The sequence below is a fragment of the Felis catus genome, chromosome B3 (assembly GCF_018350175.1).
Source record: "Felis catus isolate Fca126 chromosome B3, F.catus_Fca126_mat1.0, whole genome shotgun sequence".
NCBI classification, from domain to species: Eukaryota; Metazoa; Chordata; class Mammalia; order Carnivora; family Felidae; genus Felis; species Felis catus.
In genome coordinates this window covers 66175746-66319924 of record NC_058373.1, presented here as the reverse complement: position 1 = coordinate 66319924, position 144179 = coordinate 66175746, and the positions used below count along the sequence as shown (strand labels likewise).

General features: G+C 38.0%; 2 long non-coding RNA genes and 1 other non-coding gene across 3 annotated transcripts in view; all 3 read right to left on the bottom strand.

The window, feature by feature from the left end:
- Positions 1–5592, bottom strand: part of LOC111560986 — a 7315-nt gene extending 1723 nt beyond the window's left edge. The window contains exons 1-4 of the long non-coding RNA XR_002743347.2: positions 5377–5592; positions 4628–4672; positions 3750–3856; positions 427–503 (exon numbers count right to left, since the gene is read on the bottom strand). This is a non-coding gene — a long non-coding RNA (uncharacterized LOC111560986). The remainder of the gene's footprint in view (positions 1–426; positions 504–3749; positions 3857–4627; positions 4673–5376) is intronic.
- A 27457-nt stretch (positions 5593–33049) lies between these two features.
- On the bottom strand, positions 33050–33151 carry LOC123386369. The gene has a single exon (XR_006600158.1). It is a non-coding gene; the product is annotated as a U6 spliceosomal RNA (small nuclear RNA).
- A 23057-nt stretch (positions 33152–56208) lies between these two features.
- On the bottom strand, positions 56209–116592 carry LOC111560837. Its single transcript, XR_002742977.2, has 3 exons — positions 115756–116592; positions 113309–113523; positions 56209–56985 (listed from the first exon to the last, which is right to left on the bottom strand). It is a non-coding gene; the product is annotated as an uncharacterized LOC111560837 (long non-coding RNA).
- Between the last annotated feature and the right edge of the window lie 27587 nt (positions 116593–144179).

Here is a 144179-nt window from a genome sequence, read left to right as displayed (position 1 = left end):
GACATTAGTTGAGATTTTTATATACTGGTAATTTGGGGGGCAAAATTTAAATCATCATGGTAACTTCTAGCCACTTCATTCTAAATGAATCAGAATGAATTTCTCACCACGTGTGTTAGGCTAAAAACAAAAAGCACTTCTGATATTTGGTCATTTCAAACTTCTAACATTTGTGCAACACAGTTCTTACAAATAGTGTAAATGGGGCTATTATTTCAAGAGTCAACACATTCCTACTGACACGTACCTCTTCTTAAATAGCCTAAAGTTCTTTTTCATTATGTTAAACAACCATTATCCTCTAGATCTGAACTAGAAAACCCAGGTACACATCACTGAAAGTCTTGTCATGAGTCATTTGGCAATTATGTGAGAATAATTACCCCTGGAATCCTGACTCACAAATAACTTAGCCATTCAACCCACCTTCTTTGTGCAAAAGCTTCATGTGAAATGGGAACCAAGGAAATAAAATAAACGTCTGTCTCCAATATTCGGAACATCTGCATGAGTAAAAATTATTCAAAAAGATACCATGAATTTTTAAAATAAAATGCAGCATGTAAAAATTAAGCACCTGGTCTTTTCCTTTATATTTCATTAAAAAATTCTAAATAGACTATCACCAGCTGTACATTTTACTGCATTTTTTATTATGGCAGGCAGTCAAAGCAATACTGCATCCTTTCTCATCTGAGCTCCACATACAAATTTATTTATTTAAAAAAAGAAAAAAGCAGAGCAGGCCTTGTGTCAGAGGCAACAAAGAGTTAAGGATGCCACACAAACCAATAAAAGACCGTAAAAATGATCCCCACACAGACTTGATTCCAAATAGAAAGTTTGAGATAAAAGAAAAGTGACATCGTTTCATTTCTTATTCATTCCAACTGCCTAAAAGAAACCTAAAAATTTGGACAAGAAATTTCGTTTAGCTTCAGAGAAAGGATATACTTAATTTACAAGTAAAAACTGAGGAAATTAATGCAGTGAAGTCATCTTACTGTTCTTTTTGTCACATAACCTGATGATTCGTAAACCAAGCAAAAAGAACATACATGTTATAAGCCTGGAAGCAACACTTTATAAATTTCATAGTTGGCTGACATATACTATAGGGTCAATACCGATCAAGTCTCCATAGTTTTAAGAGAAACTAGGAATAATTGGGGAAAATGTTCCTAAGATAAGCAGGAATCATTAAGTCCCAAAAGGGCAGATTATTTTAGCTTGCAATTAGCAATTCTAAATTGTTTTATATAAATTGATTAGTGAGAGGATTTGAGAAGTTGGCCTATCGAATTTAAAAATATTCATTCTGTAACATTTTAAATATTAACACCGATAAAATGCTTCCTTTGTAAAAAAAAAATGGAGAAATTCAACTTAATGGCGCTTTTTAAAATATCTACTTGATTGGGTTTTTTGTATCTATAGGCTTGTGATGTGGACATCTGTCTCCTCTCTATGACTGCTTTTGATGAAGGGGAAAGTCTGAGATAACTTCAGCTTACATCCAACTTTACCAACGATGCTTCAAAAAAATTCATTTATGCAGCAAATATGTACTTGACACTGAGTGCCAAGTATTGTTCTAGGTGATGAGGATAAAAAGCAAGCAAAACAAGCATGGCCCACACCCTTTCGGCTTCATCTGAAAAATGAGAAATAGCACTGAGATGGCATCTCAATAAATGCAGGTCCCTTCCGCATTCCCTCTCCATCTCATGTTAATGGAAAAATTGCAACACCAGATAGGTAAGATCCTTAGGTAAGTGACATGTGTCTGCTGTTCGGCTTTCAGAAAATGCTTATTGCCTCTAACAAGAATATTGTCTGTAGTCCTACTCATATGATGAGACACAAAAATAAGATATTTTCTTTTTCTGTTTTGAAAAAAAATGCCATTGAGTTTTTAAGATAAATGTATTATGTTCTTGGATGATAAAGTTAATTTATTGTGATGATTTTAACCATTTTGACCAAGCACTCCAACATGATTTCAATTCATTTACTCATCCAAAAAAAAAAAATCAGGCTTTTTTCCTGCTATGCAACTTAACTAACTACTAGTTAAAACCTTTGAGGCCTGGGGTAAATTAGAAGCTAGGGGGAAACTGCATACTTTTTAGAAATGCTATAAAGCACTAAACATTACTAAGGTATGTTATCAAGTTCAAGCATACTGTGTATGTTGATTTTAAGACTTACATCTATGCTGTAGTTTTTGAAAATAAATGAATGTTCCATATTATTTGCCTTTAAAACCAAAACTCAGGGAGGAGAGAGATGGGAAATAAGAGTGTGGACTTACCTTTTTGATAATTAGCTACAGCTGGTCTCATATTTGTAAAGGCAAGTAAAATCTTGATGTCAATATCATTGAACTAAACAACCAATTTAAAAGAATATAACTCTATATTCTATTTTATTGCTCATAAAATCCTAAGAAAACAGGATACGACCAACAGAAATATTGCTTAAAAACTTATAATACCAATTAATTGGCAAAATTTTCATGATTTCTCCTACCTATTAGGAAAAAAGTAGAAACTACCTCACCTTAGCACATGGCTGCAAAAGGGTTGATAAAATTGTGTGGGTTTTGTTTTGAATTGTATTCAAATTAGAATTTTCTCATACGTTTGATCCAGTGAAATATGCTAACATTTGATTTTCACATCAGTGATTAATCACTTGTTTTCCTTTTTTTATTGTTGTGACTCTTTCCAATCTTTACTATAATCTTCCTGGGTTGGGGGGGGGATGCTTCTTAATACTTAGACATTTAAGAATAAAGAGTTTCAATTAAAAAAAAAAGAATCTTAATGTCCCTATTTAATTTATACTATAACATTTCAGTCCCCCTAAAGAAGAGTAAAAACATTTTCATGGAAAAAAGCTATTTAGGTGACCTTTTGTCCCTCCCTAAGAGGAAGAAGTCTGACAGGTAGATATATGGAGAGTTTGTTATTGTAAATTCCAGATCTTGTGATTATCTCTGACTCAACTTCTGGGGTTTTATCTGGAATTCCTGTGAAGGGTCAACAAGTGTATTACTGCCTGTCTTCACCTTCTTGTGACCCTAATTTTAAAACTACACCTTATAGGATTCAGAAAGTAGATTACAGTGCTGCATTTCAGCAGACAAATTTTGAAATGGGATGCATATGAAAATATATAACTAATTCAAACAAACACAAATATATAACTTTTTGATATATTTGTCTATACCCCATTTGGGAATTTAAAGAAAAAATCTGGTAACTTTTTGAATTCAATAACTTTTCAGAGCCAAATGTTCCATGAAACTCTTTCTTCCTGAAGGAATACGTTTTTACAGTATTGCTATAATTAAGTGATTTTCAGTATAGATATAAATGTGGATGTATTTATATAAATACATCTTAATGGTTAAAACTGTGGTGAAGATTCATATTATAATTTTAGAAAATAGGCAAATTCAGATAAAACAGCAATTTTGACAGTATAACTTGTTCATATATATTAGGAAAATGAAAAGAGCAATTTCTGAGTAAATTTTAAGTATATACTTCAGTTCAATGGTCCCAAGCCTTCAATTATTGTTCCAAAGACCGTGAGCACCGGTTAAGAATGACAGAACTATTGTTAGTAATTTGGGGATGGTGGAAATTGGTTTACTAAAGAGAACACTTGTAAAATGGATAACAAATACTGGGAACAAATACACAAGAAGAGAAATTAAAGATGAACATCTGGAAAACTACCTGGAATGGAGGTACGGCAGTGAAATGCTTGGAGAGTATGGCTCCAGTGTTGCATAGTGGGTTCCAGACAACTTGCTGGGTATGTGATCTCAGGCAAGTCACTGAACCTGAATATAACCCAAAAGAATATAAAATTGTGCCTATTTTATAGGTCTAACATGGGAATAAAAAGTTACATGTTTGGCACAATCCCTGGCATAAAAGCCTTTGTTGTCATGAATGTCCCTTGTAAATTCAACAAATAGAATAACTGAATGATAAATAATATCTTCCAAATATTACAGATGACCCAAAATGCTACTAGAGTCTAAGATATAAGGTCTAAATTAATCACAAATGCAGTAGTGGGATAAAATTAAATTCTTATTATTAGAAAAGGAAAAGAATTTCAATAAAGAACTAAGCTATGAATTTGGTTTATTGTCTAAAACAGAATAATACATGGAAATCATGAGCTATGGGTGCAACCGTCTTTTGTGTCATACTTGATCCATTTGACATTGTTGCAGACTTACGGCAAATTGAAAGTTGAGAACATTTTAAAATTAAAGGCACAAAAAAAATCCCTGTAACAATAATAATTAGGTGAGATGAAGAGGTCTAGCACATTTATATTTTCACCAGCAATGTCTCACTCTTTCTTCTAGAACTGAGAAAAAATTTTGCCATCATTAACATTTTTTCCAAATAGAGCTCCCGCAATCATTTAAAGATGAACAAGACTTGGAGATGAAAATCTATGAGACCATTTCTACTTATTATCATACATAAAATATGAAAGGGAGCTATTCTTTTTTTATCAAGTTTTGATGGCAAATTTTGTGAAGCTACATCTAAAAAATATCTCATAATGGTTGTAATTCTTCTTCCACACTTACCCTTCCAGTTGTTGTGGTCCAAATGATTGCTAATACCCTTGTAGTCTTAAAAAAAAAAAAAGGCCAGTCAATATAATCAAACTGGATAGGCATTTAAGAAATAATCACAAAGAACTCATAGCAATGTGCATTTTACATAGTGAGCTTGTCACTTGTTTCCTTCTGCCTAGTGTGAAATTAAATATTCTTGACTAATTATGTGATCACTTTTATATCACTGTCCTCAACTGTTTATCTAAACATTATCATTTTATATGTTTATCCCATCTTTCAAATATGTATAGCCAAATCTCTTGTAAGTATCTTGATGAGGTAACTTCATCATCTGTCTATACCTTTACTAGACAGGATAATAGGTAGGGGAAACTATTTTTTGATAGCTCTGATTCACTGTGTACCACTGATAATTAGTGTATTGCCCTATCAGCAGAAAACATAATTCCAATTATCACTTAATTAAGGCATATTTTCTATGACAGCTAGGACCCAACTAATCCTAATACTTTTATTTTGCCTTTTCAGTTCCTATTTGATCACTTTATTTAATGTACCCCAGTGCGGCAGTAAGATATTGTATATAGGTCTCAAAATATCAAATAAGTCATGATTCATATATTTCTTCTAACTGAATACTATTATTAAATATTTATAAACAAGGGTATATGTGACATACACGGCTAGTTTAAAAAGTAGTAATAAAATGATTACCAGTGCTCCTACTAATCAGATTTATGTAGTTGGTAACTTACAGGGATGTCTAAAGCTTCTTATTTTGTCATCCTTGCTTGCAATTCCTGCCCCCTACGAGAGATAACCAATAAATACAACCTGTTCATTTTGGCCTCAGTTTGAACTTAACATAAATAAAGTCATACTGAAGAAACTCATCCGTGACAATGATTTAACACTCAACATTATGTTTTGAGGGATGCTCACATCTATAGTTGTGCATCATTCTATATGAATATGATTCCATTGTTTGCATATGTCAAAATTTATTTATGCACCACTGATGAACATGCTGAGAATTGTGTTCTTGTCGGAGCCTCCTCTTGGAATATCAGAGAGACTCTAGGAGATCTATTGCTAGGTCATAGGGTATGTGCATTTTGGACTTTACATGGAAAAGGCAAATTATGGGGCGCCTGGGTGGCGCAGTCGGTTAAGCGTCCGACTTCAGCCAGGTCAGATCTCGCGGTCTGTGAGTTCGAGCCCCGCGTCAGGCTCTGGGCTGATGGCTCAGGGCCTGGAGCCTGTTTCCGATCCTGGGTCTCCCTCTCTCTCTGCCCCTCCCCCGTTCATTCTCTGTCTCTCTGTCCCAAAAATAGATAAATGTTGAAAAAAAAAATTAAAAAAAAAAAAAGAAAAGGCAAATTATTTTCTAAAACATACTAAGTTAAAATTTCCACAGCAGTGTGTGAGAGTTTTAAATTTATGTCTCGTAGGTACATCACTGGGCGTTTACCTGATATTTTCCTGATAACTAATGAGCTTAAGCATATTTTCAGATGTTTATTAACATTTGTGTTTCCCTTCTAAGAAATAACTGGTCGTGACTTTTTCAACACCTTTTCACTGTATTATTTTTTTAATAATTTGTTTTTCTTTTTTTATATTATTTTTTTTAATTTTTTTAATGTTTATTTATTTTTGACAGAGAGAAAGAGACAGAGCATGAACAGGGGAGGGGCAGAGAGAGAGGGAGACAGAATCAGAAGCAGGATCCAGGCTCTGAGCGGTCAGCACAGAGTCTGACGCGGGGCTTGAACTCACAGACTAGGAGATCATGACCTGAGCTGAAGTCCGGCCCTCAACTGACTAAGCCACCCAGGCATCCCCTTTCACTGTATTATTGAGTTATCTATTTTTTTCTGTGTTTCATGGGAATATATATATGATACTAATCCCATTTTTACTTGCCCTTTCACCTTTTTCAATGAACAGAGTTTCTTAATTTTATTTTTTTTTTTAATTTTTTTTTCAACGTTTATTTATTTTTGGGACAGAGAGAGACAGAGCATGAACGGGGGAGGGGCAGAGAGAGAGGGAGACACAGAATCGGAAACAGGCTCCAGGCTCTGAGCCATCAGCCCAGAGCCCGACGCGGGGCTCGAACTCACGGACTGCGAGATCGTGACCTGGCTGAAGTCGGACACTTAACCGACTGCGCCACCCAGGCGCCCCAGAGTTTCTTAATTTTAATGTAAACAAAACTATCAACTTTCTTACTTTATGTGTTGGGCTTTTTTTAATATTAAGAAATCATCCTTTACTTCAAGCACATAAATGCATTGATGCTAGAAGTTTGAGGTGCTGGTTTTCAAAGTTAAGTTTTTGTCCCCCCCAGAATTAACTTTTGTGGATACTGTGAGCTACAGATCTAATGCCATTTAATAAGCTATCCTTTTCCCAATGCCAACTCTGTTCTGTATCAAATCTTAATATATACACAGGTTCATTTCTGGGGTCTCTAATCTCATTCATCAGTCCGGTCATCTATCTCTGCACAAATACCCAACTATCCTGCCATAGGTTTATTTTAAGTCTTGATATGTCCTAGAGTTTAGGTTTTACAAGCCAGAGACACTGCTCAGAGATAGGCAAAATGTTGTTATCCTTTTTATTTCTCAGGATGCTTATACCTTGTAATTTACTTCAACATCTTTCAATATAGTTATCTACACTGTATTTTGTTTGGAATGTCCATGATACCTTTCTGACCTTTTGCTCTGAACCTTTCTTCATGTTTATATTTTAGGTGTGTCTCTTATAAAGAACGTGTAACAAGATTTTCTTCCTATTTGCATTTTGATAATTTTTAACCAAAGAATTTATTATACTTATGTTTGTTGTAATACTCATATAAAATTTTTGAAATTATTTCCATCAACATTTTTTTCTATTATTACATTTCCCTCTACTAGTTCCACAGCTCACTCCTTATTTTCTATTCCTTTAGTAGTTACCCTAGATATTTAATTTATGTTCCTTAAACGATTCTAAGGTTAATAGTATCATTAACTTGAATAATAGCAGCATATAAATTGGGATCTAATTAGAATAAAGCAAGCGTAGGTCCTTGCATTATTTGGAGAGAGGTTAATGTCTGGAAAACTCTATACCAGAAATACTTTATACTTAATTTTTTTACTTTTTTGTGAGACCATGCAGGTAACATGTCTTGGGGCTTTGAACAGTTAGTGGGAAGGAATTATTAGAGATTCTCATGGGAGACTTTTTCCATTCACCCAGAGCTGAAGTATTCACACAAACCGTTTCTGCAGAGCAGGTTTATTGTTGACATCATTTACTTCTCATTATTTGGTTTTTGTTGGTGTTACTATTATTAATCCACAGAGAACATGTTACTTTTGCAAGAACATCAGTTATGACCTCCCAACTTTTCTAAACCCCACATTTTGTCGATCTCTGAGCAGTGCACTGGTTGGCCTAGTAAACCTAAAACTCTAGGCCAATGTTACCCAAACACCTAAGGTAAAGGACCTTTGGGGGGTTTTGTTTTTAATTTCCTATCCGTTGCAGACCAATAATTTAGTAAAATATATTTAATATATTGAAGAAATGTCAAGTTACATAAAAGTTTCTAAACACATAATCTCTCTCAAAGATGCTGTTCCAAACCACAAGATGTTTTATATAAATGAAATTTTAAAGCTTATTGTACTTTATATTACCAGAAATGGAAGTTCCATATTTCTTTTTCTATTCTTGAAAAATTATTTTAGATAAGTATACTATATTCTGAAGTTAATTTTAAAAATTCTTTCTTGAAAATATTGTTCTCATGATATCTGAATTTAATTAAACTAACATTTATGTTATTTTCATAATAAAATAACTAGTAACTATAAATTGCACTTGGTTAGAGATTACTATTCTCTTTGTCAACTATTCTCTTTGTCAATTCTCTTTGTGATAGTCAGAGGTGAAGCCTTTATCTTCAGAGCAATGCTTTATGATATTACAACTATATCAAAGTACTTTATGTTTACCTATATACATAGAAACAGGTTTATAAATTCATTTGCATTGAAAGATTATATTAACTACTTACATTAACTGTGCTTAAACTGCCTTAAATTTAACTTATAGTATTTTCTTATGTACTATTTACTTCCAAGGTTGTTTTCTACTTAATAATTAAGTGGAAGGGGGGAAATATGACATAGACAAGCAAGATTCATGATAAAAGAAAACCAGGAAGGATGAACCCTGCATTCTAAATTATATACAATCAAAAACTACTCTCTACAAACTATGATCCTAGTATCAAACATGAGACTTTACTATATTGGGTATGTTGTTACAAAACACAAATCCAGACAAGAAATAATTTTCCCTGACATTGTGCTTCATTGAAGAAATTAAAGAGTTATAATGTTATGACTGCTATCAAAAGTGCAAAAATGCAATAGGAAAATTAACCTGTGGAACATGTTATCTGACAGCTAATACTGAACCTGTACTATGCAAGGTTAAAGATTTTTAAGGTTACCGCTGATAATGGAAGAAAACAAAACAAGCAGAGTCCCTGAATTATAGCTTTTAAATATATGATGTGACAATCTATCTCTGATTTGAAAGAATGATTTGTTAACCCATTTCCATCCTGTGAGGAATGTATAACCTTCTCAAAAACTGTCCCTCATATTTGTGTTTCTGTCGTGTATTTGTGTTCTGGTTATTTTGAAATTATGCACTTATCATCTAACAGCAATAAAAATAAATAATACTCGGACATTACCCACAGTAATTCACCATGGCTAGTGTGGGCGGTACAAAATTTTTTTTGACCAAATTTTATGTTTGACCTAATGTTTTTGAAATTATTTGTACAAATAACTGGAGAAAATGACCTGCTATGTTACACTTGCTCCACCACCAGTTCATAAGTATTATCAATTATAAATGTTTCACTAGACTACGGCAATAGATACATTTCTATCAAAACACTTGGATGTGTCCATTATTGTTATAGTCTCGAGAAATTTTAACAGAATTTTGATGCATTTTAATAAATAAAGCAGACTGAAAATTCACTACCACTTAAAAACTCCGATTTTATTAAACCACTAAATGAACATAAGATTTTAAATATGCAACTCTGCATTGCTAACATCTATTAAAATAGAATTTACAGGTGAATCATCATTTCATAAAGCACCTGTACTTTTTGTCCAACAGGAGATGAAAAACAGCTTGTTAACATTTCCAAAACTATTGATGCTTTGTAGAAATCTTGGAATAATTAATAATTTTTTTTCAACATTTATTTATTTTTGGGAGAGAGACAGAGCATGAACTGAGGAGGGGCAGAGAGAGGGAGACACAGAATCGGAAACAGGCTCCAGGGTCTGAGCCATCAGCCCAGAGCCTGACGTGGGGCTCGAACTCACGGACCGCGAGATCGTGACCTGGCTGAAGTCGGACGCTTAACCGACTGCGCTACCCAGGCGCCCCAGAAATCTTGGAATAATTAATGAACGTACCTCAGCTTCTTTTGTCCATTTTGGTAACTGTTAGATATTTCATTCAAAAAAAAGGTGTTTGTCTGTTTATTCACATAAATTTCTAACAGAATATATCCAAAAAGTAGTTTTAGTATAGATATCAAATATGTTCTCATATTTGTTTAACATTCCTTAGCAATGTTTAACCTTGAATAGACAACTTCCATATTTTTTTTCTAGGTTTATTTACGAGAGAGGCATTCTTTAGTGATACACCATGCTATGAAGTATACAAGAATTATACTAGTTAAAATTTGTTACATTTCAAAGACTATATGTTAAAGTAATAACTGAAAATGTCATATTCAAGAATTATTAGGTCTGTAGCTATGATCCCCCTGTTAAATTATCTTATACTAAGAATTTTGTGTATATTAATCTAGTAAAGAATCTATATAAAATATCTAATTCTTCATATGTATTTATTATACACAAATACATTAAAATCATTCAGAATGTTATCCTTTAGATTGAGCTATGCCTAAATTGTATTTTTTTTATTTTAAAAAAATTTCTTAACATTTATTCATTCTTGAGAGACAGAGCGCGAGTCAGGGTGGGGCAGAGAGAGGGAGACACAGAATCAGAAGCAGGCTCCAGGCTCTGAGCTGTCAGCACAGAGCCTGACGTGGGGCTTCAACCGACAAACCGTGAGATCATGACCTGAGCCAAAGTTGGACGCCCAACCGACTGAGCCACCCAGGCGCCCCTGTACCTAAATTGTAAGACTTAAAAAATTTGCTAAAGGCACTTAATAAAAATAGAAAAATTACTAAAGTTGACTTTATCACTTCAAATAATTTTGGAATATGTATTTTAGTAAAGAAATTATTCATTGGACACTTTCTATGTGCTCAACCATTTAAATTCTACACCACGACAAGCATTTGAATGTACATAGAAGCTTTATTTGAAAAAAAAATTGGAAATAACATGTCCATTGACAGGTAACATGCATAGACAAATTATGGTACACCCATACAGTGGAATATTGCTCAGCAATAGAAGGAATAAACTATTGATATACACAACCACATAAATGAATCTCAAAATAATTACGTTGAGTAAATGCAGTGAGACAAAAAAGTGCATGCTGCACGATTTTATTTATAGAAAATTGTAGTGAATGCAAACTAATTTATAGTGACTGAAGGCATCTCAGTGGTTGCATACAGATGAGAGAATAAGAAGGGGTGAAAGGAAGGAATTACAAGGGGGCACAAGGAAACTTTGGGGGATGATAGAGATGTTCATTGTCTCGACTGCGATGATGATTTCCTGGGTATATACATAATTCAAGACTTAAATGATACACCCTAAACATGTACAGTTTATTAGATGCAATTACACCTCAATAAAACTTTTAATTGTAGGGGTGCCTGGGTGGCTCAGTAGGTTAAGCGTCCGACTTCAGCTCAGGTCATGATCTCACGGTTCGTGAGTTCGAGCCCCGCGTCGGGCTCTGTGCTGACAGCTCAGAGCCTGGAGCCTGTTTCAGATTCTGTGTCTCCCTCTCTCTCTCTCTGACCCTCCCCCATTCATGCTCTGTCTCTCTCTGTCTCAAAAGTAAATAAACGTTAAAAAAATTTTTTTAATTGTAAAAATAAATAAATTCTGTACTTGTTTTAGCATGCCTTACTTCCCCTCTTCTATCCCCCCAACCATAATTATATCTTCTCACTGGAAGAATACCCTGAATACCATCACCCAAAAGAGAATTACAGAATTTGGGAAAGCAATGTCTTTTCTGAATACAAATTAAGCATTTTAAATAGCTGACACTGCATGAATTCTTCTCTACAATGCATTGCCTTTAGTTCATTGCATTCATAATTGTAGTTCAATTTCCAAAGAAAATCCACTTCTTTTTTAAAAAAATAAATAATGCTGAGCACTTGTTGAAGAGGAAAAAAATAATTGCACAAAAGGAATCAGGCATGTCTCCTTAGATACTTTGGCTCTGCCGAAGGTAGCAACATCCCTTCCGTGCTACTGGAATTTCTTGTTATTTTCTTACTAGCTTCTAGTGTCACCACATATTATGGGATCCAAGTGGTGACATCAGAAAAATTAAGCCGTGGACATTTGGGCATACTGCATCCAAGCATACACTAGCAATGTAGCGACCTGACCTTTGAAAGAGGACAATTTCATGTGCACATATCTCATGCCTGTCTGCCTTCCATACACTTAGCAAGATGATGATCGCTCCCAGCTATGTTGATATACTTCTATCCAGTTGACTGGCTGTGGATAGGAGGCAAATGATCTGTTGAGAGGTGATCTTCTTTGTAGATGTCTCACTTAATCAGAGTAAGATATAGGTAATCATAGGCAGGTATGCTACTTTATCTAGTCCTACTACAACCTGCACTGCTTTCACTTGCTTTGTATAAAAGGTCACTGTAAATACTGGTATAAAATGGCCAAGGGAATGAGTCCCTCCAACAAGCTACCTGTGGCAATGGGCAGTAGGGAGCCCTATCTGACAAATGTCTTGCATATCTTCATAGATAATGCGTAACTATAATGTTGGTTTAATTTCCCTCAGGAAAAAGACTATTTTCTACTAGATATTAGATTAAGCTATATGAAATGCCAATATGAAAATATTTTTAATCCACAAGCATGCTGATCTCTTATGGTTTGACCTAATATATTTTACAATCTAATATAGAATTTAGGAGGAAACACTGTCATATCCATTTTTGTCTCCGATTCATGTTATTGAAAAGAGAAATTTCTCTCTGGTGGCCTACATCTGTGCCTGAATGTCCAGAAACATTTAAATAATGACTAATGTAGCACAACTACTCTAGGATCTTCTGTCAATACTACTGGTTTTCTAAGGTATGATGCAAGTCCCATTGAGTAGATAAGGCGAATTTTGTGGTACACCCATGAACATGAGAGCTATTAGACAATATGTAGCTAGCGTTCCAAACCAGCATGCTTTCATGGATATTACTTGCAACAGTTACATTTACTCAGATTTTAAAAAGTGACTCATTGAAAAAACTAAGTAGATACAAATACAGATGGTATTCATAGGGATGACAAAAGTATAAGACGTACCGATCTACATGACTACAACTTTCCATGTATTACCATGTACTGCATTGCTTATATTCGGAAGTTTCTCCAAGTAAGGAAGAAGAGTTGATACCTGAAGGTACTATGTAACATTGTCATTTTTTGGTTGTGAAAACCAGACAAATATTGGCAATTTCATATGGTTCAACTTTAATGTGTCTGTGACCACCTACCATTCAATTCCTAAAAGGTATGAAGTAAAAATTGAATTTTAGCTGAATGAATGGATTCAACACAAAGATTTTGAGTTTTTATATGTATACATACAAAATATATCTAGCAACAAGTTTAAGACAACTTGCCAATAAACAAATGCCAGCTGAAACGTCAGGAGAGACATCAATGTGTTTAACTCCTCTATAAATATTAAAGATACATGGATTTTTTTTTTACACAACACTCTTCCCTGATAGCAACACAAAACTAAATAATCATCCCTCTCAGGAACTCACAACTTTGTTGATCTACATCCAAATTAGATCAAGATTGAGGATAAATTTTTTTCTCTATTTCCTCCAAAGAAATGGTGTCAAACGAATTAACAAAGAAAAATAATAAAAAACCCTCAGCCTAATATGTCCTTCCCTCTATAATAACATAATTAGAAGCAAACTATGGAAATCCAACAAACACCATAAGAGGACTAAATCAAGCATACTTCTGCACCCCTCACGCACACAATTTCACTCAGTTTAGGCATTAAGCTCAAAATAATGTAATGATGTAAAATATTTAACAGACTAACTTGAAAAATTGGCTTCATAAACTTCATCAGCACTCAAATATTCCAACCTTGCTCGGCAGATCTCTCATTAGTTCCTTGTGAAAAGAATAAAACCAGCATATATTAGCAATCCCCTCAACAAGCAACTAGAAATCTGTAATTCTTTGGACGTTACTTGTTCCACTGTGACCAGCGACCGAGATGCAGCACAGAGGGAACGTTGAAGGATAGCCAAAGTCAGTAACAGATCGATAGCTTGCACACACATTTCACCATCATATGGTTTCTACTCTTGTTTACTACACTCAGTCTATCATACCCTTCTAGCACAGAGTCTCTAGCTATGAAACCAGGTGCATGAAGAACTTGGGAAAAGACAGCCTTATTTAGAAATGTACGTAGGCCAAACATACAGAAACACATTCTATAAACAGGCATAAATGTCCTTGTGAATTCTGTATACACAAATGATGGTATAGTTTAGCAAACATTACAAATTTTGAGTTTAATTACAAGGGAGGAATACTTGCATTTTTATGCCTTTGAGAACACTCCATTCCAAATCTAATGTCTGCATTTATTAGCTAGTGCTACTGCAATAAAATTCAAAAAGCTTAACACAATTAAAGTTGCCAGACGAAACATAAGATTCCTAGTTAAATTTGAAATTCAGGTAAATAACAAATAATGTTTTTAGTATAAGTACGTCCAGAATATTGCATGGAAGCACTCATACTAAATATTACTAGTAGTTTATCTGAAATCTAAATGTAACTGGGCATCCGGTTATTTCCTAAATCTGTTAACCTTAAAAACAATGCACGTGGAAAAGCAAAACAAAAGTCTTTTCATTGAACAATCCAAAGAACAAAGAGTGTTTGTTCTTCAGTTAGTGGCAGTGGTCAAAGAGGTTTGATTGTTCCCAAAGCTAATGAGGATCTTGAAAGTTTCTTCCAATAGGTTCCCACCGACTTCCCCGGGTCTAGAAATACTTGGTTATCACATCTCTTCCCATGTGCTTTCTTTGGTATGGGCTACAGATTGCACTGGTTCCTTCTCAGGTGTAGAAAATCATCATGAGTTTGCTTTTATCACTTCGTTTTAAAATTATGTGCAGATCTGTATACTATCTTGAAGCCAGTGAAGACCAACATTAAAAAGAACCACAGCCAAACAAAGTAATTAATTATAAGGTTAGAAGATAATATACTTTTGCTAATTACTCACAGCTTGGTGCCCATTTTTCCACGGCAGCCAACAACCGCATGTTTTTAATCTCCATAATAACAATAATGGCATACATCATTAACTCGATTTTATTCTTTTTTTAATTTTTTATAATACCAATAACAAAGATCATTAACCTCTGTTCTGTTTAACATCTAATCAGCCATTTTAGTTAAATAAATATGATAGAAAACATTAAATATCACTTTGCTAAGCTACACTGGCTCTCAGGAGGGGAATTCTTCCTAATGCATTATACTAACATCAGCTTATTCCACAAGTGTCAAACCATGAGTGGTAACGAGGAAGCAGATAAAGGATAATTTACGGCTTTCATCAAATTAGTTTAAAACTATCTTTTTCAAAGTTGTTTTAAATCTTATTTGTATAATTGCATGGGTTCATGAAGTTATTTTCTGAGGCTAGTTATAGGACACAACTGCCCCGTTACTGAGATATTGTCAGACAGTTGCACATGAGGACACCAAGAGAGTGAGAGCATTTTTGAACGGGGTTTCTGAGAATAAGTGCTCTCTGGGGGCGCCTGGGTGGCGCAGTCGGTTAAGCATCCGACTTCAGCCAGGTCACGATCTCGCAGTCCGGGAGTTCGAGCCCCGCGTCAGGCTCTGGGCAGATGGCTCGGAGCCTGGAGCCTGTTTCCGATTCTGTGTCTCCCTCTCTCTCTGCCCCTCCCCCGTTCATGCTCTGTCTCTCTCTGTCCCAAAAATAAATAAAAACGTTGAAAAAAAAATTAAAAAAAAAAAAAATAAGTGCTCTCTGAAGCATGGAATCCTGTGTGGTGTTGCTAGTCTTGGGAATAATTACTTTACATCGAGATTCTTAGTAAGGGCAATATGCCTGCTCACCATAAAATTTCTCTGACTTTATTACCTGAATCAACCTTTCATGCAATCAGTGACATCGAAAGAACTAAAATGGTAAATAAGACTCCTACTTAAAATATTTAGCAAAGCCTTGTCCCAAATTCTAAGTCAATGGGCATTTCTCTACACACCAGGGCTTATCAGCCCCTTTATGACAATAAGCACCTGACTCAGGCAGTCCCAAGCTGCTCAATCTACCTGTCCTGTCAGGCTGGTTCTAGGAGACTGGTGTAAAAAAGATAGATCAGAGGCACAGATAAGGAGAAGTGGGGAGAGGTGGTAACATGGTTAAAATTTTATATACAACACATGTTATTGACAGAGAGAGATAGATACCTCTTACCAGAGGCTTTCAGGGCAAATTAATACTGTATCTTAATAAAAGTAGTTCTTATAAAATACCTTTTATGCCTCTCCCCAATTGCTGTGCACAGGATTACAGATCAGCATATTTTTTTGAAAAGCAAACAAAGATATTATGCTACACTGCTTTAACAGCTGGGGGAAAATGTGCTATCTACTTCCAACATACATTTTAGCATCCTATCTAATTTCCTATCATTTTCACATCCCAGAAAACAATGTAGGTGGTTCTTATCAAACACATTACATTATATATTTCTCAAACAAACACCCGTGATCCAGTTCCATCCATGATGCTTCTGTCCAATGTATCTCTCAGTTTGGGGCGGGGGGGGGGGGGACAGTAACTAAGAAAGAAAAGAAAGGAGCTTCCATGGAGAAGAGGAAGGTTTGGTGGGAAACTTCCCATCTGGCTATCATATCTCACACCATGGCCTGTACATATAAATAAGAACAGTGATTATGGCTTTACTCACCATCCATCTTTTGACTTAGCATTAGTTAACCCTCTTTCCAAATACAGTACTGTGTTTGTGTTTGGAATGCCACAGGCACAATAGAGAAAACACAGGAGTCAGAAATCAGATTTGAAAATGGTTTGGACAGAAACATGGCCTAAGAGGAGAAGCTAAAAGATCTTGAGGTTAGTTCTTCCCCAGAAGAATAAACTGAAAGAAAACCCAGAATTAGTTGACTTATGCTCTTTTGCCTGAGTACATTTAAGCCTCTGCCATTGTTTTCCAGAGAAAAGATGAACACGACTTAATCATTAGAGACAGACTTGTCTTTGATTTATGATTCCTTGACAAATTCCCTAAGTCCCTTCCACAGCCAGCATCAGCGGAATCAGAGGTGGTTCCCTTAGATGTATCAGAGAGGCGGCCCGGTGAATAGGAGGCCCTCTGGATAAGACGGTATGTGGGATGCAGGATTCAGGAACCCCAGGTTGTGACAGACACTGCCACAGTTTTGTTCTCTCCCTTTTGGACTCTGTGTATTGCTTCCTTAACGTCAGTCACTGAATGTCCCTTATTCTTCCTGAACCTGACTTCTCCACTAAAAAGTGTATTCTCTATTATATTACTTCCATTCCCACTGTCCTATATTTCTTTGTAGTTCCTCTACTTCATGTACGTTGGTTAAGATTGGTGGTAGAATAGGGGTGCCTGGGTGATTCAGTCTGCTAAGCGTCCAGCTTCAGCTCAGGCTGTTATCTCAAGGTTCATGGGTCTAAGCCCCGCATCAGGCTCTGCACTGACAGCGTGGAGGCTGCTTGAGATTCTGTCTCTCTCTGGCCCTCCCTGATTTGTGCTTTCTCTGTGTCTCAAAATAAACTTTGAATTTTCCATACAATGATGTTTGAAAAAAAAAAGAAAGTCTTTCTGAGTTTTCTTATGCCTTCTTTTGGCTAAAAATCCTGGCTCCCTTGCTCCCAGTGCAAAACACTGTTGATTTAAGACACTAAATGAGCTATACTGTCATCTAAGATTTGTGGACATTTCACACTGCCTTTCAAATAATTTATAACTAGTACACAGTTCAAGGAAAAAAAATGATTAAAATTTAGATTCGCCATAAATTAAAAAGTGATTGCTTTGGTTGTAGCACATTAGAATATCAGAACACAGTAACTATTTGTATTTTAAAATATGAAGCATCAATGCCAAGCAATATCTTTACATAACTCTTGGGTTTGATAGGATGGGCTTTGGTCTAAGAAGGAATACATCTTAGGTGAAAAATATCACTATGCGAATATATATTTATATGATCAAATATTAGATAAATATATCATAGTAAGCATTTTGAATGGACAAACTTATAAATATATTCTTCCTTCTGATTCAAAGAAAAGTATTATTGCTATACTGGTACTATCATGGTGAATTCTAACAGGACTATTTAACAATAATAAATAAAAATGAACAATTTTAACATTGGCATTATCAACTGTACCCCTGATATCTAGTATCTAGAAATCTGTTCTCATCTCAAACAAAATGTTTTCTCTTGTAGTCAAAAATTCAGGGTGAGAACTGACAAATTTATCATAAAATTCTAGGCTATTTTGAATCTTCTATCATTAGTCAAGACTCAACCCATAAAACTACATCTTCAAACTTTTCCAGGAAGCTATGCTCCAAGACAAGTGTTTCTCTTAAAATTTAACACTATGTCTTCCTTAGGGAAGGTGAACATTTTCCTTAATGAAGATGATTTAAAAGAACACAAATAGGCTGTACTCTCCCATACATGTCAGAAAAACCCACATGAATTTTCTGTTTTCATAGGTCAAAAAATGGTCAAATATTAGCAATTTCTTGTAGTTCAACCTAATGTTATTCTAGACAGGCTTAATGTTCCTTACAAAAAGTCATTTATGAGACAAGTATGTTGAAGCCAAATTTTCCTGGATTCCTTCATTAAGTTTAAAATAGAAAATGCTGCTCTGTCAATAGCAGATGAAAGACGAAAACTTGGTATTAGGCTATTTTCCAACCACAGAAGTTGTGTATTGCATGCTACATAATTTCCTGAGACAATATTTGATACCTAAACTCAAGGTTTTACCAAACATATTCTTCTGGAAGCAGCTCTAAATATCTAAAAGGATTTATAAAACTATAAAACAACACCACTATTCTATTATTGTTCATTTGTTTGCTTTTGGAAAATACTGTTTATTTTTGGAAAATATAGCTATTTGCTTTGAACATGCTTTTTATGTTAACTACAGTGGGTATGCTGTTATTTTTAAATGAATTAATGAATAAATAATTTTTAACCCCAGTTTTAATGTCTAATATAGTGAATATCGATGGATATAACCCACACAAGTCAAAGCTCTGTGGAGTTTTCAATAATTTTTAAGAGTGTAAAATGTCTCTGGGACCAAAAAGTTTGAGAACCACCAGAGTAATTAAAAAGATAAATCAGAAAAAGAGAAGGGAAACAACAGACACAAGACATTTTATAAATCATACTCTTTATTTGGTCCTGAGGGAGCGTAGCCTAGACCTGCTTCTAATAAGGGAGTATCTGACTGGCAGAGTATCTGAGGACCTCATCTCATTACTCACTTGGGGTGGGGTTAGGAGGGGAGTCTGGGGTTAGTACAGAGATTTCCATAGGCATACGTCTGTGTCTGATCCCATGTAATTTTTTAGTACTCACAGGTGCTACAGAGGAACCTCTGGGCAAGAACAATGCTAGAGATTAATACAGCATGGCAACAGGTATTCTGTTGCATGACTCATTGATTTTAGATATAATTTCAAGGGTCATCAGGCATTTTTTTTCCTTATCATAACAATCTTGAGAGATTAAGGAAAACAGAGGTGTTTTACTCTCAGCTTACAGATGGGGAAACAAAGACAGGAGATTTCAGGTTTTCACCCTAGAGGCATGCAGACTGTTGGGGCAGGTTGTGGAATTTAAGGAACCTGCTTCCAAGCACGGGGCTTTATCTACTAAGTCTGCGTCTTTAAAACTACTTTTTAGCGCTAGAAATATTTTTTATTAAGTGAAATCTTACCCAGACGCTCAAGATAGAGCAGAAGAAAGGGGGCTGGTTGCTGCACTTGAGGGAAAACTGCCACCTAGAGTCCCACCCACCCATTTTCTTTCCCTCCGGACAATTCTTTCCCTTTGCTTTCCCATCCCGATCCCTCTCTTATCTTGGGACACCAGGCTACCCAAGACCTTTTCTTATTAATATCCCCCTTTATGCCAAGATCCTGCCTCCATCACTCTGCCTTCCTAGGCACCGACTTAAATATGTTTACCTCATTTCTTCAAATACGCATGTATCTTGTAAAATATGAAGTGGTTTTTTTGTGCCTATGTGTTTAAATTACACAAACGGTATTATGCTATGAACCATGTTCTACTTCTAACTTTTGTCCTATTAAAAATCCACCCAGATGTTTAGCTCTACGTCTGGTTCCTTTTTATGTACATATGGTTCTATAATATATATCAATAAGCCATACTTATCTATTTTATTGATTAATCCAACACTCCATCAAAAAAAAAAAACCCTCAAGTTTGTTGTTTTTTGTTTTTTGTTTTTTTTTGACATATCACCTTGGGGTCAGGAGAGACAATTCCGGGGGGATAGTCATGGGGTTGTTCCATATACACAGACATAATCTTACCGAATGCTGCCCAACTGCCCTGCAGAGTGGGCCCTCCCATCACAGAACATGAGCGTTTCTCAGTATTCCTTCAAACTTGCCTTCTTTTTCTAGTATTCCATATGCTGTTGAGCGTTAGGTGTCATCTCATTATTGTCCTAATTAACATTTCTCCGATAACTATTGACGTTGAGCATTTCCTCAAACATCTGTTGGAGCTGGAGTTTTCTTGTCTGTGAAATTGTGTACAACTTCTGTACATTCTCCTACTGGTTTTTAGGTCTTTTTCTTGGGGACTTCCCTTTTTCTTTTCTACTGGAAATATGAATTCCTTTTAAGTTTTAGACATTTTAAATATCTTGCCCCAGTATGTGAACTTGGTTCATTGTATCTTTGGTTCAGTAGAAATCCCTTCAATGTGATTTTGTCACATTTCGCTGTTTTATTTTATTTTATTTTATTTTATTTTATTTTATTTTATTTTATTTTTTATTTTTACCTCTTGGGTTCTTATTTTTGAATCCTATATAGCAAATTACTTTGTTAATCCCTAGGTCACGAAGATATCCTCCTAGATTTTATTCTTTGTTTTATGGTTTAACCGTTCACATTTACATCTTTAATTTATTTGGCATCCACCTATGTATATGGTATAAGGTAGGAACCCAGCTTTAATTTTCTGCATTTAATGAGCTAATTTCCTGAACACCAGCTGTCTATCCTTTCTTTGTGGTGGCTCATTTATCATGTATCATATATTTTAATCCAATCCACGTTTCTATGTTTAATTACCAAATGTTATCCATTTACTATTACATTAGAACATGTATTAAAATCATGCATTCACTTTCGGTTCTGGTCATTGGTCATCATATTATGTTTCTCCTTCTCTAATAATTTCTTAAATGTATCTATATCCTTACCTCTTCCCTTAAAATAAGACACATACTTGGTCTCCTCCTTCCTCCCCACTTTAAAATGACATGTCTAGATTTTTAATTCTATACTGCTCGGCTATTATTTTTGTTTGCTTTATTGTCACGCCTCTTTTGAAAAAGATAAAACTAGCATTTGGTAAGCTATTCACTCATACTCTTCCTTTCTATCTTGTTGCTACTTCCTGTATTTATTCCTCTTATTATTAAAATACAAAGAATGTCTTTGTGTGATATGTTTTCAGGTTTCTTGTATGCATGAGAATATATTTATTACACCTTGACATTTAAATGAGAGTTTAGATGGATTTTTTTAATGCAGTTTTAAAAATTATTTAACTTCAACATTTTCAAATAAAGGCTCCTTTGTCTTGTGTCCCTTCATTTAGCTCTCTCTATTACTTGCCACCGAAAGCCTAATTGACCTATAGCGACAGGATGTAACAAAGGGTGGGGAAGGCTGAGTGGAAGGGAAGAGCTCACAAAGTGTAGGGACACAGGCTTCAGAAGCACAGACACAGATGTGAGTTGAACATGACAGAGAATTACCAGAAGAGAATAAAAAAAAAAAAAATCCACAAACTAGGGCAGTGACCCGGGTTTGTTAACACAGGAAAAATAAATCCCCCGGTTTTTCAATATGTTATGGTAATCCACGAATCTCCTCACTATATTCATGAGTTGTATCCAAGAATCCACTTAAATTTCAGGAGCTGATGGCCAGATCCTGCTGTTTCACATGACTTATTATACCTAGGGATTTTACGGCAAAAAGAAGCTGAGGGAAGAAAAAAAATACATATATATTTATAAAAATTAAGATAAAATTCACCATGGGTTCATTATTTAGTCAATAAATATGAATTTTGATGTTCTGTTGCATGGCACATAAATGCTGATAGCGGCCTTTCACTGAAGATCATACCTTTATCGTTATAAGATGCTTTGCATTTGATTCAATGCTGTCTGATATTATTACAGCACCTTCTGCTTTGTTTTTGTTTGCATTTGCCTGTTACATCTTAACTTATCCTTTTCCTTTCAACTTTCCTCAGTCTCTTAGATGTATATGTCTATGTGTCAAGACGTATGTGTCTATACATCTCCATGTCAAGAAACATGTTGGAATCTGGGCATACAGTGATGAACACAATAGACACATACATATCTGCCCTCATGGACCCTACAATCTCCAGGAACAGCAGACAGGAAAGCAGGTACCACTCCACACCCAGAAACTAGCACAATGCCTGGCACATAAGAAGACAGGAATAAATAGACATTGCCTGAATGAACTCATTTTTAAAAAATTAATTACTAATGGGCTGAAACTTCTGTCCACACAAAAACCTGCACATGGATGTTGGTGACAGGTTTATTCATAAATGCCGAAACTCAGAAGCAAACTACCTGTTGTTCAGGAAGTGAGTAAAGAAAATACGGTATATCAAGACAATACAATATTATACAATACTAAGAAGAAATGAGCCATGAAAAGACATGGAGTGAAACTAATGCATATTACTAAGTGAAAGAAATCAATATGAAAAGGTGACATATCATATGATTTCAACTATGTAACATCCTGGAAAAGATCAGTGGTCAGGGCATGGGGCAGGGATGAATAGGCAGAGTACAGAGGATTTTTAGGAAAGTGAAAATACCACTCTGGATGACATTGTCATGGTGGATACAAGTCATTATACACTTGTCCCATAGAAGGTACCAGGCCAAGAGTGAACCAAATGTAAACTTCGAACTTTGGGGGCTAATGATCTGTCAATGTAGGTTCACTGATCGTCACAAATGTATCCCTCTGGTGGGATGTTGATAGTGGATGAGGCTATGCGTGTGTGGGGGCAGGGAGTATATGAGAAATCTCTGTACCTTCCCCCCTCTGTTTTGTTGTGAACTGAAAACTGCTCTTTTGTAAAAAAAAAAAAAAAAACAATTAGCCAATCAGAGTCTTGCTAGTTCTTTGAAGGAGAATTACACAAAGCTAAAGGAACATTTAAAAGAGAGACTTAGGGGCACCTGGGTGGCGCAGTCGGTTGAGCGTCCGTCTTCAGCCAGGTCACGATCTCGCGGTCCGTGAGTTCGAGCCCCGCGTCGGGCTCTGGACTGATGGCTCAGAGCCTGGAGCCTGTTTCCGATTCTGTGTCTCCCTCCCTCTCTGCCCCTCCCCCACTCATGCTCTGTCTCTCTCTGTCCCAAAATAAATAAAAACGTTGAAAAAAAATTTAAAAAAAAAAAGAGAGACTTAATCTAGGCATGAGAATGTTCCCGATAAGTGACTCTAGCTCAGGATGCCAAACAATAAATCAAGAAAAGAATGTTCCAGAAAAAGGGAACCGAATTTGTCTCTATTTTAGTTTGGCTATACTTTCTAGTTTTGTTTAGAGGGTAACATTTATAAAGTAAATATATAAAATGGAACAAGTGCTATAAATAAAAATTTCTGGCTACTATGAGGACCTGTGATAAACAAAACAAGGCAAGGCTAGGCAATCAGGAAGAGGCTCCCCCCACAAAGTGCCACTTAATGGATTGATTATGTAAATATAAGATGAACAAAGAGAGGTTTATAAACCAATTAGAAGATCTTTTCATCATCTCTAAAATGAGATTTCCATTTTTGGGGTTTGCTATGAAAATTAGAGAATGACAAAACTGCCTTAAATCCAGTTTCAAACAAGACAATAATCACGTGTTAAAAAAAAAAAAAAGAAAAGTAAGGGTCCTAGTACAGTGCCTACCACACATTTGGCATCCAATAAATGATTGTTGCTGTTTTTCTTATTAGAAGCAGACAAGTTAAAATGTGGTTTCTTCTATAAAATGTGGTAATATCTATCTTACAAGACTCTTTAGAGAATTCAATTTTAAAATGTGCATAGAGCATATATTTCTGTGTTTAGAATTCACTAGGCATCAAAAGTATCACATTTCATACATAGATGTACGTAAGTAGGTTTTAGATAGGTAGGTCTCCGGACAGTCACAGGTACTGGTAGCATAAGGAAATTCAATAGGATGGAGGGACAAGTTGACATGCGTTTGAGAATGTAAAGTGTTTCTGGCAAAGCTTCCAGAGGAGATGAGGAGCTATCGAAATTGAGAAGAAACGGAATGAGCAAGTGCCGGCGACATACAGTGTTCACAGCAAGGACTTTGCAGGGACAGAGATGATGTTACACTAACAGAGCCACAGGGCTTCTCAGCACTCAAACCTCGAAAACCAAGAGATTTCTATAATTCTATATTGAAGCCAGAGGATTAACAGAAATAAAGTAAAATTTAGTTACCTATAATATTACTCCTGGACTGAGAAAGAGCTCAAGTTCATGAAGACGGTAAACGATCCACGTTGTCCAGCAGCTGAACACTCTGATTGTGCCTCCAACCTCAATTCATGACAGTGACTCTGGGGGGTCATGTGTTGGACATTCTACACTCGAAAAATTAGGCAAACTCTCCATACCTTCTAAGGCTAGCCATTAGAATCAAGATGAATAGACGGTTTTTACAGCTCAAAAATTAGGACTTAGAAGGTTCACAAAGGTAAAATACAAAAGACATCCAAGAGGAGAAAAATGAAGAAGTAATTAAGCTGCTGGCCTAAATGTCTTAGTATTTCTTATGAGGCTAGAAAGCGTAGAGAAAAATCTAGGAAGAATAATCTGCTACTGAAGTCCCCTGATGGATTTACTGGTCGGTGGGGGAAAGGGTAAACCTAGGGGAAAAAAAAGAAGAAATGGCATGTCTCCATAGAAGAGATGGTAAACACTTTAGCTAAATGCTCCTGTAATCATTTCTTATTGAAAAGGTAAATCAGATGGGCTTACTGAAGTAAGCAATAAATACCCTCAAGTACACAAACATCATGGAATTATGAATAAAAATCTGAGTAGGAGTGCCTATTTTTATTGCAACGTCTCTATGGAAGAATGCCAGAGATAAAGTGAAACTGGTCGGACACCATAAGCCTCTTAAAATGATAGCTTAGGGTTTGCTGCACACATACACAGTGGAAATAAAATGCTTCTTGGATTTTATTGGTTCAATCTATCCAGGATCATAAGTATGTAATCAGGTATGTTTCAGGATATTACATTTTAAAATAGCATTCTTATTTCATTTGCCTAATCTGTTATTGCCCTCCAAATCAGTTATTTGTGCACCTGACTTGGGCAATATATAACCTCATGTTTTCCTCTTGTATTCTGCAAACAATATAACAAAGGAAATAATCTGACACCATCAATTAAATATTAACTAAACATTTAGAAAGCAGAGAGTCTCATTCAAGGTTAACACAATCCTTCCCTGGAAGCAGCAGATATTCAAAAAGCAAGAGCATATTTAAATTCAAAATAAGTTCTATTAGAGTAGACTGCTAAGGCAATATTCAAGATGACTCAGGGATGGATCCCACTTTCAACATTATGTTCAGATGTAAAGACATTCTTAACCTAAATCAGGTGCAGCATTGTCCCAATTTTCCATTTTGCCCCAAGCACCAGAAACCTGGTAAGGAACAGATTATAAAATAAATAAAAGTATATATGTATACTCTGTGATATCTCATAATATATAAAGAGGGTTGCTTGAACTTGGTTACAGGATCCAGGTAAAGCGAAAGAAATTGTCCTAAATCCCCAGTGTTTACTTATGTTGCATTTTAGGATAATATTACTTACATTTTCCTGATGCAAAGAATTCCACATATTGAACAAGCCTTTGAAAGCATGCCTTTTATCTGTGCAAACATCAGATAAAAAAAAAAAGTTAATTTCTCTTTCTATTGTTAAAAAAAGAAAACCACAGGCCCAAAATGGCATCACGTAAGTCAAGTCACCATATCTGAAATTAATACCCAAGCTACTTTCAGTTTCAAGTTCTCCAATAGTCTTAACTGGTCAGTCAGGAATTTTCTGGTCAGCACCAATGAGGTAATCTGTTACATGGCCTTCTCCATTCCCCAAAGGAAGATGAGGTAATCTAATCTGTATATTAAGACCCTGTGTCCTTTTTTTTTTCTTTTGTTAATAACTTCCTCACCATACCCTCTTTCCTACATACACCTATAATTTTGTACAATCCCCTTGAGCTCTTTCCTACTTGCTGGATGGAATGCTTCCCGAATCACAAACTACTTAATAAAGCCAATCAGATCTTCAGATTTACGTTATTGAATTTTGTTGTACTTTGAATTTCGTTTTTTAAAACTATCCTTGACATACAGATCAGTAAGGAATTGCATTCAGCGATCAATAACAGAGGTGCACCTAAAGTGCGTGAGTGACCGAGGATGGTATGGGGGCTTCTGAAGTTACCACGGACCTGGGCTTTTCCGATCTTTTCCCTCTACCATCCCTAATCCTCACGATCACAATCTGGCTGGTGGAGTTCTAGCAAGAAGGAAATACCGGCAGCAAGACCACCCTTCTGCTTGTTTAAGGAACTTTCCTCTCTGCCCCCTACAACGACTATCATTTGAAACAGGGCCACCCCTAGCTTCAAGGAAACCTGAGAAGCCTTTTAGTAAAAAGAGAATAGATAGTGAGCAGGCAATGAAAACTTCTGCCATAACTAAAAAAATATCATGAACAGTATGACATGATGAGTCTGTTAGTGCTGGCTTTTCAGTGTCAAGCTTTATGAGAAGTTGGTTGAGTGCAGGAATCCTCAGTAGGAAAAATTAACAGATGTCCTGAAGTAATCAGGGAGTCAGTTACACTTAGGGAATGTAAAGAATGTTCGTGTGATTCAAGAGGAGAAAGCTCGGGAAAGCTTAGCCTTACCTAAGGTGGGGGGGGATCCTTTTATAGACAATATAGTATCGAGGTTAAAGCTCAGACTCTGGGGTCAAAACGCCTGCATGACCTTGAGAAATGAGCTAACTACTTTGTGTCTCATATCTGAAAAGGGAATAAGAATCATACCTACCCTCATTGGGGTGTTATGAATATTAACAGATAAAACAGGAGAAACCCTTAGAAAACATACTAAAATATAATCATTGTCCAATAAATAGTATCTACTGCTAGCAGTCTGTGAATGGTCTTGCCTGTCTCTGCATAAGGAACAGCAATCCCATTAACTAGGGATTTTGACTCACTAAAGGGTCTGGCTAATCAGATGTGTTTCTTAGGAAGATAACATTGTCTGGTGTTGTAAGATTTCAACTGTTGTCAAGGAAGCTTAGAGGACATTTCATCTAAAACATGAGGTTCAGAACTAAGTCAAGGAAATCGGCTACATTTTAGATTTTTGATGATAATTCTACCACCGAGATGTGAGTTACACCTCACGACAACTTAACGAGCATGTTCTTTTTCTTTCAATGTTTGCCACTTTATTAAGTGAAATGATAATTTCACTTAATGCTTATTTTGTTACTTGCAATTCTTTTTTAGTATTTAATTTTTTCAGAAGTCTATTAGCCTTCTATTTCCTACATATGTGTATCTGTTTACATCATTTTCCGTTTACCTGTTAAAAACCATGCTTCTCCTAAGTTTCAATGAGCATTTCATATATAAATGTTTTTAACCACTTGCATGCCCTATTACTTCCCCAAATTAAAGTCTGCATGGGGCAGAGGTCAAAAGAGGAGCTCCCCGATTTAATCGGTGATAGACCAAAAAAGAGGCAGGCGATAGAAGACATTCTGAGGAAGAATGGTATTGTGGCAAAAGCCATGTAAACCCTCCTCCCAAAGTCAATGATATTTTCAGTCAATTCCACAGGGCTTCAAAATATTCTGAAGAGTTTATTTATGGAGAGAAGAGTAGCACTTGCTGAGTCCTGCTTTGAGGTCAGTGGCGAGTAAAATCAGAATTTTCTCATAAAGAAAACCAAGCATAGGTTACCTTGTTAAGGTTATTCTCGTGAATTTTATATAATTGATGCGATTATAAATTGAAATATTTTCCATTATGGCTTCTAAGTGGTTATTTCTGGCATATAGACAAGCAATTTTAAAATCCAGTTTTAATGGAGTCTTAGAAATCCTGAGTTTTTCAGTTGATTGTCTTGAGTGCTAATGATGAGTTTAGTAATTTTAATTCTCGATTATGCTAACCCAACGAGAGGGGTATTATTTAGATAAAAGGGAAAGAATAGTAATTCATAAATTACTGGACCAGACTTTTAGTACTTTTATTCTCCTTGAAATATTAATGTCTCCTGTCAACTTAGAGTTAAAATAGGCTTCTAGGAGCTGTAATTATTACCGTGAATGGTCACATATCTTCACAACATTTACTCACAAACAAATTTTATTAAATCTATTTAGTATACAAAATATATGTCAGATTGGAAAACTTGTGGGTGAAGCTAAGATACCAAAAGCAAGAATTAAAGGAAAAGCTACTTTCCCTGCTCACAACACAACTGTCACAAAATATAGGAGGGTTTTTGTCCCATCATATTAAATAATTTTTTTTAATGTTAATTTATTTTTGAGAGAGAGTATGAGCAGGGAGGGACAGAGAGAGAGGCGGTGACAGAGGATCTGAAGCAGGTTCCGTGCTGGCAGCAGAAAACCCCAGGCGGGGCTGGACTGGACTGGAACTCACAAACCCTGAGATCATCACCTGAGCTGATGTCAAAGGCTCAACCGACAGAGCCACCCAGGCGCCCCGTATTAAAGGATCCTAAGGCTGACTACACTCAGTTGGCACAGACCCACCGGTTAAGAACGCATTTCCACAAGATTTCCCCTTACTTCAGATGACAATTGCAAATCCCAGATTATCACATGGATTTCTAACGAACCAGCTCTAGATTTGGTGTTCCCTGACCCCCTCTTTGTGTTTGATAATTTGCTAGAAGAGCTCACAGAACTGAGGGGAGCACGTTAATGACCACTGCTCGTTTACTATAAAGAATATAATTCAGGAACAGCCAAATGGAAGCTATGCATAGGGCAGGGCATGTGCGGAGGGGCACAGAGCTCCCGTGTCCTCTCTAGGCCCACCACCCTCACAGAACCTCAGTGTGTTCACCAACCCAAAAGCTCTCCAAACCTCTTTAGTTAGGGTTTTTATGGAGGCTTCATTACGTAGGCACGATTGATTAACTCATTGGCTGTTAGTAATTAACTCAACCTTCAACTCCTCTCCCCTCTCTGGAGGTGGGGATGGGGCTGAAAGTTCCCAACCCTCTAATCACATGGTTTAGTTCCCCCGACAACCACACCCCCATCCTTAGAGTATTTCCAAAAGTCATTTCATTAACATCAAGTCAAGTGTGGTGGAAAGGGTCTTGTTATGAATAACAAAAGGGGATCCTCTCACTTTTAGGTTCCAAAGTTGTGCCAGGGACAAATGTTAAAACAGAAGATGTTCCTATTGTTCTTATCACTTAGAAAACTACAAAGATCTTAGGAGCTCCGGCCAAGAGCATGGGAGGAAGACCAAAATACATGTTTCTTACTATATCATAATATCACAGGAATAAAACTTAAAGATAATAAGTTGAGCCATATGCAATGTGCATTGTTCTGGTCCAATTGAATGCCGATGTCAGAACATATGGAAATGAAAACCAGAAAACAGCAAAATTTAACTGAAATAGGATTTGGCCAAAATGAACAAGATTATGTAGACTCTGACATACTTTGATTAAAAATAGTTAAATCATATGAAAGAACCATCTATTTTTTGTTTTTTGGAAATATTTTTTTCTTATTATATATGGTTAAAAAAGCAAACAGGTAACCAAGCAACACGTGTAGCTCCAACTGTGTGTTCATATGTTAACAGAGATAATCTCTAGATTAGAGATTCACAAGTAATGGTCTTTTCTTTCTTTTTGTTCACTTAGATTTTCCAGATTTTTACGGCAAACCTCTATAAATTTTGACGTCAGAAAAAAATATTAAGTTAAAGAAAACCTACCACAATGCCACTTTTCAGTGTCCTTAATTCCATATCACAAGAAGAAATTTAGATAGATTTAAGATAAAGGTAAGTTAGACCATCTAGGTGAGAATTTCTTATCAGAGAAGCACCACACATTTTGAAGAAGCATAAAATCATTGTTAAAATTGCATCACTATTTTTAAGTGAGCTCCAAATCTTGAGAAAATGGGATTCCTCATGAGAGAATCTTCATGTTCTTTATTGTTCCAGCTCAGACAAATGGGCTCACCAGAGTTGCTTTTTTGCAGGGCTGTTTTTGTGTTGTTTTTTGTTTGTTTGTTTGACAATTTGTTGACAATTATCTCAAGATGAGACCAGGAAAACAGAGTTAAATGAAAACAATAGCAGAAATTGAGGGCGGGGGGGGGGGGGGGGGGGGGGGGAGGGGGGGGAGGGAAGGGGGGAGGGGGGGGTTGTGCATTCAAGGTGTGGGTCATTTCTTCATTTCAAATCAGCTTCTTATCTAAAATCAAACTCCTTTTTTGGTCCTTTCTTTAACTATCTTTCAACTATTGTGCTCTGTGTTTTTAAATTCATTTACAGCTTAAAGATTTACTTGAGTTTCTCCATTTGCCTAGCAGGAAAATGCTACATGACTTTAAAATAAATATAAAATTTTACTTATTGATAGTCACTTATGGAAATGTCTTTTTTTTCTCTTAATTTTTTTTTTTTTATGTTAGAGAGAAAGAGAGTGAGCAGGGAAGGGGCAGAGGGAGAGAGAAAGAATCTTTTTTTTTTTTTAATTTTTTTTCAACGTTTATTTATTTTTGGGACAGAGAGAGACAGAGCATGAACGGGGGGCAGAGAGAGAGGGAGACACAGAATCGGAAACAGGCTCCAGGCTCTGAGCCATCAGCCCAGAGCCCGACGCGGGGCTCGAACTCACAGACCGCGAGCTCGTGACCTGGCTGAAGTCGGACGCTTAACCGACTGGGCCACCCAGGCGCCCCAGAAAGAATCTTAAATAGGCTCCACACTCAGTGTACAGCCCAATGTGGGATTCGATCCCATAACCCTGGAATCATGACCTGAGCTGAAATTAAGAGTCAGACGTTCAATCCATTGAGCCATCCAGGTGCCCCTGAAAAAAGTTAGAAAACTAACTTTTCCTGGTGGCTCAGTGGGTTGAGCATTAGACTCAATTTTGGATCAGGTCATGATCTCACAGTTCTTAGGATCAAGCCCCACGTACGGCTTTGCACTGACAATGCAGAGCCTGCTTAAGAAAATCTCTTTCTTTCTCTCTCTTTCTCTCTCTTTCTCTCTCTCTCTCAAAATAAATAAATAAACATTAAAAAACCAACTAAGAATTAATTTTTCACTTTTGATAGAGTCTCATGAATCTTAGATAAAACTTATAAAACATTCTTTTTTTTTAGAAAGTGCAAGTGTGAGCTGGGAGGGGCAGAGGGAGGGAGAGAGAGAGAGAGAGAGAGAGAGAGAGAGAATTACAAGCAGGATCCATGCTCAGCGAGGAGCCTTAGGGAGAGCTCAATCCCAGGACCCTGGGATCACAACCTGAGCCAAAATCAAGAGTCAGATGTTCAACTGACTGAGCCATGCAAGAACTTCCTGAAACATTTTTACTGTAGTCTCTTTTTTCATGTAAATGTAGAACTTCGAGTAACCTATGTTAATCCAGTAAACATAGAATAATCAAGTAAAGGAGGAAATCTCATTAGTGCCGTTACTATTTTGTTTCTCTGTCCTATTACTTTAGTTACATCCTGGATGCAGACGTAGGAAGTCCGTTTTAGAATGCATTTGCTCCTGAGATATTTGTATGGGCAGTTGTGGTGGGAAAGTTATTTTCATAGACCGTCACTGCCTCTAACCAAAACTGACGGAGCATTCAAGTCAAATTTTGTGGAAAACGAGCCCATAGTGTCATTTGAAAGTGAACGTTAGTCTTGCAGGTGTTCACTTAATTACACAAGGAGGACATTAGACTGAGGTAGTTCTAATACCTTAGCAACCAGCTTAAGCAAACCAAAACCTACGCCTAAGATGCGCCAAGGTTAAGAACTCAAAAGCTAAAAACAACCTACCCCAAGCAGCCAGCCTGGCTTTTCCAAATAAGGCAGATGCTGACTCTCTAGCCAAACTAAATATTTTCCTGCTGGGCTTCTGCCTCTTCTCTTACAAGCAGCTTCCCGAAGCTCCTGTCAGGAAGGCGCTTCCTACCACCTCGGTTTGGGGCCAGCCCATGGGAATCAAGTTTGGCTCCGATAAACGTAGGTTGTTGACTAGGCCTCAGTTTACCTTTAAACACGGGGAAGAGTCAACTTCTACCCTTCCTATTAGCCACAGCATGAGTGACTATGGCACTTTTGGGGGAAGAGTGGCCGTAATCAAATCTTTATTTTTGTAACTGTATAAATGGGATCCAAATGTGTCCACCACTAGTTTTTCAAAAAGAAACCTTCTATAAATAAGTAAACTGCATCTGCTCACGGATGCATGTATGGACTCCCTAGATGTCTCACTGGGCTTAATTATAGACCATTCACAGTAATACATTTTTAGTATAAAGTGTAACATAATGTTAAGCCATTTTAGCTTTTGCACATACATGTTGTACTTCTGGCTGAGAGTGAAAAAAAAAAAAAACTTCATGAATTTGCATATCATCCTTACACAAAGGTCGTGCTAATCTGTACACTGGTCCAAATTTAGTACACGCACCGCCAAAGCAAGCCCAATACGGCACTTTTAATAAAAGAGAACTTTGAAATACTGTAAAACAATGTTACATTGGCATTTTGGGTGACTCAACGGTCAAAGTTCTCTGTCTCCAAAACACTTGAAATTTTAATTTCTTCTCTTTTCTCTGCATAAACATTCAATTATCTGGAAAACTCTGACTAATTAAATTGCTGGAGAGTTTATTTTTGCTCCTCCACTTGGGATAAGCACTGCATATCAAGAACCTCTAACTGACATTTCTGTGCCCCAGATCTGTATTGACAATTACTCAGTCTTTCGAGAGACAAAGACCCAACGTTCTATTCCCGACTAGGCAAAATTACTGTCCCTGGTTGGCTAACGGGCATTCATTTGCCCCAAATCCATGAGGTCTTTGAATTTGAGATAGAGAAGCTACAGGAGGACTCCATTTTAGACAGGCTCTGTCTGGGCTATTTTTCTGCTAGGCCCCATTTCTGAAAAAGCCAAAGAAGCTATGTTCCCACTTCAAGGAGAAAGCAGAAAAGTGAATCATGCTCAGAATTTTGTCCTAGGACCCGAACACCTGATAACATATAAGACAAGCCAGATCGCAAACATGTTCCAGGATGTTCACTTCCGTTGACATGGGCAGACCTCCACTGACATGGGCATCAACACCCCTTACCTTTGGTGATTTATGGAATGACACCTATTGTTCACCTGACACTCGCCTCTGACTGGACCCTACCCTGGATTCCTGAAGGAACACGTACCCCAGACCTCATTCCAATATAAACCCTAACCTCAAACAATGAGACTCATTCTCCTTTCCTTTCTGAGTCTCCCAGACACTCCATCTGCTGTTTTCTGCCTGTCACTCATGTTATTCAATAAACTCTGCTTTCACTTTCTTTGCTTCACATTTGATTTCTATCCTGCGTGAAGCCAAGGACTCTCCTGGCTGGTCCTACAGGACCCTCCCCTAGGTCCTTGGACACAGCCCTCCTGTATCAAATCCGTTTAAGACATAAAAATAAATTACCATCATTTTAAGGCAATGGAATTCTGAGCTACGATCAGCTGATGTTTTGAGGGGTTTTGTTTCTTGTGTTTTTTTTTTTTTCCTGCATCTTAGAACACACACATCCTGGTTTTAGATTCAAATCTCTGCAACAATTATGGTTGACCAGTAGGCTTTTTAGCTGACAAATAACTGACTGATTTGGAAGTCAGTTCTTAAGGCCCCCAGAGAGCAACATGCCAATATCCCTGAGCTTTCGACTCCTAGGTTTTTTTTCACAGTTTTTACCAAAGAACACCTCAGGTACACAAAAGCTTTGTGTAATGAAATATTTCAGAGCAGCCTGAAAAATAGAACTCTTCTCCACCTGGATTCCGTTGTAGGTTAGAGCATATTTAATTTCAAGTCAATAGATTCCCTGCACATCAGCACTTAAGGGATTAAAGACAAGTCTACTTTTGTTGCCCTAAATGTACTGTTATTGTTATCAATTTATGCAGCCTTGCAATAAGTTTTCAATAAATCTAAGATTAACTATTATTTTCTCGCCTATAAATAAAATATAATCATCTTAAAAATCAATGAAGGGAAAACCATCATATCCATTAACCTGGCTCAGAATCCCTCCAGGCCCTTGCTATGAAACACAGCGTTGTGGATCTTTCATTTTATTGAGCTATATCTCTTTGTATGGCAACCAGCAGGCAAAAGAAAAAAAAAATCAAATCTAAAAATCAAAGACTACAGTTTTTTGTTTTGAAAACCACTGAGGCAGGGGCTGAATATTCTTTTCTGCCTGGGGTTAATCTTTTTTCCCCACTTTAATTTGCAATCAGATGCAATAAAAGGAAAAAATAAAAAAGGACATTGCCTCAAGTAGCTAGTGGCTTTATTACCGTCTCTGTTGCCAGCCTCCACTTTTTATCACTTCCAAACCCTTTGTTTTTAAAGTCACCTGTACAACCCTGCAATGTTACAAACACCTTTAGTTGTCTTCACCAACTGTCAGTTTGTACCATCTGCTGTTACAATCTCAAAAGCAGTAATGCATGGGGGTCAAGGCCACTTTCTCTCAGGAAACTCAAAAACAACAGAGCCAAGTCATTTAGTGTTTTTTTCTTTTTCCCTGTCAGCTTTACTACACCCTGGAGTGGACATTTTCCTTGCCTTTCAGTTGTGAATGTTCCTCAAAAGACACGAACTTCACAATAAGGTAACCATACAAAAACAAGGTTTTATAGACAACCCATTATCAACTAGCAGAAGGGGGTGATTAGTCATCTGCTCTACTTGAAATAGATCCAAAAAATTCAAGCCAGTACTGCAAGGAGAGAAAGGCATTATCTCAGGATTCCAGAACTAGGGCAATCCCTCCTTAATGTGACAGGCTTCTGCAGCAACCTTTGAAAGACCGCAAGTAATCTCAAAAGCCAAGCATCAGGAGGAGTTGACCAGCTCTCCCACCCACCCAAGGGGGAATATCCCCCCCATCCTCTTACCCCTCCACCCTCGAGAATCAACCCTTTTGAGCTTTCTTTGGACCAGAGCCAAAAAGGACTATCTTTTGCTTCTGTTTCTGTTGACTATTAAAGAAAGCGGTTCCATTAAACTAATTCAACCACTTGGTCCAAACAGATTTTCTAAAGTCATAGCCATTTTGTTGTTGTTAGTGAAAGGAGTTATTTACAAGCATATTCCCACTCTCTTTATTTCCTACAAGTCATTACAAATTCACATAAAATTTTTCTGTGTGTAAGAGGCCTAGTTTACCCTCAAGGCAGTTCACATGCAAGTCCAAGTTTTTCCCCCATAAATAAAATATAATCATCTTAAAAATCAATATAAGAAAACAATCGGAACCATTAACCTATCTCAAAATCCCTTCAGCCACTTGTATGAACCACCCAGTGCTGAGTCTTTCATTTTATTGAGCTGTATAATTCTCTGCTCAGCGACTAGCAAAGGGAAAAAAATCAAAGACTTGGGTGTTGTGTTCTAGAAATCAGAGAGAGGTGGGAATGTGAGAATAGATTTTGACCCTTTTTGATTACAGAAAACATAGATTTTAGAGACCCCGGAAACAACGGTTTCTTGCTCCTGGAAAGATATCAGCTTGGTTTGGATTCTCCTTTAGACAATGCTTATTCATGAGCCATTTATAAAGCTGGGAGTCAATTTTGAAAACCGTCAAAAACTTGTCTTTAAGATTAACAGACAGAAAAAGAGGAAGAGAATGAAAAGGTGTATTTTATTTTAAAAAAATGTTTAATGCTTCTTTATCTGTTGTGTGAGACAGAGATAGAGAGTAAGCAGGGGATCCTGCTTGGGAATCCCAAGCAGGCTCCGCATTGTTAGCACGAGCCTGATGCGAGGCTTGAACCCACAAACTGTGAGATCATGACCTGTGCAGAATCAAGAGTCAGATGCTTAATGGACTCAGCCACCCGGGTAACCCCAAAACATCTATTTTAAAGTGTAAGTCAAATGCAATGACAGGACAAGACTGATTCAGGCTCAAAACTATAGTAGATCAGCTGAGCTACAAATATCACATGAATTTGGTCATTATCACTGGTTAATTATCGCTGGTCACTTATTCTCCCTTTCTCTGTTGAAATTCCTTCATAGAGCTCTGTAATGAGGAAATATCACAAGTTTTAACAGGACTTTAAACACCTCACTTCATCAGTGTATGTACAGACATATATAATATTTCTCATTGATACACTGTTTAAGAAAAAATTCTCCTTTTTATAATCCTCCATCTTTTTGAAAAAATAAAATACCAAGCTAATATCTTTCCAGGAGCAATTAACACAAGGATAAAGTAAATAATTTTCTAGCAGTTTATCTACCAAGCCACGAACATGCTGAATAGATTTTAAAAGGCATTATTATACTCATATAAAAAAGGCATTATTATTAAACCCAACTCTGCGTGAGATAAGTAGCTTAGACATTGGTCATTATAAAAATTAAGTAGAGAACCAGTTTTTGCTAGAACTTTGAGAAAACAATCTCATATTTTTCATATTTGTGCGACAAATTTTTAATTATTATTTTGCTCAATATCTCTACAACCCAACTTAATAGTTAGAACGCTTAGAGAAAGAAAACTATGCATAGCTTTCTCAGTAAAAATGTAATAAGGAAATAACAAAATGTAAATTTTTTTAATGTTTATTTATTTTTGAGAGAGACAGAGAGACAGAGAGTGAGCGGGGAGGGGCCGAGAGAGAGGGAGACACAGAATCCGACACAGCCTACAGCTCCACATGGGGCTCAAATTCACCACCCGTGAGATTATGACCTCAGCCAAAGTCGGACGCTTAACTGAGCCACCCAGACACCCCAGGAAATAAGAGACTCTAAAATATAAATGCTATTTTCCATAACTAAATTTATTAAAATCAACTTTAATTCGTTCTAATTTTTTTAAAGTCTTAAACTGTATCCTATGTCAGATCATCAAAAGTATTAAACAGGGGCACCGGGGGCTTGGTTGGTTAAGCGTCCAACTCTTGGTTTCTGCTCAGGTCATATTCTCGGTTTGTAAGTTCCAGGCCTGAGTCAGGTTCTACCATGACAGTGCAGAGACTGCTTGAGATGTTCTCTCCCCATCTCTCTCTGCCCCTACCCTGCTCATGCTCTCTTTCTCTCTCAAAATAAATAAATAAACTTAAAAGAAAAACTATTAAACAAAAGAAAATAAAAGAGACATTATTCTTTATCAGCACTTAGCATAGGTACAGCTATTTGCTCCATTTGCATTTATTGGGATGGTTTTTATCCGATTTTATGTTTAGTATTTATTAGAATTTATTATGGTTTCTTCAGTTCCCTTAAATTTTGCTGACTTCTAAGTTTCTTTTCATCCTCCTTCTTTCCTTTCCTCCCCAGTTAATTTGGAAATAGAAATTATGTTTATTGATTTCACTAGGAACTATAGTCCCTTCCCTGATATTAATAATTTAAAATATATATTCTATTAATAGATCAATATCAGATAATAATTGTGCCTCCCACCAATAGGCTTGTCTGATCACTGCTTCCTCTCCTCTTTCCTCAAACATTCAAAGAAACTATTAGGAAATCTCATTCCCCAATTTTTTGCTCTTCCCCAATGAGATCAGATCTTTAGAGTGTTTCTTTGTCCCACAGAATTTTACTTAGGTAGTCTATAATACTTAATTTCAAACTATGTTTATGTTATCTCTTTCAGTGTTTCTCTGTTGTTTAGCTTTATATAATAAATTTCTATTATATAAATTTATCCTTACTTTATATAATAAATTCTCAATTAATTTTTAATTACCTACTGAGGCCTAATTATTGCAAGATTTGTTAGCACACTTTCCTTTCCCTCCTTATCTCCCATTATCTTGAGACGTATTAATCCATCGGCACAAAGTTGGAGTCCTTCCTCAAGGATTTTCCTCAAATAGGTAACTGACTGGCATATTCTCAAGGGCCTTAACTTTCTCTTGTCTTAAGAGATAAATGATATCTTGCTTAGGCAAAGAATTTCTGGTTAGCAGTTCTTTTTTCTGTCGTCTTCTATATAAAGAATGATAAGAATATTTATACCAGACTGGCTCCCTTTCCTTTACAATTGATTCTTAAAATTTCACAGGATATATATAGTTGTAAGTTTGTTCTCCTTAATTCTCTTTGAGACTGAATGAGACATTTCAATCTAAAGACTCAAGTCTTTCTTCGGCTCAAGGAAATCTTCATCAGTCATTTGTTGAACTATTTTGTGTTGCCTTTTTTTTTCCTTTTTTTTTTTCTTTTTTTTGCTTTGGTGATGATGCCAAACCTATAACTCCCAAATCTTACTGATTTACAATAAGCTTCTTCTGAGGTCTCTAGATTGGCTACAGGTCAGCTGATCTGGACTGGGCTTAGCTAGGCTGCCTAGCCCAGACTCTCAACCTCATATAGGGTTTAGGTTAAGTCTACATGTCTTTTTCTGGGGTAGTACCTTAAAGAGCCATAGCTCTGTTGCATGTATATCTCTCGGTGGAGAAAAGTAGGCATTTCAGAGACCTGTCAGGAATTTGGCTGACTTCTAAATGTCTCTGCTCAGAAACTCATGCACTTTCCACCTGGCCACTGAGGGGTGAGGTGAGGAGTATTTTTGAAAATAATCTAATCTTCCACATAAAGCTTTTCTATATATTTTATATTCTTTTCCTAGAAATCCTGTATTCACATGTAACGTTTCCTGGATATTGCCTGATCACTGCAGGCATGGTTCTCTGTATTTTTGCTGTGCTTTATAAGTTATTTCTTTCTCTCAAGCTCCCAGAACACTAATTCTATTTTCAACAAAGATTATATTCTTTTTTAGTGCCACTATTAAAATTTTTCATTTGGCAATCAGTTTTATACATTCTTATTATGGACTGAATGTTTATATCCCCTCAAAATTCACATGTTGAATCCATAGCCCCAGTGGGAGTGGTATTAGGAGCAGAAGCCTTTGGGAAGGAATTAGGTTTAAAGAAGTCATAAAGGTGGAGCCCCCACAATGGGATTAGCACCCTTACAAGGAGGGGAAGGGATACCGACGTTTCCTCTCTCCACCATGTGAGAATAGAGCTTAAGAAGGCAGCTGTCTGCAAGGCAGGAAGAGTGTCCTTACCAAGAAGTGAATCCGTTGACACCTTGATCTTAGACTTCTCCAGAACTGTGAGAAATAAATGTCTGTTCTATAAATCATCCAATCTGTGGTATTTTATTGTAGCAGCCCAAGCTGAGTAAAACAGTTCCAAAAAAATCTTTTTTAGACTCTAAATGTCTCTCCTGGAGAGTCGTTTCTATTTGTTTCATTTCTCTTTCCATCTCTTTCATTAGTTCTAATTTGCTAACGCCCTTTCTATTCTAGTTGTTTACTTTAATCTTCTTTCCTCAAGAGACTCAGTCTCCCAAAATTAGCTGTGTGACCTCTTTGTCTACACAGGGTTGCATTTTCTTTGAGAGTTACTACAGACCAGGCTGTTTGTCACTCTGAGGCTGTGGCAATCAGACTAGTGGCAGGAGGTACGAAAGTTTCTATTCTTACGGGCTAGCAGCATAAGCTGGCAAAATGTTATCTTCCTGCTGACACTTGAAAGAGTCCCCTATACTCCCAAAGCCCTCTTGGTAGTCATCATGTAGCGTGAACCTTTCTGAAGGACCCCCAAATCTAGGCTCTTGCCTTGATCCTGAACAAAGGCAGCCTTTACTTTCTCAAAAATACCAGGAGTCCTCACGAACCAATATGGTAGCCACTGGCCCCAGATGGCTACCAAGCACTTTGAAATATGGCTACACAGAATTGAGATGCCCTGTGCGTAAAAATACAAGTAAAATTTTGAAGAGTTAGTGCAGAGAAAGCAAATTATCTCAAGATTTTTGTATCAATTACATGTCTAAATAACATTTGGGATAGGAGTTAAATAAAACCTATTATTAAAATTAATTTCCCTTTTTTCTTTTTACTTTTTTAATGTGGCTACTGGAAAATTTTGAATTCCATATGTGACTTGTAATATAGCTCACATTATTTTCCAAATTGGACAATGCTGCAATGGAGATGGAGAACCTATCCTGCTCAGCGTCTTCTAGGAGCTTCAGGAAAATTCAGATCGTCCTCCAGGCACCACCAGAATAATGGAATGAGGAGGAAAGAGAAGGTAGGGAACTACTCAGGCCAACTTTCTCCTCCACGGACTTGTCTTAAAAATGAAAATAAATCCCCTTTTTGTCCCCGAGCTTTATTCTTATAATCACGTATGGTTTTTATATTCTCAAATGGACATTTCACCCTCAAAAACAAGAATAATTCTGCCGTCAAAAATATTTCTAATTAATTGATATAAGTGAAAGATGTTTAATACTCAAAAGCATTTGCAATGTTAATAAGAAATTGCTTTAAAGGTTTAAAATATGCAACCCCCATTTGCACAGACTTATAAAGCATTTAACATAACTGCCCAAACATCCCTTTTACATATTGGATAGATTTATAATATAAATTATATATACTATATACTATTAGTACTATAAAAGAGATTTGAAAGCCCAACATAGTTACTCTCTGCCATTAGTCCTTGCATAGGTATTAGTGTGGCTGCTTTAGGAAATAATATTAATTTTACAATTAACTTAAAACGGCAACTAAAAAATTAATTTCTTGCAAAATATTAATATACTCTATGACATAGAAAATGTATTCTAATGTCTAGGATACATTGTAGGTGAAAAAAGCAAGATGTAAAACAATATAAACATGATAATTCCCTTTACACAAAGTGCTATTATTCTCTATTAATATTGTATTCAGATAGAGTCACGTATATCCATACTAACATATTGCCAGTCAGGCATAAACATTGTAACAATACCGTTAAGCCATCTTTGCCATAGACATCTTTACCGCAAGCATTTTCACCCTGTAACTCATTGGTCATTTTGGTTTCATTTCTCCATTGACAAAGTTCCCATTTTTGTATTATAGAAATCTTAGCTAGCCTCCATGATGGTCTATACTGTGACAAGTAGACACAGTGGTCTTAGAGTAGTAGACAACAAGAGCTACCTACATCAACTTGATAGAAAATTCGCTGATAAACCATACTAGAAGGGGGTGCCTGGGTGGCTCAGTCGGTTGAGCTTTGGGCTCTTGATTTCCGCTCAGGTCATGATCTCATGGTTTCATGGGTTCGAGCCACACATGGGGTTCTGCCACGACCGCGAGCAGAGCCTTCCTGGAGTTGTCCCTCTCTCTCTGCCCCTCCCCTCTCGCTGTCTCTCTCAAAATAAATAAACTTGAAAAATAATTACCAGAAGAGTAAAATCAGACTGTAAAGCCATAGTGCATACTAAACCACACTAGTGGTGTGGAAAGTGATAGCACAGTAGTTCCAACAACAAAGCTCAGTTACATAAGTGCCTTATAGCATGAATGCATTTCCCACACAACTTCGAAGTGCCTATGTGACACTATGCTAAGAAAGAACAACAGTGTGCAAGACTCACAGCACAATACAAAGCTCAGTTACAAATATGCATGTTCATATTTGGAAAACTGATACTTCTCTTAATAAAGGAGGAAATTAATAATTAATTTTATCTTTTTATTTCATGTTTCCTTACGTCTTTTCTAATGTCCCACTTTTATTTTTCCCTATTTTACCATATATGGCAAATCTGTCTTACAGCCAATTAGTTACACAGTGAAAACACTGACAGCAAAAACACTTGTGGCAAAGATGTTTATGGCAAAACTACCTAAAACAACCATTAACATCATTTTTAGTCTCTGTACATAAATAGCTCAAGAATAATTTTAAGTTCTTTAAATAAACTGTGATACTTTTGAAATGACCTCTTCATGATATAAAGAGATGAAAAATAAGGCTATCATAACTTTTCCAAAAGACTCCCATACAATAAAATGTTTGTTATTTTGAAAGCTTCTCTATTTGCATAAAAGCATGCTCTGTCACATTTCTATATTTTATGGAACTTCTATTATATATATACATATATGTATACACATATGTATACATATATATATACATATATGTGTATATATATATATATATATATACACACACACATATATATATTCCAGATGTCCTTGATTTCAGAAAGGAATTTTTCTATATTTTATTGAACTTCTATTCTATATTTTATTCTACTTCTATTTCTATATTTTATTGAAGTTTTTTATTTGAATTTTTATTGAATATTTTATTGAACTCTATATTCTATTTTACTTTATCCTACTTTATATTTTATATTTTATTGAACTTCTATATTTTATTGAACTTCTATTATATATATACATATATACACAAATATATATATACCTATATGTATATATATATTCCAGATATCCTTGATTTCAGAAAGGAATTTTTCTTCGATACGAACTTATTTACATTAGAAGAGAGTCTTCTTTTTAATGAAAGAATCAGAGCACTGTTCCTTTAAAGCACAGATTCTTCTGAGAATTTATGATTTTATTAAAATGATTCAACTCATCAGATGTACCCGTAACAAACTATATTAGGTGTCCACATTATTTGCTTGTAAAATATAGTGACCAGATACATGTCCAACAATTTGGGAAGAGATCACTCTACCAAGTGCCCAAAAGTGGCACTTTTTCTACTGACCAAGGAAGATAAATACTTTTCCAGTTAATGCTTCCTCCATCATCCTTCATATTCTCAAAAGTTCTAGCTTCCAGGGCACCCAGGTGGCTGTCAGTTAAGCGCCCGACTTTGCTCAAGTCATGATCTCACCGTTCATGGGTTTGTGTCCTGCGTTGGGCTCTGTGCTGACAGCTCGGAGCCTAGAGCCTGCTTCTGATTCTGTGTCTCCCTTTCTCTGCCCCTCACCCATTCACACACTCTCTCTCTCTCTCTCTCTCTCTCTCTCTCTCTCTCTCTTTCAAAACTAAATAAACATTAAAAAAAATTTTTAAAGTTCTAGCTTCCTATTCTTATTCACAATTTTTAAAAGGATCCTAATGGGGCGCCTGGGTGGCGCAGTCGGTTGAGCGTCCGACTTCAGCCAGGTCACGATCTCGCGGTCCAGGAGTTTGAGCCCCGCGTCAGGCTCTGGGCTGATGGCTCAGAGCCTGGAGCCTGTTTCCGATTCTGTGTCTCCCTCTCTCTCTCTGCCCCTCCCCCGTTCATGCTCTGTCTCTCTCTGTCCCAAAAATAAATAAACGTTGAAAAAAAAAATTTAAAAGGATCCTAATGAATTAATATAGTTTTAATTTATTCAAACTTTTTTTTTTTACCAAATATGGAAAGTGTAGGAATGGCAAATTAAACAATAATGAATTAATGTAGTTTTAATTTATTCAAACTTTTTTTTTACCAAATATGGAAAGTGTAGGAATGGCAAATTAAAATAAACAATTTTTTAAATTGTTTTTTAAATTTGCAATGCATTTTAGAAAGCTCACTCCAAGAGACACAATGTTAGTGACAAGGGGAACAGGGAGATCAGGAGTCTATGCAAACAGCCCTGCCAGACATGATAAAAACCCTAACTTTAGTAAGAGCAGAGAAAATGGGAGGAAGATGGAGAATACGACAGACACTCAATAGTCATTTTCCCACCCTAGTCCCTTCCTTGCAGAGCCCACTCCTGACTAGAGAGCTAGAGAGGCAAAGAGTCTGGCTGTGTGACCCAATCCTGACCAAGGGACCTGAAGGAAAGCTCAGGCTGGTAGAGTGTGCGTGTGTGTGTGCATGTTGGGGTGGGGTGGTGGTAGTTTGCAAGGTACTCCCAGAAAAGATTTTCTACCCTGATAAAATGAGCACCGCAAGAAAGGACCTCATCCTTTGGCTTCTGGATATTGTTACATGAAAGAGTGATGCTTACTGCTTGTACTGACACACGCAACCCCGAGTAGAAGACCCAGAAAGTTGCAAAAAGCCAATATAGAGTTCTGATAGTTCTGAACTGCTCAACTAGAGCTGGGGACAGCTTCACTCTAGATATTGAAGTGAAGTTCCCAAATCCTTGATGCTTAGACAACTTGTGTCACATTTTTAATTATTTGCAGCGGGAAGTATTATAAACAAAACAGAATGGATGGATTAAACCTGATATTATTCAGGAGGTGGAATCCACTGCACTTGATCAATGACTGTAGATGATGATGGAAAGAAAGAAATATAGGATGTACTCCCACGACATTTAGGTCTGAGGGCTTAGGGTGATTTGACTTACTAAACAGAAAAATGAAAATATAGAAAAGGTAATGATACCAAGAAAGTGGGAAATAATTAGCAAAGTTGGGGAGATGCTGAGACATGTTAACATTCAGGTTTCTCTGGGACATTCAGGTGACTGCGTAGAGGTGTGGGTTCTCCTCCTAGAGCTCAGACATTAAATGTAGAGTAGGTCAATAATAGAAAATGTATATTGGTTTCTTCCCCCAGTGACCATAGCTCCTGGAACTCTTTAATTTCCTAAGTAATACAAGTACTAAGAGCATCTTTTTGTGTGTGAAAATGAAAGAAACATCATTTTAAATGGAGTGGGAAGCCCCGAAGGGGGAGAAGGTATGCACGACCACTCACCACGAGAAACATCCCGTGCATTCTCCACCAGAAGAAGCTTACTGTACATATCCCCAGCAGAGGAAAGGAAGACTTTCTCCCTGTTCAGCAGCAGCCCAGCCAATGGAAACTCCACAAAACCACCACACCCAGCTTCTTCCTTTCCTCTTTAAAAGCAAGCCCCTCTCTCCTGTTCTCTGGACTCATCTGTGGTTCACCATAGTTTGCTTGTCCTAAATTGCAAATTCTCTGCTAGTCCCAAATTAACTCATTTTGCTGGTAAAATAACTGGCTCTTTTAAGGTCAACATTGCATGGTGACCAAACACGGGGCTTGAAGAGATGGGCCACTGAGGAACTAACGACCCCCAGAACCAAGTGAGGTACTCATTTGAGCTTCCATCAGTCAACTTTTTCCTCTTAGTTCCCTACGCCGCCTCTCAGATCTGAGGTCTCTCCTCTTGGTTGAGATCTCTGACTTTGTTCAGGTTCTCTTTAAAGGCTTTGTCCTTCCTGGTGAGTACTCATTTGGGGTTTTTTGAGCCTCTGGTTTTGAATAAGGGAATACCACTCTGCCCAATTCTCTCAGCAGGGTCTTTCTGGGACCCTAGCCATTTTTAGGTTTAAAAAGCATGGTCCAGGGGTGCCTGGGTGGCTCAGTCAGTTGGGTGTCTGACTTCAGGTCAGGTCACGATCTCATGGTTCCTGAGTTGGAGCCCCACATTAGGCTCTGTTGTCAGCGCAAAGCCCACTTCAGATCCTCTGTCTCCCTCTATCTCCACCCCTTCCCTGCTCACACTTGCTCTCTCAAAAATAAACATTTATCTAAAAAAAAAAAAGTATGTTCCCTCCTCAGTGCATTTTTAACTAATTGGACCAACTTAACCAAAAATAATTTAGAACTCGAATAACCACTATAGGGAATTTTCAACCTGCCCAAACTTGCTTTTTTAGAACCAAATTAGAAGACCTCAGCTCTAAAATAAAACAAACTGAACGGAATGCCTGTTTCAATTGGTATATTGAGGCTTCCAAGCATATCCAGGACTCTAAAATCACCTCTTTACAAAATGCTCTTTCTAAATTGGCCAAGGAAAATACATAACAGAAAAATAATTAAAAGGCATCAGAGACCTCTTCACTCCCTGTATCCCCCATTAACCTTCTCTTCCCCTACTGTACCTCCTTTGTATCTTTCACTTCTTCATTCCAACCCTCTCACTGAATTTCCCTTTTTCTCCAAATCTCTCTCTACTTCTTCCTCACCCAAACCCATTAGAACTGCCCCTTTACAATTAGACCCTCGGGGGGTCCTAATGCTAAACCCCTAATTTCCTTTGTCCCCTGGACGAAGGCCAAACCGTGAACCATAGTCAAAGATTTTCCTAGTTACTAAAGATCCTCACAGATCTGCCAAGAAATTTAATTTAGTCCAGACTTACCAACCAGGTTTGTCAGATTTGTACCCACTAGTTCTCAGGCTCACTGGCAGAGGCCAAGCCCAACACTGGATGGGAACCGTAATGGGAATGATCCTGAAAAATCTCTGTGCTGCCAATAAGAGACCAGCCTCCTGGCTTGCCGTATGTTCATGATCAGCAATCCCTAATTGACTTCACCTGGCAAGGCTTAGGGCTTTCCTAAAACCTGTTGATTGCAATAAGATTCAGGCCTGTACCCAGAAGCCCAGTGAGCTTGTGCCTAAATATCACAGCCAGCTCCAAATTGTTTCTAAGGAAAATTCTGGCCTTCCTATGGAAGTTGAATCCACTCAGCTTTCAACTTCATGTTCAATAATGAGCTAAACTAGGATCTTCCCCTTCTAGCTAAAAGGACCAGGATGGAATGGGTAACCATGTCTACTCCAACTTTAATTTAATCATCAGCTTACCCACCCCAAAGATGATTCAAATAAAAAGAAGACCACTAAAATTCTTAATTTTCAACTCCAATAAATGGAAGTCCATAAACAAAACCAACCCCCTTTCTCCATCTTTGCCATTATTATAAAAAGCCAGACACTGGAACAAAGACTGTTACAAACATAAACTCTAGGCACCTGCCATTCTTAACCAGCCTTCCCAATGCCCTACTAACTCCCAATTACAGGACTCCAAAGAATTACAGGAGATTTTTCCCAGTCTATCCTCTTAACCAGCATGGAGAAACAACTCTCCAAGCTTGGAATGAATCTTAACACCAAGGCTTGGTGCTCAACCCTGCTGTCATTACACAGCCCCTGCTTGGAGTACTAAAATGGTTTTCCTCCATTCCTCAAACCCTGTCTATTTATGGGGCCAAAATATGTTGGAGTTTCTCCTAAAAGGGGGAGATAATTGTAAAATTTATAGCAGCAACCAAACTAGCCTATCAGCTGAGTCAAATGATGCTTCAATATATTTTATTTGCTCCATCTCTGATGGCAATAGAACTAATTTTAAGGACACTAAGCATTTATCCCGACTGGATCAGCTGCCACATCTTTATGGGCAATATTCTCAACAGATAATTGGCAGAATCCACAGCACAGTTTTATTTTTCCTATAAAAATCCAAGTAGATCCTTCAAACCATTTCCCCAGAATCAATACCCTATAAATAAAGAGGCCCTTCAAGGTATCAAGCCCATAATTGAAGATTATGAGGCTCAAGGCCTCCTCATACCCCGCGTTAGTCCTCGCCATAATCCTATTTTGCCTGTGAGGAAACCAGGTGGCCACAGATGGAAATATGTCGGATTTCCAAGCTATAAACAATACTGTTGTCCTTTGACACCCTGTTGTTCTGAATCCCCGTATTTTGCTAGCCTCCATCCCCACTGAAGGCAAACTTTCCACTGTCACTGATTTATGTAGTACTTTCTTTAGCATCCCTATGGATAAGACCAGCCAATATTTCTCTGCTTTTACTTGAGAAGGAAAGCAATACATCTGGACAGTACTGCCTCAGGGTTTTACTGAAAGTACTTCCTACTTCTCCCAAACCTTACATGTAAATGTATATGATATAAAGTTACCTGAAGGTTCAGTTTTATTATAATATACAGATGATTTGCTTTTCTGTTTTCCTTCTTATGGAGGTCTCTTCTTATGGAGACAGCTTCCACCTGTTAAAACTTTTAGCCTTAAAGAGACAAAAAAAGTTTCCAAAGAGAATTACGGTTTGTTCCAACTCAGGTTCGATATTTGGGGTAACCGATTTCAGAACAAAACTTACATGTAGATCCAAAAATAGGCTTTATGTCAGTCTGATCTTCCCCAAACCCAAACTAATCACCAATTATAAGGTTTTCTTGGGCTAACTGGCTACTATTAAAACTGGATCCAGGGGCACCTGGGTGATTCAACCGGTTAAGCGCCAGACTTCGGTTCAGGTCATGATCTCACAGTTTGTGGGTTCGAGCATGTGTCAGACTGTGTGGACAGCTCAGAGCTTGGAACCTGCTTCGGGTTCTGTGTCTCCCTCTTTCTCTGACTCTCTCCTGCTCACCTCTGTCTCTCTCTCTCTCTCTCTCTCTCTCAAAAATAAATATTAATTTTTTTTTAAACTAGATTCCAAACTTCTCTTTTATGGCCCAATCTCTATATGGTTTATTTAGAACAACAAACTTGCCTCTATTTATTTGGGAGAATTGGGATGACTTAGCCTTTAAAGCCCTAAAAGAAAGCTTGATAAGCCTCCCTGTCCTTGAACATCACCTTCCCTTTTTCCTTTTCCTCCTGATCATTCATCATACTCAACACCTTTCGGCCATCATCTCTGGCTAACTACTCCTCATGTAACCCTTGCACCTTATAATAATCTTAACTCTGCCATCCTTCTTCCCTCCTGTAAGGATGATACTCCTTATGACTGTTTGACTTTGACACATCGTCTTCAGACCCCTGCCCCCCACCACCCATGATGACTTACAAGAACTCCTTTGAGCAACCCTGACTCTTCATGGTTAACCAATAGTTCTTTGTTTAAAAGGTGAAAGTGGTAAGTATTATGATGGGCATGCTATTGTAACTCCTTTTGAAGCCATTGAGGCAGCACCTTGGCTCTGGGCTATCTCAGCCTAACGGGCTGAATTGTACACTCTTACCTGGGCCTGCATTTTAGCCAAGGGCAAAATTACAAATATCTATACTGGCAATAGAGATTCCTCTGTAGTAGCTCATGACCTTGGGATGCTATGAAAACATCAAGTCTTCCTCACTTCCAGCAGGGACAAAATTAAAAATGATGTTTATGCCCAGGAATTATTAGATGCCATACTCTTACCAGCCACATTGGCCAAATCCCTGGGCATTACATCTTGGAATGAACACTAAAGGAAACCACCTCACCAGTATTTCTCAAAGAACGCTGCTCTCAAGGAACCAACAACCAAACCCCTGTTATGGTCCAAAGGGATAATCCCCCAAATGATAACCTAGAAAATTTGACTAGAAATTCCAATAATAGCTCCAAAACCAGAAAAAATATATTAGAAATCTAAGAACTGTTGGTTCATTTTAAGAACTGATTTGGAACAAATAATAATCCACTCTGAAATCCACATTACTATTGCACATGCATTGAACCATTGGTCCTCTGATAAAATAATAACCTTTGTGAATCAATACTGGTGGGGAAATACTAACAAGGCCAAAAAGAGTGCCTCTTTTGCTTGTCCCACCTTCCCAAAATACAATTCAAGACAATCTGTCCACATTGTTCCTGGACACTTTAATTTGCCCAATGGGCCATTCTGAGGTTGGGCAAATGGATTTTATACCACTTCCCCCATCTCAAGAATGTAAATATGTCTTGGTAATGCTTTCTATGTTTTAAAATATCATCCCTACCTGGGGGGCCTGGATGGCTCAATCATCCGACTCTTGGTTTCATCTCAGGTCATGGTCTCACAGTTTGTGAGTTTGAGCCCCACGTCAGGCTCTGTGCTGAAAGCTTAGAGCCTACTTGGGATTTCTCTCTCCCTCTCTTTCTGCCCCTCCCTGGTGCGCTCGCTCTCTCTCTCTCTCTCTCTCTCTCTCTAGCTCAAGAAATAAATAAACATTAACAAATAAACAAAATATCATCCCTACCTGAGGAACCACCCTCAAATTTCATAGTGACCAGAGAATTCACTTTACCAGTCAAGCGTTTTAATTGGTCAGTGCTGTTTGGCCAGTTTTACACTTTTATTTTCAATCTTCAGGGTTAGTCAAATGTATTAACAGTATTATTAAAACTCAGTTGGAAAATTTTATAGAGATGTGGGGCACCTGCGTGGCTCAGTTGGTTAAGCCTCTGACTTCAGCTCAGGTCATTATCTTATGGTTGATGAGTCCAAGCCCCACTTTGGGCTCTGTGCTGACAGCTCAGAGACTGGAGTCTGCTTCAGAGTCTGTGTTTCCCTCTCTCTCTGCCCCTCCGTTACTTGTGTTTTTTTTCTCTCTCTCTCTAGAAAATCAAAAATTTTAAAAAAATTTTGCAGAGCACTTCAAATACTCTGGCCAAAAACACTGATATTAGCTCTTCTGGATCTCAGATCTACTCCATTTGGAACCCATAAACTCATCCTCTGAGATAGCCACCAGATCCCAATGCACTTTCCTCCTACTTCTTTTGATCTTCATCTGGTAAAGGGGGATACACTTCAATATGGTAAAGGCCTAATTTTTTCTGTTGAAAATAACCATGCTTTAGCAGAGCGATCTTTCTACAGTATGTTCCTGGGAGACAAAGACCTTAAACATCACATCTTGAAAGCTGTAGATTTCACCTATTGGAAAAGGTATCTCCAGAAAGACCCTTTTCAACCCCATTGAAATGGAACCAACTTTTGTGTCACCAAACTCCAAGGAATAGATTCTTGGATCCATGTGTCACATCTAAAGAAAGCACCAAACCATGACTGGACTTGCATACCAACTGTGACCTGAGGGCAAAGATTTCCAGAAATTGAAGCAGACAACAGCTCAAGGAGACAGCTTTCCCAAATGACCGAACCAGGCCCTATACCTTTCACTAGTCACTGTTTCTTCCTACCTGATTTCCTCCCTTTCTTTCTTGGCCCAATCTGTTGCTAAAGGGGAAAACCTTTCTGACGATTGGATTTATCACCAGAAACTCCAATCTGTCCATGACATCAGAGATCCCCTCTTCTTCTCTATTTAAATATGATTTGTTGGGCCACCTGGGTGGCTCAGTCAGTTGAGCGTCCAACTCTTGATTTCAGCTCAGGTCTTGACCTCATCATTCGTGGGACTGAACCCTGTGTTGGGCTGTGCACTGAGAGTGGAGCCTGCTTGGAGTTCTCTCTTTCCCTCTGCCCCTCTCCCCTACTTCAGTCATGCACATGATCTTTCTATAAATAAATAAATAAATAAATAAATAAATAAATAAATAAATACAAAAATTTAAATAAATAAACAAGTACAATTTGTTCTCCAATACCCAACAGAGATACGAATGAGACAACTCGTCTTTGTGAGGCTTTTGTAAAAGACCCCTCAAGGCCCCGACGGTTCTTTGCAGAATTTCTGGTTCTCATGCTGTTCAATATAATAATTTTGAAGTTTTCTACCTTTTGCCTGTCAAACCTATGTGGAAACAATGTGCCCACTGGAGTGATGTGGGGAAAACCTTCCACACATTTGGCAAGTACAAGTTTCAGAAGTGCAGTGTTCTTTCTGGGTGATTGTAGTAATAGTGTGGAAATAAAGGAGACACATGGGAGGAAACGCTTTTTCGACATAATAAGAATGTAAGAATTGACATCTGATCATCTCTGGGGTATTTCTGTATCTGAACTTGTAGCATAGATTTCTTACTTAATCCTGACTCATGTTACCTATATGCCTAGAGTACAGTCTCTTTTTGGAAATTTCATAGCTAACCTAAACTCAACATGACCCCACAGAAACATCTAGTTTTCTCCTTATCTCTTGTTCTTTTTCTATTTCTTTTGTAATACATAAGACTATGACAGGAAAGCATCTTCTCTGAAATGGCCAATGGGTCGAGGACAAACCTCTGTGGAACACAGTTTTCAAAGAGCAAAGGAAGAAGTTCCCGTGAAGAAGCCAAGCAAGAAATAGAAATACTGGAATTCGTTCAGAAAGTTTTAGTAGAAACATACATACATACATAAAATTAAATAAGATAATAAAATAAAATAAAATAAAATAAAATAAAATAAAATAAAATAAAAGTTTAGTAGAAGCCAAAGAATAGAGTTACACAGAGGAAATGGTCAATTGTGTAAAATGCCATGAGGGGCTGAATGAAATACAGGCTTATAAATCATAGTCTAAAAAGGGTTAGCCACTTGCCCGAGACATGCAATCATCAAAAGTCACTTTTGACAGGGCCAATATTCATGGAAAACCACATTCTAATATAAAAACTACAAATAAACTATATAAGTTCATACTTAGTATTTTAATAACTTAACAAACAAAAGACTTGAGGGGACTTTTAAGGTAAAATTCACAGTGAAATCGGAATTCAGAATCTTTTCTCTAATATCCAACAAAGTTACAAAATATAGTTTAAAAGGGGAGAGATCGCCAGCAGCAGCTAAACTTAAAAGTGGTATATCTCTCACCAAAACAAAAACAAAAACAAAAACAACCTTTTAAAGAGAGGGCAGAACAAAAAACCAAAAATTTTCCATAGGGGATGGCTCCATTCCTAATTCCCTTGCACATCCTGGAAGTAATACCAAAAAAAAAAAAAAAAAAAAAAAAAAAAAAAAAAAAAGAACGTAAGTCAACAAATACCTCACTAATAGCCCCAAATTTTAGAAATATGTATCAAGGAATAAGTAGGTAACCCTGGGAAAACTCTTAAGAATACAAGCCCCCTCCCAAGCTCCAAGATCTCAGCAGAAATAGTTTCCATAGCCTTAGCATTTTTGGCATGTCTAGGCAAAAATCAAAGTGGAACAGGAAGAGAAAGTGACAATAAATAACCAGAGCTATTTACCTTTAGCAGTTAACCAGACAGAACTTAGCAGAACTGAAGTGAAGAGAGAAGATAAATAAGACAACACCCTGTCAGGGGGGAGTAAAGGGATGGGGCACAGGTTTGGTGGCTAGTGGAAATCCTCCCCAGCTATGAAATATTAACCACAAAGCCCAAACTGATGGGTGTTCATACATTTTCCTTCTTCTGGCCTGACAGAATGCTAAAAATGGAGGCTAAAAGAAGACAGATATCATCAGGATTAAATTCAGGCAGGCTCAGAGGGGAGCCTGGGTGGCTCCTCAGTTAAGCATCTGACTTCAGCTCTGGTCATGATCTCAAGGTTTGTGGGCTCAAGTCCCACTTCGAGTGAGCAGGAGCCCCACGTCGGGTGAGCCCTGCTTCTCTCTCTCTCTCTCTCTCTCTCTCTCTCTCTCTCCCTCCCTCTCATGGAATTCTCTCTCTGCCCCCTCTCTCACTTGTGTCATCTCTCTCTCAAAAAAAAAAAAAGTAAATAAAAACTAAAATAAATTCATTGAGCTCAGCGCTCAATGGCCAATAGGGAGAACAACCTGAAGTCCTCGAGGGTCCCACCTCTCCCTCCCTGATGAGAACAAAGGTATTTCCACTAAGTAGAGGTCGTTTAAAAGGAGAGGGCCACCTTAATTTCAGTTTTAACACCCTCTAACCTGCGATCTGAGCTTCACCCTCACCTTACTCCTAATTCGGGCTCCACATTAATTCTGTCCTTTGTAAAATGAGAATCATCCTGAGACTTATGAAGTCTACCAACTTCCTCCCTGAGATTGTTTAAGGATTAAATAAATTACTTTGTATGAAAACGTGAACCTTACAAAGTCGAGAGCATTGATACAAAAATCCGTGGTGGTGGCGGTGGTGATTTTGTATTTGGCAAAGGTGCTCGTCTCTTTCTTCTAGGCTAATGTCTTATAAAGCTCATTGCTGGGCTGCCTGCCCGCACTGATTCCCCTTCACCTCATGAAGGTCCATTAGCATAGTTCTAAAGCACTGGTAGGACGGATGTTCAAGGGCTGTCTCTGTTTTCCCTGGGATTCCTTGACTTTTAAAAAACTGCCTTAGACAATATCGTATTTTTTTTAAAAATGGTTTCTTAATAAAGTTTTAATTTGTCATCGTGGCATCACTGGATTTTTAACAAAACTTCAGTGCTGACTGTGCAATTATTTCATTTCCTGTTAAATATAGTGAATTTACAATTTGTCCAGCTCACCTGGAAACAATATCGCCCTCAGTTGTTTGGTAATTGGGTAGATATTTATTGTAACATCCTATGCTCTCTGCATAAACACTTGATATTAGTAGCTATTCATAACTGCGGCTTGACATGTTCATGAAATTAAACAAAGTAATTAATTTAGTTTCAGGCATAAAACAAGGAAATGTGCAGGGCTACTGAAGCAATGTGAACACGTGAAAACCCACAGAATTATTACAAGAAAAAAGAAGTATGTAGCCTGTGGTAATAAAGTGATTTTTCAATTATTTTGTCAAAGAAATACACTTAATTTTTCATTAATAGCCTTAAAGATACAAATTTTAATATTTCTCCCTTATATTATCAGGCTACTTTCCATATATATTGACTATAATTGTTCTGTTAGTAAGACCCCAGACTAAACTACTGCATGTAAGAAGTATAATTTCTTATGTGTGAAAATCTTCTTATTCTACTATGGCAAAATATCTACCAGGATAATATCATTCAAAGCAACCCATTATCTAGAGTGAACATCATATGAGGGCAATGATGAATACTATCAACGCTACGATGACGAGAGCAAAAAAGGGGGTGAACTCTATTCTCAAAATATAACCTCGCTTAAATACTTGACTTGGTATCTTGGCTACTCACTCTATCAGTAAGAAGAGAATGCTATCCTTTGCAAAATGCTTCAAAATATTTATATGAAAAAGACTGCCTGGCATGGAAGGAGAATGAAGCCTTCTAATCAACTTTTTTTTTTAAGTTTATTTATTTATTTTTGAGCGAGAGATAGAAAGCATGAGCAGGGGAGGGGTAGAGAGAGGGGGAGAGAAAGAATCTCAAGCAGGCTCCGCGTTGTCAGTGCAGAGCCTAACGTGGAGCTCAATCTCACAAACCATGAGATCATGACCTGAGCCAAAATCAAGTGTTGGACGCCTAACTGAGCCACCCAGGTGCCCCAACTTTTATTTAGTTATTTATATATGTCACACCTGGATTTCCAGTTTTCAGATGACTGCAAAATAATAAACAATAATAACACTATAACCACAATGGACACACATGAATCTTCCACAATTCCAAACTTGATTTAGAATCTGGCCATATCATTATTATCATGAATTATACTGAAGCCACATAAGAATCCCAGCTAAAGTGTACATATTGGCAAAAGTCTGGGTAGCAAAGCATTGAATATTTATTTTTTTAATAATTTTAAATATTTATATTTAAAAACTAAAAAGTCTAGGAACACCTGGGTAACTCAGTCAGTTGAGCATCTGACCCTTGATTTTGGCTCAGGTCATGATCTCACAGTTCATGAGATCAAGCCCCAAGTCAGTCTCTGCACTGACAGTGTGGGGCCCCCCACAGTGTGGGGTCTCCTTCTCTCTCTGCCTCTCCCCAGCTTGTGCTCATTTGCTCTCTCTCTCTCTCTTTCTCTCTCAAAGTAAAAAAATAAACATTAAAAAAAACCTTCATCTCTTCAAAAAAAAATGAGAAAGCCTAAAACCAAAATAATATATTAAGGAGGCTCCTGAGTGACTCAGTCAGTTAAGCGTCTGACTCTTGATTTTGGTTCAGGTCATGATCTCACACTTTGTGAGATCGAGCCCCACACTGGGCTCCATACTGAACATGGCACCTGCCAGGGATTCTCTTTCCCCCTCTCTCTCTGCCCCTCCCCAGTCCTCTCTCTCTCAAAAAATAAATAAATAAATAAACACACAAAAAAATAAATATTAAATGATACATTAAGAAAAATTCAACACTGAAAAGATAAATGAATAAAAGGCAAATGACTAACTCATGATTTATACATCAGTTGTTGAAATATTTATTAATAAAATATTGACATATGTCATTGACATATGTCTTGCATGCTTTGTACATTTTTGGATAAGAGGACAGAAAGAAGGAAGAGAGAAAGGAAAGAATGAAAGAAAGAAGGGGGGGAGGAAGGGAAAAAGAAAGCAGTCAATCCAAGTAGGAGTGAAGTGAGGTGTAGGGACCACCTTTCTGTAACATTTTTTTCTCATACCTTCAAAACAATCATTTTCATAATGTTAAATAAGAAAGACAAAAATATCTCCTAACAACTTAGAAGTTTTAAATCATGGAACACCAAAAGGGCCATTCTAAATGCCATATTTAGTAAAATTAAGAAACAGAGAAAACTTTGCTAAATATGATAATTAACAGAAAGAAAGAAAATGTTATATAGGAATTAAGGCACCCTTAGCTTTGGAAATCTCCGACTCATGCTTAACCCTTTCCTCTCTCTCTGTCCAGCCCAAAGAAAATTAATATTTTTCCATTTTGCCCAACCTCATGAATCATTTTGTTTGTTCCCTTAAAATTCAGAAATCCTTGACAGCTGGTGATGCTGTTTCCATGCTAAAGGCCACAGGACTTTCACTGTCCCATTCGCGGGAGTCATTGTGAACAATGACTAAGAGTTGTCCCAAGTGTTAACAGAACGCTGCTCCTCAGCCTTCTGTCTTCACAGCTGTGTTTAGCTCTCATTTCTGCTGAACTGAAGCTGCCAGATGGGGCAGAAAAATCCATCTTATATTTTCTTTTGACCCTGTCAATAATAAACATGAGTTTTAGGAGAACCAACAACTCAAAAATAGTTAACTTATCCCACCACCTTTTCTACACACACACACACACACACACACACACACACACACACACGCATGCACATACAAGCTTTTCAAACAAATAAATAAATAAATCCATGTCAATGACAAGCCTTAGTAGTTTTTCTAGCTTCATAAAATTATCTTAGAGTTCTAGGTGCGCCTAGGTGGCTCAGTTGGTTGGTTGGTTTGACTGGGTTTTACCATTAGACTCTCCACTGAGATTTTAAAAGCAAAATTCATTAACGCAAATTCTCTTCCAACACCGTATTCTTCCTTATTAATTTGACTTATTATTGACTTATTACCAAATAGCTTAGTTATTTGGCTGTGCTACAAGGACACTTCCTACTTGTGTAAGTTGTATGGTTAGACTCAGCCAAAATCAAGAGCCAAAAGACATGAAAAATGTGGTGAGGGACACTTTACCAAACCAAGGCATGTTGAGACCTACCACTAGGATCTAAGCCTGCTCAACTGATGTCACATATGCAAAACACAACTAACAAGTAGCACTCTCTGAAGTTTGCCAAATTTCCAAAAGAGAGTCAGAACTCCTGCTATAACTGAAACTCATCCAAATGTCTTCCTCACCCCACCGTCCATCAACATCACCTCCAGATTTGGGGACTTAGCTTTCAGGCACCACATCCACTGCCTCCGTGATAATCTAAAGATGACTTCTGGAAAGTTAAAACTAGTTTCATCTTAAAAAATGATAAATCATCACCAAGGAAATCATTCTTATTCTGTATTATCTGTAAATAATAATTTTAATTAATAAATTTATCAAAGAATGGGGACTTGATATGAAAAACTGGTCTATGGCAATCACTACATACTAAGTTGAACAAAATAATCAAACATTTTTTGTCTTATATATTAAGTATATCATTTTAGCTCTTTCTGCTTCTACTCCCCAGGTTATAAAGTGATTAGGAAAACCAGTGTTCCTTCCCTGGTAGGAGAAACTATAAAAATGGTTTAGATAATACGCATGGCACCTTTATAAAATATAACAGTAAATAAGTTAATCTATTGAAATAATAGAAAATAGAATCAAATAGAAATCTTTTTTCCATTTGAATTAATTTCAAAAGATAGATTTTGAGAAATTCCAATAGAAGATTTCTATTCCTCCAGTCTTTTCTTATACTCAAGGTGCATTTTGTTATTACCATCTTGCTAAAAGAAAGGTATGAGTACATGTGTCTCTTTAGAATCTCAGTTACAAACCAGATTTATTGTATGTTTCCATTTTGTTATAGTCTACATCTTGGCCACAGTTGGAGAGTGGGTTGGGGAAAAGAAAGGAAATTAAGAGAAGGAAAGTAATGTGGAAGGGTTTTGTACAGGAAAGGGATATCCAGGATGAATTGATTTTCTTGAAAGAAATGTGTGTAAATAAACTGAAATGACACTGTTTCACAGAATTAAAAGTAAAACTCGATTTATTGAAAGAGAATAAATATAAACCATACAGGGTATTCTATAACATAAGTCCGTTACATGAGTCTCTTAGTACCCTATATATTGTGTTCATAAGCTTGCACCATAAAGGTAGGACAATCAGAGAAGCAGTTCTTGGATGGAGAAATGTTCTTTTTCTCTCATTTAAAAGTAGGGCATAATCTTCAGGCATCATGTGACATTGTCAGAATGTTTCGTGTGACCATTCCGTAGGCTCTTCCTCTCTAACTGATTAGAAGCAACGTATTTAATGTAACAGAGCTGTCTAGATCCAGTTCTTAAGAGGGAAAGCCACAAAAACCTTTGCTGATTAGAATCCCTGACTCCAGTTTGTACGAGCCTGCCTTATGTAGCTTGTCTCTTCGAATGGCGTTGCCTCCCCTTAACTGCAAGGAAACAAATAAGGTTCGTACACAGGTTTAATTTGGCATCAAGCTTCCACTTAGTCCCTTGTGATTGTTTATTGCACATCTGCGGCTCTTAGTCTCTTCCCTCTGTCTGGAGCTTCCTCTATAGCCACGTAGTAGAACCAGTCTGTCACTGCTCTTGGTTTCCCTCTTCAGTGTGTGCATCCCATTTTTACTGATAATGTTATCCTGGCCTTGCTTAGTGACCAAAAATATATTCTCTTCATAATATATTTTTGAAGAATATATTCCAAAAGAGTCTTTGAATTGTTTTAGTCCTTACTTTTTTCCTTTAAAAAATGCATGAAGAAAATAAAAACCCCATCAAATACCATTATGCCTATTGTTGCAAACTTGGTAAGATCTTACTTAACTTTTTCTCCTCTTCTTTTCTTTTTTTAATTTTCTTTCTTTCTTTACTTACTTATTTACTTATTACTATGGTTCAAGACTCACAAAAAAATACTAAACAATGACTGATTCTCATAACTGTTTTGCTGAAATAGCAGCAACAATTACCTACATTCTGGGGTGTCAGATTGGTCCAATTCTACAAACTAAGATTAGGAGCAAAATCTTGAAAACACTTTGGTCAGGTCTCATTGGAGTCTTCTGAGCTACGGGGCAAAGTTAATGCTCTTTCTGAATATTGGGATTATCAATTACATGATTTTTCACTCAGCCAAAGATTCTTTTCAACTTCCTTCAAACCCCAACAATTGTTTTTTATTTGAAATTTCACTTCTTTATATAGTTATTCATCCATTCATTTATTCGTTTATTCATACCACATTTCTTTAATAGATATTTCTTGAGCATCTAGTGCCAGACATAGAACTTTAAAGCAGGAAGAATACGGTGGAGGTGCACCTGGGTGTCTCAGTCAGTTGAGCAACTGACTCTTCACTTCAGCGCAGGTTGTGATCTCATAGTTCATGGGTTTGAGCCCCAAGTCAGGCTCCGAGCTGGCAACATGGAGCCTGCTTGAGATTCTCTCTCTCTCCTTCTGTCTCTGCCCCTTCCCTGCTCAAACTCTCTCTCTCTTTCTCTCTCAAAATAAATACATAAACAGAAAGAAAGAAAGAAAGAAAGAAAGAAAGAAAGAAAGAAAGAAAAAGAAAGAAAGAAAAAAGAAAAGAATATGGTAGAAAAGAGCACCGGATGGGGCACCTGGGTGGCTCAGTCGGTTAAGCGTCCGACTTCGGCTCAGGTCATGATCTCACGGTCCGTGAGTTCGAGCCCCGCGTCGGGCTCTGTGCTGGCAGCTCAGAGCCTGGAGCCTGCTTCAGATTCTGTGTCTCCCTCTCTCTCTCTCTGGCCCTCCCCCGTTCATGCTCTGTCTCTCTCTGTCTCAAAAATAAATAAACATTAAAAAAAAATTAAAAAAAAAAAAAAAAGAAAAGAGCACCGGATATAGACTCAGAAGATCAAGAGTTCACTGAGAAGCAGGTACCAACCTACCTGTCCATCCTCATACCACTCTATAGATCAGCCTAGAATGCATAACAGGTCAAACATTCTTTTAGTACCTGGAGTTATCTTACTGGGTAAAGAAACAGATTCCAAAAATGGTACAACAGGTAGACATGTGCCCGGAATACCTGGATTCAAATCTCAGAGTGGCCACTTTTAGCCACCTGACTCTGAAATGGTGTTAACTCTACGACTCTGTCTCTGACTTTAAAATGAGAAGATAATGATTGATGACTTCATAAGTTGTCATTAAATGAGTTAATAATTATAACATACTTAGGACACTATCTGTGATGGTGACTGTCTGTGATGGTTATATATATACCTGGCAGTATATATATAAATGTTTATATAAATCAATATTTATATAAAGTTTATATTTGTTAATTAAATTTAAAAAGTAAGCTATGTAAGTTATGAAAATGGAATTACTTCGTACACTTGTAAAATGCTTACAGCAATGCCACAAGTACTAACTAAAGGTTAGTTATAAATACTGTTACTCAACAGCTCTCTTCTGGAAAGCCCAGATCCCTCCTGCAGGAATTCTTATCCACATCCATCCCACTCTATGAGACCCTGCCAACCAATCACAACTGGTTTGACCAAAAAGAAAGCACCTGACCAAGGGCAGATGATGCAATAGGGGTGACTGGAGCAGTCCAATTTTCTCTCTCTGGAATTTCCATTGAGGGTATAGAAGAGAGTCAGGGAATTGGTAGTAAAAGCTGGGGTTGAAATTCACTCAGAGAAATAGCAGGGGCTGGAACAGTAGCTGAATCATATTCACAGTACAACGTGAGAAAGAACTCCTGGACCCCTGCTGACTACTCAGCCACATAGCTGAGTCCTCAGTCACCCTCCTGCCTCCGAACTACGATCCAGTCATCTGGACACCTAAGCATGCTGTGGTTTCTCTTTGTACCATACTGCCCAGTGCCCTGCTATTGGTTTCCCTGAGCTGTGACCAAGTGGCAAGATTCCTCTCTTTCTTATTTCCACGGAAATCTTAACAATAGACCACCAGAACATATGCATATTTCTTGCAAGTTAAAGAAACTCCTCACTATATCGTAAGGACCTGTTGCACAGAGGAAACGTTCAAAAGTTCAAAAGGAAGCTTTCAGTCCTGTCTGGATACAGAATCACCTGTAGTGACTTTTCAAACGCATAGCCTGGGACCTACCATCCAGATGCGAATTCAGTAGTCTGGAGCAAAGCTTTGGCATTAATGTATTTCTGAATGTCCATAGAAGATTATGATGTACACCTCAGGCTGAGAATTACTGAAGGATTGTCAAAGAATGACATGGACCAGAGCCAGGAAAAGGGAGGGAACAAAAATAAGATGGCGACCAGTGCTTAGGGATAAAACTATATTATGATCGCCTCACTAATAATGTACCAATGGGCACTTTCCCAGACCGCTGTAACATAAAGTGTAGAATAATCTTTCTAGAATATATAATACTCTTTCAAAACCTTCACTGATTCCCTGTTGGGCATAAAATAAAGCCCAAACCCTGAGCCCAGTATCGAGACCTCCCATAAAGTACTCCATCAAAGTACTTCCTTCCATACCTTTACATTCCCATCTATACCTACCTTTTGGTCACTTCCTGAACATTCTGTGTGCCATTATACTTCTAAGTCTTTAATTCACACTAGTCTCTTACCTCTTTCCTATCCTTTCTGTACATCCTGAAGTAATAATTGTAATAGTAATAACAATTTTCAGATCACAAGGTGTTTTCTTCAAACATTGTTACATTTCTCTTCATGGCAGGAACCATGAGAAACAGATTATGCTCTTTATTTCAACTTTCTGATCCAGAGACTGAAGCTCACATGTTAAGTGACATACCCAGGATCTGGCATATAATAGGAAGCCAATAAAAACTGACCAGAAATAGGACACCGAACCAAGTTTTTTAACATCAAAGTCTAAGATTTTTCTTTCATTTGTTTCACTTTGTTTTAATTAACTATGCCACACTACTTCCCAAAGTTGAAATCTCGGTCTTTCAGAAATCAGATCCAATGACATGCCTTCAAGTCTTCCATTATGTCCCTGATCTTAGCATGCAGCTTACAATGATTAAGAATGATAGCTACCATTTTTGAATTCTCAGTATATGCTGGGCATTATGGTAAGTGTGCTAGTCATGTTATTATAGGTGCTACTTTACCAAGGAGGAGACTGAGGTACCAAGAAAGTAAGACAACTTGCCTGATGCTATCCAGCTAATAAGTGACAGAACCAGGCCATTGCTTACAGAGCTCATGTACTTGACCCTTACACAAAGCTCCCTCTCCACCCAGCTAGTACAGTATTTTGTTTTGGGTTAATTTTTTTTTTTAATTTTTTTATTTCAACATTTATTTATTTTTGGGACAGAGAGAGACAGAGCATGAACGGGGGAGGGGCAGAGAGAGAGGGAGACACAGAATCGGAAACAGGCTCCAGGCTCCGAGCCATCAGCCCAGAGCCTGACGCGGGGCTCGAACTCACGGACCGCGAGATCGTGACCTGGCTGAAGTCGGACGCTTAACCGACTGTGCCACCCAGGCGCCCCATTTTAAGGTTAATTATTAACATGCATTTCTCCTCCCTAAAACTCTTCGGTTAGGAATTTTCTCCGATCACACTCCACCACCGCCATATAAACACCAAAGTACTTCAACCATTTAATAAATATCTAGAAAAAATGTATTAATGTGAGTCTGCCAAGAATGAGACCAGAAGTTTTGAGAATCAAATGCTCAGAAGAGATTTGATTTAATTCATTTTATTTCTATCTAGCTTTATTTTCACTACGCCTCATCAAATTCATCTAGAACAAAACAGTGTATCAAGGTTTTTGGCTGATCGAGACTTCCTTCACCCTATGGCATAAGGGTCAAAGGAGATAAGGTTTAGAAACTCCCCTGGGCAAGTATAAAAGAGCTGACACATTTGTATCCGCTCCGCCCCTCAACTTGTCCTGAAAGACAGTCCTCCAAGACAGTAATGGAGACTGCTGTCTGTTCCAGAAAGTTCTTCACCTCAAAATTTGGCTTTTCTATACTCAATACCATATGTTTTCTGAAACTGTGGAGTCTCCTGACCACTTTATGCCTGGCATAATTAGGGTAAATAATATGAAAGGTGAATGGACCCTGGAATCCCAATTTTCTAGAATGCCACTGAGTGATACTCTCATTCCTCAGAAACATACTCCTGCCACACGTCTCAAAGAAGTCACACCTGTTTCTGCATTCTTTGTCTTTGAGGTTTCCATCACCCTGTGATTCATTGATACTAATCAACCTCTCTTGACCCATCTTATTGACATTATTTTGACCAGGATCCCTTGATAATTTTCACCAGTCCCAAACCTGTCTGGCTTACAGGTGGTTCTCATCGCAAACCATTGAAGAATATCAACAGTGGGTTAGCAGCAATGGCTCTGTTCACCCAAACAGCTTGTGACAGTCCTCGCACAGATTTTTATCTCTTTACATAAATCTCCATCAGTGTTGCAGGCTCAGCCACAGAATTTTAAAACCATATGTTTCTGATACTTGGGTATTTCCCCCCCTTAGGCTTTGTGAATGGAAGAGAGATATAACATCCTTATTGTTATTTCACTGACAAAAGGTTCATTCACACAACCTAAAGTCACTTGAGAACGAGGCTTCATGATGTCTTATTTTCAAGTATTGTTATCAATTCCGTTTAAGTTTATAAAGATTGCAATACATGTTCACATTAGAGGAACGCTCAGTGAATCACTCTTGTCCAAGAATACTCCATAGTTTATATTTGTCCATTTTTATTTTTTTATTTATTTTTTAATTGTTTTAATATTTATTTTTGAGAGAGAGATACAGAGCATGAGCAGGGGAGGGGAGAGAGAGAGGGAGACACAGAATCTGAAGCAGGATCCAGGCTCTGAGCTGTCGGCACAGAGCCCGATGCGGGGCTTAGACTCACAAAGGGTGACCTGACCCGAAGTTGGATGCTCAACCAACTGAGCCAACCAGGCGCCCCTATTTGTCCATTTTTAATAGCCATTAGAAAACATTTAGAATGCGCCGCCACCCCCCCCCCCCACACACACACACAGTGTTTTCACTATTCATAAAAATAAAAATGAAACAGGTTTGGGGTTTTTTAACGTTTTTTGTTTGTTTTTAACTCCATGTGCTAGAGATAGAGTGTTTCAGCTGCATGAAGCCAATTCTGATTTTCAGGGAAGTCTTACTCTAAATACTCTGTATTATGTTTACCATGATCATACCAACTTCCATTTCTTAGTTTCTGCATGTAACTAATTAGCTAAACTGTACTGCGTACCTGCGCTGTGCCAGGTCTGCTAAGCAGGTTCCGCACAGAATCTCATTCAGTATGAGGTGAATAACTATTATGAAACTCATTTAGCAGGTGAAGAAATGGAGCCTAAAGAGATGGAGTCAATTTTTCAGGGCACCCAGCTAGTAACTGTGGAGCTAGGATTTGAACTCCAGCGTGTTTCCCTCCAAAGCCTAAGCTTTTAAGCATGTGAACCACTTATAAAGACATTGACTCAACTGCAACCCACAAAACGGGCGTTCTGCCCCAGTCAGGGTTCAAAGAGCTCTACTAACTGGTTTTTCATTGTGTGCCAACTATGTAATAGTCACACCAACTACACTGGCCATTTAGCAGTGGCTAGATCTGATCTCCTTGCTTCTCAGGCCTTCCAGTGAAATTGGAAAGAATCTGAGGCCAGTGATGATGTATAATCCCTGAGACCAGTGATGTGCTTCTCCGTAGACTGTATCGAAAGGGTTTTTTTTCCAGAACCTGTTCTCTTTAGCTATTAGTTCAGTCCCTCTACTTCCTTTTTTCGAAGTATTTTAGCCAGTATCCTGTGGCTATGCAGTAAAAAACTGCCCAGGTTTTAGTGTCCTTAAAAATAAATTTTCATGTCAATTCTTTACCTTCTCTTTCCCCTACCTCACATATAAAAAAAAAGAAAAGAAAAGAAAAAGAAAAAAGAAAAAAAAAAACTCTCCCAAATTCCTAATTCTCCTGGCTGGAGGAGTAGGGAATTGCATAACAATTTGCAATATATCTTTGAAAGCACCCTTCCAGGGGTCTCTGACATTATGTGGAGTGACTACGTAAGAGCCAAGTCGAGTTTCTGGAACTGTTCTCTGCTAGAGAGTGACAGGTAATTTAAGATTTTAAAAAACTTTTGCCCTAGATAATACTTGAAAATCCAGCCTCATATAAAGACTCGCTTTCTCCCCTTTAAATCTGTTCTGAGGTCTCAGTTTCTTGTTTCCAGGCCTACATATGCTATCATATATAATGTCCGTGGAAACATATTGATTTAAAGATCAAGTCAGCAATGGAATTGGGCTCTTTGCAAGTTACCTTGGTTTAACTACTGAAAACCTTTGTAATTGCCTCTGAGACTTGAGTCACTGGAACTTTAATTCGCTTGTGCTCTCACACGGAGGAACTTAACTGCTCACTCTAGGATTCCACCCCTCCTAAGTACCTTCGGAAGGGAATGACAAACCAAGCAAACTGCCTATTTGTGGGCATAAGGGGAACTCCGGTAAAATCTTAGCCACAGAATAACATTCTGGATATTATCCATCTGTAAGACTGGTTGTTTGCCACGGCTGTCCCGGGAATCATACATCCTAGGACAGTCATGAATTTTAAAAAGGACCCATTGACTTCTGATCTGTTGGTTTTGAGAAGGTGAGGAGGCAAACAGTGGAGATGGTGACTCAAAGTGGAACACATTTTAAGGGAAACCTGGAGGAGAGGTCAGAGCAGTGAAACGAGAAAACAGAGCAATGGCTTCTCCAAAAGGAGCTTTCTGTTTCCCAGTGGGGCACACGGGCCCTCTATGCTCTCCTATGAAAACCACGAGATTACGTCCTTAATCTGGTGCATATATTCCTTGAATTTAAAGGTCACTTTTCCATAAGAGCATTTTCTTGTTTAGAGATACACTGAGGCACTAGAAAATTATATGTAGAACGCCACTAGGACTAATTTACTGGATTCTCCATTGAGCACTTTCTCAATCAACTGTACTTTATATCACATGACATAAATATGTGCGGAAGATGTTAGCATTGTTCAAGGCCATGTGGTAATGAGCTTTTTAATGTTTTCATCTGTATGTGTGTATGCTTCCTGTCTAGACAGTTAAGTGAGTTATCTTCATCAGTTCATCAGTAAGAAACAATATTGAAAATAATTTCCTTTTCCTACTGTTTGCATTGAGAACTAAAAGTCATTATGTAAAAAGAAAAAAAGAAATATGAACCGCTCCTGAACTTTTCGCACTACTATGTTTTTTTTTTCATAATTTTGACCCCATGAATTAATCACAGTTCTCCAGAGAAACAGAACCAACAGGATGTATGTATATAGAAAGAGATTTATTATAAGGAATTGGCTCATGCACTTATGGAAACTGAGAAGCCCCAAGATCTGTAGTTGGAAGCTGAAGAGTGGGAGTGCCAAGGGTTTGTTCCAGCCTGAGTTCAAAGGCCTTAGAACCAAGCAAGCCTGTCGGTGTAAGATCTAGTCTAAAAGCCTGTAGGCTCAAGACTCAAGAAGAGCTGATGTTTCGAGTCCAAAGGCAGAAAAAGTTCAAAATCTCAACTCAAGCAGTCAGGCATGAGACGTTCTCTCTCACTTAAGAGAGGGTCAGACTTCTTGTTCTATTTAGGCCTTCAACTGGTTTGATGAGACACACCCATATTAGGGAGGATAATGTGTTTCACTCAGTCTACTGATTCAAACATTAATATTACCCAAAAACAACCTCACAGACATACCCAGAATAAGTTTTGACCAAAGATCTGGTACCCCTGGTCAAACTGAGACTTAAAATTAACCATCATATCCCATACTATAACCTTTCTAGTTCATTATTTGGATAAGATCTAATTTCAATCTTTTAGACATCTTACTGAGGTTCCTAAGATAGTCAAAGATATTCATTAAGTTTCATAGCAATATTTATAAAATCTTTAAGAGGTAAAAGTGTTTTGAGTGATAATATACACGAGGTAAGCAAAACATTTTTTCTCAAGCCATCTGTCTATCTTTCCCTATAGCAGGTGCGTATGAAACAATAGGAATGATCCTCCTGCTAGAAGTATATTAACTAATGTTAACCAAGATTTCAATAAAGTATGATATGTCATTCTATATAGTTTGGTCAGGTCAATAGCTCGGAACAACATACTGAGATTTTCTGTATCAGGAAGGTGACTCCTTCAAACTTAACCACAAGCCTCATAAGGTTGGCCTCAGAAGCCTAATGCTAGAAAACAAAACTATAAAGCCTCTAAAACTATCACGGACACTCTTAAACAAAATTTCAAAATGGTAGAGCCAATTTTCACAAGTTCCCTAGCTTAACAAGCAGAGTATAAGCAGACAAACAAATTTCCCGAGTTCTTGTTTTCCATAAATACAGAAATCTTGTAATTATCTCAAGAACCATACATTATTTATTAGTTTCAGGCTTTAATGAAGGAAGACTCAATGTTTATCACATTAAAATGGGAGAGTGGGGTGTAAAGGTGGGCGGGGAGGAGAAAAGCATGGTTCTTAATGAATCTGGCCTTATGTTTCTTCAATTTTTTTATCAGCAATTTTATGCTCTGCATGTAGTAAACAAAAATGGTGACAGTCAAACATGCATTTTGCATCATAACAAACCCGTTGGATCTGCAAACAGTTGTTTAAGGTGCTCCTTTTCCATCAAGAAAAACAATAGCATTTATTAGCAGCATTTCACTCTACCCACATGATTTGTGTGTTCTTCACTCTGAAAGTGTCAGCTGTCAAATGAAATGATGGGGACTGACAGTTCAGAATTTTAAAAGTTCAGCTCCTTTCAAAAGCACTAAATGAACAAGAGCTGCCTAATTTAGGCTGAAGAAAAAGCAACAAAAATCCCCTGTAAGGATGCAAGGTTTTATTCTACTTTTGCATGCTTAGTATGCACAGAGAATGTTAAATACTTTTCAGCTGGATACACTGTTAATTCTATGAGTGAGAAAGATTTCATTAGGTGAGCTTCAGGCAAGAGTGGGCGACAAATGGAATTCCCTTTTATTTTCTGAAATTCACAGTATATGACCCATATCCAATGATAAATGGTCTATAAACTCTCTTGCTGTATTTAATTGCATAAACTTCCATTATATTCTACTATTAACACGGGAACACTTTGACACAAGATATCAGAAGGGGAAAAAAACCAGTAAAAAATTAAAACCTTCACTCGTCACAAAACCAACAAAATCTCAGTACCCCTCAGAATCGTGTTTCAACATGTAAGTTCCAAGCACGCAATTTTAAATATTTTTTCAACCAATTAGTTACTTTTAATTTTGGTAGCACAAAAATCTATTAATCACTATTTAATTATCTGGAGCCCTTGCCTGCCTAATTAGTGCTTTCCGTATTGCATCTCCAACTAAACCGGGGACCCTATCAACTCATTTATCTGATACGTATTTGGTGCACTGGTGAGTTAATTAATGAAAAAAGAAAAAAAAACTCATTTAAATGGTTCATTCAAAAAAAAAGCTTATTAAACACTTTGAACATTAAATAAGCCGACTGATTTTATTGGGTTTTCATTGCCCTAAAAAGCATTATATAAATGCAAAATCCCATGTGACATTTCTGGGTAAATATACGTTGGAGAAGGAATCAGAAGCAGCCGTGATCAGTTGAGTAACAATCCCTCTTAAGTACACTGCCTGAGGCTGCAGGCTTTTGAAATCTTTTACACAAAAATGGGGACAATGATTAGACATGAGATTTTATTTGGAATTTTCTGGTGTTAGTTAGGAACACTAAGCATGACTGTAAATGAAATTGCATTGTTATATTCTAGGTAATGTAGTGTAAAATGGTCTATACTATAACTGTGCTTTTAATACTGAAGAAAACAAAGAGTAATTTCCAGAACCCAGCCCATCCCTCCACCACATCTCCGTTTTGTTCCGTGCTCGCCAAGGGACTGTGGGCTTGTCTTCCAGCCTTCTAGCTCATACAGCAACATCTGCCCCCCAGAAAGCTTTCCTAAGTACCCCCCAAACTAGGTCAAGGGCCCCTCTTGGATATTCCAACAACACTTGGTCCTAAACCTTTGCCTTGCACTTACTGTGAAGTAGCAGTGGGGTACGGTGGTAAAGAACACCGCTTTGGTTTCAGGAAGACCTGAGTGTGAGTCTAGATTCAGCAACTAGGTTGTTAGGATTAAATGAAATTATCTAAGTGAAGGATCTAGCATGGTGCCTGACACATCATAACTGTATTATAACCATTAGTCATTTTTTCAAATTACACCCTACTGTGCTTGTCTGTTCAGATGTTTCTCCTACTAGATCCTGAGCTGCTTGCTTGTGGAAATAGACACACGATCTATCTTTTTATTTCCAGAGCCTCACACCGCGTCTGAAAGAGAGCAAGCATCCATATATTCCTGCAAAATGGATAGACAGAACAAAGAATCTGCAGTCAAGGAAGCTAAGGGGTTTAACTGTAAAATAAGTGAACTGAAATTAAATTTCCCTCCTTCTTACAGATGTCAGTAAGAATTCTGAGGCACAGTTCCATACATGTTAAAGGTTTATAACATACTTCCAAAAAATCGCTATTTCCCTATTATTTACACCCATACTGCTTTTTCTGGATCTCCAGGAGATTGTCAAGTAGACACAGTTGTCTGATTGCTCATCTGAATATTCATTTCGTGAGTCTCACCAGGTAAGAAATTATCCATAGGGTATCAGAAATTGTCATAGCATGAAAATATTCAGTAGTGAGCTGACCATTTGTACGATTAGTTCCAACTCAAAGTCTCCTCTGCAATTAACATAGCACCTATCTGAATCCAGAGAATCAACATCTTGATGAGTTATAATCCTGTTAAGAATCTAATGTCTGCAACTTCCTATGCAAATAGAATGCAAATTTAAAAGTTAAACTGAAATCTTCTAAGTGCAGGATTTCATAGTTTATTAAAGTGATATTCAAGGCCTGCTCAAGTCACTGTAGGTCTATCAAGGTCAAGCAATTGGAAAAGGGAAAAGCGAAAAAGATGAGATCCAAAAAAGAACAATTTAAAAACCAAATGATTAGGAAACCTGTCTGAAAATTAATAAAGCCATAGGATATTTTTGCAAAATGGATCTTGTCTATGAGCATGCTCTGAAAGTCAAATATGAAGACTTTGATAGTCTAAAATTGTGTTGGAAAGATTATTCAAGAATCTCAGATTTGGTTAATTCTTCACTGGTTCCAAGAATTGAATAAGTTTTTGTTGTACCTAAATTTTATTTTTAAAATAGTTTCTACTATTTTTCATTATATATTTCTAGATACAATCCCAACCAAATACTTCTTCTTCCAGCTACTATCTTTGAAATTTTGGTTTCAAATTGTTTTAAGTATATTTATTTTTTTTTTTAATTTTTTTTTCAACGTTTTTTATTTATCTTTGGGACAGAGCGAGACAGAGCATGAACGGGGGAGGGGCAGAGAGAGAGGGAGACACAGAATCGGAAACAGGCTCCAGGCTCTGAGCCATCAGCCCAGAGCCGGGGCCCGAACCCACAGACCGTGAGATCATGACCTGGCTGAAGTTGGACGCTTAACCGACTGCGGCACCCAGGCGCCCCAGTTTATTTATTTATTGTGAGAGAGAGAGCACATGAGCAAGAGAGAGGCAGAGAGAGAGAGAGGGAGACAGAGAACCCCAAGCAGGCTCCATGCTGTCAGCACAGAGCCCAACGCATGGCTCAATCCCACAAACCATGAAATCCTGACCTGAGCCCAAAATCCTGAGTCCGACGCTCAACTGACTGAGCCACCCAGGCACCCACCCCTTGTTTCAATTTCAAGTAGATTTACTCTGAGTGTTCTTTTCTGGTTCCAGTTACATGCTGGTTTGGGAAGGAGGAATATCCCTTGATGCTGCCACCACTAGCACTCCTGCCGCCATGTTCTGCCATCTTGTGATGACTTCCAAGGGCACTGGATATTAATGGGGTGCTCTTCAGTCCAAATTCATGCACGAGGCACTTTTTAAACAGAAAAGCAAAGATAGTTCTGCAGAAATTTTAATGAAGCAACGCTCTTCTCAAGACAAGTCCCTTGGCACGGTGGAGTCCCCCTTTTTGGGAACCCCTTTCTTCCCCATAAATAAGGTGAAAAGATCCTAATTTTGCTACACTGGCAAATAGGTAGGGCCTCCATAACCAAATCACATTCAAAGCCGGACACTAGAGTGCTCCAAAAGGTCAGTGATAACCGTGGGTTGCTGGATATATTACAGATGGTATTCCCAAATGTTTTTAATTTTCTCCCATCTTTTTTTCCCCTGATATAATCATTGGTTAGTTAAGAAAAGCAAGGGTTTAGAAAACAATTTTAATCTGATTTTTTTCTCTAATGTTGAAAACACTAAAAGGAGAAATACATAATATGAAACTGTTGTACTTTATTATGTAATACTTGTAAAAACATATTAAATTCAATATTTTATAAAATTATTCTATAGCCCGTGAATATCTTTTGCCCAGGGATATTTACTTTATATCATTGGTAATTACATACTATGCATCCGGTGTTGTTCAAATATGACAAGGCAAGTGTTTTTGTTTTCATTATTAGTGGTAATTTTAAAGAAAAAATCAGAAAGATTCATCAGAATACTAAAGGTATTTTTTTTTCAATCTCTCTGTCAAGTTAGTTCAACTTTAATTCAGGCAAATTCCTGACAGATATCAGAGTTCTATTTACTGATTATCTCTTCTTCCCTTTGGGATCGTAAGATTTTAAGTGAAAAGAATCTAAAAGATTTATTGCTAATGGGATTCTACAAATGTTATCTTTGTTCAGAGTAGAAGTAATATATGATCCTGGCTTTGTGGAGCATCTTTAATGTTCTTTTTTTGAATATGTATAACTCATTTAGAGACCAAGAATAGATAGTAACTCATCATTTTTGCTACCTGTCTTAAAATATCTGCATTTTGTCTGTATGAAAATAATATAAACTTGTCATTTAATTGATGTCATAACTTCGATTCAACACCACACTCATTGTAAACAAAGAGGCTCTGAAGAACGAACAAAACGCTTATTCACCAGAAGAAAGGTCGTGACATGTGATTATTTACATTTATGTCATGTCTTATTACTAAATCTGCATAAGCCATCTTCCTTCATTATTTTTGAATGGGAGACTGATGATAAGTGCTATTTTCAAGATTTTTTAAATCCTTTTTATTTGTCTAGCTAATCTGTGTGCTGACGCATTACAAGGGTAACTCTGTGTTTTGATTGTTAAGTTATTAGGGATGTGTAACTCCTAAAAAATCAAGGACAAGTTCCTAAATGTAGCATTTGCGTGGGTCGACAGCTTCAGGGGAGAGAGGTCAGTTGTGTGGTGAAGGAAGGAGAAATCTGTCTGTGTGATCCTAATTCGTTTTGTATAGTTGACACGGGGCTTGGAATTGAGAATGATCTGTTGTTGGGTTAAGCAGCAGGGAAGCTTATGGCTTATTATTTTTACTCCTGATACAACCGAAGCAATGGGTGAGTAATGAAAGGAACACAGATCATCACAATGATACCAGGCAATGAATTGCATGCGGCTGGGTGATAATGCAAGTTTTATCAGAGGGTGATGGCCAGCCAGTAAGCTAACCCAAACCATAAATATGCAGATTGGTCAAATCTTTATTACATCTGCAAATAGCTACTGGCATGTTTTTCCTCTCCCACTTTATGATTTTGATGATTCTGACTCCGAGCCCTACCTTCCATCCAAGGAAATTTAAATTAAAAGGAAATGTATCACATTATGATAGGAAAATGAAAACGCACCCAGTGACACCTAATAATGGCATGATTAAGGCACTAACACTAACCAACACTGCTTCTCTATTCCTGGAACACCTACAAAGTGATTCCTTACCCAGCACAAGTTTCATCCAATTCTTACCCGTCTCCTTCCCTCCCTACCCATTCCAGTGAACTTAGCTCACCCAAGATTTCTCATTTGCTGCGCTCTGTCCCTTGTTTAAACTCGAGAGAATACAGATCAGTCCTCTTTTTTCTCGCTATAAAGTCTCTTCAGAATTTAATTCAAGGAGATTGTATTTGTTACAATGAATACAGATTGTTCAATGGGGCACATTTCAGAAATGCTGAAAAGAGTGCAGGGGTTGGCGGGGTGGGGGGCTAGCTGTGTGGTGGGGGGAGTGACGTTTTATACATCACCTCGTGTTTGTTAAGGTCTAAAAGCACTGAAAGGGATTTGTTCTGTTTGTGTAAAGGGCCTCCGTGCTCTGGGTCTCTAAGATGTTATGCCAAGCTTTTTAGCACATGAGCTTTCTCTTGATCTTGGGCCTGACGTGACCGAAACGCAGGGGTTCAGGCTCTCAGGGACTGACCCGTATTGTCACTCCAATCTGGCATCTAGGAGTCCACTACCGAAACAGTTGGTTTGCTGCAACTAACATGTTGTTTATTTTAATATATGAATTTGGAAAATCATTTCTGTGTATTCTACTATTTCAAAGAGCCATTCTGTTTACTAAGTGTTTTCACTTATCAAATTGTTACTAAAAGATCTGAGATCTCCCAGGAGAATGAAGATCTTTAATCACATACTGCGAACTAAACAGTTATTAGAGTCATTGAAAATATTAATTGCCCTAGAGAGAGAGTTCCAGAACACAGAGCTGCATACTCTAGTTATGAATTGTTAGTCATAGGCTTGGGTTCTGTTCCTTGACTCCATCATTGCCCTACCTTCTATAACTGGAAAGTCCAAACAACTCCATTTCACTGTTGGCTATGATGCATAGACCAAAGAGCTTAAAGATATTTTATCAACCTAGAAAGAAAGCAACATTGTGAAAGTAGGAAGATACATACATATGTGTACTTGTGTGTGTGTGTGTGTGTGTGTGTGTGTATTGAACAGGCTAGACTTGATAGGGTACATCAAGAATGAGTTTTCTTTTTCTCTACTCTATTATTTTAAGAAGTTCTCTGTTAGATGTTCTTTCCACTGTCTTGGAAAACATCTCAGAAAGTTCCCTGTGGCTTCTGTGGTCACTTCTGGGTATTAGAACAGTATTATTTTCAGGTGTGAAAATATCCAATCTAATCTAAATCAAACTTGAATCATTTCAAAACTTCTTCCCCTGCCCCAACATATGCCAAACTCACAACTTCAGGATCAGAAATGGGAAAATGGAAATAGGGAGCAGCCTGAGGAAGGGGATAGATAGAAAGGACAATGATTTTCTTGATCAGTACCTATAGAACATGACTCTTGCTATTCAGACTCTTTATCTCATGAGCTACTTTGGAGGAGGGGTGGTCTTTGGAGATCCCCAGAGTGGGACCGGAGTGCTGCCTTGTCACAATCCATTCAGGCTATTCTAACAGTGTACCATTGACCAGGTGGCTTATAAACAAAAGAAATTTATTTCTCATGGCTCTGGAGGCTGGGAAGTACACGTTCAAGATGTCAGCATGGTGGGGTAACTGTCTTCTTATGGGTCCCAGACTTCTCATTGGATCCTCAGATGGTGGAAGGGCTGCTTTCTTGCACCTCTTTTATAAGAGGATTATTTTTATAAGGCTCTGTCTTATGACCTAATCAATCCCAAAGGCCCCACCTCCTATCACATTGGGCATTACGATTTCAACATATGGAATGGGGGTGGGGGGGACATAAAGAATCAGACCACAGCACCCTGGCAGGCAGCACTCATGTTCAGGGTCCTTACTAAATGGCTCCAGCCATCAACAATATGGATATCCAGGTAGCCCCAGGGGGAAACTAAACTCCAGTGCCTCTCAAACTCTAGAAGTAAAGCCATCACACCACAGCTCTCTCTGTCCAGGCTCTGCTCCAATTTGACAGCAGTCCTGGACTGGGGACTTTCTGAAGATCACAAGATCCTAGCTGGGGAATGATTGGATTGTCTCACGTTGGCGGGGGGGTGAAACCAGGAACATTGCAAGCTTTCTTTTACTACAAAATGGCAAATAACCAATTAAAAGATAGACAAGAGATATGAATAGACAGTTCTCCAAAGAATATATACATGGTTGATAAACACATGTAAAGGTGCCAACATCATTAGCCATCTTGGAAATGCAAATCAAAACCACAATGAGATACCACTTCATACCTACCAGGATGGCTATCATCAATAGATAATAATTAGTGTAGGCAAGGGTATGGAAGAATTGGAACCCTCACTTTCTATGGGTGGGAGTGACAAATGGTTCAGCCACTTTGGAAAACCGTGTGGCATATTCTCAAGAAACTAAACATACAGTTACCATACTTACCAGCAACTCCATTCTTAGATACATACCCAGAGAAATGAAAACATACATGCACCAAAAAAAAAAAAGTGTGTATACAAATGTTTATGACAGCATTAGTCACAGCAGCCAAAAGTAAACCCAACTCAAATGTCCATCAACTAATGAATGGATAATAAAATATAATGCATCCAAACAATGGAATGTTTTTAGGCAATAAAAAGAAATGAGATACTGATACATGCTACAAAATGGATGAAACTTAAAATGCTACACTAAGTGATATAAATTAGTCACAAAACACCACAAACTGTATGAATCTGTTCATATGAAATGTCCAGGATAGGCAAATCAACAGAGGCATAAAGTAGATTAGTGGGTACCTAGGATTAGGGGGTTGGGAAGGGCAGGTGCGGATTGCAGGGTGATAGGAGGTGACTAGTTTTGTTTGAAGGTAGTGACAATGTTTTTTAAATTGATTCTTGTGATGTTTTCACAGTTCTGAATATATTAAAAGCCATTGAATTATACATTTTATATTGGTAAATCATATGTTTTATGAATTCTATCACAATCACAGAGCTTTGTTAAAAAGCATATTCTCCCCTGCTTCCTTCAAGACTGTAGAAATCTCAGAAAAAAAAAAAAAAAAGAACTCTATAGAGTTCTCTTCTACAGACTAGAAAAGTTAGTCCTGCACAGACGAGTCCAGCATCTTTCCTTAGAAAAGGCAGCACTTATCACTGATTTCCTTAGCTCCTGGGTCCCAACCAAGACTCCAAGCCAGAAAGAAAATCTCATTTAACAATCTAATAAACTAGTAAGAATTTAAAACATTACTCCTAGCCTTTCATGTGTCTTTTCTTCATGCTCCAATTTAAGAATAATGATTAAGCTTCCAAACTTTGTAGAGTGGCACATATATTTTATGGGCCACATTATCCTCCCAAGTGATTCAGTTTCCCATAACTCTGCTGGTTATATATTTCAATTAAAGGATTAAGGGCTAATCTTATAATAAACTCAACAAACATTTGGTGACTGGCCAGCTGACTATTCTAATAAGAATATAGTCTACTATTTAATGAATTCCTACATCCTAATCCTCAAACAACCCTGTAAGGTAAGTGTTGTTGAATGACCATTCTACAGATAAGGAAACTGAAGCTCAGAATGGTTAAGAAGTGTATGCAAAATGAGTCAGTTAATGCATGACTGAGCCAAGATTTAAATCAACAGCCTCTGTACTACATGCAAAGCCTCTGCGTTTCTCTTTTTGGCTGTCTTTGACAATAGAAACGTTCATATCATTTTACAATGAAATGCATAGCTGCTGCTTTCCAGGGTGACACCTGAAAGCATACAACAATGTGCAATATAAGTTCAAAGAAACTTGGCCATGTGCTGTAAGTAATGTGTGTGTATGGTTTCGAAAGTGTGTCAGCCTCTGTCCATTTCTGAGTGTGGTGTATACCAGACGTTGATGTCTCTTGAATTCCATTTTGAAAATGCATTTTCTACAAAAGCATGGAGAATGTGACAGAGATTATCATTAGAATACAAACCGAGACTAGACTCCGAGAAGATGAATGGAACAATTTGAGAAATATCAATAGCTAGTTGAGAGACCCATATCCACACTCATCCCAGAGTACTTCGCCATCTCAGGATCACCTTCGATAAAGATTAATCCACATGCAAGGCAAAGTCAATGTGGCTTCAAAGAAATTTAAAATGTGCTTCCTTTCTATATATAATTATCGATGCAAAAGGAAAACCGTAATTGCTGTTTTTGACAAACCAGTTAACCTTCTGCCTATTTCCCCATTTGTAACATGCAGTGTTCTGGCTATAGTTTCAAGTCACGTCTAAAGGAACAAATATTTCCATAGACAGATTCCTAGAATTGGAGTCAGGAACATTTGTTCCTTTAGATGTGCTGCCTTCCCTTTGGATGTTCCACCCACCCATTCTATTTTCTCCTGTATTTTACTAAAGAAAATATAACCAAGCCATAGCACTAAAGTGTGTTCACACTTCCCCATTTACAACTGCAGAATAAATTCAATTAAATTAATCCTCATCAACTAAGTCAGTCCATCATTCACAAACATGAACTGAGAATCAGGGAGCAGTGACCACGTAGAGAAAGTCAGTGACATAAAAGAGAAGCATGAAAGCAAACAGCAAAAAAATCTAACCTTTGCAGAAACAGAAAAACACTTTTAAAAAACTCTAATTCAAATAGAAGCATGAAAGTGAACAAACAAAAAACCTGACCTTTGCAGAAACAGAAAAGTACTTTCAAAAAATTTTAATTAATTTCCTCGGAGAAACTAAAGAAGTTAATACATGCACAGAATTACAATAGGCTACAATAAGAAAAGAACAATATAAGACACTAGATTATTGTAGGCAGTAAAGAGATATTAGAACTATGAATGACAAAGGAAAACTTTAGTGTACAAATTAAATAATGGTAAGAAGCGTGCTGTAAACCCAACTGGTGATCAGGACAACGGAGTTGACAGAATTTCCTAGAACTAAGGGCAAAAAGAAAAAGAAATGAAACGATGAGTAAAAGGTTACAAGATGTAGATATCTAACAACCATCTAGCAAGAGATAGAGAATTAGGAGTAAAGGGGTAAAGGAAATCATTTTTCACAAAGAGAACAAATTCTATGAACTGAAGGAGAGTAAAAGAAAAAAAAAACAAGATTAGTACAAAAGAGTGATAATTTGAATTGACGTGGAATGCTGTAAACAAGGAAAAAGTTCCTCTAATGGCCTGAGAAGAAATAATTTTGAGCCCCTAATTTTCTACTCAAGTGTAAAACCAGAAGGAAAGAAATTGTCAGTGAAGAACTCAGAAAGCTCACCACCTACCCAACTCCCTTCCCACTTCCATAAACACCATTTCTTGAGAAGGATACTCAGGGAAAATGAAAAATAATACAAGTTAGACGATGACCTAAGGCAACTGTGTATGAATATAAGGAAGTGAAAGAAATCTAACAGAGAATCTGACAGTCCTTTGTGTATTATGCTATATTTTCCTTCACAAGGATTTAGTGACTTAGGGTTTATTTCAGTTTTTCTTCTGTGCATTCATTTCCACTATTGGGTTCTACGATGAATAATATTCACATGATCATAATATTTTAAAGGTTGTTTTATTAATGGTAAAATTTTAGTCTCAACTTCTAGAAAAGGCAAGAAGTCTTAGTTAATTTAGTTAACTATAGTTATAAAATAAATGTCAATGTTACAAAACTGGAAAAGGTAAAAATAATAATACGTTCAAAAAGTGTGCAAGACCTTATCTCCTTAGACGCTGCCTAAAGTTTCTAAGTCACAGAACATATTCATAAATAGAATATATAGAAACTAGAAGTCAAGCAATAGAATATGCTGATATGTTATCATGTTTTTTAAGTTAATAAAGCTAAAAGTTAACAAAATATATTATTTACCTTTATAGTAACTATCAGAATAACTAAAAAATGGAAACTTAAAAATGCTCATCTTGAGGATGAAGAAGTATTTGTCCTTTGTATTCTAAACTTTTCTACATGGGCTGTATTTTTATTAAATAGCCTAGATATTGTTTTAAATTTTGTAAAAAGCTTAACATGCTTCAATGTGTAAAAAAGTAGAACAGATATACACCACAATATCAATAGTGATTTTTTTGCTGGGCAGGAGAAATTCTGGTTGATCTGCTCCTTCATTTTTCCATATTTTGCTAGTTTCCAAATGCCCTTTGCACAATACTTTCTTCTTCAGAAAACACAAACTGGGGCGCCTGGATGGCTCAGTCAGTTAAGCATCCACCTTCGGCTCAGGTCATGATCTCATGTTTCTGAGTTTGAGCCCCACATCGGGCTCTGTGCTGACTGACAGCTCAGAGCCTGGAGCCTGCTTCAGATTCTGTCTCCCTCTCTCTCTGCCCCCTCCCCCACTCTCACTCTGTCTCTGTCTCTTGGAAATAAACAAATGTCAAAAAAAAATTTTTTTAAAGAAAACACAAACTAAATTTTAAGTCTTTGATAAAGCCATCTAACATAGTTTAGAAAACGCAAAGTTACTCATATTTTATATATCTTTAACCTGCACTTCAGAGGTCATGACAGCATGCAGTCAGAATAAAATGCAATGTTTGTCCAAGAATGTACCCGTTTACCCACTGGCCAAGTGTGTGGCAAGAGAAAGTATCTCTGTTCACCATAGAGATAATAGTATCAATAGTCCATAACAGCCTTGTCCACTCAGGTATTTCACTAAATGCCTGCTTACAGTGGTCTCCACCAGTCCAAGTTTCTGTCTTTCACTTATACATTCAGGAATCTAATTTCCCAGCTCACTCAGGATTAATAGGATTCTGAGTGGCTGACTCTCATTAACCTAGCATTAGATTAGGTGAAACAACAATTTACTAATATATTTTCAGAAACGGAATCGCCAAAATTTCCATCGGCAGTTAAATGCCCTCTCCCTGAATAGGTCTAGAAATGCCCTGAGAAAGATGACAGTAAAGGTTACCATGTGGTGAACGCCCCATGTGTCTAAATTCTATGTATAAGATTCTTCTTTGCCTTTTTTTTACTCCATCCTTAATATCCCCTTCCCATCTATTACCTCCCCCCATTTTGTCAGTAATACTCCCTTGACCATGTGTTAAAATGCGATTATCTCATTTATTTAGAGTTGGTGCCTCCCTGCTGGATTTTAGGAAAGGTCTAGGGATAGGTGGAGACCACAAACAATAAAGACTTAAGAAGACCATAAGAGACTCTTAAATACAGAGAACAAACTGAGGGTGGATGGTGGGGTGGGGGAGAGGGGAAAATGGGTGATGGGCATTGAGGAGGGCACTTGTTGGGATGAGCACTGGGTTGTTGTATGTAAGCGATGAACTGCGGGAATCTATCCCAAAAACCAAGAACACACTTCACACACTGCTTGTTAGCCAATTTGACAATAAATTATATTAAAAAAAAAAAGACTTAAAAAGGTACTTCAGCACCACTGTAGAGCATGCTATGTTCTCCTCATGCAGGTTACTAACCCAATCACTTCACCTTGATTCTTACTCATTTCCATTACAGAGAAGTAATTTCAGATCTTGGCCTGAGATTCTAGGTATTCCTTCAACGTAGTGATCAGAATGTATGTTTTGAAAACTGTAAGTGCTATCTGTCTGCAAAGGCATTCTTGTTATTGGTTTTGTCTCATCAAAGAGACTAGGCTGGGGGAATCTGGTTCATTATCCAAAGCAGGAAAGAATTACTTGTGTACCTCTGGATAGACCCAACAGCTAAGAACAATGTGTGGCAGCCATTTCTTTGGGGAGACGGACAGTCACTTCAGAACCTTATACTGCATTATCTGATCGGCTTTTTCTGCCCTTAAATTCTGTGAAAAGATATTAAATATCATTAATTCATTAAAGAAATGCCTTGTGGGTTTTATGAATGCTCATGAATATTTCATAAGGTGATTAAAATTGTTAATCCTGCTCCCAATTAATTTTAAGTAATTCTTAGAACACACATGTAAATAACAGGGAATTATAATGTTTTATTATGTGTCATTTATATAACTTAGGCCATTTAAAATTGCAGTTCTGACGGGATACATTTCTTAGGGCCCTATGTCATTTTTTGAAAGCAACAATTCATGTTTACCTTACTTGAGCCTATATTAATTTTGAGAGGATTTTGAGGGGGGAGGATATTGAGGGACTTTAAGAGAGAAAAAATACATTCACAGAATGCAAAATGCAAAGACTGGCTCACTAGGAAGTATCATAACTAAAGTTGTAGATTTTTTTCTCCTCCACCAGTCTGCTCAGGAGGTATTCAGCATATCTACTCTAACTGAGAAAGCTATTATCTGTGGAATTAGACACAAAGCTAATTCTACTCCTTTGTTCCTTTCTCTCTTTCTTCATGCCTTAGCTTTTCATTATGCTTGGCTACTACGTGGGAAGAGAAAGGAACTTCAATCTGGAGGCAATTTATAATAATGGAAAGTTCACAGAGTCAAAAAGAACTAGCTAGAAGGGATCATGACTTCCTAGCTAGATGGTCTTGGGCAAATTACTGTACTTCTCTGAATTTCACTTCCTTTACTTGTAATGTTTTGAAGATAATACCTTCCCTTCTTGATTTGTAAGGTTGTTTTTGAGGATGGGTTAAAACACACATATTCAAGCCATTTTGTAAAATACTCTGCTAATTAACCCAACTGACTAAGTAAATAGGTCATTTGGAGCCAGTTCCTTCACAATTTTCATTTCTCAGGGCCTCAGTCTCCTAATGTCAAAGGAGGGTCTTGAAACACCCTCAATTCAAACAAATCTATTTTTCTAGTGGCCCATTTATATGTTGCTGACTTTGTCTTTAACTTTCAATTTGTGATAAGTTCTTTCAAGGTAAGGTGATGAGGGACTTGGAAGGGGATGAGATATGGTCCAAAGGTGGTCCAAATGTCAAGGTGAGTTCTGTCGCCCTTGTGTCTCATAGCATCTGGTAGGGATTTGCATACTTGGACATCCCCCCAAACACATTTTGAGCTCTTACTCTGTAGCCACAGGACTTCCATCCTAAGTACCCATCACTTTCAAAGAAATGTTCTTGTCAATGACTTGACTGGCTCTGGGGAGAACTATTTCCATCATAAGTAGCCAACTGAACTTCTGTTTTGCCTTTGCCGGTTGCATTCTGTAAGAACTAATTCCAGTCTTTGACATAGGGAGGCATATTTATGACATTTGACTTCTTTGTTCAGCACATTTTTCCTTTCAGCTCTTTTCTGAGAGTTAGCTTTTAGTATTAGTGCTCTGTCCTACTGGTTTCCTTTTGTTTAAAAGCATTTGTGTCCTTTGCACTTACTTTGGTTCTTATTATGAGGAGTTGGATATGTAGAGGCACAGCTTGAGAGTTGCTTGACTGCTTTTACGTCCTTTTGTAAAAGGTTTCCAAATCAAGAGAATCATGTATTTGTTATTTCTGGGTCCATTAAATGCCCAAGTAATTAACATTAGCCGTCGTGCCACTAACAAAGCATGGAAACCACAATGTTTTTGTGATGGGTAGTTATTTCAAGTCGGCTTACAGTTGCACAAGCCCATCTAATCACCTGAATGACAACACACTGACACAGGCACCAGATTATATGGCCAGGCATCCAAATGCTCTTGTACTGTTTGGAGATGCATAGGCTCCAGCCAGCCAATAATATGCTATTTTAAAGTTTTTGAAGTTGGCAAAGAGAAACTCTTAAAACGCGGATAAAAGTGGTAAGGGCCTGCAGAAGTGTCTAACCTATACCCAGCGTTAATATAAACACAAAAGAAAGTTACATTTTAGACAGATGCATAACATAATCAGAAATCAGGATCTGACATTGCATAGTCTTCATTTGCAAATGCATTCCTTTCTAAAAAGCTGCAATTAATTACAAACTAGTTTTGATGCCGTTTTTGCTTTCCTTAAATATGGAGTGAATTCACCCCATAAACTAATGAACCAAAGTGGAGCCAAATAGAGACCAGCTGGCTGGATGGTTCAGTAATTTTATCCACATGATTGACTTTATGATCCTTTCACTGAAGTAACTAGTCTTTATTCTTGCAATCAGCACCAATGACAATTTGGGAGGGGTGGGGAATTATTAAAATCTGGAGAGAGAGAAGAGGTGCGGTTTGTTTGATGTGGAGGAACACATTCTACCACACACTTCTTTGGTATTATAGGTGCCGAATGCCGGCCCTCTCTAGCTTCCAAAGAAATACACTGATTAGTTGCCACAGAGACGTAATAGGCAACCAATGCCCAAATAATCATTGCAGATACTCTATTAACAGCATCTAACTGTGTGGCTTTTAGCCATACAAATTGTTTTTTGACAGCTTGTAACCTTTTCAAATAGTTTCCTTTGGGCATTATACCACTCTCAGATCTAATTTTAACTTTTGCTTAGTCTATAATTTATGAGTTTCTTTGGAGATGCATAATATATCTGAGGTGAAAGGATACATTCAAATAAAAGCCAAAAACAAAATCAATTGCTGTTTTAATCCACGAAAATTTTGCACCCCAGGAGATAACTACAATAAGACAGAACATAAAGAGGGGAGGGAAGGACCTAAATGATCTAGAATTCCCAGAGAACTTGTTTTAAAACAAGCAAGTTTAATCCATTTAAATAGGATCATAGATGTATGGAAATGAAGCATATTGCTCGTAGGTGCCAAAGTTCGTCTTAAGATCCATGAGACTGCACAACATAAAAATTACAAATTACAAAATGGTTTCATGAGACTGTCAGTGAAGAACTAAAATATATAACACTCCTTTATCGGAGAAAATTCCCAGGTTTACAATTTCCAGATACTGGAACGTCTCCACTCAAGGAGGAGGAAAAGCATCATTCCAAACTCTGGTCAAAAAGAGAATTCCACTTAAAAATCATAGATCACAAATTGTTGGCGCTAAAGAGAATGTTAGAAACCATCTGGTCAGGCTCAAAAGGAAGCCCAGGGCCTTCATTCTCGACTCTTCCCTTTCCTCATTCCCAACACCCAGACTATCATCAAGTCCAGCCAGTTCTACCACAGGAATCCCGGTCTTCCTGCTGCTGTTCCCCTTGCTCCCCAGTACCATCACCTCCCACTTGGACTACTGCCAAACACCCCTAATTTAGGACTCAGTACACTTCAGCTCACCATTCCACTTCCTGCCTCTTTCGTATGCTCTGTAAGCTAAGAATCATTTTTACATTTTTTAATGATTGTAAAAAAAAAAAAATCAAAGGAATAATATTGCATGATATGTGAAATTACATAAAATTCAAATTCCAGTGTCCATCAGTAAAGTTTCATTGAAACGCCACCATGCTCATTCTTGCCTATGGATTCTTTCGCTTTACAATAGCAGGATTGTGTGATTAAGACAAAAACCATGTGGCCCGTAAAGCCTAAAATAGTTACTATCTGGCCCCTTTTTACTATCTGACCCTTAACAGAAAAAGTTGGCTGACCTCTGTGTCATCAGTTCCCTATACCTACGCTTTCTCTACCACAGTCAGTTCTTTACACAGCAATCAGTGGTCCTTTTAAAGCAAATCAAATCCCGTCATTCCCTCCTTGAAACCCTCCAAGCCTGATCCGTCCAATATGGCAGCCCCTAGCCACATGGGTTTCTTGAGCACTTGGGTCTAGTGCAACTGAAGAACTGAATTTTAAATTTTATTTAATTTTGATTATTCTAAATTTAAAAACTGATTCTTGATTTAATTATTGGAAAGCATTTAAGTATGTTTGAAACAAGTTGGGTATGTGCATCTACAGTCTCAAATGTAAATTTTATGAAATCTTAATGTAGACCAATTATTTCCAATGAAAATTTGGCATCCAAACTGAAATGTGCTATAAATGTAAAATATACACTGATTTCAAAGACTTAATTCAAAAAGAGAGTGTAAAACATCTCAATAATTTTAACTGTGACTACATGTTGAAATGATGATGTTTTTATATATTTTGTTAAATACTACTTATTTAATTTATCTATTTCTTTTACTTTTTTAATGTGGCTACTAAACATTTAGAATCATCTATGTGGTTTGTGTTATATTTCTACTGGGCAATGCTGCTTTGATGGGTTTACATGATGATGAGAATAAATTCAAACCCCTCACAGTGTCAGTGAGGTCTTGCATGGCCCCTGCCCACCTCTTTAATCACATCTCTTGTCAGTCTCCTCACCCTGGCATTTTGCCAGGCCCTCAAAGACACTCGCCTAATTGTTGCCTTCTAGTCTTTTTTTGTACCAACTGTGCCTTCTCTCTGGGAACTGCTGCCCTATGGCATGACTCATTCTAATCATTCAAGCACAGCCTAAATGCCTGTCTCCTCAAAGAGACCTCCCCTGATCTACTGTTAGTCACTTTCTGCCATTTCACCCAGTTACCTTCTCTTCATAGCTATTATCGGTATCTGGAACTTGCTTCCATATTAATTTATGGGTTTACTGACTGTCTCCATTCCCTGCATACCCCCACCCCAACACACCAAGAGCAAGAATCTTGTCAGTTTTGTTCCCTGATATATCCCCAGCACTTAAAACAATGCCGTGTGCTCAATAAATATTTCAATGAGTGACCCTTCATTTTGATGAAAAACTAAGACATGGAACAGTTGAAAGACTTAATGACAGAGCAGAATAGAAAATAGGTCTCCTCCTTCCGGCACAGTGATTTTTTTTAATTGAAGTATAATTGACATATGTTATATTAATGTCAGGTGTACAATACAGTGATTCAATAATTCTATACGTTACGCTGTGCTCATCATAAGCACAGCGTAATGTATAGTGTAATCACCATCTGTCACCATACATTATTACGATATTTTTTAATTTTTTTTAATGCTTATTTATTTCTGAGAGAGAGAGAGAGAGTGAGAGAAAACAGGGGAGGGGCAGAGAGAGAGAGGAAGACAGAGGATTCGAAGCGGACTCTGTGCTGACAGCAGAGTCCAAAGCGGGGCTTGAACTCATGAACCGTGAGATCATGACCTGAGCCAAAGTCAGACGCTTAACCGACTGAGCCGCCCAGGTGCCCCATTATTACAATATTATTGACTTTATGCCCTTCACTGTTCTTTTCATCCCCATGACTTATTTATTTTATAACTGGAGGGCTGTACCTCTAAATCTCCTTTACCTATTTTACTAATTCCCCCCAACCCCTTCTCCTCTGGTAACCACCAGTGTGTCCTCTGTATCTATGATTCTGTTTCTGTTTGCTTGGTTTTTTAGATCCCATATATAAATGAAATCATACGGTATTTGTCTGTCTCTGCCTGACTTATTTCACTTAGCACAATGCCCTCAAGTTCCATCCGTATTGTCACCAATGGCAAGATCTCATTCTTTTTTTATGGTTGCCAGCTCAGTGTTTTTAAGGGGTGGCACGGCTCAGTGTTTCTCCTGGTCAGAACTTCAAGCCCTTCTGCTTAGCTGTGTGATGCTCTGTCAGTATGCCAGCTTCAAAAGCAAAAGGTCAGATAAGCCAACCATTTCATTTACCCATGGGTACCCAAAACCTTCTCTGTAGCATTATCTGCTCTCTTGAGTGCCTTACCAGATTGTCAGGAGCTTTTAGGATTGCTTCTCGGATGATTGTTACCCCTGGGTGTGGAAATAATCACCAAAATTAAAGAAGAAAATCAATGGCATTTAGCCTCTCTCATACACCAAAGCGACAGTCACAAAGCAGAAGGAACTGGGTCATAAGGACGGAAAAGAGGCCAATTAAATAATCTGGAGTAACAGTGCGACCACTGTGAGCAGAAAAATAAACACTAGGGGTCAGGATGCCCTTCCTCTTTTATCTTTTTCATTTTCCTCTTTTATTAATGAGCATTCAAACTAGAGCTCATGTTCCCACAAATTAATTAACAGCCCAAAGGTTGATATTTGAACACAACTTAGAAAAAAAATGACACACCCCACTCCTGCACCAGTCTAAATTGTCACTGTTTGTAACATCAGCTATTTCAGGTTTTAATCCTCACTGAGAACCAGATGTTTTGGGGAGAGATACTGGTACCTTAATTTAAGTGAAAAGTGTTAGGAGAAAAAAAAAACTATGGGAGGTATCTGCCTTGTAGTTTTGTTTCCAAATAGACATACTATGGTGGGCATATTGTATTCCGAACAATAAGTGTTCAATAATAGTCTTTGATTTAGTCTCATTGACTACCAGCTAAAGAACTCTTGGATTTCTCTCTTCTTCCTTCCTTTATTCTTTCACACATCACTGGGAAGGAAATCTTTTCTTTGACCTTCACATGCATTTGCCAAGGCCCTCTGAGAATCTTTCATACGAACTGTACCATCAGGTGTGTCCAGCCATTGAGAGGAGGCTTAGGGTTGGGGGGTGAACAGGGAGATGGGCTGTCCATGAACAAACCATGTGGCTAATGTGAAGGCTTCATCACATGTCAAAGAAGAGGGTATATAACTGAAGGGATGTGGTGAGCAGACTTTAAATGTCAGGCTGAAGTGCTGGAACTTTATTCTGTCGGTAACACGAAACTACTAGAAATTTTATTACGTGAATAAAATATTGTCATTTATTGCATAAATGACGTATCTAGGAGAATATTCATGACTAGCATTTATTGAGCACTATGGCTAGACAATGTTTCTACGCACTTCACATGCTTACATGTGATTTAGTCCTCACAACGATCCTATAAAGTAGGTAGAACCTTTACTATTCCTACCTTAGAGAAGAGGAAAATGAGATACAGATAGATTAAAGAACTTGCCCACTGTCACACAGCTAGTATGTGGCAGAGCCAGGATTTCAATCCCATGCAGTCTGCCTCCAGTGTTCTTCAGAACAGCCAAACAATAAGGCAGAGTAGCTAAAAGACTGACACAGGCAGAACTGTAGCTAGTCTATATGGAGCCTTTGTACAAAGGCAGGAAAGACACCACCTGTGGATAGCCTCACTAAAGGTGTTGGTAAGCAGAAGGCATGGTGCCTTTGCAGGAGTTTTTAAAGGTGACCTTTCCTGTGGGCAGACACACCCCATACCCCGTCTGTGGCTTAGCTTACGGAGCAAAAAAAGGCTAGATTCAGCCCTCATCTGTTGCCATCACACCGACTAGTGAACATTTTATTTTCAATTGAATTGCTGAAATATATTAAACCTTCATGTCCTACAACTGTCAGCAAAGTAAGCTCTACGCTACAAAGCCTTGTTTCAAAGATGAATGTTTACGAATATTTGAGTGTGTGCGTGTGCGTGTGTGTGTGTGTGTGTGTGTGTGTGTGTGTGCAAAGGAAAGAAAGAGCCAAAGTTCCACATTTGGGTTAATGCCAGAACAAGATCAAAGAACAGCCACAAAATCTTGGAGTTGAGTATCCAAGTCTCTAGTGAAATCTTTCAGGAATTCACAAAAATCTTCTTCAAAGATAAGGGTCACCAAAGGTCATCAGAAATTCTACTGGGGGAGAAGCGGCAAGATGGCGGCTTAGGAGGACGCTGGGCTCACCGCGCGTCCTGCTGATCACTTAGATTCCACCTACACCTGCCTAAATAACCCAGAAAATCGTCAGAGGATTAGCAGAACGGAGTCGCTGGAGCCAAACGCAGACGAGAGGCCCACGGAAGAGGGTAGGAAGGGCGGCGAGGCGGTGCGCGCTCCACGGACTGGCGGGAGGGAGCCGGGGCGGAGGGGCGGCTCGCCGGCCAAGCAGAGCCCCCGAGTCTGGCTTGCAAAAGCGGAGGGGCCTGAAGGACTGTGTTCCCACAACAAGCGCGACTTAGCGTCTGGGAGGTCATAAGTTAACAGCTCTGCTTGGAAAGCGGGAAGGCTGGAGGACAAAGGGAGGGAGAGCTGCTGAGCCCCCAGACGACAGAGCTCAGTTTGGCGGGGAACAAAGGTACTCGCCAGCGCCAACTCCCCTGCCCATCCCCTAGCCAAAATCCCAAAGAGAACCAGTTCCTGCCAGGGAACTTGCTCGCTCCGCGCAAACACCCAACTCTGTGCTTCTGTGGAGCCAAACCTCCGGCAGCGGATCTGACTCCCTCCCGCTGCCACAGGGCCCCTCCTGAAGAGGATCACCTAAGGAGAAGCGATCTAAGCCTGCCCCTCCTGCCCCCGTGCACCTTGCCTACCCACCCCAGCTAATACACCAGATCCCCAGCATCACAAGCCTGGCAGTGTGCAAGTAGCCCAGACGGGCCACACCACCCCACAGTGAATCCTGCCCCTAGGAGAGGGGAAGAGAAGGCACACACCAGTCTGACTGTGGCCCCAGCGGTGGGCTGGGGGCAGACATCAGGTCTGACTGCGGCCCCGCCCACCAACTCCAGTTATACACCACAACACAGGGGAAGGGCCCTGCAGGTCCTCACCACGCCAGGGACTATCCAAAATGACCAAGCGGAAGAATTCCCCTCAGAAGAATCTCCAGGAAATAACAACAGCTAATGAGCTGATCAAAAAGGATTTAAATAATATCACAGAAAGTGAATTTAGAATAATAGTCATAAAATTAATCGCTGGGCTTGAAAACAGTATACAGGACAGCAGAGAATCTCTTGCTACAGAGATCAAGGGACTAAGGAACAGTCACGAGGAGCTGAAAAACGCTTTAAACGAAATGCATAACAAAATGGAAACCACCACAGCTCGGCTTGAAGAGGCAGAGGAGAGAATAGGTGAACTAGAGGATAAAGTTATGGAAAAAGAGGAAGCTGAGAAAAAGAGAGAGAAAAAAATCCAGGAGTATGAGGGGAAAATTAGAGAACTAAGTGATACACTAAAAAGAAATAATATACGCATAATTGGTATCCCAGAGGAGGAAGAGAGAGGGAAAGGTGCTGAAGGGGTACTTGAAGAAATAATAGCTGAGAACTTCCCTGAACTGGGGAAGGAAAAAGGCATTGAAATCCAAGAGGCAGAGAGAACTCCCTTCAGACGTAACTTGAATCGATCTTCTGCACGACATATCATAGTGAAACTGGCAAAATACAAGGATAAAGAGAAAATTCTGAAAGCAGCAAGGGGTAAACGTGCCCTCACATATAAAGGGAGACCTATAAGACTCGTGACTGATCTCTCTTTTGAAACTTGGCAGGCCAGAAAGAATTGGCAGGAGATTTTCAGGGTGCTAGACAGAAAAAATATGCAGCCGAGAATCCTTTACCCAGCAAGTCTGTCATTTAGAATAGAAGGAGAGATAAAGGTTTTCCCAAACAAACAAAAACTGAAGGAATTTGTCACCACTAAACCAGCCCTACAAGAGATCCTAAGGGGGACCCTGTGAGACAAAGTCCCAGAGACATCACTACAAGCATAAAACATACAGACATCACAATGACTCTCAACCTGTATCTTTCTATAATAACACTGAATGTAAATGGATTAAATGCACCAACCAAAAGACATAGGGTATCAGAATGGATAAAAAAACAAGACCCATCTATTTGCTGTCTACAAGAGACTCATTTTAGACCTGAGGACACCTTTAGATTGAGAGTGAGGGGATGGAGAACTATTTATCATGCGACTGGAAGCCAAAAGAAAGCTGGAGTAGCCATACTTATATCAGACAAACTAGACTTTAAATTAAAGGCTGTAACAAGAGATGAAGAAGGACATTATATAATAGTTACAGGGTCTATCCATCAGGAAGAGCTAACAATTATAAATGTCTATGCGCCAAATACCGGAGCCCCCAAATATATAAAACAATTACTCATAAACATAAGCAACCTTATTGATAAGAATGTGGTAATTGCAGGGGACTTTAACACCCCACTCACAGAAATGGACAGATCATCTAGACACACGGTCAATAAAGAAACAAGGGCCCTGAATGAGACATTGGATCAGATGGACTTGACAGATATATTTAGAACTCTACATCCCAAAGCAACAGAATATACTTTCTTCTCGAGTGCACATGGAACATTCTCCAAGATAGATCATATACTGGGTCACAAAACAGCCCTTCATAAGTTTACAAGAATTGAAATTATACCATGCATACTTTCAGACCACAATGCTATGAAGCTTGAAATCAACCACAGGAAAAAGTCTGGAAAACCTCCAAAGGCATGGAGGTTAAAGAACACCCTACTAACGAATGAGTGGGTCAACCAGGCAATTAGAGAAGAAATTAAAAAATATATGGAAACAAACGAAAATGAAAATACAACAATCCAAACGCTTTGGGACGCAGCGAAGGCAGTCCTGAGAGGAAAATACATTGCAATCCAGGCCTATCTCAAGAAACAAGAAAAATCCCAAATACAAAATCTAACAGCACACCTAAAGGAACTAGAAGCAGAACAGCAAAGGCAGCCTAAACCCAGCAGAAGAAGAGAAATAATAAAGATCAGAGCAGAAATAAACAATATAGAATCTAAAAAAACTGTAGAGCAGATCAACGAAACCAAGAGTTGGTTTTTTGAAAAAATAAACAAAATTGACAAACCTCTAGCCAGGCTTCTCAAAAAGAAAAGGGAAATGACCCAAATAGATAAAATCATGAATGAAAATGGAATTATTACAACCAATCCCTCAGAGATACAAACAATTATCAGGGAATACTATGAAAAATTATATGCCAACAAATTGGACAACCTGGAAGAAATGGACAAATTCCTGAACACCCACACTCTTCCAAAACTCAATCAGGAGGAAATAGAAAGCTTGAACAGACCCATAACCAGCGAAGAAATTGAATCGGTTATCAAAAATCTCCCAACAAATAAGAGTCCAGGACCAGATGGCTTCCCAGGGGAGTTCTACCAGACGTTTAAAGCAGAGATAATACCTATCCTTCTCAAGCTATTCCAAGAAATAGAAAGGGAAGGAAAACTTCCAGACTCATTCTATGAAGCCAGTATTACTTTGATTCCTAAACCAGACAGAGACCCAGTCAAAAAAGAGAACTACAGGCCAATATCCCTGATGAATACGGATGCAAAAATTCTCAATAAGATACTAGCAAATCGAATTCAACGGCATATAAAAAGAATTATTCACCATGATCAAGTGGGATTCATTCCTGGGATGCAGGGCTGGTTCAACATCCGCAAATCAATCAATGTGATACATCACATCAACAAAAAAAAAGAGAAGAACCATATGATCCTGTCAATCGATGCAGAAAAGGCCTTTGACAAAATCCAGCACGCTTTCTTAATAAAAACCCTTGAGAAAGTCGGGATAGAAGGAACATACTTAAAGATCATAAAAGCCATTTATGAAAAGCCCACAGCTAACATCATCCTCAACGGGGAAAAACTGAGAGCTTTTTCCCTGAGATCAGGAACACGACAAGGATGCCCACTCTCACCGCTGCTGTTTAACATAGTGCTGGAAGTTCTAGCATCAGCAATCAGACAACAAAAGGAAATCAAAGGCATCAAAATTGGCAAAGACGAAGTCAAGCTTTCGCTTTTTGCAGATGACATGATATTATACATGGAAAATCCGATAGACTCCACCAAAAGTCTACTAGAACTGATACATGAATTCAGCAAAGTTGCAGGATACAAAATCAATGTACAGAAATCAGTTGCATTCTTATACACTAACAATGAAGCAACAGAAAGACAAATAAAGAAACTGATCCCATTCACAATTGCACCAAGAAGCATAAAATACCTAGGAATAAATCTAACCAAAGATGTAAAGGATCTGTATGCTGAAAACTATAGAAAGCTTATGAAGGAAATTGAAGAAGATTTAAAGAAATGGAAAGACATTCCCTGCTCATGGATTGGAAAAATAAATATTGTCAAAATGTCAATACTACCCAAAGCTATCTACACATTCAATGCAATCCCAATAAAAATTGCACCAGCATTCTTCTCGAAGCTAGAACAAGCAATCCTAAAATTCATATGGAACCACAAAAGGCCCCGAATAGCCAAAGGAATTTTGAAGAAGAAGACCAAAGCAGGAGGCATCACAATCCCAGACTTTAGCCTCTACTACAAAGCTGTCATCATCAAGACAGCATGGTATTGGCACAGAAACAGACACATAGACCAATGGAATAGAATAGAAACCCCAGAACTAGACCCACAAACGTATGGCCAACTCATCTTCGACAAAGCAGGAAAGAACATCCAATGGAAAAAAGACAGCCTCTTTAACAAATGGTGCTGGGAGAACTGGACAGCAACATGCAGAAGGTTGAAACTAGACCACTTTCTCACACCATTTACAAAAATAAACTCCAAATGGATAAAGGACCTAAACGTGAGACAGGAAACCATCAAAACCTTAGAGGAGAAAGCAGGAAAAGACCTCTCTGACCTCAGCCGTAGCAATCTCTTACTCGACACATCCCCAAAGGCAAGGGAATTAAAAGCAAAATTGAATTATTGGGACCTTATGAAGATAAAAAGCTTCTGCACAGCAAAGGAAACAACCAACAAAACTAAAAGGCAACCAACGGAATGGGAAAAGATATTCGCAAATGACATATCGGACAAAGGGCTAGTATCCAAAATCTATAAAGAGCTCACCAAACTCCACACCCGAAAAACAAATAACCCAGTGAAGAAATGGGCAGAAAACATGAATAGACACTTCTCTAAAGAGGACATCCGGATGGCCAACAGGCACATGAAAAGATGTTCAGCGTCGCTCCTTATCAGGGAAATACAAATCAAAACCACACTCAGGTATCACCTCACGCCAGTCAGAGTGGCCAAAATGAACAAATCAGGAGACTCTAGATGCTGGAGAGGATGTGGAGAAACGGGAACCCTCTTGCACTGTTGGTGGGAATGCAAATTGGTGCAGCCGCTCTGGAAAGCAGTGTGGAGGTTCCTCAGAAAATTAAAAATAGACCTACCCTATGACCCAGCAATAGCACTGCTAGGAATTTATCCAAGGGATACAGGAGTACTGATGCATAGGGCCACTTGTACCCCAATGTTCATAGCAGCACTCTCAACAATAGCCAAATTATGGAAAGAGCCTAAATGTCCATCAGTTGATGAATGGATAAAGAAATTGTGGTTTATATACACAATGGAATATTACGTGGCAATGAGACAAAATGAAATATGGCCTTTTGTAGCAACGTGGATGGAACTGGAGAGTGTGATGCTAAGTGAAATAAGCCATACAGAGAAAGACAGATACCATATGGTTTCACTCTTATGTGGACCCTGAGAAATTAACAGGAACCCATGGGGGAGGGGAAGGAAAAAAAAAAAAAAAACAGGTTAGAGTGGGAGAGAGCCAAAGCATAAGAGACTCTTAAAAACTGAGAACAAACTGAGGGTTGATGGGGGGTGGGAGGGAGGAGAGGGTGGGTGATGGGTAATGAGGAGGGCACCTTTTGGGATGAGCACTGGGTGTTGTATGGAAACTAATTTGTCAATAAATTTCATATAAAAAAAAAAAAAAAAAAGAATCATAAAAAAATAAAATAAAATAAAAAATAAATAAATAAATAAAACAACACAAACAAAAAAAAAAAAAAAAAAAAAAGAAATTCTACTGGGGATTCAAACTCATCTTTTTCAGTCACATTGCTAATAATTTTAATTAGGAAAAGAGGAGTGATCCAGAAGATTTCCATAGAGTAAGTAACATTAGGTCATGCTAGAATTTGCCTGCTAATCTAGATAACTTAGATACACGTAGACCACATACAGAAATGCATGTGCTTTTCCAAAAGAACCCAGATTAGCATTGCTTTTCTATCCTTGCCAGATTTGCAGACTTGTTTCTAGTTGTGAGGTCAACCCAGCCTAACTTTTGTCCCAATACCAGAGAAAATGCATGAAAATTACCTAAATCCAAAGATCAAGATTCAAGATCAAGTCAGCCATAATACCTATTGCTTAGTCATTCTGCCCCACCCCCCACCCCCATCTCTTGACCAATCATTTTCTAAATCTGTGGCCCAGTACTTTGGCACCCAGTTTCTCAGGTCCTCCTCCAGTACTTCTGGGACCTCCAGCCAAACCTCCTGAACATGCAACCCTGCTGGCCTTGATGAGATAGCAGTAAAGACCACTCTTGTTCTTTCCCACCTGCATCAAATTTCATTCACAAATCTGGTTGGGGAAAGCAGAATCTTCTTCCACTTCATAATCTTTGGTTTTATCTGAATTCTTTAGTCTGAGTTCTAGAAGTCACTTTACATCTAAAACTCTCTGCTTTCTTTAAAACCCTAGACTTTGAGCAGAAATAATTACCTAGATCTACCTGAGGTTGGGTCATAAACTGGCTAAAATTTTAAGTTACCGTGTGCCCAAATAATTCATTCCTTATAATACGGAAGTGCCAGATTCCTGGAATCTCCTGAGAAACCAAAGTTCAAGTTGACTGTATTACTGTAGTCCAGATAAGAAAGCCACAATGCTTTAAAGAACAAGTTCTTACCCTTGCAAGCTCATGAATGGACTTCAGGGGCTATATGAGCTTTCTGGGATATTATATAATATACAAATGTGTATGTGTGCATGTGTATATATATATATGTACCCTTTTCTAAGGAGGCGGACCATAGGTGTCATCAAAATTTCAAAGGAGTAAGTGTGCCACAAAACATTAAGGTACATTGGCCCATCAACCATATTCTTTTCAGATAGCCAGCGCCCCTAGCTGTATATCTTTGCCTATATAGAAAAGCTAAAATACTTGGCACATTTATTTTCCTTCTTTCTCTTAATTTGTAGTGTAATGCTAAAAAATACTTTAAAGTATCAACACATTCCAAATCACCATTGTTGATGGCCTTGACACGTATTCCTAAATGTGATTTTGAAAAGCTCAAAAATTATTTCAATTCTGTAAATGCTTTCAAAGTCTGATAGTATTAATCTACTAGTGAAATTACCATGAGAAAAATATTTAGATACATATATGCACACATAATGAACTAATGACTTAAAAATTGAGAATAATTCTAAATGGCTTTTCTACAATATTGCAGTTTCATATCAGATTATATTAGATTCCATTCATAAACTATACAGTGGGACATCACTATCATACAAGACAGCAAGACAGGACCATCACCTGCACCTGGGGCTAATCCCACCAGGTCTTTATGCCCTGAGTTTGATATATTTGAATCCAGATGATCCACTGTTATTATGTCACAGGTCTTCCTTAACATGATTTCAGAAAATCCTTCCATTCCTTCAAAAATAATTCATTCTGGTATAGATAATGTCAATATGTTAAGCACACAGAGAGGTACTATTTATTCTATTAAATTGGAAAGGTTATTGGTCATGCAAACCCAGTCAAATCTCAACTTTATCTGACTTTACCATTCCACTGGGGTTACCTAAATCACATTCAATCACAACAAATACAAGCTTTTTGACAGCAAAACTATTCCTCAACCAGTACTGCATAATTGAATCTTTTTCCAACAAGACTGACTGGGGTTAGGATATTAATTGTCAAATCTTCTGAGAATCTCTCTCTCTCTCTCTCTCTCTCTCTCTATCTCTCTCTTTCTCTCGCTCTCTCCCTGTCTCTTGGAAATGGATTATTTTATTTGCCAGTTAGCCAATCATAAGTTGATAAAGTGGGACAAAATTGTTCAAAATTAAAACACATTTTTTGAAAACATAATTCAGTTAGTCATACCATTTAGTGTCAGTAAAACCACTAAATATATTTCCAATATCTATTAAGGAATTGAGCATGTAGTTCAATCTTACAAGTGTGTAGCCAAGGATGAGGTATATAAATTTCACAAATGTATTCACCAATTCCGAATGCCTTTGTGCTAAGAATGTGATAGTTATTGGAAGGGTGAAAGTGAACACTAGCTCACCTTTGCCTTTAGCTAAATCACAATCCACTCATATCACACTTGAGAGAAATGAATTAGCAAAGCCAGATTTGGGTACGAGACACCTCCTGTATTCATTTTCTACCATTGCTGCAACAAATCACACAATGCATAAAACAACACAAATTGATTACCTTATAGTTCTGTAGGTCAAAAATCTAAAATGGGTCCCACTGGGTTAAAATCTGTGTTAGCAGAGTTGTGTTCCTTTCCAGATGTTCTAGGAGAGAATTCATTCCCTTTAGGGGAAAATCTGCTTCCTTGTCTTCTCCAGCTTCTGGAGGCCACCTGCATTCCTTGGCTTGTGGCCTTTTCCTCTATCTTCAAAGCCAGCAATAATGGGTCAATTTCTTCTCCCATCACATCGCTCTGACCTCCTTCTCTGTCTCCCTCTTTCACTTTTAAAGATCTTTTTGATTACATGTGAATCTAATGGAGAATCACCTGGAGAATCTAATACAATCTCCCTCTTTTCAAGTCAGCTGATTAATCATCTTAATTCCATTTGCAACTTTAATTCATTTTCACGATGTAAAGTAACATAGTCACAGGTTGTGAGGATTAGGACATGGCCATCTTTGGGAGTCATCATTCTGCCTGCTATACCTCCTAAAGGTAGTCATGTATTCTGATGTTTCTATCTGTTCCTCAAAAGGAGACATAATTGTTTTTGCTTAAACCACACCCCCTAAAAGAACTACATGCTTCATCACCTCAGAACCAATACCCTGGATAAGGTGACCATAATTATTTAATTTTCAACCTGATTTCTTATTTCAGGATGTATTGGAATCAAAAATAACTTTGGAGGAAGAAGAGAAACTGATCATTTAGAAGCAGAGGAAGGTATATTTTCATAAAGCATAAAACAGACGACCATTTCCAAATACACAAACCCCAAAAGAACAAGTTAATTTGTTGTAACTTATGCTTCAAACAAATCAGTTGGGGCACCTAGGTGGCTCAGTTGGTTAAGAGCCTGACTTCAGCTCAGGTCATGATCTCACAGCTGGTGAATTCAAGCCCCATGTTGGTCTCTGTGCTGACAGCTCAGAGCCTGGAGCCTGCTTCAAATTCCATGTCTCCGTCTCTTCCCCTCCCTCTCTCTCCCTCTCTTTCTCCCTCTCCCTCAAAAATAAAGATTAAAAAATTAGAAAATAAATAAATAAGTCAATGGGTGTTGTGAGTAAAAGGCAAGTTATCATGATTTGGGATTGTATCATATGGTTATGATGTAAATACATAGCAAGCATGTGCAGAGCCAGGCTAGAAGATTTATTTAGCACCTACTTATTTTAACTGCATTAGGTGATCTTTTCAGGTAGGGTCACTATTTACAGTTTTTTTCTTACCAATTAGAGATGGTCACTCAAGAAGTACATTTTGCTCAAATGAGCAGGCCATATAAAGTGTGATTGATTTCCTACAAGAACTCCTACCAGAGCAGAGGCTATACAGGAAGAAGGACTGTTCAGGAAAGACCTATTGAGGGAAAACACTTTTCCTGTGAACTATTTTCCCATCATATAATAATCACAGATGCATTCTGTTAGGGAAAAAAAATGGCTCCTCAATGTGAGAAGATTGTACCTAAGCATGCAGCAAGTCTTTTAAAATTATATATTTGAAGGGAAAAATATATAACTTTCATTAAACATTAATACCAACACTCAAGCCTTAACCACAACTATTTGTTACACTAAAAATAAGAAAACCAAAATGCTGAAAGTGGAAAATATAGTCCTGAACCTTTGGCCACATTATCCACCTGATTCATTTTTATTTCCATTAAAAAGACAGGATTCCCTAATGTTTATCAATTTCTAAATTTTTCACAAAACCTAAGACCATCTCAATGTTCTGTGGTGATTATGTTTTTTAAACTTTTTCTAGTCACTAAGTCTACGAACCATTTTCCAGATTCATTCACTTCCTGATAACTCTACAGTTAGTATGTGAGGACTCCTTTCTTAAAACATTTACACACACACACACACACACACACACACACACACACACGGTAACTCCATTCACGTCTTGCCTTGCAGAAAAAAAGAAAAGAAAAAAAAGAACACAAGGCTTGGAATGAACCAACACTGGAGTCATTAAACAAACACAGAATCTCCAACATTAAAAATGCTCTATGATCTGAGTTACTGCCTAAACTCCCTCATAGAGCATTCTAAAGGATAGACAACATCAAGGTTGTTTTCCAATAAATACTTAATTCTCTATGGAGACTATGTAAACTTCTACCTCTATATGTGTTTAGTATGCAATGGCTTGAACTTACACATTGTGATATTTTTAGCAAGAGTGAAATTTTCATGATTTTGTTGGGACCATCAATCCCCAGAACACTTAAAGAACCACTACCATAACTGCAGACTAGAAGATTCTCATGTGCATAAGGACTCTATAATAGGCATCCAACACAAAGACTGATGCACTGTGCCCTTGTTGATCTTGCCATTCCCACAAATTTATTGGCTTGTTTATTTCACTGAGCTATTAGCTTAATGATCGATCACGTCCTCATCAGGGGCTTTGAACATATCCAAAGGATGTGAGTTGAGTTAGGAAGTGCTGATCGCTGATTGTGGCTGAAGCTTGTGTGTAGATTTGAAGGTGCCTGGTCATCCAGACCATAACACAAAGGAGAAATTCTCCTCAAGGAGTTCAAGTAACTCCAAATTCTATTCATTCAGTGTTCTCCCACACGGTAAATAATTCGTCATAAGATTGATCAGAATTCATTAAGCAATAACATTTTTTCTTCCATGTTGTCCCTCCTAATGTGAAAATATTACTTGTAATCATAGAGCATAAATTAATAAGTGACTTTACTGGTAGCTGGGATAAATTTTTCTTAGACTAGCAGGCTCCCTAATATAATTCTCTTTACAGACTGGTGGTTAAGTATTTAAAAAAAAAAAAAAAAAAAAAAAAAGGCCAGCAATGGTCAGATGGGGATGTGACCCTGGAACAAAGTGAGGCCAATTGGCTTGCATGAGAACTCGTACCAAAAAGTTTTGAGGGGCACCTGGGTGGCTCAGTCTGTTAAGCGTCCAACTTCGGCTCAGGTCATGATCTCACGGTTCATGAGTTCGAGCTCTGCATGGGGCTCCGTGCTGACAGCTCAGAGCTTGCAGCCTGCTTCAGATTCTTGTGTCTCCCTGTCTCTCTGCTCCTCGTCTGTTCACACTCTATCTCTGTCTCTGTCTCTCTGTCTCAAAAATAAATAAACCTTAAAAAAAAAAAACAAGTATTTTGATTAAGCTCAGGGAAAGGAAATTCTTTAAAGGGACATAATTCACCCGAGTTAAAGGTGAACATTATCTTTGGGTCACTTTGCTCAGGAATATACAGCAGAGAATCACTCTAAGCAGAATAAAAGCTCCTTTCCTGACTCAGAGCCCTGCAGCAATGCCATCTGTGAATGGCTGCCAAGCCAGGAGCGTGCTAGAAAGGCATTTCTCAAACACACACACAGAGAAACACCCAAGGTATGCTGTGATCACCACACAGACCAGTTGTGAGCAGATAAGGGCCTTGGAAACAAAGTGCAATTTCTCCAAAGAAATGCTCTGATCCAAACGGCCTCCTGGAAAGTAGAAAATACAGTTAAATCTTAAATCGGTGTTACGTTATTCACGATTTATAGTCAATCTCTAGCCTGCCCCCCTTTCCCAAGAACTTCATTCTAAATGACAATTTCAGTTTGGATTTTAATATTCCTTCCAGTGGACTTTTCCCTGCTGGAATTTAAATGATTAAAAGCAAACAGACCCACAGTCATTAGCCCTCATCCTTCTGGCGGCATTTTGTGCTGTCGGTATGTTTATTTTTCTGAAATCAATGGAATAGACCCCGTAACATTCTGATTTTCTCTCTGCCTTGAAAAAGAAAACTAATGTATGTTCCTCACACATAAATTAGATACTGATCTTGGAATATGCAGCTGTTAGAAAACTACACATCAACTAAACCAACTTGTTCACAAGAAAAGTGGTAAAAGAAAACTGTTTCTTAGATTTGCCGTGAGTGCTTCCTTAACCGACCAATTTAATTGATAGGAAACAATGCTAACCGTAACTAGCTGGGGGGTGGGGGGTGTTTTATACCCCAGCTTCAAAAATTTACAGGACTTACAATCTTTGATTTAAGGTTTTTCCCCGAAACTGGTTTTATCCTGAACATCTGCAATATTAGTTTCTCCTTTCATTGTGTAAAAATCTACTCATTCTTTTATAATCCACAGAGAATTCCTATTCCTTCTTTGCACACACTGGCCCAAATATAATTCTTTCCCTTCTCATCATCTCAAAAACAAAATAAAACAAAAACCTCATGGCAAACCTATTTAATTGCAGCTCAGAGGAGAATATGGAAAAAAATTAAAATCTAAATCATATACATAGTGGAAAAAGACATTATAAATCTAAAGCAAATTAATAATGTCAAAATGTTTGTTCTTTAGAACTGATGCACTTTGTAAAATTGAGAGAGTATCAGAATATATGGTTTGACTCTAAAGGAAGTAAAATATTCTGATATATGGTGCACACATTTCTAAAACATATTTCTCAAGAGAATTCATGAAAACTGATGTTTCATTTTCCTTACAGTACATTCTGAACCAAGTTTCCTCATAAAAGGAGTGCACCATACTTTCAGAATGAAAAGCAAGACGTTTTCTTTGTTTCATTTCCCTCTCCAACCACAGAAAATATAAAGCATTGACTAAATTGTTACTGCCTATTCCCTCGAAAGGGAAAAAAATGAAAGAATTATGCTTTTAAGCAAGGCAAAAAAAAAAATCTCAAGTTAATTTCAGACATTTTTCTGTGACTCAGGCCTCAGTGTTCAAAAGTAGCATTTCAGTGAGTTGCCTGGTGACTTTTCCCTTTATGCCTTCCTTAAAACACCAAAGTCCTCCTAGAAATAAAGCTGAGAGCAGCATCCCTAGTCCTTTTCAGAGATTTACTGAAACAGACTGCTTGAGGCCAGATTCCAAACCTAGCTCAGTGCTTCCCAAACCTGGTTGCATATCAGTATCATCTGGGGAGCTTTTAAAAAATGCAGATGCCCTGGGCACACCCCCTAGTGATTCTTATTCAATATAACTGGTGGAGGCCCAGGAATATGAATTTTTTAACATGTCCCAAATGATTCTGATTTGGCTTGGAAAAACCATCAACGACACTAGATAAATGCTACTCCACTTATTGATGGAGTGGCCATGTTGATACTAACGCATTACGTCAACACCTACAGCCTCCCTCTTTGATAACAATCAGTTGATAAGGTTCCAATAAGCCATACTCGTTTACATTCATGCCTTTATAAAAACTGTTGTGGGAAAAAAAACATGAGAGAGACATCAGATGTTCTGTGATATTCTCTGGATTTCAAGATAGTATACCATCTTTTCCAAAGAGAACTTTTGAAATCTTACGTCATCTGACTTTTTTTAACATTTTATTTATTTTTAAATTTTTTTAAACATTTATTTATTTATTAGAGACAGAGAGAGACAGAGAATGAGCAGGGGAGGGGCAGAGAGAGAGGGAGACACAGAATCCGAAGCAGGTTCCAGGTTCTGAGGCATCAGCACAGAGCCTGATGCGGGGCTTGAACTCACGAACCCCGAGATCATGCCCTGAGCCGAAGTCAGACACTTAACTGACTGAGCCACCCAGGTGCCCCACATTATCTGACTTTTAAAAGGCTACTCCATAAAAATGAATAGCATGGATCTGATCTTAATGACTTCATTCTTCCCCAGCCATCCGTCAATCCTCCACATCATCCAAGGTTTTGTTTGGGGTCTAGAGCTCAACCTAAACTTGTTCTATGGCCTTATCCAAAGATTATGAGAATAAATAACGTTTTCCACGATATGACCTAACATTGGGCTTACTGAATTTAAATGTGCCAATCTAAAATGAAATCCAAAACTTTAAAGTAAACAAAATGCTACCTGTTATCCAACAACATTGAATACGTCCAAACTTTCAACTGGCGTAGTAGAAAGATTTTGGCTGCTAAGGAATGAATCCTGGCCTTCCTGCTCCACATCTTTCATGTCACTTTTGGTAGGCTTCTGAATTTTTAAGCTACAGCTCCTTTATCTGCATAATAGGAATAATGAAGTCAGCCTTCCAGTGTTATTCTGAAGATTAAACGGGACAATGTGTGGAAACTGCTGTGGTCATAATAAATGCTCAACAATTATGAAGAGTCAGGCTTTGGTACTGGAGAGGCTTGAGCTTTTATTTCAGTTCTACCTCTTGTGCATTAGGGAATCCCTTAAATATTCTAAGTCTCAATTGTATCCCTTATAAATGGACATAATAATAGTACCTGCTCCCTATGATGACAGCAAAGGACAATACACGTAGAGGATCTCATGTATTCCTCCAGGTTGCTGGCCCTTCGTAGGCATCATTAAATGGCAGTGATTTATTTTTACTTTCTTCCTCGACTTGCCCTCTGAAGATTTAGGAAGAAGTTTGCAGAAATGAAGATGATCTCAACTCTTTCACAGGTGAGGGCACTGAGCTCAAAGAGGCTAGGTGATTTCCTTCAGGTCATACAGCTGGTTAGTGCCAGAGCTGGGTCTCTAACTCCGAGTCCAGTATTGTCCTTACTATGGCAATACTTCTCTTACCTCCCTCAATGGAGAGGAATGCTATTTGTGACGAACCCAAATCACTGAGAAAACCATTACTTAATTACTCTCACGGCTAGAGAGTTCAGTTTTACTTGTCGGTTAAAAGAAAAGCAACCAGATCACTGTTTGTTATAAAATACTACTATTAGGGGCACCTGGGTGGCTCAGTCAGTTAAGGGTCCGACTTCAGCTCAGGGCATAATCTCACAGCTCGTGAGTTCGAGTCCCGCGTTGGGCTCTGTGCTGACAGCTCGGAGCCCGGAGCCTGCTTCGGATTCTGTGTCTCCCTCTCTCTCTGGCTCTCTCTCTCTCTCTCTCTCTCTCTCTCCCTCCCTCAAAAATAAATAAACAATAAAAAATTAAATTAAAACAATTTTTTAAAATTAAATAAAATACTACTATCCAAATGTAGTAACATTAACTCCAACGCCAAAGAATGACCAAATCTGGTTAAGAATCAGAAAGAGGTATTGTTGTATTTTTTTTTTTCCCAAATGCATATGAACGTGGACTCTGAGATGCCCTGCTCATTCTTGGGTTATTGGTTGTATCTAAACAGAAAACACACTCTCCTCATCTACCAACCACTGGAACACAAATCCCAGGAAGCACAGTCAGTACTCTCAGGGTGATCGATGACAGATGTACAGTCAGGAGGCACTCACTATGCTCTGAGCAGAGGAAAGGTCCACAGAGATATGGGCCAAGAAAAGCTGCACATAAAACTTGAAAAGAGGGCCATGCATCTTCGGGAGTCCCTTTGGACGTCTTCTTTCACTAACGGAGGACTGCAACCTAAGTGGTTTTTGGCCACAGCAGAAAGCAACAAAAGGCCGCATGGCTGATTTTTCTTAAATGAAAAAAGAGGGGGTTATGCTATTTAAATTGCACGGTCCAGATGGTGTTTTCCATCCTTCATGCTCTTTTGGTTATGGCCATGTCTTGCCTATGGCTTTTGTGGCAGGACGCACTCACCAGTCAGCAATTTCACCACTGCTTGGGTCCAAATGAGCTATGGAGAAAGAAATTAGGGTGAGTGGAGAGGCCACAGCTGGGAGACATCAGCCACACTCAACAGGCCTCTCCTGCATACGTAAACAGAGCAGACCGAGGGAACGAGGGTGGAGAAACAAAATACTGAGGTTTACAGGGTAGTACTTGGGGCCTGCAGAATACAACTAGCCACATGACATGTGCCTACAGGTTCTCACCCAATTGCTGAAAATCCCTGAGCGTCTCTGAAAAGGCGGCTATTCAATTCCTCAGCCGAAACGTTCAAACGCTTTTCGATACCACAAAATATTTTTTCATGCACTTAAACTGTTCCTTAAATACCTAACTGAAAAGAGAGAATCATTTAGTAAGTTTACTCTCGTGCAGGAAAGTGTCTCCTTTAATAATGGACTGTGTTAGCTGGATATGGAGTTCCTGCTGTGGTTTTAAATCTCTATCTTCACTGCAGTTCCCAGTTGAAAAATTCGGGGAATCAAAATTCACGTGGACCACTATCCTACCCTGTTTATTAGAAGAAACATTAAGGAATGTAACGTGTCTTTCATAGCATATTGCATTTGCACCTGAACTGTAAAAGGAAACTAATGCCTTTAGCGATGGATTATGGCTTTTTAAGTACCACTTTCCTTGCATAATACCGCAATAAAAAAAGAAAACATCCAAATGAGATATCAGCATTTTTTTTCCTACAGAGTGAAGGAAAAAAAAAAATTTTAACTCCATAGTTGAGGTTCGTGTTCAGCCACCTGCTAGTATAACACGAAACTGTTTCTTTTTCACTTTGGCCAAAAGCAAAGGGTCACACTTCCCTTTCTCATTTGCTTTCCTCTAATGTCACAAAGAATGAGTACTAACTCAGCCTCCTCCGAAAATGAACAATAATGTGTGAATAAGAAACTCTTCACCACAATTCTGCTAGCCCATGATGCTTTTATGATGTGTTACCTAATCGGGTCCTCCCCAGGAAAGAACATGAAATTTAAATCGTGGCTTACATCAACAGCAAACGCTAATAAGCTCTGTGCAGTGTTCGCCATGACTTTTTTTTTAGAATCTACCGTTCCTGCAAATACTGGGCAGAGCTTCTAAAACTCAGTTAATTCTGGGGTTCGCTTTTTAATCATTTTCTTCGATGCTATTGAAATTATTTAAAAAAAAAAAAAAAGAAATCCAATCTCATTTGCTTCTAGTTGGAATATGCTGGTTTTCTCGAAGACCAAATGTACTGAGACATAAAATTGCTCATACCCTTGGAAGCAGAACTTCTATGTCTGGAAATGTATTCTAAATCAGAGATTCAAACAAAGATTTCTGCAACTTTTTAATGTAACAGTGACACATAAGAAACAGGGTCACTGTCCACGAGTAGAAAAAGGATCAAATCAATTATGGGAGAGGACGGTTGGAAGGACATCGATTAATATTAGAAAATACAGCGAGACAATGTTAGGTTTTTCAAATGATACATGCTATTTATAAACTTGATCCCCATGTTTTAAGTACATGTTTATTTGCGTTTATATGTACATGATGATTTACATCTATATATACAAAGAGGATGAAAGAATGGAAAGAAAAAACATTACTTTTATTTTCTACTTCAACATTGTCTGTGATTCCCAATTTTTTTTACAATGAACACAGATTGATGTTAAAATGAGAAAAAAAAATAAATGTAAAAAAGTATATTATAAATTTCAAAATTGGATATCCTGAAGAATTTTAAAATCATACATCTTGGAACTGAAAGAAATCCCATCTGGCCTAGTCTTTTATTAAAAAAAACTCAGATGCGGCCCAGAGATCTTAACTGATTTGTCTAAGGAAATAGTTGAAAGATTCTACCTGTTTTTAATTGAAAAACAGTGCCATTAACTTATAAGAAAGACTGACTGTGCAGGGCACCTGGGTGGCTCAGTGGGTTAAAAGCGTCTGACTTCAGCTCAGATCAAGATATCATGGTTTGTGGGTTCGAGCCCCACATCAGGCTCTGTGCTGACAGCTCAGAGCCTGGAGCCTGCTTCCAACTCTCTGTCTCCCTCTCTCTCTGCCCCTCCCCTGCTTGTTTCTCTCTCTCTCTCTCTCTCTCTCTCTCTCTCTCTCTCTCAAAAATAAACATTAAAAAAAATTTTTTTCAGTAAGACTGAATGTGCTACTTCAAAGACCTGTATCCACCCACCATCAACTTGCAGGTTTCTTCTAATATCAAAGACAAGTGCTAAGACTTGAGATGAGTGATAAAATCCACAGCATCTGAACTGGGTGAGCCCCAGAGATCACCTAGCGCAGCATTTCCACACCACGTTCAATGGAATGACTGGTTCAGTGATGGTTTCAAGGAGCCTCCTCAGGGGAACAAGGACACTGAGCACATACAGCTACTTCCACTAGCACAATGCCATGGTCAGTTGTTTTAAATGATGCGTCTTAATTTAGAGTCCTCTAAAAAAACAAAATGTAGGTGCAGGTATTTTGTTTGGGAGATCAGCCCAGGAAATACTGCGAGGGAAATGAAGATGAAAATGAGTAAGACGATGGAAATTAATAGAGGTGTGTTGGTGTGGGGGTTACCACTGTGGAAAAATGAGGATCCTTTTGGCCGGGGACCCTCAGAGGTTGAGGAACATGCCTTAAAATTGGGTCACTGTAGATGGTAAAGCTAAATTATTTTTTTGAGTTTGTTTATTTTTTTGAGAGACAGAGAAAGTGAGCAGGGGAGGGGCAGAGAGAGGGAGAGAGAGAAAATCCCAAGCAGCTCCGCACTGTCGGCCCAGAGCCCAATGTAGGGCCTGAAGTTACAAGCCATGGGATCATGACCTGACCCAAAGACAGATGCTTAACTGACCTAGCCACCCAGGCGTCCCTAAAGCTAGACTATTTGTCCACTAACTCTTGTTCCACACTGATTGCTGATCCATCCTGGAAGGTTAACTCACCGGGTCTTGCCTCCCCACCCGGCTGAGCACTCCTCTGGAAACTGTCCTGGGTTGAGGGATGCAGGTGGACCATGAAAGAGTTCACTTAAACTCATGAGGTCATGGGGAGGACATAGGCTTAGAGGCAGGTTAGGCCTGAGGGTGAATCATGGCCACCTACACAACTTGGGGCAGGATATTAAATCTACACGAAAATCAAGTTTTTTTGTTGAAAAAGGAACAGCATTGTAAATGAACATTTTCATTAGGTTTTCATTCCCTTCCAACCTCCTTAGAATATCAAGCAATTTTCTATTGTGCCAGGTCACTAAGCAGGGCTGCTAAGAGCAGCAGTCTACTGTTCCTACCATTTGAATCGGGCAAAAAATGTGAATTTTAAACTATGCTCTATCACTTGCCATGTATGGTATTCCAACCATGAGCACTCATTTATCTTTTATGATAATTACCACTTATGCTAATTGGGTGGGTGCCTGTACCATTCGGGAATATTTTAGATCAATAATATCTGTTATAGGGGTGCCTGGGTGGCTCAGTTGGTTAAGCATCCAACTTCGGCTCAGGTCATGATCTCACAGTCCATGAGTTTGAGCCCCGCGTCAGGCTCTGTGCTGACAGCTCAGAGCCTGGAGCCTGTTTCAGATTCTGTGTCTCCCTCTCTCTCTCTGCCCCTCCCCTGCTCATTCTCTGTCTCTCTCTGTCTAAAAAATAAAAACATTAAAAAATTTTTAAAAAATAATATCTGTGTTATAATGAAACTGTGAGTGAATAGTAGAACTTTGAAATTTCATAATCACAATTAACACCACACTGGCTAGTGCTTAATATGTACTAAGCAACCTTTACAGTGGACTTAACACAGTTTATCTCAAGAAAGATCAATAATAATATTTGCAAGGTGCTATTGATAAGTTTATTTTACTGACGAGAGAAGTTTGAACTGAAAGAAGGTCAGTATCTTGGCCATGACTGTGTAATGCAGATGTAACATAACCGGAGCCCCAACCTAGATCGAATGAATCTAGAAATAGTGCAATAACTACGCTCCATTCCTTTCCACTTTATTGGTACTTGGACAGACTGCATGCATGCAAGTGAACTCAATGTACCAACCCCCTAATCACCAATGGGCTAAGGCAGTGTTCTAAAAATCAATAGTGGCTTAACAGAAATGACCAACATTCTACTTTAACAGGGCACCACTAGGGGCGCCTGGGTGGCTCAGTCGGTTAAGTTCTGACCCTCAATTTTGACTCAGGTCATCATCTCTGGGTTTGTGAGGTCGAGGGTTCATGAGATTGAGCCCCATGTTGGGCTCTGCACTGACAGCTTGTCTCTCCTTCTCTCTCTGTCTTCCTCCCTCTCGGCCCCTCCACTGCTCGTGCTCCTTCTCTCTCAAAATAAATAAATAAACATCAAAAAATAAAATAAAATAAAATAAAATAAAATAAAATAAAATAAAATAAAATAAAATAAAATAAAATAAAATAAAATAAAATAAAAAAACAGAGCACCACCATAAGCCATTCAAGTTTGTCATTCCCAGTCTTATTTTGGTTCCTTGGAGCCAGACAGATCTGGGTTCAAATTCTAGTCCAGCCCTTCATATCTGTGTAATGTCACACAAATGGCTCTGCTCCCACGTGGCTTAGTTCCCCAAAATGCTCAATTTACGGAGCTGGCAGAATACAAAAATTAATAAATACGCATTTGAAGTGTCTCAGAAATAGCACGTGCCCATAAAAGCATAGAGAGAAATTACTACTTCCCAAAATCACTCCGTGTCTGTTGACTTATTAGAATGCTCTGGACTCCAAGACTAGTATCATAAATGTCCCATTACTCAAAGTACATGAAAATGTCACTACTGTACTAATTAGGCATCTCTGTTGTTATGGCCAGTTTTCACAGCTAAAATGTTGTGCTTAGTTTTCACACTAAGTTAAAACCGGTCCAAAATCCCTGAAGAAGCATCAATTTTTAGATTTATGTGGAGTATCTATTTATCTATAGACAGAGAACAAGTAGTTGTACATACATACGCAAAATATATATATTCATGTACTAATATGTATAAATAAAATAATTTACTGCTGCCTTACATAGGCTGCTAAAGAAAACATGCAATTTTACCACTCCCAAAACATAATGAATTTATGAACTCATCTTGGTGAATGGATGATGTGGTAGTAGCAAAGAGTTAAGAGTCAAAAGAGGGTGGAGGAAATAAAATTAAGAAATGAAAAGCTATTCTGAAAATGCTGTGATTGCCCATCAGTGAAGTCATTTTGGAAAAATAGCCTATGGGTAAAATTGTAAACACCATATGTTTTTGAATATTGAAGCGTTGTCTAAGAAAATTACTGAAAATAGAAAAACCTGAATCCCAAGATTACTTTGCATTGGCAGATATATCCATAATATTAATACCCGTTTCCTTTAACACCTTGCTGTTTCTGCAAATGGTTATCTATACTAACTAAAATGAAGGCCACAAAGAATTTATGTCTTTATTGAACTTTATAAATTCCATACTTATTGGAAAAGAATGAGCTTCCAGCAAAAAAAAAAAAAAAAAAAAAAAAAAAAAAAAAAAAAAGCTTGTATTTAATCCACAGCTGTGTTTTTGGTGTTTCTGTCATTAACACACTATGACCTTTCTGTGTCTGAGATTTCTCACAGAAATCCAAGCAAAATGGTGCTGTTTGTCCTCTAAATTTATTCCAAAAGAAGTTATAAGTGGGATTAGATATTGTAAAATAAAAACCATTGTGCATCTATAAGTAGATCATATTTTACATTTTTAGTGTCCTCAGTGACTCTTTGTTTTTCAGACTCTTGAGAAGAAATATAGACAACATCACAGATGGATGCAAGCTTCAGTATCATTTTGCATAGCTAGTATTTTGTCATAGTAGCAAACCTAATGGACTAGGTCTAAAGGCGGTAGAAAGGAGATGCCTGGCATGATCCACACTAGTGTTTGATTAGATAGATATAATGTTCGTAGTAAAGCATGTCCCAAACCTACTTTCTGGGGAAACCCCAAAAGAAACAATACGGACTCCAAAAGGCATTTTCTCACAGTGTTAGTGTACACATCAGTCAACCATCACATGGTTTGGGAATGGTATAAATTTTCGCGCGTCGATTTCAGCAAGTGTATCAGTCTTAATGCTTTCAGCTGTTGAGCAACACATTTATCAAACTCATTCACATGCAATTTAATGAGTTTATAAAAGTGTTTAACAAAAGGTGGTTAACACTAGTTAATACAGACTCACATGAACAATCATTTCCTTTGAGTGCCTATTAATGGGACAAACAGAGCTCAACAAATAAAAGTGCTGTGTGATGTGGGCAAATCCTTCAACCACTCTGGTGTGCAGCACCTTTAGGCAGAGTGTGTGGACTGCTCGATTTGTAGTGCCCTCCTAATCCTAACGCATTATGAACTGTCATTTTATGTATCTCTTTTCATAGATTAAGCCCAATTTGAGGGTAGAATCGTACTGAATGAGAAAGTTAAAACATGGTGTAATGTTTTTTGGAAAGTTTTGGAAATGTTTTCTTTCTGGATTATTTCCATTCTTCCTCTCATTCTTGCTCACTTACATATTTACCTAACCAGGCAAAAAATAAGTCCATTTTCCTTTAACAATTAATTTATGTATGACATATTTTTACATTTTTTAATTATATTTCTATTTATATCTCTCCACGCCATTAAAAAGTAATCTCTCTGAGGGGCGCCTGGGTGGCCCAGTTGGTTAAGTGTTGACTTTGGCTCAGGTCATGATCTCACAGCTCGTGAGTTCGAGCCCCATGTCGGGCTCCGTGTTGACAGCTCAGAGTGTGGAACCTACCTCAGATCCTGTGTCTCCTCTCTCTCTGCCCCTCCCCTGCGCTCTCTCTCTCTCTCTCTCTCAAAAATAAAATAAACATTAAATTTTTTTTTAAAAAGCGACCTCTTTGAGAACAAGATCCATGCCTATTTCTTTTTTTATGTTCTTATTGTACTTAGCAAAGTGATTTATTCATAAGATGCGTCCATTAAACATTTTTAAAGAAATAAACGTTGTCTGAGAAGATCAGTTTAGTGAGAGCTCCGACGTCTGCCTCTCCCAGCCGCTGTCACGCTCACTGAGGCTGTGTATAAGAAATAATCTGAAATCCAGACTGGAGACTTTCTCCACTGTTGCCTTTTTTCCATTGCTCTAAGCTATTTCAGAAATCATCTGCTCTTGCTCTCTACCCTCTTGGCTTTGAGAATTGGTTTACACTCCTTGTTTTGTTCCATTTGGCTTTGGCACCTCTTCCCACACTGTTTACCTTGCGTACTGACCTTGGAAACCCCTAAGATTTGCCTCTGCTAATTGTCTCCGCCTCCTTTGGCTCCAAATTCCAAATCGTTGCCCAGACCAGGCCTCTGAGACACCACCTGCCCCATCTTGTGGAAAGGAGTTCATATTTGATTTCTTTGGATAAAATCCATCTTATCAGGTTCATCCAAATATCATAGTTGTTTGTAATGGGCCTTTGAAACCCAGACAGCAATGATAGGAGGTTTCTAGCTGTGAGGGTGAAGAGACCATTCATTCACTGGGTCCCAGTACCAAGTGCCGATGTTGAAACAAAGCAGTTGAGGAAAGGATGCGCTTCTTAATAGGATGTATAAAGAACATGGAAAAATAGTTAAGAATTAAGGAAGCTAAAATACAACTAAATTATAGAGCCTAGGAGATCAAAGAACTCCAGAGCTTTAAATAAATAAAAGATCTAATGAAAACCTTCACTCAACATAAATCTGCCTTATAAAATATTTCTGATACATGATCATTCAGACTCTATTTTAATATTCCCAGAAATAAAGAGCCAAATAAGGCAACAGCTTATAAATTCTGCATTGAATGGAAATCTGCATTCAGTAATTTCCCCCCGTGTTTGCCCCTATGCAGCCCTTTGGAACCACCCCCCCACCCCCCCCACACACACAAATTCCTTTCTTTTCCAAGTGATAACTCTTCAAATATTGTAAGATGGCCACGACAGCCTCCACTACCACCATCTTTGTGCGTGTGATTGTGTACTGTATCCATGCGGAGAGCTCATTATAAGAGCTTTCTTACCCTGCCTCAGTAGGCAAGTACCTTACACATCTTCTCTCTTATCGTAACTTAGGAAGTGATTGTTATTTTCACTCTGGGTTCATGTTTCACTTTGCAGAGCACGATTTCTACCATACACTAATAACGTGGCCTTTAAGCGTGAATTTTATTTTTTATTTACTTATTTATTTTTTGGGGGACAGAGAGAGACAGAGTATGAATGGGGGAGGGGCAGAGAGAGAGGGAGACACAGAATCGGAAACAGGCTCCAGGCTCCGAGCCATCAGCCCAGAGCCTGATGCGGGGCTCGAACTCACGGACCGAGAGATCGTGACCTGGCTGAAGTCGGACGCTTAACCGACTGCGCCACCCAGGCGCCCCAAGCGTGAATTTTAAAATGAGGAAGATGATACCTACTTCATACATTTGTTGCAAGGCGGACATGAATCAAAGTTTACTGTAAGAACGAAGTGAGGTCAAGGTTGGAAAGCACAGGATTCTCCACAAACTGAGACTGTCCTTAGGCATCAGCAGTAACCGCTTTCAAGCCAGGCATCTTCAGTCTGATATTTGTGCAACTGACTTCAAATCCTTCTATAATTATAAAAAATTAGACACCGCCAGTGTAAAAACTGAAACAGAAAGAAGTAGAACTAAGAGACGCCACACAGTAGAACAAAGAGCATTTGCTGCGTATCTGCTGAATCTTTTATTTGCATAGAATTTTAATTGTTTATATAGATGAAGATCATCCAGTGGTGTTCTGGGTTTTTAACATTAATATACAGGCGTCTTACCATGTCATTGGAAACTATCTCTTCATAAGTTCCATGTTGATGGATGCATGATCAAGTGAATGTGTCATGACTCTAGTAACTTGAGTTCCTCATTCGGAAATTTACTTATTTTAAAGACTTCACTATTATAAACAACTATGTAACAAACCTGTTTATCCATAAATATTACTGTTTTTAATGTTTACTGGAATACAGCTCAGATATTTTTTTAAAAGAGACAATCTTGATAAATATATTTCAGTTGATACTGTTAGCCAAAATGCAAGGTTTCAAACATATCTTATATTTTATCCCCTATATTTATCCCATATATATAATATCTATATATTATCCCATAACGACTCAATGGGCCCAATGTTTTAATGTCTTTTTCACAGTCCTGCAACTTCTACAAATATGATGTGTCTGCCTAAGTCTTCATTCAAATTAGTCATGTGAACTCTGAGGAAGAAGTATCTAGGATAGACACTGGAGACACCACGCCAGTTTGACATTGGTTCATTAATCAAAACTGGGAACATTTTTTCTTTTTTTTTTAATTTTTTCTTTTTAATGTTTTTTTTTGACAGAAAGAGAGAGACAGAGCATGAACGGGGGAGGGGCAGAGAGAGAGGGAGACACAGAAGCAGGCTCCAGGCTCCGAGCTGTCAGCACAGAGCCTGACGCGGGGCTTGAACTCATGAACCTTGAGATCATGACCTGAGCTGAAGTCGGACGCTCAACCGACCGAGCCACCCAGGCGCCCCGTAACTGGGAACATTTTTCAAATAGCTAAAAGTTTACTAACTGTACTATCAAGTAGTCCACGTGTCTCTGTATCATCAACAAGATGGTAAAATTTCTTCCAAAATATTCTATCACAAAGTAGATGCATCTTATATGTATTCAAATAAATACATGGAATTTGAAACCACATGTCAAATTTTAGAGGTAAACCATTTTAAAATAGCTATCAGTAGCTATTATGAATTAACAATCAGGTCTATCTCATTTCAACTGCCTAGACATTTATTCATACAATATTTAGAGTACTTGTTACGGACCTTGCCCTATGACCCATGTATGTTTTCAATAGAAAAAAAAAAAAACAGTAATGCTGCTTGGAAAATCAGGTTTACTGTTGTAAAAATAAAAACATAGGGGCGCCTGGGTGGCTCAGTTGGTGAAGCGTCCAACTTCAGCCTAGGTCATGATGTCACCGTCTGTGGGTTTGTGCCCTGCATGGGGCTCTGTGCTGACAGCTCAGAGCCTGGAGCCTGCTTTGGATTCTGTATCTCCCTCTCTCTCTGCCCCTCCCCTGTTCATGCTCTGTCTCTCTCTGTCTGTCAAAAATGAATAAACATTAAAAAAAAATTTAAAAAGCATAGACAATTATTATTAGATAATTTGTTTCTTAAATATAAAGGCATGGGTGGTTGCATGGATGGCTGGATGGATGGACGGACGGATGGATGGATGGGATATAATATCTAAAATGTTTGCAACATCTTAAAGCTTTTAAGGTCAATAGTACATTGTCCTGCATCCACTGAACTTTACTTGTGGGTTGACAGGCAGGTCTTATCGAAGTACATGTTTGCTAAAAGAATCAGTTCTCCTCTGTTAGCCCTAACTACTATATAATGGTAGCACTGTTTTGTTCCACTGCTTAATAACTGAAATGTTTCAATGGATACATTGTATTCTGCAAATATGATTCTTCACACAATAAAAATAATTTCGATATTAGATTTTAGATATTAGTTTATCACTAAAATATTATTTATTCAAAGCACTGCCTTACAAATGAGCTTTAAAAGAATTACTCATTTTTTTCTTGCGATGGATAAAATAAGGGTGACAACATTAAACAAGCCTCTCCGCACTACCCAGAAGACTCCATCCAATGTCATTCTGGGTTTTTGTCATAACTTAAAGGGAAACTTTTATAATATCTAGAGCCCATGATGTCCTGCAAATAATGAAGGAGGATGTTCCAAATTCCTTACAGCAGAAAACCATTTAGACGACACCAAACTTGTTTCCAAATGGAACAGCCATCTACAGAAAGAAAAGTTATGGCCTTACCTTATTAATCTGAAGAGACTTGGGAGAAGCTTCTGCCGGCAGCTCCTGCCATTGTCGCTACTGAAAACCCAGCTGGTGTCAGTATCATATCCTCCAGGAACACGGGCCACGGAGCTGGGCTGACGTTTGCTGCTGCTGCTGGAGCCACTCCTGTTGTTGGCTGCTTTGCTCCCCGGAAGCTTCGTGCACCGTATCTGCGCAGCCCTCCTGGAGTTGCGTCTTCTGGTGCTTACCGATTCCAGGGCCGACCACCAGCCTCTCACGGAGATGTCTTACGTTAACCTGCCCACCATCATTCTGGGTAGCACAGACTCTCCTCTGTGCTATGTGGGCATTGCCATCCCGTGCCACAATAAGGGAGCTCACTCAGCGGGTCTGAGGTGGTAAATACAGGCCTAGGGAAGTTCTGAGCATGCGTGGCGCCGCCACCCTGTGAACTCCTGCAGGAGGCCACACCTCATCTCTCCTTCCGTGGAGATCCTGCCTCCAGAAGATTGGAAAGGAAGAGGGGCCGCTGCTGAAAAGGCTGTAACAAGGAGGAATTTGAAGGTGGGTGGGCTGCTTTAGCTGCTGAGCTCACTGCTACTCAACCTGAGGGAAGAGCCTGGTCCTGAGTTGTGCAAGTGTCCTCTGTCCCTATTCAGTCGTTCCTTACTGTGGACTGGCGCACTTAGCCAACCACTGAGGTCTGGTTTGCAGCTCCCTCTGCTCAGGCCGCTGAATGGATAGGAACAACCAATCGCTGAGTGGCCTTAAGCTGTTCTTCCACAGGCTCTAAAACAGGAAATGGAAATCAGGTTGACAAAAATGCAAGTTTCAAAAAAAGTATTAAAGGGGATCTTTCTTACCCTTCCAACATTTGAAAACACAGCCTCTTTATCCAGCATGTTACAGGAGCTACGCAGTTTTCCTGATCTCTATTTCGAACTTATTCGTCTTTATTTTAATTCTTCTCTAGTTCGTTATCTCAAAGTTAAGGTTTCTTATAATTTGTCTCCAACACAGGATACCATGAAAAGTATATTGAAGGGGAGAGAGGTAATTTGGTTTGAATAATCACTGTTGAAGGTACTACCTCAATTTTTTTAAGTATATTAAAATGAGAAAATAGTTGAAACCCGCTGGACAACCATTGAGGCGATACCTACAGGTTCTATTTGTATGACCAGGAGACTGTAAGTTTATGCAGAACAAAGGCAGAATCTTTACCTGTGATTTTCTTCCACTGGAACAATGTCTTTGTTGTCTATGACAGGGTAAATGAGCATTTATACCCAGTAAAGAAACCGTATATGAGGAAAAGAAGTAGTTAAGGTAGGAAACCAACACGTATTGAGCACCTTCTATGTGCCAACTGGCATTGCTTTAACTCTCACAAAAACTACAACGCGGTATATTAGATGCTCAGAGGAGCCGAGTCATTTTCCCTGGGCCTCATAGGTAGTAAGTGACACAGCCCCGTTCTGACTTCAGATTTCAAGCTCTCTCTCATTAACCATGCGGCCTCTCAGCTACCAGATGGTCTTTCATGAAGAAAGTAAAAACCTGTTGAGAAGATGTTATGAAACATCTTAAGACATTTAAAAATATTTAGTATTTTTATTTATTTATTTATTTTATATTTATTTATCGTTTTTAATATATATAGAAGACATAATTATTCCCATATCACTGCGATTAAAATAAACAATATTAATCTCCACATTTTTATGCTTTCAGGCTTTAAGTTGCCTCTCTTGGAACCCCTGATGGCATGGAGACACATGACGTTGAGTTTCTTTTCATAACCGAACAGTTTCCTTTTACAGTCATAATACGCTATAGATTAGCGTCGCATCACAGGATTATCAAGCTTGCTAACCAGCCCTTCTCCACGGTCTGAGAAACTCTAGATCTTTATTTCTGTAGCACAGGATTAGGAGGAAAATATCAACTCCAAATGTCAAGGTAATTGAATCATAGCAATATCCAGAATCCTAAGCAAACCAACCCCTCTTAAATCAGAGCTATGACAGCATCAAGAATGAAAAATGCGGATTATTTTTGACACTCCTTTTCTTCATTGTAATCGTTCTCCTTGCTTTGCTTTGCCTCTTCTTGTTTATTTATCAAATATTTATTGTGCATTTATTATGTCCCTGGCATTTTGCTGGGACCTTTGCCAACTTCTGGTGAGAGAGAGTAGTGAAAATTAAATATTAGAAAAGAATGTGTTATCTAATGCTTTGATGAAATTCCCCAGTCATGCTGAAAAAAAAAAAAAAAATCTCATCGGGAACAAATAGAAAAAGAAGTTCCAGAACAAAATTAAAAAATAATAATGATAGACAGATAGATAGATATTGACCTTATACCTAAAAGGGAAACTAAGTTTAGGACTTGTCAATTAAACATGGGATGAGCAACATCAAAATATCTGCTATTCTCATCAAGCATCATTCTTGAAATTTTGACTGATTTCAAGAAGATATAAATCAGAAATAAGAGATGTTACTATTAGAAAACACAAGGCAAGGGGCGCCTGGGTGGCGCAGTCGGTTAAGCGTCCGACTTCAGCCAGGTCACGATCTCGCGGTCCGTGAGTTCGAGCCCCGCGTCGGGCTCTGGGCTGATGGCTCAGAGCCTGGAGCCTGCTTCCGATTCTGTGTCTCCCTCTCTCTCTGCCCCTCCCCCGTTCATGCTCTGTCTCTCTCTGTCCCAAAAATAAATAAACGTTGAAAAAAAAAGAAAATACAAGGCAAAATGATGATAATTTGCAATGACTAGAACCCCACACATAAGAGAATCAACACAAAAATGTTAGAATTAATAAGATAAATAAAATAACCAAATATAAGATCCTTTTTTCAGCTATTTTGGAAATTTTACACGTACAAAAAAGTTGAAATAGTAATATAATGACCATCTGCATTTTTTAAACCAAGATTAATCAATTGTTAAAAGTTTTTGCCACATTTGCTTTTTATCTCATTTTATCCATACATCTATGTTTGTATATTTTCCCTCTCCCTCTCCCTCTCTCTCTCTCTCTCTCTCTCTCTTTAATTTTTCTTTTTTTTTTGCTAAGGCCTTTAAGAGAAAGTTAACAAACATTTCAATACTTCATTCCTAAAACTTCAGCACGTATACAAGCATTTTTTAAAAGTCGATATCTTCACACATATAAGCAATAACTAGTTAGAACTATAGTGAAAGAGATATCATTTGCAATAACAACAAAAAATTAATGACCTTATTGAGAAATATGTTGGATCCAAATATCCAAATGAGGAAAAGTATTTTAAAAATTTGCTGAGCTATATAAAAGACAAACTACAGTTCTGGATAAAAGACAACATACAATAAAATTCCCATTTTTCCCGAATTAATTCATATGTGCATATCGCACAAAATCCAAACAGAATTGTATTGCCATATTTTTAAAACCTTAACAAAATCTTTCTAAAATTGATCTGAAAAACATCAGGCAAAAACCAAAAATATAGTTTTGAAAATAAATAAGGAAAGAAGACTAATCCTATACTTAGGCTTCCTAGTGAACCAGGGACCATACCTACTGGCATTAAAGCAAAAGTCAAGCCCCATTTTATCACTTCAACTTCTTTGACCTTGAAGAGGTGATTAGCTTCTTGGATTTTTGAGTTCCTCATCTACAAAGTAGACACAAAAACATTTATCATGCAGGGTTACGTGAGGATTCCAAACAACCCTCTTGAAGAAAGCAGTACAATGTCCAGGCGATGACCAAAAAAAGTCAGTATATGTTTTAGAGGTATTTTTCAGCTCTTCTGGGATTACACACTATGACTAATTTGGATCTCAAATAAATTTCAGTTCTATGTAAAGTTGGGATGTTACAAAATATACATACATGCTACAAAATTTAAATATTAAAAAATAAGGAAAGAGAAGCCAACCATACAGAAAGGAAATGTAAAGTAACATTTAACAAATCTCCAGGGCAGAAGCTTTTTACCTTTAGGATGATACAATAAATTATAAAATTTATGCTCAGAAAAAAAATTTGGAAGAAAACATACCCAGGTATTAGCAATTGTTGTCTTTGGGTGGTGGAACTATGAATAATCTTTTCCTTTATTCAGCTTTTCTGCATTTTCCAAGAGCTGAAAGAAGCATATATTAATTTTATGATAAAAATATTTTTCAAAAAATCAAAATGAAATAACCACAGTACACTGAAGGCAAGAATGAATGTTACAAGAAACGTGGTTTGTTTTGTTTTGTTGTGTTGTGTTGTGGTTTTTTTGTTTTTGTTTTTTTTAAGGCTTCAAAGGTAAAGAAGCACCAAACACTTCCGAGGTGACCCAAGAGTCAGAAAAGGCTTCACAAGAGAAAGTATATCTAAGCTAATTCAAAAAATGAATAGGAAATGGACAGAAGGAAGGGGCTACCACACCTCATGGAAGGGTAAAGATAAAAGATAGACTAGAGGATGATAGCTACATTGGCTACGGCAAGGGGTTTTTACTTCCCTCTACAGGCAGAAAGAAGCAATATATTCATCCCTGGGTACTAGGGTGGATGAGTGGATGGATCGATGGATGGATGAGTGATTTGATTGAAATTAAGGATTTTAAGCTGGTGAGAAATAGGGGAAGAATGCAGATAGCTGTAGGAAGTATGCCATGGTAAGGCTTATTATGAAGAGATCATTAGGAGACTATTTTGCAGGTAATAAATGGTGAAGCCTGCTTTGTGAAAGAGAATCCAGCTAGGAAGTTAAGTCAGCTCATCTGCACATCATCTGCTTTCTCTGTTCAGTACTTAGGCGATGTGTGGCATAAGGAGAGAAAGAATGAGAAAGTGGATGTACAGAGAGGCAGCCAGAAAGCAAAGAAGACAGACAAGATAGGAAAGACAAAGTGGCAGAGAAAAGAGAGAAGAGAGACAATGAAAGAGAAGAAAAGAGGGGCAAGAAAGAAATGGGTGGGGAAAATACAGAGGGCAAAAATACATGGAAATATTTTTCTGGGTAATGAGAAAAGAGGAAGAATTTTTCAGGTATCATAACTAAAACAGCACATACTCCCATAAAGCAGCAGCAATTGTTCATTTATGGTTATTTCTATTATTTGTGCTTAATTCCCATTAAGATGGGACTCCTGATGTTTCCATTTCTTTTGCTTCTATGGAGTGGACCAGCCAGTACATCGATTTCCCGAATATGATCAATGAACCCTTGCTATTAGTGGACTCATTTAGGCTCATGGCCATCCGCAGCCCACAGCTACACTGTTCAAGCTTTCAAGTTGTCCTCAGTAGAGCAGCAACCCATTCCCCACTCAAGCCAAAATTGTTACTCTGCTATTTGAATTCTTACTTAAAATAACACAAATTAATAAATGTATTGAACCACCTGGTCGGTACCAAGGAGCTAACATTGCTATTATTTGCTAAAGGCAATATAATTTGATCTAGTACACTCCCGTTTGCTTAACTATAGATCCTCGTTCACAGTGCCAAGGGGACAGTTTTTGAAAAGATGATATTTTTATCTATCTGAATCGCCAGGAAAAGGACTATAGATCATCTCCTCAAACAAACAAACAAAAAAAAAAGGTTTATTTTCATGAGTGAGGTTGACCACATCGTTTACTAATATTGGCAAAGGTGCAGAGCCTACTGACTAAAGATAAAACCGGTGTTGCCCCTCAAGAGGTTTTTTTTTTTTTTATGTACAGCACATTGGAGGAGTGTTGTTTATTACAGCTAGGTAAATATTTTTAAAGACTTGTTTTGACGGAAGCTGTGTTTCTTCTAAGAAGAGAGGTTTATGGGGATATTGTAGCAGCCTAGAAGATGCAAATCAGTAGCATTTATGAGCTGGGGAAAAAGATAGGTAGGCATGAAGTTGTACATGACATACAATGAAAATGTACAACTTTTGTTATTAAAATTGCACATGGATATCTAAGGGAAGTGACTATTTCTCTTACAGCATGCCTTTCTCATGCACTGGAAATATAGTTCCATATAGTTCGTGTGCATGTGAGCTCTCATTCAAGAAGACATTATATGGAGAATCCTAAATTTACGGAAGATATAAATTAGAGGATAATTATGCACAATCCAGAAGGACTTTTCAACATAAGCGTTTTTTTTACACATTTATTTTCAAGAGAGAGAGAGAGAGACACAGAGTGTGAGCAGGGTGAGGTGGGAGGAGCAAAGAGAGAGAAGAAGACATAGAATCTGAAGAAGGCTCCAGGCTCTGAGCTGTCAGCACAGAGCACAATGTGGGGCTCGAACCCATGAACTGCGAGATCATGACCTGAGCCAAAGTCGGACAGTCAACTGACTGAGCCACCCAGGCACCCCCACATAAGTTTTTTTTAAAGAAGTAGCTCACTTAATGTGTTTAAAACATGTTTGATATATAGAACTGTCACCTCCATGCAATCCATCAAAACTACATGTATTAGGTAAAGTGAGATATATCTATCTGTAAGTGGAATTTAAAGACATAATCAGAAGGTGTTCCACAAAAGCATGAAAATAAATAAAAATACTTTAAAACTTATTCATTTTTTAAAAAATTTCAGTAGATGCCCTTGTACAGCATACAAGAAAGGCAAGTGTTCATTTTAAACTTAAACATAGAATTCAAGGGAAGTACTGATATCTTTTTCCTGCATAATTGAAAGATTATTGGATTGTTAGTCAGATTACTGACCTTGGGCACACTGGATGTCAGCTTCCAAAACCATCCTGAAAGATTCTTTATCCTATGAGACTAATGTAAGGTTTTAGGCATGGTGCACTTCAAGAAAAAAAAAAATGTTTTTAAATATACCAGTAGTTCTCCAAGTGTACTTCCCAGACCAGCAGCATCTGGAAACTGAAAAATGCAAATCATCAGACTCGATCTGGACTTAACGTATCAGAATCTATGGGGTGAGGTCCCGCAATCTGTGCTTTAACAAGCTGTCCAGATGGTTCTGGTACACCCTGAAGTTTGAGAACCACTGAAGTGAACTAATAGAGAGAGCGAGCCCTAATATATGCCTGCATCTGGTTACTGCTCTATGTGGTTATTTTCCATTTCTCCTCTCTGGAATGCTGGGCATTTGTCCCGGGGCTGTGGTGGGGAGTTGTGAGGAGAGAAGGAATGTGAGGAAAAAATTTGTTTGGGAAATAGAGTTGAGGGTGTCTGCACTACTCACAGGTGGAAATGTGTGATAGGTAGATGCGGTTAAAAAGTCCTGGATGCAGCAGAGAGAGCAGGACTAACAGGAGGGACAGTGGAGAGAAGAAAAAAGGAGAGGAGGGATAAAGAAAAGAGATAGGGAGATTATTTAGTCTCATATAAAAATCTCTGCAAAATATTATATGATGATCAAAATGAATGTGTGCACTCTATAGCTGTTCACAATACAAATAATCTCAATTTTATATTAAATGAAAAAGGTCACAGGTGACTATGTAAAGAATCATTCTTTTTGAAAGTTAAAAATGGCTAAAATAGGGACCTCTGGGTGGCTCAGTCGGTTGAGCATCCGACGTCAGCTCAGGTCATTAGCTCCTGGCTCATGGGGTTGAGCCCTGCGTGTCAGGCTCTGTGCTGACAGCTCAGATCCTCTGTCTCTCTTTCTCTGCCCCTCCCCCACTCGCACTCTGTCTCTCTCTCTCTCTCTCTCTCTCAAAAATAAACATAAAAAAAAATTTTAAATGACTAAAATAAAATATAGGCATATACTTTTTAGAAATATAGTTAGATGCGATAAAATGATATTTAAAAAAAAACAAAGGAAAAATGAACACAGGATTTGCAATAGTGATTATGTCAGGTAGGAAAAGATGGGGTGAAGGGGCAGAATGGGACCACAGACCAGACAGGAGTTACTGCCAAGGTCTCAACTTCTGTGTTAACTGTCTGACTCATTTGAATACATGTGGGAGGGAGGGAGGAAGGAAGGGGGGAAGGGAGGAAGGGAAGAAGGGAGGAAGTCATTTGTGGACTAATGATGACCAAGGATTATGGATGATCCAATTTACGCAACTGATATCTATTAAAAAGTTACACGGGCACCGGGGTGGCTCAGTCAGTTAAGCATCCAACTCTTGTATTTGTCTCCGGTCATGATCCTAGGGTCTTGGGGTAAAGCCTTGCATCAGGCTCCATACTGAGTGCAGAGCCTGCTTAAGATTCTGTCTCTCTCTCTTCCTCTCCATCAATCCCGCTCTCTCTCAAATAAATGATAGATAGATAGATAGATAAATTTACAAAGATTCTAGCAGTGAAATCATAAAATATGCACTTGAAAACTATCGGAATTAATCCAAAAAATAAGAGCTCTTTATTTTAAGTAGGTTATTAAAACAATTGGGCCTTTCTTTACACAGATTATGTTACAAAGCTTTGCCTATGAATTGTTTATATTTAATAAAACAGGAAAAATGTAACACGTTTCACCTTTAGGCAAGAGTGATAAAATAAAATGTGTCTTTAAGGTTTGCCCTGCCATTCTTTTCGCAGCACCTTGCTCTCTTTTATTACCCTGTTCCTATATTTCCAGGGCCCTCGTCTATGGAGCATAGGGGTAGAGGAGTAACTACTCTCAGTAGCACTAAATACAATTTGTTGGTTCTAACCACCGCCATCAAACCTGATTTAATCTGTGTCAAATTGCCTAAGGCCCTTCTTCCGCTGCATGGCAATGAGTAGCAAAATATTCGTATAGACTAATTAATCCTTGCTAACAACCTAGTTACTGGTCACCTCCTTTGAGAGAGATGGCGAAACCTAGTTGCAATGTACAGCCTCTCGAAAGATCTTTAAGGCTACGTGAATATTTGGAATTTAGAACTCTGTGGCATGCCAGGGAGGAAGATATTTCTGATCAGAGAGACTTTTCATGAAGGCACACCACCTGACTAGCACTCAACCTTACTTACTCGGAAGATTAGATATGCGTGTAATGGTCGTTTATAAAGGTAATATTTAAAATATGTATGTATATAGGTCCTTGGTGGTGATCAAGACTGAAGACTGATTCTAGGAGGTTGGACCATGTTAACGCTAAATTATATTCCATTAGAATAGTCACATGTCCGTGGGACCGAGAACATTTTCCCATATTTACCTCTTTTTCCCATTGAGATTTAATTGGAGGATTTACAACGATCAAGGGACATGGAAATGGTGAGGTTGTACCAAATAAATGTGTCCTTTTTTTTTTAATAATTTATTGTCAAATTGGCTAACATACAGGGTGTAAAGTGTGCTCTTGGTTTGGGGGGTAGATTCTGTGGTTCATAGCTTACATAAAACACCAAGTGCTCATCCTAACAACTGCCCCCCTCAATGCCCATCACCCATTTTCCCCTCTTCCCCACCTCCCCATCCACCCTCAGTTTGTTCTTTGTATTTAAGAGTCTCTTATGGTTTGCCTCCCTCCCTCTCGGTTTGTAAATATTTTTCCCCTTCCCTTCCCCCACGGTCTTCTGTTAAGTTTCTCAAGTTCCACATATGAGTGAAAACATATGATATCTGTCTTTCTCTGACTGACTTATTTCACTCAGCATAATACCTTCCAGTTCCATCCACATTGCTGCAAATGGCATGATCTCATTCTTTCTCATTGCCAAGTAGTATTCCATTGAATATATGATCCACATCTTCTTTATCCATTCGTCAGTTGTTGGACATTTAGGCTCTTTCCATAATTTGGCTATTTTTGAAAGTGCTGCTCTAAACATTGGGGTACAACTGCCCCGTGCATCAGCACTCCTGTATCCCTTGGGTAAATTCCTAGCAGTGCTACTACTGGGTCATAGGGTAGATCTATTTTTAACTTTTGGAGGAACCTCCCCTCTGTTTTCCAGAGCAGCTGCAGCAGTTTGCATTCCCACCAACAGTGCAAGAGGGTTCCCATTTCTCCACATCCTCGCCAGCATCTATAGTCTCCTGAGTTGTTCATTTTAGCCACTCTGACCAGCGTGAGGCGGTATCTCAGTGTGGTTTTGGTTTGTACCAAATAAATGTGTCTTACCCAAGTAGCCAAATTTAGGTGAAATGTTATTTTAAACTATATATTGATTGGACTTACATTTTCCTTTACCAAGTGTAATGAAAGTGGATACTATTATATATATTATATATATATAATATATATATAATATATATATTATATACATATATATCAGAATCTACCATAAATTTTACAGTATTTATATAGAGAGACATCAGATACATATACCATACATACATATTACCTGATAATACATAAAAAACATTTAATTATGTTTACTTTCAAAGCAATGCCATCTATAAAACAACACAATATTATACACTTAGCTATCTCGACTCACATATGTTTAGGCACTTAAACCATGTGTATGCCTTTCCCCATTACCCATGAGTGAGAATTTCTTCAGGGTAGGTAATAATTTTTTTCCCTACTCATGCAAAGCAAAAACACTAAATGGATTTGGTCCAAGACTTTGCAAAAGGGACTTTACCTATGCACTAAGGTCACATAGACTCTTGAGAAAATTATATTCCACCTAAGAATATATTTATAATAGAAATCGTTTAGTAAATGGAATCAAGATTTGAAGTGGGATGGTCATGCATTGCCTCTATTGGAGAAAAAAGAAAGTGTGATCATTTATTCACAGGCACAGATTCAAGCCAGATACCTATAAAAAGTTAATGGGAAGATTCAGAACCTCATAAAAAGCTGTAGAAGAGCATCCTGCCCCACATCAAATCACCATACGCATCCGTTGTGCGTGGTGTACATTACGTCTGAGAAAATGGAAGTTATGCATATAAAAGGCTACCGATATGTTAAATCATAGATACTCACCAGGCTGCATATGCACAATACTCAAGACACTCTAATCTGAGCATTTTTTGTGAGAACACAATCAAATGTACTTTGTTACATTTGATAGACCTTAGTGTTAGTGCTTTCCTGTTAGCTGTAATTTGTAGGAGGTGCGGATGAAACTCGCTCGGGTGTTCAAGGAAACGTAGACTTTCTGTACTGCGCTCCTCGAAATTGTTTCTGCCTCCACCCATTATCTGGTCACAATGGCACCCCGCTTCTAGATACCAAAATCTGTATTAGTAACCTAGGGCCGTATAACAGTTTATCCCATAACTTAAAATTTAGTGGGTTAAAAATAGCAAACATTTATTATCTCCCTGGTGCTGTGGTTAGAAATCCAGGTTTGGCTTAGCTGGGTCCTGTGCTTCAAGATTTCTGCATTGTTACAATTAAGGTGTCAGCTGGGGCTACCTCTCCAGGCTGAACTGGGGGGGAAACCTTTCAAGGTCACTCACGTGGCCAGTGAGTAGGGCCTCAGGTCTTTGCTAGCTGTTGGCCAGAAACATCAGTTCCTTGCTGTGCTGCCCCGTCCACAGAGCTACTGGCAACATGAGTCTGCTTCCCACAGGGCAAGTAAGGGCTCAGAGAAAGAGAGAGAGAGAACATGAGAGAGCCAGCAAGAGGGAAATCAGTTTTTTGTAACCTAATTTCAAAAGTGACACATCATCCCTTGTTCTGTTTTCTGTTCTTTAGAAGTGAGTCACGATATCCAGCCCACACTCAAGGTGAATGGGGGTGTGTTACACAGGGCGTGAATTCCACAAGGTGGGGATCACAGGCAGCCATCTTACCGGCTGCCTGCCACAGTGATCTTCTGTTTGGAAGGAATTCGCCACACATTTCTAATTACCCAGGAATTGTACAAACTTTCTGGGAGGATGGCATTTGATTCTCATGGTTTATCTACATCTAGATTATTAATTAAATCTGAGACATTCTATCTGTAGAGTGTAATAAGATCATACAAAAGTTTAAGTCTAGAAGGTAAGGGAAGATGTCCCTGAAGAAATTTTAACTTTTAAATTTTTTTTTAACGTTTCATTTATTTTTGAGACAGAGAGAGACAGAGCATGAACGGGGGAGGGTCAGAGAGAGGGAGACACAGAATTTGAAACAGGCTCCAGGCTCTGAGCTGTCAGCACAGAGCCCGATGCAGGGCTCGAACTCACGGACAGTGAGATCATGACCTGAGCTGAAGTCGGACGCCTAACCGACTGAGCCACCCAAGCGCCCCCAAAATTTTAACTTTTAAACAAAGATGAAGGGTAGTACAGTGAGCTATGCGTGTGTGAATGTCCAGTGCGGGAAGAACGGCTCACTGAAGAAAATAGAAAAGAAAGAAGAATATTCAGAACCCCATCCGTTTCTCAGCTGCCACTTTTTCTTCCTCATGTTTATCTTTTGTACCTTGATCTGTTAACTGGTCCCGCTAATTCTAGAATATATATTCACTTTGATATACTTTAAAGAACTCAAAATGTAATGAGTTTGTAGCCCCAGTGATTTGAAGAAAAATGATAGGACGAAGGAGGAGATGAGTTGGAGAAAGAAGGGGGAAGAGGAGGAAGACCAGATAAAGGCGGAGGGGCAACAGGGAGAAACAAGGTAAGAAAAGGATGCTTCGGTGAGCTCTGCCATCTTTGCTCCTTAGAGATACGATACAGGTGTATAAGGGAGTTTTCTCATGGAAAGGCACTAGAGTGAAAGTCACCATGAGTTTAATCAAGTTCGAGCTCAATTCATGGTCAATACTATGAAACCAAACCATTAAATAAGGGAGGTATTAAAAATCAGAATCGGAACCCCCGACTGAAATTCAAAACAAAATGAACATGAAGACTGGCCAGCATCCAGAATGGGGAAATAAAGAAAGGCTAGGTGACAGAGGTACCGGAAAACTGTCATAGAGCACAGAAGGACCAGTGATTCCAGCTCTGTGAAGATGAGGAGAATGTCTGAGGGCCTCATACACATTTGTCTGCACCAGTTTGTTATATGTTATACTTTTCACTTTTTATATTTTAGGTCTTGTTGATATCTCTGTCTCCATATGAATGTGGTTCACAGGTAAAAATCCTTCCTTCTCAAGCCACCTGCTCACTCACAGAGTTCTGAGATACAAAAAGTATCTCAGAAAGCAGGGGGACGCCTGGGTGGCTCAGTCAGTTAAGCGCCCGACTCGTGCTCTCAGTTCAGGTCTTGATCTTGGCGTCATGAATTCAAGCCCCACATTGAGCTCTGCGCTGGCCGTGAAGCCTACTTAAAAAAAGTTTTTTTTAATAAAAGTAAAAGATTTCTGTATAGACAGACTACCTAGTTAAAAAGGGGATGGGGAATGTATACTCTTGAAAGTCTTTTCATCTCCACTTACCTATAGGTCCTCTTGAAGCATGAAGAATAGGGATCTACTTGCTTTATTAGTGTTTTCCATTCTCAAATATGGAACTGACCAATATATATGTATACACAGAAAGGACCAACAGGTGAAAAAATGGTCTTTGTCACATTGTGAACTGATGAAAGTTGCTTTTTGGTTATATTAACTTATAGTCACTGTTCATAGAATCTTATATTGCTTCTATCTCAGAAACAAGGTCAATTGTCCAAAAAAGGCTATACAATTTTTGACATATCACGTCAAACTCTCTGACCTAATTTCATGTGTACCTAGTTATCACAATTTCATCATATAGTTTAAAACATGGTGTCTGGGGCGCCTGGGTGGCGCAGTCGGTTAAGCGTCTGACTTCAGCCAGGTCACGATCTTGCGGGGTCCGTGAGTTCGAGCCCCGTGTTGGGCTCTGGGCTGATGGGTCAGAGCCTGGAGCCTGTTTCCGATTGTGTGTCTCCCTCTCTCTCTGCCCCTTCCCCATTCATGCTCTGTCTCTCTCTGTCCCAAAAATAAATAAACGTTGAAAAAAAAATTAAAACATAGTGTCTGGGTATTCTTAATACACTTATTTTATCTTTCCTGCTTGTAATTATATTACTTCAGTTGACTTCATAAATTGCATATTCATTCATCCACACGAACGTTTATGGAGCTCTTGCCTATTGTGCTCTTGGGAATGTTAGATGCTGAGACTACAAAGATGAGTTGGGCCCAGACCATGTCCTGAAGTCCAGACCATTTCCTCAAAGTGGAAATAACCAATAATTTATTGTTTGGGATCCATTCTTCATCTATGAACCTTGATGATGTTGTGCCCTTGAGATGAAAATCTCCAATCACCCTGGCACATATTCTTCAGAAACATTGTTCCTCCACTATATAGAGGTTCATGGATGGCCATTCAGATTATTTTCTTTGCTATTCCTGGATCTATCGAGATTAAAGTTTTCTGTTGGCACATTTTGCAAAAGGCCTTCATGCCCCTTACTCTCTCCTTAATATAATTCTGTAAACCAGCTGACCAAAGCCAGTCTTATTATTTATTCGTTGGAAATAGCAACAGAAGCACCATCAATTTTAAGATTTCTAATGATGCCATCAAAAGGTGTTGGAGAACTTCTCAAAGTCATCAAACTTGCTCCCCAGCTTCCACAGCCACGGTCTACTCAAAATGTAAAATGCCGAGGGTGATTGTAGACCACGACTGTGCTTTCCCTCAGTGTTTGTGCAGTGAGTGTCTTTGAGCTAAGCCCTAAAGGTTGCCCCCATCCCACCTTTTTAGCCTTCCGTAGATACCACATCTAAAAGGACCTCTAGCGCTCTCTTGCAGTTTGATTCAAAACAAAGGCCTATGCCTGTTTCTCACCCTTAATTCTATGTTCTCTTCAAAACTTCCTGTTGTTTCCACATTATTGACTCTCCTCACCAGAACCTGCAGACCTGACAGTCAGCACTGATGCACCAGCTATAGCCCTGTGTTCTCTCTGCATCAAGCTGGCGTGATTGGACACATTTCCTAAAAATTCCCATCTCCCACTGGGTTGCTCTTCAGCCAGCTGGTGGAGCTAGAAAATATCTATTGAAACGTGTAGATCATGAACCACCATAATTACCGTGCTCCATGGAACCAGAGTGTGTTCCATGGAGCTGAAAATCTGAATGATGTTAATATTTTACTGCGGATAAAGTTGAAACATTTTATTTACCCTGGGAGCATTTAATATGTTGTTGCATATTATGAATCTTGAAGAAGAAAATATAGATGCATTATTTTTCAAAGGTATTGAACACGAGGATACCATCCTTTTTTGGTGGACTGGTGTTGAAAATATTCTTCTTTTGGAAACGTTAAATAGGCATGACTTTATACTCCATATGCACATCATGGGTCTGGTAATGCCTGATTGACGATATAGATCCATAATGATACAGAAAGTTACTGGGATATTTTGACCAGCAGTGGGACAAATAAAAATGCTGTGATAATTACTTAACCAGCTTTGTTTGACATGAAAAAGGAAACCTCTCGATCTTGAGAAGTTTTTTTTCACAATTATGCTGAAGAGGAGCTTTTGTGGTCACTTGAGGAACATCTTCTAGTCCTTTCGTGGATCTTAGAAATCCTGATACCAGAGTCTCTGATCTCTACAACAGATTCATATAAAATATATGACCATAAACATATACATATTTATGACATCTTGAATAATAATTTCAATGGATCTCATACACAGTCCCACATATCATTTACATAAAAAGGAATAATGACTGGTCTTTTACATATGACATCTGATCATTTGATACACTTTTTTTGGTCTAGAGTGTTTGGATAAAGCTCTTTCTTCCCACATGACATCATGGCAAATGGACAAAGCAGACTAGCCATTTAATTCCAGAACATAAATAAACGCTATAGATGGGTATGTCCCTAATTTTAGTCAGAGCAGGGGTTTTGTTACTACAAGGACGATAATCATAAAGTAAGAAATTTCAGATCCGTAAAATGTCATAGACCAGAGGAAAAGCAAAATTTTGTAAGGATCTTCTCCTTTAGTGCACTTAACATTATTAAAAATCATTCGGTGTTTATTCTATTGAGTATACTGCTTTCTGGAAAACAACCAATTCAGTAGTTCAAAGGTTAGTTACAAGATAAACTAATAGCTATGCTAAGCTATTACTTTGTAGAGCCAATAAAAAACAAGAAATAAACTATATTATTTCCACAATCTATATGGTCAGCCCCAGCAACAACCAAATCAATAATAAAACATTTTTATTTAAACTTCCCCCTGATTTCCCCTCTCTGCTTCTGAAATTTTATCCCAACAGGGAAATCTCCTTGGTATATACCATAAATATAAAAAAGCAGGAGTGGACAATGTAATAAATGTTTTATTTTCATTTGTTAATAGATGCCGAAGTTCAGCTCACTTGTGGTTTGACCTTATTCTAGTACATGGACAATTTTTCTTAAATACAGCTTTCATATAACACTAGCCATCTCAAACTTCTGCACTCGCCCCAGGGAAATAGATCTATACACACATACATATGTACGCACACAGAGTAATTGCAATATAATATCATTTAACAGATTTTTATACATCACAATTCAAACCATACGTCCCCAAACATAACATGCATAACTACCTGATAAAATGCATGATACCACATATGTACTTTGTGGACTATCAGACAAAATTTTTTAAGTTTCACCACATATATTAACATTAATAACAATTAATAATAAATGATAAAAATTGAATCTTTATTGCAGTGATTTTCATCTAGGCTATACATTGTGATCATACTCAGATATTCAAATTTGATAGGTTTGGAGTATGGCCCAGGTCACTGTGTTTGTTTTTTTTTTTTAATTTCCAAATGTTACTGATACAAATTTAAGGTTGAAAACCACTGACTTAAAATCGCTCTCTGTGTGCTGAGTGATTTACATTCATCATCTCACTTAATCGTAACTACATGGGGGAAGTTTTATTATGTCCATTTACAGATGAAGATACTGACCCACAGAGAAGTTAGATAACTCATACAAGGTCTCCCAGAGCTGGGATTTAAACTAGGTTGCAGATATGTGTATGAATGCAAATACCCATGCTACATTTTTATCATATAACTTCCCAAATAAACCAAAATAAGGCTAAGACAAAGCTAAAATGGGTCAGTGAAAATTCAAATTAAAATAGCATATGATCTCCCCAAACAGTCCCCTTCTACTGGGTCTTCCATAAACCGCTCTGACCCTCTCCTGATCTGTTCTCTACCCTACAGCACCGTGATCATTTCAAAAAGCAAACAGAGCTGAGCTCTAGCAGAGCCCTGAGCTCCAAATTCCCTGGGATACTCTCTGGGGTTGCTCCCCAGTTTATATCGCTATCCCTAGTGCATGATGAGGGCTCAACAGATATCTATTAAATAAGTAAATACCACTGCTTTCTCACAAGTTAAATCTTCCTGTCTCCTAATTCCTTTAAAGTACTTCTTGGATCCTAACCCTAGCTCCTCCCTCAATTCCAACTGTCAGAACCTCCCCCCTGAAGCTCTTGGGCTCCTGATGAGCACCTGTATCAGGCCTGCTTTTCCAACAGGTTGCACCAACCACTCTGATTTCTCCCTGGGAGCTCCAGATTCCTCTCTGAGCAGACCCCCCAGGTCACCACATGGCACAGAAAGTGGGCAAAAGAAGGAAACTGAGGCCCAGTGGCCTTCTGGATTACAGTATAAAACTACACTCGAGTGCTTCTGTCCCCATGCATACTGTGCTGGTACAATACTTACATGAGGCTATTCTGTCTCTCCTCGCTGAGTCAGTTCCAGAAATGGGATGACAGAAAGCAAAAGTCATTTATTCACATGGCTCTGAGTGAGGACTAGACTGGAGAAAATGATGTGATTTAAGAGATCGGTTTCCCAGCCTGATTTAAATACAACCACTCACCTAAAATGGTTTCGTAGAGATAATACATGGGAGCCTGAGTTCATGGGGCACGGTAAGAATTAATCCTCTGTGACTTGCCTACCTTTCAAGAGAAATAATAGCTTATCCTCGGAACTTGGAGAGAGAGACACCTTAACAGAATTCTCGCAATTAATACACTAGTGCCTAACGTTTTAGGCCCAAACAAACATTTAATTGGAGCAAGGTATTTAAAAGTTTGGAGTGACTCTAGCGAAGAGGGGTTTTGATAACAATGGACAATATTAGTGTGGTCCCTCAACAAAGACTTTTGCTTCTTGCATACTATTATGATTGCATGGTAATCTTACCCAGCTAGTGTTTTCTTAATGTCCTGGGGAGCCTGATCATTGTAAATTACCTGTGACATCTCATTAATCCTCTTTTTCCTCACAAACGCATAATTAATGGTAACATTGACAATAATACACAAATTAGCTAAGTGACGCTTTATGGTGTTGGTTTTGATTAACGTCAGGAACCCAAAAATGACATTAATGTAATGCAGATCCCAAAAGGCAGTCTGCACTTTGACCCCAGACATACATTTTGTTTGCACCATCACCAAGATTAATCCTCCTCTGGATGAAGACGAGACAAAACTCTGGCCACTGGCAGTGTGTGCCGGGCTGTCGGAAAACAAACCACCTCAATTGCATTTGTTTAAGAAGGAAATCTTAATGCATAGAAAACAACAGCCTAGTGTCGTTTCCTATTGTCTAGTTAGGACAAAGATAAATGAGCACCTGTCATGATTTAGATCAAGTGCTTGTCTGCTAACTTCTATTATTTGCTTATTTATGGAGCAGTGTTTAATTAAAAGTATACCTCGATGATATGAACCACATGATCAAATGATTGAAGCTCCTTCTGCTTTCGCTGCAAATGGTTTTTGGAAATCAAAACTGATTTTTATATGCATTTCAACCTGCAGGACCTCTAACTGATAAATTCTTATTAACCACAAGAGGGTTAAAAAAAAAAAAAATCAATGCCTGAGAAAATATTCTTTGTCTCTGACTTGAGTAACAAAGTGAAAGCACCGGAAGGAATTTGGATAAAGTAAACTTCTTTGCCTCAGAAGTCAGGCTCCTTTGCTGTGAGGAAGCTGATTCAGAAATACTTTTCACGAATTATAAAAGAAAGAGATAGACACCGTGTTAGTCACAGGAGTGTCTATTGCTGCATCACCAAGTTCTAAATTCAGGGTTAATCATGTGACTTTATTAGGATCAGGAACAGTTCCTTAATCACGATTTTCACGAGTCCGTGGTGAGTACTGGATCTTTCTCACACTCTAAAGAGGCATACTTTGCTAATTTTGAAAACACACAACCTTCTAGTTTCTTCATGACAAGTATATATAGCTGAAAAATCCTAATGGTATGTATCTTTTTTAAAAATAATGATAATAGTCCTTTCTTGATTAATTTGACATCTATTTATTATGGGCTATTTTTCAAAATGTTGCCACCACACCACAGCCCGGCTAATGATCATATTCCATTTCAATAATGGAATAGGGAAAAAAGCCATATTTTCATGCTTTTTGTCTATTATTCACATAAATAACTACCACTTGGAGAATGCTTCATGGACCAAAGTATATAATACGTAAAGTGATGTTGTAAAATGCTGTAAAACTAAAATTGGAAAATAAAGATCACCAAAATTGTTTCTTTTAATTGTGTGTATATTTGATAAAGAGAAGAGGAATTTGAAGATTTAAAAGAAGATTTTCATGGCTGGGGGTTTGCATTTTCAATTATAATACCCCAGATTTCCAACACCACCCCCCCCCCACCACCACCACCACCAAAAAATAAGAAAGCAGACTGCTTTACACCTGCTGGTGATAGCAGTTTAATTTTGAAAAATGCCTCATCTGTCTCTGCTTGTAATAGATTAATCATATGACTTGGTTTATCTTTTTTTTTTTTTTTGGTTATTTAAAGTTGTAAAGAGAAAAATCTATTTGAAGAGACTAGGTGTTTCTTCTTCTTTTGTTTAAACATTATTTTAAAATCAAAAGCAGCTTATTTTTAAATTGACATATTCACTGTTCGTTGTGCCAAATTTCACCAGCACACAAACCCATTGTAAAGCAAACTGGAATTTAAGGGGCTACAGGGATTCCTACAGAGGTCATATTTTCACTCTGCCTAACTAAACCATAAATCGAGATTACAACAATAAATTATTTTTTATTATTTTGGCAGGAATAAGTACGGCCCTGAATTTTGAAAGATATTTGGGCTTAATTCATATGTTAAATAGGCCAGGATAAACCAGTGCTAGAAGAAATTGAAACTGGTCTTACATAGAGACCCGAATTAGGCACTCACCACCAGACTAATTAGTAATTGATAAATTTATTGTAAAAATGCAATTCCTTTACACTGCAAAGCCTAAGGAGTAGGATGATTTAAAGCTTCAGTTGTTTACAAACCTCATCTGGGGCAATCTTTTAAACTGAGGCATTGTTTTCAACGTGTTTTTAAGGTAACTGTAGTACTGTCTCTAACTAGTTAAAAACCTTCATCTCGCCACGAACCCACTTTCTTAGAAGACTCCTCTGTAGCAAACTGTTTGAAACCTCCCAAAGCGCCTCAATTTGTATTTCTTCAGCAGTTGCGATGAATATTACTATTAGCCCAAATGTATCACTTTCTCTTTTCAATTTTACTCAAGTTCATAGAGAGCAATCTATCAAGCCATAATTTTATAGAAATCTCTCTTTCAGGTTTAAACGTGGTACACTGAATTTTAATAAGGGCCACTAGTTGTTCCAAGTTACTTTTTTGTTGTTGTTGTTATTCTAAGGAATTATTTCATGCAAAAAAAAAAAAAGTCTGCTGTGTGAGAAAGCATGTTTTCTTAAGTATTTAATCGGATATTTCCATACCACAACACTTTGTAGACATGTTTTTTTGCTTTGAAAACGTATCTTATCAGGGGTGGTTGGTGTAAAATTCTTGTCTGTTTTCTTACCTTTGAATTTGAGCTCTATTTATAAGGCTCGGCTAAATGATGTCTACAGCTAAGGAATTTCCTTAACTAGGGAGTTTTACATGAACACGATTAACAGAAAGTACCGCAAGGCATCGAGCAGGCTGTCAATGCAGGCTTCCTGTACATTCTAACCTTATCAAAGTGCTCCCCTTTGCAAAGAAGAAAAAGATGTGACAAAGTGGTTGCATACGAATCTGGTTTTCTCTTTCTACTATTTTCTTCTCGATCTAATATATTTTTAGAATAAACAAAAGAAGGTGAACTCTTCATTCCTTATTTGTATATGCAAGTGAAATGGGGTCTCGTTGACTATGGAAGGCACTGGCCTTTCTCACGTGGAGCAAGCCACTAGAAGAAAGTTAGTTTAGACGAAATGCAAATATTTAATCCTCGCATCTCTATTTTGAAATATAACATGGTATTTTCCATAAATCTATGTGCGATGACATATTTCATAACATTACATAAGGTTTTTCCAAGCATTTTTATTCACGGATGAACGGTTTGCAGAAAATCACAACATTGTACTATACTTCTCCAGCAAGTTAATTTTCGCTTTAATGTGACTATACAATTTATGGAAAAATAATAGTTATTTAGGTATGGCAGCACTTACCTGTTGCTGTGTGAAAATTCCTACCCTCAAAAATGTGCTTTTACTTTAATTATTAGTAGGCTACACCAATGCCTAAAGATTTTTTATGAACAGAACCTTCAATCTGCATTTTGGCTCAGGGCTTTCCTTTATAGACAACAGAAAATGGAACAGCGTGACATAAAGTCAAGTCCAAAAGAACATTTTTATACATGCCTCGACTTTGTTTTTTTGGTAACTGCCCTATGGAGACTGTCCTTTATTAAGATTCTTAATGAGGGTTCTGCCTGTATTTTTCTACCAAGAATGTCAAATAAGGTTCGAAAGCAAATGTAAACTGTAACACAAGTGACACACACTAAAAATAGCCCTATAAATCTGTTCATTTTGTTTAGATAGTCTCCAGAGTTGTAAAAAAGTGGGACTGCTCAGCTTTATTATTTGTTTTGGAAAAACTAATTCTGCAGAGAATAGGCCACTGATAATGCTATATTAGATTAGAGAAGATTTATTAAGACTGTCCCTGGATTTAAATTTAAAAAAAAAAAAAAGGAAATTTTCTTCTGTTCTTATTTTCCGAATAATCTACGAGATCATTAACCGAGTAGACTCTACAACGGCGAAGAACTCTGCCTGTTTAGTCATTAGCACTAAGATTGGGAAAGAGTCATCATATTTATCTAAAATGAAATGAATTAAAATTTCAAATGTAGTTCTCATTCCTATTAACCTGTCAAATATGTTGTTTCCAATGTTTCCAGTGACAGAGCAACAATATTTATTATCCACCATACCATGAGTTTTTAAAAATAACTCCAGGAGAACATTTTTAGAACATTTACAAGCTGAATAGACAACTAAAAAAAAAAAAATCAGACATTTCTGTGTGAAAAATAGCTATTGTAATTCACAGTGTTTGATGGAGGGTGTATTTTTAGAAAACCACGTAATTTGAATCTGAGAAATTGAGTGGCGGAGCAACATTGAGGGGGCACGAGTCCTCTCGTGTGTTAAGGAGGTTTGAAAAAGTGGTTCATTTTTTTCTCTTGAGAAAAAGTTTAGGGGGTTTAAACTCTTCCTTTTCCCTCTCCGCATGACAGTCAATAGGATTTCTTGGATTGGCCGGATGGCTTTGCACATAAGCCAAGACTGATTGTAATCTAAGGCTTTCTTTTTGGATATCTTATCCCAACAGAGGCATGTATAAACAGACAAAATGGACTAAAATGGGTTGGAATCTGACCTTTCCAAAGAGAGGCAGTTCAAAAACTATACCAACTTTTCTTTTGAAGGAACAAGAAAATTGTCACTTAACAGAGCCTTACAGCTTAGTTCTTTTTTTTTTTTTTCTTCCACATGGCCAGACTGTACACTCGAATTACTAAAAATATGGGAGTTTCCAGGGCTTTGGGCCTCCTTTTTTCCCCAGAGCCCTTCCCGCTGCACCCCCCTCCAAGTTCAGAAAGAAAAAAGTGTTGCTATTCATGTGATAATTGTCAAAACCATGATAAGTGCCAAACAAGACAGTGCCAAGAAATCATTAGTTCACTATACATCTCAGATTTCTGTAATGTTCAGTTAATGGGCCAGATTTCATCAGACCTTTTTTTCTTGTAAATTTTCCTTGGTGGTTTTTTTTTTTTTAAGCCACCTTTTAAAAGAATTGTGTAAGCCAGACTTATAGTAATTCCGCATGACTTAAAATTAAATATTAAAAAAAACCTGAAATATTGTTTTTGATAAATTCTTACATTCCATTCTCATTACATACATTTAAAAATGCCTAATTCAGAAAAACAAAACACTGTATGAAAAATTTACTGGCCCCAAATTACAGCTGAACATTGTATCTCAAGCACACAAACCATAGAAGGAAGATAAAATAACCAATCCAGCTTAAAAATTAAAAAATGCTTCTGATGCGTATGGAAAAATAATATCCAGAAAAATTTAAGAACTTTTTTTTTTCAAATCATCATGGTATATGTCAATGCAAAATCTTTTACATAAATGAATTACATCTGATGCTTCAGATACATACAGTTTCATTGTATCTTTTTAAACATTTCATTGAAAAATGTCACCATGAAAAGAGCAAATATTACAATGATAGTAACCAACCAGGATTTTGAAAAGCAAAGGAAAAGGAATAGTACAATTTTTTGTTTGTAAACCCATTGACATAAATAGTCTGACCTGTCACAAAATACCTTTTAAGCTACCGTATGTTATGTATAGACCAGTCAAAACTGATAACATTTTGCTTTCATCAGTTTTGTGTTATAATTCTGAAAACCTGAAATGTTTATTGTAGTGAGATAATACAATGTATGTAGATAGCAGGCATTCCCTAGACATGTTTACTCGAGTAGGAATTCATGAGTGGAAAACTGTTTGGGCTCAAGAACAGGGTTATTGCTTCTAAAAGGCAGCTCATGGGTTGTTTAATAGTATTTTAAATGTCTGCTAATGAGAGTCACAAAAAAGCACAGAAGAGTAGAGAATTGGTTCCAGAGGCGATCACACAGTAGTCAAGAAGATTAACATGCCACTAGGGGACAGCAGAAAGTCACAGAATAGGTAGTGCCAGAGAGACCAGAACAAAAGGCTTTTCTTTGTGAGAGAGAGAGAGAGAGAGAGAGAGAGAGAGAGAGAGAAACCAAGATGTATTTCCAAACCAAAATCCTTTACAAGTGAAGTGTTTGTAACTATATTTTTTAAAAGCAGGAAAAAATATTTGTAGGGATCTATTTTTAGATTTGCTAAGATCTGTGTACCAGAATGTTATAAAATATACATAACCATCATCTTGGCAAAATAAATTCAAATACGGACTATCCTGTTTTCTGCATCTGAGAGTGAAGGAAACTTTCAAACATCAGGGAAAAAAAAATAGCCCATTACAAAGCACATTAGACCAAACCTATCAATGACAAAACACAACTGTGAAATATTGACATTTGCTTAACAAAGCTAAACATAAGCAGAATCCATTCCATTTTCAAAGAGGTAGAGGGACCATTTCAAGAAATAAAAGTAACTAGAAAATTGATCAAACTAACCAAGGAATCTAGAAATCCAGCTAATTACCCACACCCGTGATATAATATATGTGTAATCTTTAAACACAATTTCGATTATCGGTTTAGGTTGTAACGTAGTTCAAGGGGGGCTGGAAATTTCAACCTCTGCAATGATTTTAAAACCTAATGCACATTCTTTAACAACAACTTGCTAAAATGGTCCTTTATACACCTAAGTGTCATTTTAAGCGCAACAGATTCTGCAGTCCCAGGTGATATACCTGTAATGCAACATTCTTATCAAATGACAACCAATCTTAGACTCTAAATTTTTTGAATTCGTGGATCACATTTCTTTGTTTGCTCTGCAGAAGACCTAGATCACTGTCTACTCAGTTAATTCTCCTGCGATAAGGAAGGTTGATGAGTTTTGCAATCATTTTTTTTCTGGATTATAATACTTCTTTTTACATTCTATGTGTTTTGGATCTTGTTTGGTGTGTTATAGATGGTACCACCATTCACTTAGCACACAATCACGGTTTTCCCATGTCATGAGACCAAAAGGCTGGCTAAGACTTGAGAAGCTACTTAGCCCGTTTCCCCATTATTTTTTTGTTTTTTTATAAAATTGGGCATAAAATATGGCAAATCTGTTTGTGAGTCGTATTTTTAATATTCAAGGACATCAATATAACAGAATTTTTAAAAAATTGCTAGCGGCTGGTATATATTGTACACATGAATACTTAGAATTCTTCTCCCCCTAACCAAAACAAATTTTTTATTAGAATTGTACATTTATCCCCAATACATGCCATACCCTCAAATCTCCATGGTTTTGTCTTTACCTGTTTTATCTCCTTTTTTACTGTAGCATATTTTCCCTTATCATCAAGTGTTCTAACTCTTATAACACTTCTAGAATTCGGTATTTGTTGCATCCCAGATGGCCTTTATCCCTAGATCACAACTCTTCATTCTTTGCCTCTTTTCCTCTATAGGTTCCCGTCTTATAGATTTCTGCTCTCTCTTTTTATTCTGCAATTTGGATTAACTCCAAAACATGATAATAATAATTCCCTCAACACATTCTAAATCCTGAGAACCCTCTCCCTGCACTTCCCCTGATCTTCCCAATATCTTGCCTCAATCCCACCTACTGCATTGAAAAACTGCTGTCTTGTGCTCTCCTCAAAGGAAACAGAGACCAGCTGTTCACCTCTACCTGCAACGGACTGTGTTCCTTCATGAACTTGAAGCCTGCTATTAATTCCCTCCAAGTCTTTTCTTCTCCAGACTAAACAAGGCCAGTTCTTTTACCCTTGTTTCATTGGGACTGTTTCCCAACCATGTAGTTATTTTGCTGCTTCCTTGGGATCGACTCCAAATTTTGCACGTTCACTTAAGTTGTGGGATCCTTAAAAACACAGTATGATGACACGGAACTGATTAACAATGCATACAATGTGGATGGTTATTTGTGTTCCCTAAATTCTTTGCTGACTGTCTATCAGTATTTTGTCTTTGAACAATGGGTTTCTGTTTTCAACCCCTAAAATTAGCTTGTGATCCACTGTGGCCTCCTGTATCTTTTTTCTTACTGTGATTGAACAAACCTTTCCTTTTTTTAGACTTGAAGTTTATTTTATTCTCTCCGCCAGTTCATTGGTTTTACTTTTTACCGAGAACACTCGCTCTGTTTTTTCTACTTGCTTATCTGACTATTCTTCCTTCCCTTTGGGTGTTCGCCGTTGCTTAAATTCAGATCACAGTATCTTGGAGAGGTATCAAAATCCCAACAATAATTCTGTGTATATTTGGTTTCCTGAAGCACGCTCTTAATAAATAAGATTAGTGAGTTTTGAAGAAGGAACAATATCTGGAAAAGATTAATATTGCATTGAAAGCTAGATAATTTTTCCTTTCAGACAGGAAAACTTGGTTCGTGTGGCATGTGGGAAAGAAAGAGGGAGAGTTGCGGCGGATGCTTGTGTGTAAGTGTGTAAGTAAGCATAAGTTAACTTGTGCAACACTGGAGCGTTTAGCCTTCACCCTGTTCTTACCTCAGAAAAGACCTGAGACTGTGATTTTCCTCACAACTGCACACTCTGTCATGTCTAATACTTTATCTGTCTACATAGAGAGATAGAGAAGATAGATATGAATAAAATTATATCTAATCTCCCCCATCCCTAACACTGGTGAATTACAGTTATCTTTCAGCACGTTCACCTTGTAGAGGAGGTTATTACACTTAGAAATTATATTAAGTTTTCCGTCCGAAGAGAAAAAGCTATGGAATGATTCTGCAAATTCTGAGTGCGTCCCACTGTGGGTCATTGATGACTAAAATGATCAGTGATAACAATGAGAAGAGAAGAGAGAAAAGTAAAAATTACTGTGTACTCCTGTCATTGCCCAAATATTGTACTGTGAAAGGGAAGAAAGCAATTGCAAAATTATGTAGATTCAATAGAAAATTACGATTTACTAAGCTGATTTTCAATAGCAGTCATCCAACATAAAAGAATAGCCCTATGTTGCACAAAATGATCATTATTTCTTTGTGTTATATCACAAACTTAAAAGAGAGAGAGAGATCATAAGAAATAGGAAACTCCTTACACCAAATTATCCATTCATCTCCAAACTAGCCTTTACCCACCCCCCAAAATGGAGGGCAAGAAATAAATGAAAAAATATAAACCCTCAACATTTTATTCTCACTCCGGCATTAGCCTATAAGCAGGAGACACTCCAGCATAGACAGTCCGGGACACTTTTGTTCCCAGCGCCTTCATACAAGCTGCTGAAATTACAAAGAAGAGTTCGCTCTACTTAACATCTGTCTAGTGCATATGAGCCCTTTTATTGTTTCTGAAACTTTTCAGTTACCTTCATGAAGAAAATATTACCTTCAAGTAAGAGGACAAAAGTCAAGGTCTACTTCTGCTTATATCGTTTCAATTTACAAAAAATCAAAAGCCAAATAAATAAAACCTTGGGGAGAGTACTATAGCTGTCATTTGGCACATGGTGAATCTAGCCGGACTGTTTACTTACATAGGAGTCTTATCTGGAGGTCAGAAATGTAATCAAAAACTAATGAAATACAAAAGGAAACCAGTGAAAGATAAAATAATCCAATCTCAACATGTCCTACGTAACCCATTAATGGTTTTTGCTTGAGGTCTCCTAAAATGATTATTCCTCTGGAAATCATTGGGTCTTTAGAAATAACACTCTATGTAAAAGATCCCTAATGAACTTTCTGAAATATTTAAAAGTGGAAAGAAATGTACAAGCACACTGGAGATTGACTGCAATGGACAGGACACACAGCTTCCTAACAGGTTCATTTCCACGTGGCGTGTGCAGAAGACAGGTGAGTTGGAGCCTCCGATTCATCGTCCCTTGCTTGAACAGACACCTTGGCTGGGAAACAGGGACTTGACTAGTTTTGTTTCCCTTTCACTATCTAGGACTTTCCCTTCTGATCAACTTCCTGAATATTATCCCATTTTTCTCTGAAACTCTACCTTTTCTTCTCCTCTTTTTCTCTCTCTCCATGTTCAGTAAATCTCACTTCCCTATAACAATTATATTTATTATGTTAAATTATTTTTATAGTTTGCCTTCATGATGCCCCTTCCTTATTTTCCCATCCCTAAATCATTTCTACCTTTCTTTCTATGTCTTTTCTCCTTCAGGCCCTCTCTGTCCCCTCCAGCTTTTTCTCTTATTCTGTCACCTCAGGGTGCGGCTGAATGTACTACTCTTTTGCCTGTCACTCCGTGCACTCCTCAGAAGCAGATCTCTTTTTCACATCTCCTCCCATGTGGTCCGTGTGCACATTTGGGAAGGCTGACTAATGCACTGGGCCAGCGTTGGGGAAAGGGGTCATTAGACCCCCCCCCCCAAAATGCAGAACGTCTCAGGAAGAGTAGATTTTTCAAAATATTTGATGTTAATGGAGAACACCAGCAGATGCAAAAATTAAAAAAGTAATATCCATAAAATATGATCCCTCTATGTTTCAAACACCCTGCCTTTATGTTCTACA